The sequence below is a fragment of the Eschrichtius robustus genome, chromosome 2, assembly GCF_028021215.1.
Source record: "Eschrichtius robustus isolate mEscRob2 chromosome 2, mEscRob2.pri, whole genome shotgun sequence".
In the NCBI taxonomy this organism is placed as follows: Eukaryota; Metazoa; Chordata; class Mammalia; order Artiodactyla; family Eschrichtiidae; genus Eschrichtius; species Eschrichtius robustus.
In genome coordinates, this window is record NC_090825.1 from 178,557,679 (window position 1) to 178,691,473 (window position 133,795).

Here is a 133,795-nt window from a genome sequence, read left to right on the forward strand (position 1 = left end):
GGACGCGATCTGGGCGTCGGTGGGGAGAGGGCAGCGCCCTCCTGGAGCCTCAACAGGGCGACCTCGGTTCGCTCACATTCCCGGGCCCTGAGCGCGGCGCCCGGAATAGCAGCCCCGAGGTGGGGGTAAGGGCGGTCAGTCCCCGCGCGGCTCCCCCGCCCTGGGCTTCCTAAGGTCACCGGCACGCGGACGGTCGGACACCAGGCCGCAGTTCTGGGGGGCCGCGGCGCGTGCGGAGCAGTCCCCTGCCGCAGATCGGCGCCCAGGCGCGCAACGGCCGCACGGGGGCGCACGGCGCCGCCGCCCCTCTGGACCCCGGCCGGGGCGCGCCCTGGGAGGCCGGGTGGGAGGGGCCGCCCCGGGCTCCCCCCGCCCCTCCTCGCGGGCCCCGCCGCTTCCGCTCGCCCACGGGCCGCCCGGGGAGCCTGGACGCGCCGCCTGGGCTCTACGTAGCCGGTAAGTCCCTCTTCCTATCCCCCCACTAACCCGGGCGGAGTCTTCTCTCCCTCCCTAAGCTGTGGGGTGGCGAGGCAGCAATCCCCAGGGTGGGAGAAAGCTCATCCCCACTTCCTTCTGGGGAAACTGAGGTCCAGAGGCGTGGCTTGCCCTGAGATCACACCGACGGTCAGGACTGCAGCCTAAACGGGGGGTGTGTCCTGCTCCTCGGGCAGGGGGCTCTGGAGAGTGGGAATGGTGATCCCTCAAGCCCCTCATTTTGCATCACCTAGACCCCCACCCCGTAAGCCAGTGCTAAGAGGGGAGCGGGTGTCCGAGGGTCAAGCCCCCTCCCCCTACCTCTGCTCTCCAACCCGGACTTCTTCCTGCTTCCTGGGCCAGCCAGGGCTGAGGTTCAGAGATGCAGCCAGCCTCACAGCTCTGGTCAGAGGGGGGGACCCACCGGGGGGGGACCCACGGGGGAACCCACCCCGTGGTCCCCCATGTTCTCAGCATCTGGAGCCACCTTGGCCCCAGACCCTTGGTGCCCCAGGTTTGAATGTCAGAGTCAGGAGAGCCTGATAACCAGGGACACTGCTGCTCAAGAACATCCAGTGGGGCCCTGCCTTCCCCCATCCGCTGCCCGAGACCTCCAGGACTGGAGCCCTCCAGCATGGCCTGCGTGTCCTTTGGGCACTGCTGACCGCTGGGCTCCCTGGCCCTAGTCCGCCACTTTCTCCACCAATGCCATGATCATGGGGAGGGTGGGGATGGCAAGTGACTTCATTCTTCCCCTGACAGATGGGGAAACTGAGGCCCAGGGAGACAAAGCCTCCCAGCCACCCTCTCCCCCACCCCCACGCAGCCGCCTCCCTCTTCCCTGCGTCATCCTCATTGGCGGCCCCTTTCCCTCTGCAGGCGGCTCTGGGACTCCATCCCACACCCTCTTCACATGAGGCCATGAGGCACCCACTGGACCAGGGCCAGGTCACCCTGCCCCCTCCCGCCCCCCATCCAGGAGCTCCTGGCTGCTGCAGGTCTGGGAGCTGAGGGGGCCCTGGAGGCTGGGGCCCGCCCGGGGGTGGGGTGGGGGGAGCTCTGCCAGGCACCAGACCCAGCCACCACCAGCCACACCCTCTGCAAGGTCCCATAGAATCCTGGACTGTGCCCAGCTGGTCCCCACTGCACAGATGGGGAAACTAAGGCAGAGGGAAGAGGAGCGCCTGGCCCCTGGCCACACCGGAAGGTAGGAGCAAAGTTGGTGGGGAGAGTGGGGAGGGCCCTAGGACCCTGGAGACACCTGTGCACGCTCCTGGAATGATTCCTTCCATCATCAGACGCTGAATAAGCACCTACTACGTGCATCATAGACAGTAAACAACCAATAATAATTATTTGAGTTTTCTCTCTCCAGACCGGGCTCTGTGCCCCCCGTTTTCCTCACCTAATCTGACGAACCCCTCAAAACTCTCCTATTAGGTGGGCTCTATTATGACTTCATTTTTCAGAGATGAGAAGGGAGGCTCAGAGAGGTTGAGTTACTGTCCAAAATCACACAGCCAGTCAGGGAAGAGCTGGGGTGCAACCCCTGGCCTGCTGGCCCCCCCACTGCTGCGCCGCCTCCTCTCCCCCAGACCCCGCCCCCTCCGGAACCTCCTGCTCCTGCTGTGGACCCTCCTGAACTGTGGTTTGGGGGTCAACGCTCAGGTAAAGGGGGACATGAGCCCAGGGGGCAGCGGGTATGGGAACCCGGCTGGCAGTGTGGGGGTCACCAGCCTCCCTTCCAGGCTGACTCTGCCTCTGTCTCCCCAAGTAGGGTCCGGGTGAGTGGACTCCATGGGGTTCCTGGAGCCGCTGTTCTAGCTCTTGCGGGCGAGGGCTCTCCGTGCGCAGGCGGCAATGCGTCCGGTGAGGAGGCTCCTGGGACTCGGCTGGGTGGGATGGGAGAGGGTCCCTGCCCCTCCTCTCCTGTCAGGCTGGCCCAGCCCCTGGCCGCACCCTCGGCCTGCCCACACATGCTGTGACTTTTAATCCCGCTAATCCAGCTGGAATGTGGGTGGGGTTAGCGGGGGTGGATGGGTGGGCAGGCTGGCTCTGGGGAAGGGTTTCCGGAGGTGCTGACCGCAGTCTGGCCACCCTGCTCCTCGAAGGTTTCCCAGGGAAGAGCTGTGCTGGGGGGACACCCACGAGTACCGCCTCTGCCAGCTGCCCGTAAGTTCTATCCACCCACCCCCCCCCCAGACTGAGTTCTCCCTGAAGCCCTCCTGCTTCCCCACTCATGCCCCCAGATATGCTTGCCACCATGCCAGATTCTCTGGGCATCCCCGGGGCTGTCCCAGCCTCTGCTCCACCAATCTCTGTCCCCAGGAGTGTCCCCCAGGGGCCGTGCCCTTCCGAGACCTCCAATGCGCCCTCTACAATGGCCACCCTGTCCTGGGCACCCAGAAGACCTACCAATGGGTGCCCTTCTATGGTGGTGAGTAGCCTATGCTCCTGTTAGTCCAGCTCTCTCAGAGCTGGCAGAGAAAAGTGGCTGCTAAGAAGAAAGGGGGACTTGGAGGGGTGCAAGAAGGGGGCATTGGCACTGGGGCTTTGAGGGATATGTAGGAGTTGGTGAAGTGAAGGGTGGAAAGCAAGTGTGAGTTGTGAAGAGGGGCAGAAGGAGGCAGGGTCTATTCTGCACAGGGTCGAACACCAAGCTGAGGATTTACTGGGAGCTGTATCCAGAGGCCAACATTTCTCAAACTTACACCAGTAGCAGGAAATATTGCTGCACTGAGCTGAAAATAGCGAGTTATATAACTGTGTGCCTGGGGCAGTGTGCCTCCAGATTTAAGGGAAACAGGCAGCTTCAGACGCCACGGTGGGGGTAGACACAGATAAGAAAATCCTAGAACGGAGAAAGTTCCAACCGTCAACCTCACAGATTTTTTTTTTCCTTCACCCTAAGAATTGGCGGAAACTTGCCATGATTTCACCCCCGCAGAGGCCCGCCAGGGCCAGCTCAGGCTCTATTCCAGGCTGGGTCTGCCAGCCAGCCTCAGGGAGTCGGGAGCCAGAGTGAGCCTGAGCGGGGGGAGCAGGGATCAGGTCTGTGGGCCTGGGGTGTGGTCAGACTGTCCATTATGCCCCACTGCCAGGCAGAGGGGAAAACTGAGTCCCGGGAAGGGCCAGCAACATACCCAGGCTATGCAGGACTCAGTGAGAACTGGACAAACACTTTTTGGGGGGCACCTGCTGGGTGCAGAGCCCAAGTGCCAAGTGAATTCTGCCCACCTCTGTACCCCAGAACCTAGAACATTGTCTGGAAAATAGTAGGTGCTCTATGAGTGTCTGTGGAATGAACGTGTGGAAGAGTGAGTGAAGAATGGGTGATGATGTTAATAGTGGGCCCCTAATATTAGGACTTAACATGAATGAATGAACGAATGAGTGCAGGCCCAGGATACTTGCCTGGGACAGTCCCAGCGAACGGGAAGCAGAATGCCTAAGTTCCAGACCTGGCTCTGCCTCAGCCTCCATGTGTGGCTTTGGCTGAGTCTCTGGGCCTCATCTGCCCAAGAGGATGGCTGCCTGAAGGGAGACTGGCAGGAAGGGGGCTGGAACTCAGATATGTCCCCCACTCCCACCGACTCCTCCCATCCCCAGCACCCAACCAGTGCGACCTCAACTGCCTGGCGGAGGGACACGACTTCTATCACAGCTTCGGCCGCGTGCTGGACGGTACCCCCTGCAGGCCGGGCACCCAGGGACTCTGCGTGGCTGGCCGCTGCCTCGTAAGAACTCCAGGCCCCGCCCCCATCCCCGCCCCTTCTAGGTTCCACCCGGCCTCTTCCCTCCAGGCCCCGCCCCCAGACCCCATTCACTAAGTTCCTGGTCCCGCCCTCTTCCCTAGGCCCCGCCCCCTTACCGAGTCTCCGACCTCCCCTGCCCCACCTATCACTAGGCCTCATCCCCAGCCTCCTCCCACTAGGGCCCGCCCCCCAGGTTCCATCCTTTTAGTTCTTGGTCCTGCCTTCTTCCATGGGCCCCGCCCCCTCGACGGCAGGGGCCGTCTGACGGCGCGCGTGCCCTCTCCACCCCTTTAGAGCGCCGGCTGTGACGGTTTGCTGGGCTCGGATGCCCGCGAAGACCGCTGCGGCCGCTGCGGCGGCGCCAACGACTCGTGCCTCTTCGTGCAGCGCGTGTTCCGGGATGCCGGTGACCGCCCTCCCCGTCCTCGTGCTCTCCCAGAGCGGGCCCTTTAAGACGTCCCGCGCTGATTGGGCAGTCTGCGGCCCAGCACCCATCGCTCATCATTCTGATTGGTCATTGCCAGATTGTCCCGCCCTTCCCAGAATAGACGGGGTTTAACTCTTTTGCTGCCGCACTTAGGTGATAATCATCGTAACTCCAATCCTTTAGGAAGCGTTTTCGGAGTACCAGGGCCTTGGATAACCTTCTTACCGCAGTATCCCACTTAATCCTCAAATCATCCTTCAAATACACCCCACCTGCTCCCCAACGCCCTCCTTCCCTCCCGCCCAGGTGCCTTCGCTGGGTACTGGAACGTGACCCTGATCCCCGAGGGCGCCAGGCACATCCGCGCCGCCCACCGGAGCCGGAACCACCTGGGTATCGCAGGGTCCGAGGGAGGAGGCGCCCTGCTGGCCTCCCGAATCCAGCGGGGAGGGGGGCGACAGGGTCGGGAGCCGGGCGGGGCCGCTTCCGGGGAACCCGGGCTGACCCTTCCCTTGCAGCGCTGATGGGGGGCGACGGGCACTACGTGTTCAATGGGAACTGGGCGGTCAGCCCTCCCGGGACCTACGAGGCAGCGGGCACCCGCGTGGTCTACACCCGCGTCACAGGGTCAGAGGAGACGCTGCGCGCCGCCGGGCCCACCTCCGAAGACCTGCTCCTGCAGGTGGGGGCGGGCCTCTGAGAGGGCGTCTGGGCGTGTGGGGTTAAAGAATCCGTTGGGAAGCAGGTGTCGGGGCCGGGGGGGGGGGTTGGGGGGGGCTGGGCAGAGTGTGTGTTGGGGGACGCTGGGCCATCAGGTCCGAGGGCAGCTCCCTAGTATGTGACACACCCCCAACCCCGCCGCCCAGGTCCTCCTGCAGGAGCCCAACCCCGGCGTTGAGTTCGAGTTCTGGCTCCCCCGGGAGCGCTATGGCCCCTTCCAGGCGGAGGCTCAGGGCCAGGGTTGGTCCCTGCGGCAGCCGCAGCCTCAGGAGGTAGATCCTCAGTCCCCTGAGTCTCCCGCTGCCCCAACTGTTATCCCCCCACGGACCCTAGGCCCCACCCCAGGTGAGCTGGGGACAGCCTGGGCGGGGGCGAGCAGGGAGGCAAGGCCTGTGCCCCTGACTGCACTGCCCCCGCAGACCCCTGCCCACCCTGCCCTGACACCCGCGGTCGTGCCCACCGGCTGCTCCACTATTGCGGCAGCGACTTTGGTGAGAGGCCCTTGACCCCATCCCTCACCTGGCCCCTAATTGACCTGAACTTGACCCCTAACCAGCTGACCTCTGACCCTGGTCTGACTTTGCCTTTCACTCCTTGACCTGACTCCAGCTTGACCCCTCCTGACCCTCATTTGACTCCCTGATCTGATCCTTTGCCCTAATCTGACTCCTAACTCCTCACTGATCCCTGAGCTGACCCCTACCCCCGGCCTCAGCTGACCACAGTCCCCAAGGGCCCCCAATGCCCCACCTGACTCCCAGTTCCCTCGTCTGGCAAGGGGTGTGTGGATGGGCCCCGGGGCGGAGTGTCCAGCCAGGCTCAGCACCACCCTGCCCGCAGTGTTCCGGGCCCGCGTGCTGGGCCGCGTCCGGCAGGCCCAGGAGACCCGATATGAGGTGCGCGTGCAGCTCATCTACAAGAACCGCTCGCCACTGCGGGCCCTCGAGTATGTGTGGGCGCCGAGCCGCTGCCCCTGCCCACCGCTGGCCCTTCATCGGGACTACCTGCTGGCAGCCCGGCGCCTCATCAGCCCCGATGGCACTCAGGACTGGCTGCTGCTCCCCCATGCTGGCTACGCCCGGCCCTGGAGCCCCGCCGAGGACAGCCGCGTGCGCCTGGCCGCCAGACACTGCCCCCTCTGAGCCCCTGGACCAGACCTCGGCCACACACGGCTGACCAGGCTCAAAGTCAGCATATTTCCCCTCTTGCCATAGCTTCCAGGGAGCTCAGAACTATCTCCCACCTGCAGCTCAGTGACTCCCCACCACACACACTCAGACACCCCTGCACTCAGTCAGATCCACTGTTGGAAGCAGGCACGCACTGGTGAGGATACACTAAATGGACTCTTTAGCTCTGATTTCCTCTCTCACCCTGGCTGCCAGGAAACTCATAGCTATTTTACTCTCAGAGACTCTGTGTCTGCTTTTATTCCCCTTGTCTCACACTCATTTGCTGGAACACACTGTCACACACAAGCATGACCCCAACAAAGACATGCCTAAGGAGACCTTGTAATGTATCCATTTCCCCTCTTGCCCTGGCTACCAGGAAGCTCACCACTGTTTAACCCCCTGACACTCTGTCTCTCCCTTCTCATTGCCACTTAACACATGCACACTCACGTATGCAGAGACACTGTTACAAACAGGCATGACCCCCTAGAAAACATGCCTACCCAGGCACTGTAATGTACCAATTTCCCCTTTTGCCCTGGCTACCAGGAAGTTCAGAGATAATCTTGACAGCTTCCGCAATTCGGGGGGAGGTGGGAGGGTTCCCTCCAGGCAACACTGCTGTTCACCCCTTTTTTATTCCTATTTAATTTTTACAAGCACTTTTTTTTTTAACAAGGGCACCCCAGTTTCACATACTTGGGCGCAGACACTTCAGGATGCCCTGTTAGTCAGATCCACAGCCACGTTGTCACCACCTGAACACACGTGATCACGTGCACCTCCCTCCTCCTCCTGGTCCAGCCCCCACCTCCCCCCAGCGTGTCTGACCCTGGGGCGACCGTGAGGACGGGGAATATAAGAGGATGGGGGAAGGCGGGACTTTCTGAGGTTCCAAGCCCCCTCCCGATGCCCCTTGGGGCCACATATTCCTCTCAGGCCGTTCAGGGGGCCCCCTCCCCACCCCCGAGCAGAGCAGGCAGGTCAGAGCCCCCATCCTCAGCGTGTGCCCTGTCCTCATGTGTCCTGGATGTAGTCTCCTCATAGATTCTAGAGCCAGGAGGGCAGGCCTAGATCATGTGTGGATTGGAAGTGTCAGTGGGGTGTCACATAGTCACGCAGAAAACCTCCCCTTCTGCCTCCCCATCCTGAGTGGGGTGACTCACGCCGTCATCTGGGACAACCTGCTCGTCTGTACCATCTGTGGTTGTGTCTTCTTCTGGGGCGCGGGATGGTGGGAGTGTGCAACGGGTACTGGACATGTGGGTCTCAATGGACTCGGCCCCTGACCTTGGGGGTGACCTCAGGCCAAGTCCTGCCCCTCTCTGGGCCTCAGTTTCCCCATCTGTGTATACCCTTTCAGCCCCTCCCGGCCCTGACCTTGGGAACCTCACTCTTCCAGATTCCTTCCCTAGCCCTCCTGTTCATTCGTGCATTCCTCCAAAGAGTATTTATTGAGCACCTACTGTATGCCTGGGACCCAGCAGCGCCTGGGGCGGCCCCGGCCTAGCCCTGTCTTCTGTAACAAGTGCTGAAGCCGGAGGATCTCCCGAACGCCCCCCCCGCCCCCCCCCGGCGGGGCAGAGTGGGGCGCAGTTCTGGAGGGAGGCGTGGGGTCTGGGCGCCCCCTGGTGGCAGGACGGGGGGAGAAGGAATTCAGCGTTTCGGGTGTTACCTGCAGCCCCCAAGGGCTTCAGGTCCCCAATGGCCCCAGATGGTCCCCTCTGCCTCACTGCACTGTGGGAGTGTGTTCAGTGTCTGGAAATGGGAGCCTCCGGCCTCTTCCTCCCCGGAGCTCTGTGGGGCAACCCTGCCATCTACTCCCCAACCAGCGGGACCGGTTTGCAAGGGTGAGGTTCCTGCCGGGGCAGAGGCCAATGCAGGGCCCACTCTAGCAGACAGGATGGCCTGTGGCCACAGGAGCCACGATTTCCCGCATGCCTTCCTCCTAGCGGCAACATTGTTTCCGGTAATGGTCACGTAACAAACAATCAATGGAACCATTTAAAGAGAGAAGTTTTAAAGATACTCAAAATCAGCAACCCAGTTGAAGGTGGAACTAGCATTTGCACTTACTCGCCCAGCAAAAATTCCACGCTGCTTTGATGCTTTACTTTTAAACACGAGTAAAAACTCCAGGTGCAACAACGGAACATGCAACAACGGAACATGCAACAACGGAAACGGAGAGACTCAAGATCTGTATCTTTGTGTCTTTACAATCCCTGGCTCTCGGGTTTTAGTATTTACTGTGTCCCTGTAGGAACACGCAGGGCCCATTTGGTTTAGAGACTGGATCGCTGCCCGAAGAGACCGCCGGTGATTACAGACGGAACTGCCTCTCGAGGGAAGCACTCACAGCTGAGTCCTCAAGGGTCCAGAACTGGGAATTCTCCAAATGGACTTCCCGCAGGAGGCGATGTTTATTAAAGGATAAAGAATGAAAACGGGCAAGCTTGAAACTTGTGTCTATGTTAATAAAACAATAGTAATCACGACAGTTCTTTCATCAACCCCACAAAATATTGTATTCAACAACCTTGCGGAGTACCAGCTCTGGGGGGTGCGATGCTTTTCTTACCGTTTTGAATTCTCTGCAGACAGCACCCCTCTGTTGTCTGCACCTCTCTCTCACCGACCCTGTACCAGCTGGCTCACCCACAGGAGGACGAGTCCGGTTGAAGGGCTGCTGAAAACCCCTGGACTGTCTCACACCCTGAGGGTTAGTTGAGGGTTACAATGGCTTGACCACCTGGGAAAACAGTTTGGCTGTTTCTGCTACAGCTGAACACACACTCGTGTACAAGGTTGAATAATAACGTCCACGCCCTAACCCCTGGAACCTGTGAACAGAACTTTATTTGGAAAACGGATTTTTGAGGATGTAGTTAAGAGTCTCAAGAAGATCATTCTGGAGTATCCAGATGGACGCTAAATCCGGTGGCAAGTGCCTTGTAAGAGACACACAGAGGAGAGACAGAGAGAAGACACCCGTGTGAAGACAGAGGCAGAGATCGGAGGGATGTGGCCACAAGCCCAGGGATGCCTGGGGCTCCCAGAAGCTGGAAGAGGCAGGAAGGACCCTCTCCTGGACCCTCCAGAGGGACCACAGCCCTGGGACACCTTGATCTTGAACTTCCGGCCTCCGGATGGTGAAAGGAAAAATTCCTGTTGTCCCAAGCTACCCAGTTGGTGATGACTGGTTACAGCAGCCCCAGGAGACTCAGAGGCTCACCCTACACCCTGCCGTCTCTGGCAGGTATACGCCCAAGGCAAATGAGAGCTCCGCTCACCAAAGGCTGCTTCCAGAATGTTCCTAGCAGCTTTAGTCACAATAGCCCCCCACTGGAAACAACTCTAACACCCATCAGCAGTGGACTGAATCATTCTCTGGCCCTCACAGAATACGCGCTCTGCCAACGAAAAAGAATGATGCACCAATCATTCCCGCAGCAGCGTGGTGAGTCTGAGTCAGACAGGAGGGGACAGAAGACACCGTGGACACGACACAAGTGACCTTCAAGGCCAGAGGCAATGAAGGCAGGATGGGGGTTACCTTGGGGCGGAAGTGACTGGGAGGGGCCGGCCCTGTTGAGATACTTGCCCCCGAGTCGCGGGTTATACTTTTCTGCACATTTAAATTAAAACCAAAACAAATCTGAGGGGCTAAGTAAACGTCACTGCTTCCACCTGGGGAGACAGGTGTGTGTCCGCTCACCTGTGCTCCCAGGTGACCTGACCCGGGGGGGCAGGGCCCAAGGACAATCTTCAAGGGGCACAGGGGGTGGGGCAAGGCCCCGTCTCCTGCCCTGGACCCAGGCCACACCACCTACTTCAAACACCTGGGCCGGCGATAAGCAGATTAAGGGATCACTGTCCCCAGAGCCCAAGTGGACTCCTCAGCAGGGTGGGGGCTCATTAATAATTACCCTCGATCCCTTCCTCCCAACAAATCCAACATCCTCAAGTAAAAGCCAAAGTCCTCACCACACCTTCCAGGCAGGCACCTGCGTGGTCCACCCCCCAGACCCAGCTCCTCTCTTGCTCTGGCTCATGTGGCTCCGGCCACACCGGCCTGCCTGCTCTTCTCCTAACCCACCAGGTACGGTCCTGCCTTAGGGCCTTTGCACGTCCTCCTGCCTGGACCACTCCTGCCCCCGTATTCACAGACTTGAGCCCTCGCCTCCTTCATGTCTCTACTCAGGGGTCACTTCCAGGGACTTCCCTGGTGGCGCAGTGGTTACGAATCTGCCTGCCAATGCAGGGGACGCAGGTTCGATCCCTTGTCCGGGAAGATCCCACATTCCACAGAGCAGCTAAGCCCACAGGCTCTGGAGCCCGGGCGCCGCAACCAAGACCCCGCGAGCCGCAACCAAGACCCGACGCAGCCAAATAGAGAAATAAGTCACTTCCATAGAGAGGCCTTTCTCTGACCCTCCAACCCTTGCCCCTCCCCCCAACTCCTAGTCACATATGCCCCCATATTCTCTTCCTTCTGACCTGTTACCCCCCATTTATCCTGTTGATTGTCACCTCCCCAAATCCTCAGGAACGGGGATTTTTGTCTCTCTGGGTCATGACTCTACCCTTGGAGCAAGGCCTGGAATACAGTAGGTGCTCAATATTTGTTGAGTGACTGATTGAATGAACTGGACCCACTGCTCACCAGTAGCACTCGCTCCGTACTTCTTCCTCCCTCGCTGGAGTTCTCAAGGATGAGGACACAGGGCTGCAAGGTTGGCAGCTGCACAGAGCTGCCTCCTTTTCAGGAAAACTGTGATGGATGGGATCACCACCAGCTGGGGACAAGCTGGGGCGCTCAGTGGGGAGAGGGATGGCATGTCAAACGATTGCAGTACTTGGCTGATGTGTTCGGGCAGGAAACAAAGGTGTCTCCAGATATGGCCCAATGGCCCTGGGACAGAATCACCCCCGGTTGAGAACCACTGACTTATGGCCTTGAGAGCCACTGCCCTGTCGGGGTTCGTGGTTTCTCATCCTAACCCTCCCCTTGTGTTGGCACCAGAAGTTGTGACCAACCAGAATGTGGGAGAAGCAGAGCTCGGGTGGGCGGGCAGACTGTGATGGGCGCTGCAGGGTCCTTCCAGCTGTGGCTGCAGATGCCTCGCGGGAGACTTGTCTCTGGGCGACAGTAGCTGCCACTCGGAGATGCCCGTGGGGTCAAGGCCCCCTCCCCGGGGGTGGGCTGAAACCAGTGACTGACAGATGTGGAGGCACAAAACACGGGCCCCTGGGCTCCAGGGGGGCCGATTTCAGGTGCAGTACCAGCTCCAGACCCCCCCCACCACCACCACCACCACTGCTTCACTCAGCTCCCCCCACCCTCCGGCTTCCAACTCAGGCTGTGCTTCCAGGGACGTGAAGTTGAACGGGGCAGTGAGGGGAGAGTGTTCTGGTTTTTCATATCCTGTTGGGTTGGATTTGCTATCTTTTGCTTAGATGTTTTTGCGTCTATATCCACATGACAGGTGCATCACGTTCCTTACTTGTTCTGGCTCTGCCTGTTTTTACAATCAGGGTTGTGCTGGCCTCACAAAGGAAAGCAACGGCGGGACCTAGGAGGTCCTGTCCATGCCCACCCAGCTCCCGCCTCCCAGTTTCCATGAAGGCCAGGCTGACGTCCACGGCCAGCCTCCCGGGGCCTCTTTGCTGAAGGCTGCCTGGCCCTGGACCCTGCGCTGCCTGCGGGGGCGCTGGCTGGAGTGAATGGCCACCGCTCCCCCCAGTGACCGGCAGGGTGGTGGATCCAGCCCCTCAGCACCTGGACAGGATAAGTCTCAGGTGTGCATTCAACATGGGAGGGAGAGCCACGTGCTGGCAGGTGTGCTGGGTTTAGCCACGCTTGCTTTATTGGCTTCTTTCCCCTCCCACCTCAATCTTCTCCCTCTTGGCTCTTCCTGGGATCCCTCCCACGTAAAGGACTTGTACTCAAATTCTTGCCCCGCCATCTGCTTCTAGAGGGAACGCAAGTGAGGTGGGGCTACTGCCTCTAGCTTGCTTGTCTGGAAGAGTTTTCAAAACAAGGGGATTCTGGGGACTTCCCTGGCCGTCCAGTGGTTAAGGCTCCGTGCTTCCACTGCAGGGGGCATGGGTTCGATCCCTGGGCAGGGAACTAAGATCCCGCATGCCGCATTGCACGGCCAAAAAAAAGAGAAGGGGATTGTGGTGAGTGGGCCTGAGAGCTACCCCAGGAGGGGAGAGAGAAAGCGTGAGGACAAGGATTGCCGAGGCTCGTGTCCTTCTCAGCCACTTGGTGACACCTCCATTCTGAGCCTCGGTTTTCTCATCTGTAAAGTGGGGCTGCCCAGCACCTGCCCCGGTTGGAGGAGACCCTGTGCCCATGAAGCCCCACCCCCTGGAGCCCGGCGGACAGACGGTGAGATAAGGCTGGTCCAGATGAGCTTTACTGAGCCCTCCCTAGCAGGCCGGGTGCTTCAGCCGCCAGCAGTGCTGCAGGTAGCGGAACCCGTGTCTGTGGTGGGGCCAGCTGCAGGTGGCCTCAGTGGTGGACTCTGAGGAGTACTCCAGGGAGGACTCAGATTGGCAGGAGGCGGGCAGCTTGGGCACCGCGGTGCTGCTGGTGGCTTTTGTTGTGGGCCGTTTCTGATGCCGTCTGCTGGACTTGGGGGCTGAGGCCCCTGGTCCATCGGGGGTCTTGTTGGGGGGCTGAGGGGGGATGGTGGTGCCACTGGGAGACTGCACAAGGGGGGGTCCCTGGCTGGAGGAGGTGCTGGGACGCTGCGCGGAGCCTGAGGACTGGTGGGCCGTCTGGGAAGGGCCTGAGGCAGTGATGGAGGGCCGGGCGTGCTGCCGACCGTGGACCTGGGGCTGTCGGGGTGGCTGGGACTGCCCGCGAGCCTGGGGCTGCCCTGGGGCCTGGGGCTGGCTGGAGGAGTTGGCTTGAGACCGAAGCCCACCCCGGAGCTTGCCAGGCAGCTGGGTGCCATTGGCAGAGCCAGTGGCGGGGGATTGAGGCTGGGAGTGGCCCAAGTTGGTGGAGCTCCTGAGGGCTGGCTTGCCTGGGGACGCGGGGCTGGCGGTGGACTCCACTGGGGAGTCGGCTGGGGGATCCGCGGAGGCCTTGGAGTGTAACTGGCCGGCCGGCTTTTCTGCACAGGGGCTGGGCAGGCACTTCACCTGTCCTTCCAGAGCTGAGTCACGCTTGCTTTGGCTGTGGAGAGAGCGCCCTGGGGGTGAGTGAGGTGGGTCTGGCTGTGTCCAGGGGCCCAAGGGCTGCGCTAAGCCGGTGGAGACTGGGACAGAGGCTGCCGGGGACTGCCAGGGGCCAGCTTCACTTGAGCGGCCAGCAGCCGGCCTTGGCAGGGAGAGAGGCAGGTGCAGGCACTCACACACACGCACGTGCGCACACACGTGTGGGCCCTCCCTACCTCCCAGGGGCGGGCATTACGTACAGTCGGCTCCGAGGGCAGTGAGGGGCCCACTGCCGCAGCCGCCGGGGTGATGAGAGCCCGGCTGCGGGCCAGGGCCTGCAGGACTGGTTCCGGAGAGCGTAGGAGAGAGAGGCGGACAGTGAGAGGGGAAGATTTAGCGAGCACCCAGCGGAGGCGGTCCAGACGCCAGACAGAGGCCGGTCAGAGTCAGGAGGACAGCAGGCAGGAATGAAGGTGAGTGGGGCAGGGGGAGCCGGGAGACAGACAGACAGACAGAGACCGGAGAGACAGACACCCCTCGCCCTGCGAGCACGCACTGTCCCTCGTTATTCCGGCTGCCACGTCCAGGGTCCGCCCGCTGAGGTCGCTCATGATGCTGTCCACGGCCTCGTGATGCTTTAGAAACAGTGGACGTATGACGCGATGATACAGCATGTGAGCCCCGTTCCAGGGGCCGGGAACCATGCAGAACAACAGGAAGGCGCACTGCGGACACAGGGCAGGAGTTACACTCGGCCCCCACTCTGTGCCTCGGGTTGGGGGGGTCTCCTCCATCAGACGCTGGGCTGGGGTGGACCTGGCCACACTCATCAGACACCCCTGGGGATGGGCCTGGCCTCCCCCGTCAGACACCCCTGGGGATGGGGCTGGCCTCCCCCGTCAGACACCCCTGGGGATGGGGCTGGCCTCCCCCGTCAGACACCCCTGGGGATGGGCCTGGCCTCCCCCGTCAGACACCCCTGGGGATGGGGCTGGCCTCCCCCGTCAGACACCCCTGGGGATGGGCCTGGCCTCCCCCGTCAGACACCCCTGGGGATGGGCCTGGCCTCCCCCGTCAGACACCCCTGGGGATGGGCCTGGCCTCCCCCGTCAGACACCCCTGGGTACCCGCTCCTGGGAACCCCAGCCGCCACGGTGTGTCCCGGGTGGTGCCCACCTTGCCCGCGTAGTAGAAAGGGAACCAGGACAGGAGTAGATCGCTGAAGAACTCGGCCAGCCCAAACAGGCCGTATACCACCCAGTAGGTGAGCCACACAGTGTCGTCCTCTTTGCTTGGGCTCTCGATAGCTTTGATCCTGGGGGAGGTGAGGCAGGGTCAGGGGCTGCTCGGAGCCCCAGACGCCCCCCCCCGCACCCCCAAACCAGCGGGCACTCACGAAGCATATGCGGGGTATGCAAAGCCGATGAGATTGCACAGCAGAGACGCCCCGTACCCGAACAGAAGACACAGGCTTAGCAGAGTGGCGGCTCCTGCGGAGAGAGGGGGCTGGGTGTGGGCTGCACGTGCTGAGCCCAGTCTCCAGAGCCCCCTTGGCCTGGCCCATGCAGCCTGCATCCATCACTCCTCCCAGAAGCCTCGGCGGCCCCTCTAGGAGGGGTTATTGCCCCACAGCACCTGGGCAACCCTCATCGTGGCCCTGAACCCCACGAACATGTCAGTCTCCGCCGCGGGACTGTGAACACTCCAAGGGCAGGCCGGCACCTCGGGACTGGTCTGTACCGAGTGGCTGCCCCGTGTTTGTTGAATGAATATGTGATCTCTGCAATTATAACCGCCTCACTCTGGGTCCTATAGGAGGGGCTGAGCACAAGAGGCTAGAGTTTGAATATAAGTAAATGGGAGAAAAACCAAGACGTGATTCCTGGAGAGTGGAGAAAGGCAACAATTTCTAACTTTCTTCTTAGTCCAGGGTCTCTTACCCTCACCAGTGCTGACTCTGGGGCGGGGGGAACCACCCTGGGCACTGCATCTGGGGTGTGGAGACAGCATCCCTGGTCCCCACCCACTTGATGCCAGGAGGCCCCCACAGTCGTGACCATCTGATGTCCCCAGACATCGCCCGGTGTCTCCTGGGGGCTGCACGGCCCCCTCTGAGAGTCCTTGTCTTAGTGGGAGGACGCAAAGCGCCGTATTGAGTGTACCCCTGGCTGAGGGGAGCTCTCACCCACTACGAGACACCTAGCAAGTGTCTCTCTGCTTGCAGCCTCAGTTTCCCCAACTGTCAGTGGGGCGGGTAGTGGCCCTGTCTCCTAGGGCTGCTGTGGGGTTAGCTAAACAAGACTCAGTAGAAGGGACCCCGCCCTACACGTCTAGGGAACCCCTTCCGGCGGGCCAAGCACACTCCCAGCAATGAGGGCTCAGAGGAGAACGGTGTGGGGGATGGGGGCCAGGAGCGTTAGCCACTCTGAAATCATAATGGTCGCTGCTGCATTTATGAAGCACTTCTTGTGTGCAGGGCTCTGTCCCTCCCTGCTCTGTCTCATTCAACAGCCAGGACGAAACGGAAGCTGGGGATAGGGGTGGCGGAAGAGGCTCATGCTCGGTCACTGGGGGAGCCTCTGGCTCCTGGGAGCATTTACAGCCTCTTCCCCCACCTCCAGGCTGTTATCTGCAGAGAGAGACAGAGGCCACTAGTGGACCAAAGGGCAGAGTCCCCTCCACCCTCCCCTCCACCTGCATTAGCCTTTATCCTGGGGATCTGGGGTCAGGAGAGGGAGGGGAATCCCCAGCTGGCCCTAGGAGGCCTGGTCACTGCCTCTTCTGGGTTTCCTCCTCGGTTACCTGGGAGGGGGTATTTTGGCCATCTCAGGCCGGTGGGGCCCGAGGGTTCCGACATCTGGGAGAGGGGGTGGCGGAAATGGCACCCCTTCCCTGGCGATTGCTGCTAGTTGGGGAGAAGCAGCTCTCCCAGGGCCCCTCTCCCCTCAATCCCTATTCCTGCAGCCTCAGCAAAGGGAGGATGACCTTGGACATGGGCGAGGACAGTCCAATCAGCAGCAGATGGGGCGGGGGTGGGGTGGGGGTGGATGCTCCAGACAGGGCAGGCAGCAGGGGCAGCCTTCCACTCCAGGCCTCAGTTTCCTCCCTGTGACCCCCCCAGCCTACCCAGCAGGCCCCTCCCAACGGGCCCCTCCCCTGTGTTCTATGACCTAAATTCCCCACCCACTGGTATCAGGGATGTTGAAAACCAGGCAGGAGGTCAAGGGCTTGCTCCCAGGGGCAGGTCCCTGGCTGACCCGACACAGATTGGGCACCAGGAACCTGGGGGGACAGGTTTTGGACCTTCCTTGGGCTGTCTGGCATGGGAATCCCCCAGCTGGCAGGGAAATGGGAGGAAAGTGGACTCCAAGGATCTGTACACAGGTGCTCAAAACACGTGGCATGTCCTCAGCCAGAGTTGCCCCCCAGCGTCCGAACCAAGTGTCCCGTGATTCATTCCAGGGGGGCTTCCTGGAAGAGGTGGCAGAGGGCAGTCGGGTCTGAAGCACCAAAAAAGAGGGGAGGCACTTAAGGGACACTTACTGGACAGTTTCAGAGGGTGGCAGGGGCCACCCAAGGTCACTGAGGAAGAAAGGCAGAGGAGGGACTGGAATGGAAGTGACAGTCGGGGTGGCTGGACCTCCCTCTCCGTGGGCCCCATCCAACCTTTCTGCAACCCCACCACAGCAGTCAAACAACCCAACTCCGGACGGGGGAGGGGAGAGGGCAGGCCAAGGGCGGGGGGTGGGAGGTGATATTAGCAGGAAAACAACCTGAGGAGAGGTGGGAGTGACCCTTCCCCTCCAGGTCTGGAGCATCCCCTGGGAAAACGGGAAGATCTCTACACTTGCTTCCATGCTGGAGCCCATCTGGGAAGAGGGTGGCAAGACTGGCAGGGCACTGGCTGCCTACCTGCCCCGTCCTCCCCCGGGGCCAGCAGGACAACTGGAAGAACAGGACTTCTGCCTGGCGGGCACCCAGGGCCCGGAGGGAGGGGGCAGAGGACGGCTGTGGGGCCGAAGGAGGGGGTGGTCCTCGACCGAGGTCGCACAGCGGGGGCGGGGAGGGGCTGCGGGTAGACCTGAGGTCCCGGTCCACGACCTCTCCCCAGGATCTCAGTCTCCTCCCTGAACTGTGGGCGCGCCCCGCCGCCTGAGCTGGACCCCGCAGCCGGAGCTGGCCGGAGGGTGCAGGTCCGAGGTCCCGGTGGCCCAGGGCCTCAGTGTGCCCGTCGGCGAAATGGAGAGGCGGTCCCGAGAGCCCCCCCGACGGCTCACCCGCGGCCAAGTACCGCTTGTCGACACCGGTCTTGGCTTCGAGCGCCCCTAGCGCTTCGGTGGCCAAATTCCTCTGTTCCAGAAAGCGCTCGAAGCGCTGGCGCAGGCCATCCATGGCACCGGCGGGCCCGGGGCTGGCAGGTTGAACTTGACCGCCACCCCGCGCACCTGCCGTAGAGCGTGCGCGCCGCCTTCCCTCCACGCGAGCCGCACCGCCGAACCCTGGGGCCACTCTCCACCCCCGGGCTGGTCTCCGCCCCCGGGCTGGTCTCCGCCTCCTGCCCTCCGCTCTGGCCAGTGGGAGGGCAGGGCGGACAAAGGAGGTGGGGCCTGCCCCTTCTCCTTCGCCGCATTGCCCCAGGGCCGGCCGCGGCTGCCGCAGCCGCGACTTTGGAGGAAGGGGCGGGGCGCGGGGGCTGAGGGCTCCGATTGGCCCAGCGGGAGCGGGACGTAGCTGATTGGAGGGGCGGGGTCATGTCCTGGGATTATTGGCTGAGCCGTTGTGGGTGGAGCTGGGTGAGGAGAGAAGAGTGCTGGGGAGGCGGAGCTGGTGGGAGGGGCTGGAGAAAGGCCAGAGCTGATTGGAGAAATGAGAAGAGATTCATTAGCCAAAACAGAGGGGGCGGGGCTGAACGTAAAGGAGGAGGGACGGAATCTGAAAGGCAGGGATGGGGCGGAGCTAAACTGAGGAGGTGGGACTTATTCGAAAGGACAATTCTGGTTGGACCGAGGAGGAGGCAAGGCTTATTCTAGGGGGAGGGGGTGTATAGGAAAGTGGGCGGGGCAAAATAAGGGGCGGGGTCAATTATAGCAACAGTGAACCCGTACCTCTGGGTCAGAAGAATTGGGGAATCATTGTACAAATGGGGAGACTGAGGCTCCAGAGGGTTTGAGTCTGCGGAAGAACAGGGTGGGCATGTCTCTCCCCCACCCTGCTGTGAGATCTTCGCGCCCATCAAGTTGGGGAGCCGCAAGGCCCCCTGGGAGTTGAAGGCTTTCAGGGGTTGCTATGGCGCCGGGGGCGGGGCGGGCACTTGGGCCATCTCGGCGGTTTGGCCAGGAGGAGGGGCTTTCTGAGGCCCCGCCCCCAGGGCCGCCCCCGCCGGCATGCGGCCCGCCCGGAGTGCGCTCTGGCTGCGCCTGACCTTGGCCTTGGGCCTGGCACTCGTTGGCCCCATGGCTGTGGGTTGGGCCTCACCCCGGGCTCCCATCTATGTCAGCAGCTGGGCCGTGCGGGTGTCCCAGGGTTACCAGGAAATCGAGCGCCTGGCGCGCAAATTCGGCTTCGTCAACCTGGGGCCGGTGGGTGGGACCCGGACTGACGGGAGGGGGCGGTGGCTGGACGACCCCAGACCCCGGCAGATGAGAGGGTCCCTCGCTAGGTCCCCCAGATATCCAGGACCCCCCAGCTCACTACTGCCTAGACCATCTCCAGATCCTGGGACCCTCAGAGGGCATCTGAAGCTCCCACCTGGGCACCTGGTTGGGGGAAACGTAAGGAAGGGGGGCTGGCCCCTGTCCTGGGAGGGGCTCCATCAGGGGAACCAGGTCCCAGCCATGCAGTTGCTCCCCTTTATTCCCAGATCTTCCCTGACGGGCAGTATTTCCATCTGCGGCACCGGGGCGTGGTCCAGCAGTCCCTGACCCCACACTGGGGCCACCGCCTGCGCCTGAAGAAAGACCCCAAGGTGAGCCTGGCCTTGAGGCTGCGCCCTGAGGGGTGTCAGCACCTCTCGTTATTCTTGTAATTGTAATAAATGTCTGTGTGACCTTCGGCAAGTCACCAGCTCTCTCTGAGTCTTGGTGTCCATTTGGCCCCCTAGTCTATACAGTGGGGAGCCAAATGGGGAAGATCTGTGCAGAGCACTCACCCCAGGGCAGGTGCACTGTCAGCAATTTCTTGTCACCTCCCCTTCCCTCCTCTATCTCACCCTGAAAGATCAAAGTTCCCAGGTACCCCATAAAGAGGCTGGGCTGGGGGAGGTGGGGGGGCTGATTGGCAAGGAGGCAAGAAGCATGACAGCTGGAAACCCCACCAGGAGCACTGAGACAGAGAGAAGTGGTTGGTTCGAGACGTGGTTTGCAGGACAGAGGCCAGGGCTTGCTGATGGATTGGGTGTGTGGGACAGAGAGAAATCAGGATCTGGAGCTGAGCAAATGGAGAGAAGATGGCCCTGATTGCTGAGATGGGGACGGGGGAACATGAACCAGGTTGGGGGGGGGGTATTGGGAGCAGAACAAGGAAAAGGGGGAAAGGGCAAAGGTCTGAGAAAGGGCGGCCTGGGGCAGGCAGAAGGGCATGTGCAAAGGCCCTGGGGTGAGGCAGCCACTGTGGCTGCAGCAGAGGAAGGCTGCTGGGGGCCAGACAGGCAGGGGGCCTTGTGGGCTTTGGAGAGGTGGTGGACAGGCACGGGTTTCACAGAGAGGGTTCCACAGAGAGTAATGCTGCAGTGTGCCAAGAATGGGTTGTAGAGAGGCAGCAGGGCAGGGCTGCTGGAGGACCAGGGAGGAGGTGGGTGTGGCCATACAGGGGTGTCCTGCACCGGGGAGGGTGCGGTCGAGAGAAGTGAACACTGCAAGGGGATATGGGCATGTCTTGGGGAGAGGGATTCTAGAACAGGGATGGGGACAGGGGCAGGGTTGGGACCCCAGGAGCTGCAGCCACCCTGAAGAGCAGCCACCACATGTCTGTGGGCCACAGGGGATGGGTGCTCTGAGGCCCTCAGTCCCCTCCGGAGGCAGAGCCTCAGGCACACGGGGACCCCCAAGAGCAGCCCCAGCAAACACGGGGTCCCTGGCCCCATCGCACACAACGTGGGCCCTAGGACAAGTAGGTGACAGCCCAGACCCACTAAGCCTCAGCCCCACACCGCTGCCCCTTGGCAGATCCAGGGAAGAGGCCGACGCCAGACCCTGGAAGAAGATTTGGGCCCTTTGACCAGGAATTGGCGGAAGGGCTGAGGGGCAGGGCCCTCTAAAGCAGCCTGGTGTGAGGGCAGAAAACTGGGAGGAGGGTGGGCTGCTCGTGGGTCCAGCCCCTCCCATGGTGTGGTCTCCCCGCCCCCAGGTGCAGTGGTTCCAGCAGCAGACGGTGCAGCGGCGGGTGAAACGCTCCTTGGTGGTGCCCACGGACCCCTGGTTCTCCAAACAGTGGTACATGGTGAGCTGGCAGGGCTGGGCGGCGGGGCCAGGCCAGGCCAGAGCCCCACTGACCCCGACCCCACCTTGCACAGAACAAGGAGGTGCAGCCGGACCTGAACATCCTGCAGGTCTGGAGCCAGGGGCTGTCTGGCCAGGGCATCGTGGTCTCTGTCCTGGACGACGGCATCGAGAAGGACCACCCAGACCTCTGGGCCAACTATGTGAGCCTGTGGGGCTGGGGTGGGGGCTGCCCCAGGTCCCACGGCTGGTCGCAGCCCCTCATGTCTCCACCCCCCAGGACCCCCTAGCCAGCTATGACTTCAATGACTATGACCCGGACCCCCAGCCACGATACACACCCAGCGATGAGAACCGGTGAGCCCGGCATCCCACAGGGCATGGGGGCAGCCCCCGCTACCCTACAAGGGGCCAAGGGGCTGTGACGGGCACCTGTCTCTGCCCTGGCACCAGGCATGGGACCCGCTGTGCCGGGGAAGTGGCAGCGATGGCAAACAACAGGTTCTGTGGTGCTGGCGTCGCCTACAATGCCCGAATCGGAGGTACTCAGGCCAGGAGGGTGGCGGGGCGCCTCTCGGCCCCACACTAGCCACTGGGCCGTGTCAGGGCCCCAGGCTCAGGGTCGGGGAGAGCTGAGCCCCCCACAGACACCTCCACCCCCAGGGCGGGGAGAGTGCAGGGCGCAGGCAGGGTGTTCACCGAGGCCGCCTGTGCAGGGGTGCGTATGCTGGACGGCACCATCACTGACGTGATCGAGGCCCAGTCGCTGAGCCTGCAGCCGCAGCACATTCACATCTACAGCGCCAGCTGGGGCCCCGAGGACGACGGCCGCACAGTGGACGGCCCGGGCATCCTCACCCGAGAGGCCTTCAGGCGCGGCGTGACCCAGGTGAGCTGGTATGCGGCATGGAGGGCCTGGGCCAGCATGCGAGGCCCACACCCCGTCCCCGTCTCTGGCCTGGTTCTCCATCTGCAGGGCCGAGGCGGGCTGGGCACCCTCTTCATCTGGGCGTCGGGCAACGGCGGCCTGCACTATGACAACTGCAACTGTGACGGCTACACCAACAGCATCCACACGCTCTCGGTGGGCAGCACCACCCAGCAGGGCCGCGTGCCCTGGTACAGCGAGGCCTGCGCCTCCACGCTCACCACTACCTACAGCAGCGGCGTTGCTGCCGACCCCCAAATCGTGAGCGCCCGCCCCGCCCGGTGCCCTGCCTTCCCTCCTGTCCCCCACCTTGCCTCCTCCCAGGGCTGCCCGGTTGGCGTCTGACACACAGACTGGGGTCCGGGGACCAGGCCCCACGGTTGGCGCCCCTTCACACGCCCTCGTGTCTCCCAGGCGGGGCTGGCAGCTGGGCGGCTGTGTTCAGGGCCCCAGACCTGCTGTCGTGCTCTAAGGTGCCTCTTTCTTGGAGCGCTTGGGACGTTTTGAACAAGGGCCGGGTTTTCCTGTGCACCAGGCGCCTGAGTCCCTCTCTGTGCCCCCAGGTCACCACAGACCTGCACCACCGGTGCACGGACAAGCACACGGGCACCTCGGCCTCCGCCCCGCTGGCTGCGGGCATGATCGCCCTGGCTCTGGAGGCCAAGTAGGTGACGGAGGGGTCCCGCCTACTGCCGGAGCTGCCCAGCGTGGCCCCGGCTCACCCTCCCTCACCCACCCCCAGCCCGTTCTTGACGTGGAGGGACATGCAGCATCTGGTGGTCCGGGCATCCAGGCCAGCGCAGCTCCAGGCCGAGGACTGGAGGACCAACGGTGTGGGGCGCCAAGGTGCGGCAGGACCGGGCGGGGTTGGGGACGCCACGCCCACAGGGCGATGACCACCGCCCCTCCACGCAGTGAGCCACCACTATGGCTACGGGCTGCTGGACGCCGGGCTGCTGGTGGACTTGGCTCGCTCGTGGCTGCCCACACAACCCCAGAAGAAATGCGTTATCCGCATCGTGCACACCCCCGCGTGAGCGCCCTCCTCTGCCCACCTGCACGCCCACGTCTAACCCCAGCCACGTCCCCACTGCCACGTCCCCAGACCTCTCCCCCCACACCTGTCATTACCACCCTGGGGGGTGGACATGTGGAGGCAGGCCCCGAGGTCTCAGTTCAGCCATCTGTACAAGGAGACGGCAGGATCTGAGCCCAGACCCTGCCTGCTGGCCACCCATCCCCCAGCAGGCCAGCAGGAGGGGCCCTCGCCTCGCGTGCCGCAGCCCCCAGCCCCATCCTGCGGGTGATGCACGTGAGGAAGAACGTGTCAGCCTGCATCGGCCACGCCAACTGCATCCGCTCGCTGGAGCACGTGCAGGTGCAGCTGTCCCTGTCCTACAGCCGCCGTGGGGACTTGGAGATCTCGCTCACCAGCCCCATGGGCACCCGCTCCACGCTTGTGGCCATCAGGTACGGGGGCAGGGGACCGGCCGGGCCACAAACTCTCTTTCCTGAGCGACCCCACGAGGAGGAGCCAAGTGCCCCGTGGGGTCAGGCGGGCTGGACCCCACCCCTTGGCATCACAGACACTTACTGTGCTCGCAGCCAGTCAGGACTGTGGTTGTGAAGCCCCCCTCCTCCCCCCGCCTGCCTGTCTGTCCCAGACCCTTTGACGTCAGTGGCCAAGGCTACAACAACTGGATCTTCATGTCCACCCACTTCTGGGACGAGGACCCGCGCGGCTTGTGGACCCTGGTCCTGGAGAATAAGGGCTACTATTTCAACACAGGTGAGAGCCAGGCACAGGCTGGGGCTCGAGCCCCACCCGCCCCATGCTCTGGAGCTGGCGGCCTCCTTACTGCCCCCAAGCCCAAGGCACGGGGCTCCCGCTGGTCTCCTCTGAGAGACTGAGCACACAGGGCTGGCATGTAGTAGGTGTCTGGTTACCAGTGCACAGTAGGGGTTCAGGTATTAGGGAGCAGGAGGTGTCCAGTTACCAGCACGCAGCTGGTACTGGGCAACCCTGGGCACCGTCTGAGTCTGGGGATCTGGGGAGGGTGGGGGCCCAGAATGGCAGGACGAGGCTGCCGACAGCCTTTCCCTCTTCTCCCTGTGCCCACCACGACCCCTGCCCAGGAATGCTGTACCGCTACACGCTGCTGCTCTATGGGACAGCCGAGGACATGACAGCGCGGCCCTCGGGCCCCCAGGTGACCAGCAGCGCGTGTGTGCAGCGGGACACAGAGGGGCCGTGCCAGGGTGAGTGCCCGGCGCCGCATGGCCCACCTGCTGGGAGGCGGCAGGCGGGCAGCGTGCGTGTGCGGCCTGGGGCAGGGGGCGAGCGGGCCGGGGCAGCAGGTCACGGCCTCACAGCCCCGTGGACATGTCCCGCCCTCGTGCAGAATGCCAGAGCCCCGCCTATATCCTGGGCCACCTCTGCCTCGCCTACTGCCCACCGAGGTACTTCAACCACACCCAGCAGGCGGTGACGGCTGAGCCTGGGCGCCCAGCCGCACCTGCCCTGCGGGTCTGCTCCAGCTGCCACTCGTCCTGTTACACCTGCCGCGGCAGCTCCCCGCTGGACTGTACCGCTTGCCCCCCGCCGTCCACGCTGGACACGCAGCGGGGCTCCTGTTCGGGACCCGACCCCCCTGAGGGCCCCCCCCAGCCCACCGCGACCGCCTGCCCCTGCCGCCGCCGCGGCCCGGCCCAGGCCGTGGTGCTGGCCCTGCTGGCCGTGGCCTTCGGGAGCCCCCTCCTCTGCCGCGTCCTCCTCGTGGGCTGCCCGTCACCATGGGTGGGACCCCCCGGCGCGGGGAACCACTCCCGTCACCACTCCAGACCCCGCTGCAAGCTGGAACCCGGAGCTAGTTGACAAGGACAGCCAGCGTGCGCCTCCACCCAGGTCCCTGGTGGGCACTGCTGCCCTGCTGTCCAGACGGGCGCCCCGTGGGAACCTGCCCCGGGAAGGCCCTGGCTGCCACCGGGGCCGCGGGCCAGGGGCGGCCGCGTGGGATCCTGCACCCCGGACTTGGCAGGTCCAGGTGAAAGAGGGGGAGAGAGAGAGAGAAGTCTCGTTGCACAGTTTGGGTCGGGAGAGGGTAGGATGGGGCAGAGCCCGGCAGTGACCACCATCCCTTCCCTTCCCGGAATGGGGGAAGCGGGAAGGAGAGCAGATGACACTGTCCAGAGTCTCGGGTACCACGTGCGACCTCAGAGTTTGCAAATAAAGGTTGAATAGGAGGTGCAAGTCTTTGGGCTCCTTTGGGGCACCGGCCCCTTCTCCATGGCATGATTGCAGGAGCCCCCTGCGTATCATGTGGAATCTGCCTTCCCCTGAGCGTCTGTCCCTGGAGAAGGGGTCAGCTGGGGTTCTGGGGGTGGGGGTGGGGTGGAGTAGGGTCCCAAGTGATGCCCGCCCATGTGCTGCAAATCCTCTGAGGCCCCACGACGCGGCCTGGCCCCCTGTGGCTCTGGTTCCTCTTCCATCTTTTTTTTTTTTTTTAGTTTATTTTTGGCTGTGTTGGGTCTTCGTTGCTGCGTGTGGGTTTTCTCTAGTTGCGGCAAGTGGGAGCTGCTCTTTGTTGCGGCACGCGGGCTTCAGTAGTTGTGGCTCGCGGGCTCTAGAGCGCAGGCTCAGTAGTTGTGGCGCACGGGCTTTGTTTCTCCGCGGCATGTGGGATCTTCCCGGACCAGGGCTCGAACCCATGTACCCTGCATTGGCAGGCGGGTTCTTAACCACTGCACCACCAGGGAAGCCCTCCTCTTCCATCTTTATGCGGGAGTTTCTCTTTAACACCGAGAACTAACAGAAGTGCAATTTGCAAATGACAATTCACACAGCGTTCCATCCACTCAGCCTGTCTACCAGCTTCCAGTAATTACACCTTTGTCTATTTTCTGAGGTCGTCGGGAGGCTGAGGGAATTATAAGCTGGAGGTACATTGATCTCACTCCTTCAGGCCTCGACCTCCTCATCTGGAAAATGGGTTCTCCACCTCTCTGGAACAGAAGGAGGATCCTGAGGTGCAGGGGAGTGGGGATGGGGGTGGGGTAGGGCATGGATGGAGTTAGTAAGAGTCCCTCCTCTGTCCTCACACACACCGGTGGGGTGGGGACATGTTCCTCCTGATTTTCAGGGCGGGGAGGCGATTTCCACAAGGAAGTGGAAGCTGGTTGTGCCTTGACCATGGGCTTCACTTGAACTCCAAGGGGTGGTCCTGGTTTGTTTCAGAGCCCCAGAGACAGCCCCAGTGTCCAGTGGCCCTGGGCCCCTGAGTATCTGCTTGGCCACCAGTTTCAGGTTGGCCAGCCTCAAGCCGTGAAGGGAATGAGTCTCTGTCTAGGGCTGCAGCTGGACCCAATGGAAGCAGGTGGCTAGTGAGGGAGGGGAGACAGCCAGCTGCTCTCCGAGTCCTGCCCACGCCCCCCAGAGTCCCAGCCAGCTCAGCCCCTAGTTCTGAAGTTAGGTCCAGTCTGTGTGTCCAGAGGCACCTGGCCTCCCTCTCAGAGCCTCGGTGGCTGCACCCGTGCAACAGCATTAAGCCTGGCACCTGCCTCACCAAATACTCTCAAGGATCCAAAGAGGTAGTTTTCCCGCCTGGCACATAGTAAGTGCCCAAAACATGCCATCTTGGGGCAGCCACTTTGGGAAATAGTTCCACAGACAATTAAACATAGAGTTACTGTAGGACTCAGCAATTCTGCTGCCAGGTACGTGCCCAAGAAAACTAAAGACACATTCACACAAAAACCCGTGCAAGGATGTTCACAGCAGCATGATTCACAGCGGCCAAAACGTGGAAACAGCCTAAATGTCCATTAACAGGTGAATGAATAGATGGAGTGTGGTCCATCCACACATGGGAACATCACTCAGCCATGAAAAGGAGTGAAGCACTGACACTCCTTACGACATGGATGGACCTGGAGAACACGATGCTCAGTGAGAGAAGCCAGGCAAAAAAGGACACACGGTGTGTGATTCCACTGATGTGAAACGTTCAGAACAGGTCTCTCTATATATTCCCAAACCATTGACTTGTACACTTTAAACAGGTGGACTTTATGGCATGTAAATTGCTTTTTTTTTTTTTTTTTGGCCGCGCCTTGCGGCTTCTGGATTGTGGGAGTTTAGTTCCCCCGTCAGGGATTGAACCCAAGCCCTCGGCAGTGAGAGCGCGGAGTCCTAACCACTGGACCGCCAGGGAATTCCCTGTAAATTACTTTTAATAGAGTTGTTTAGAAACGCAAAAACCTCCCTGGGCTCTGAGCCTGTCTTCCCATGCTACCCAAGAGGGGAGGGGCCAAGATCACCGTCCAGCGCTACGCCCCCGCCCCGGTGGGGAGGGGGTTTTAGAGACAGGAGAGGCGACCCTGACGGGGATCTGCGAGGCCGGACCAGACGCGCGTGCTACGCCCCTGGCCACCTCGCTGGGGCTGGCGCAGCTGGCATTCACGGAGCGCTCGCTGTCCGCCCGCCACCTGGCGTGGGCTGCACAGTAACTTTGTTCCCACGACAGCCACGTGGGTTGGGGGCCGTGTCCCCCTTTTGCAGAAAACCGGGCTTCGGATGCCTTGTTAGGCAGCGAAAAGAGCCGGGATTGGACCCTACGCCCACCCCTTGGGCTTCCAGGCCTGGCGCGGGGAGGATGATGTCTCGTCCTTCCTAGTTCTGGTCCAGTCAACTTAGCTGCTCGGATGGTACCCGGACCCTCGCCGGCCCGGCCCCTTTAAGAGGGGCGTGGCTTCGCGGCCGGCGGGAGCCGGAGGAGGCCGGAAGTGCGCGTCACGGGCCTGTGGGGCGGGTCCGCGTGCCAACCGGAAGCGGAAGTGGCCGCTGGGCCGCGGTGGCGGGTGAAGCCTTTCCCCCAGGTGAGGCGGCGGTCGCCCTGGGAGCTTCAGCGGGAAGCTGGGGCATGGGTGGAGACGGAGGCTGAACCCCCTGGCCCTGTGCTGTTCGGCCCTGGGAGGAGCGGGGCAGGGCGCGTTTCGCCGGGAGCGGGGTTCCGGAGCGCGTGTAGGTGTTCGCTGGGCGGCAGGAACGACCCGGTCCACGCTCCCTTCTCCCACCTGCAGGGATGGGCTCCAAGGCCAAGAAGCGCGTGGTGCTGCCCACCCGCCCGGCGCCCCCCACGGTGGAGCAGATCCTGGAGGACGTGCGGGGGGCGCCCGCCGAGGACCTAGTCTTCACCGCCCTGGCCCGGGAAGGTAGGGGGAGCCCAGGTCGGGCAGGGGAGAGGCTGCCCAGAGACCCCAGCAGGAAGGGGCGGGGGAAGCGCCTGGCTGCCTTTAAGACATACTGGCAGAGTTAAGTAGTCAGGACGGAGACTGTCTGGCCCTGCAGTGCCAAAAATACGTAGGTCTGGCCTTTTGCAGAAAACGTGTGTCCACCCCTTGTTCAGAAGGTGGAAGCAGATGAGTGGCATACAGTTGTAGGGTGAATTTTGTGTTCCACTCTGTGAGGTTTGTTTATTCATTCAACAAACCTTCATTGAGAACCTGTTGTGGGCCAGGGTCTAGTCTAAGCACTGAGGTGGATAGGTGATCAAAAAAGATGGAAATGCCTGGGACTTCCCTGGCGGTCGAGTGGTGAAGACTCGGCGCTTCCACTGCAGGCGCCACGGGTTCGCTCCCGGATCGGGGAACTCAGATCCCTCCTGCTGCGCGGCGCGGCCAAGGGCAAAAAAAAAAAAAAAGGTGCCTGCCCTCGGGCCATTCTAGTGGGTAGAGACATTCAATATGTAAGACTTGTGGGACGATAGAAAGTGAGAAACGCTTTGGGGCTTTGTTTTTTGTTGTTGTTTGTTTGTTTTTGGTTTGTCTTTGTGTCTTTTTTTAAAGTTGAAGTATAGTTGATTCACAGTGTTCTGTTAACTCCTGATGTACAGCAAAGTGACTCAGTTATACATACATATACATTCTTCTTCATATTCTTTCCCATTATGGTTTATCACAGGATATTGAATATGGTTCCCTGTGCTCTAGAGTAGGACCTTGTTGTTTATACATTTTGTGTATAATAGTTTACATCTGCTAATCCCAAGCTCCCAATTCGTCCCTTCCTCGCCCCCCCTCCCCTTTGGCAAGCACAGTTCTGCTCTCTATGTCTGTGAGTCTGTTTCTGTTTCGTAGATAAGTTCACTTGGGTTGTTTTTTTTCTTTTCTTTTTTTTTTTTTGGCCATGCTGTTCGGCATGTGGGATCTTAGTTCCCCGACCAGGGATCGAACCCACGCCCTCTGCAGTGAAAGTGTGGAGTCTTAACCACGGGGCCACCAGGGAAGTCCAATTTGGGTCATATTTTTTTATTTTTTAAATTTTTAAAATATTTATTGATTAATAAATATTTATTGAGGATATATGGTGTACTGCTATAACGTGAATGGTATTTTGTGGTTTTTTTTAAAATTTATTTATTTTATTTTTGGCTGCACTGCGTCTCCGTTGCTACATGCGGGCCTCTCTCTAGTTGCAGCAAGTGGGGGCTACTCCTCGCTGTGGTGCGCGGGCTTCTCACTGAGGTGGCTTCTCTTGTTGCAGAACATGGGCTGTAGACGCGCGGGCTCAGTAGTTGTGGTGCACGGGCCCAGCCGCTCCATGGCGTGTGGGATCTTCCTGGACCAGGGCCCAAACCCGTGTGCCCTGCATTGGCAGGCGGATTCTTCACCACTGCGCCACCAGGGAAGCCCTGGGTCATATTTTAGATTCCACATATAAGTGATATATAGTTTCTGTCTTTCTTTTTCTGATTTATTTCACTTAGTATGATCATCTCTAGGTCCATCCATGTTGCTGCAAATGGCATTATTTCATCCTTTTTATGGCTGAGTAGTATTCCAGTGTGTGTGTGTGTGTGTGTGTGTGTGTGTGTGTGTACACACACACACACCATATCTTCTTTATCCATTCATCTGTTGATGGACATTCAGGTTGTTTCCATGTCTTGGCTATTGTAAATAGTGCTGCTGTGAACACTGGGGTGCGTGTGTCTTTTTGAATTAGAGGTTTTTCTGGCTATATGCCCGGGAATGGGATTGCTGGTTCATAGGGTAGCTCTATTTTTAGTTTTTTGAGGGGCCTCCATAGTGTTTTCCACAGTGGCTACACCAACTTACATTCCCACCAACAGTGTAGGAGGATTCCCTCTTCTCCACACCCTCTCCAGCATTTATTGTTTGTAGGCTTTTTTTTTTTGGCTGCGTTGGGTCTTCATTGCTCTGCGCGGGCTTTCTCTAGTTGTGGCGAGCGGGGGCTGCTCTTCGTTGCAGTGCATGGGCTTCTCATTGCGGTGGCACGGGCTCTAGGCACGCGGGCTTCAGTAGTTGTGCCTTGCAGGCTCAGCAGTTGTGGCGCACGGGCTTAGTTGCTCCGTGGCATGTGGGATCTTCCCGGACCAGGGCTCAAACCCGTGTCCCCTGCATTGGCAGGCGGGTTCTTAACGACTGCGCCACCAGCGAAGCCCCGTTTGTAGACTTTTTAATGATGGCCATTCTGACTGGTGTGAATTGATACCTCATTGCGGTTTTGATTTGCAGTTTTCTAATAATTAGCGATGTTGAGCATCTTTTAATGTGCCTGTTGGCCATCTGTATGTCTTCTTTGAAGACATGTCTGTTTAGGTCTTCTGCTCATTTTTCGATTGGGCTGTTTTGTTTTTTTGATTGAGTTGTATGAGCTGTTTGTATATTTTGGAGATTAAGCCCTTGTCAGTCGCATCATTTGCAAATATTTTCTCCCATTCCATAGGTTGACTTTTCGCTTTGATGGTTTCATTTGCTGTACAAAAGCTTGTGAGTTTGATGAGGTCCCATCTGTTTATTTTTGCTTTTATTTCTATTATTCATTTATTTATATATTTTTGGCTGCGTTCGGTCTTTGTTGTGCCACATGGGATCTTCGCTGAGGCACGCAGGCTTCTCTCTAGTTGTGGCGCATGGGTTCCAGGGTGCATGGGCTCTGTAGTTTGCAGCACATGGGCTCTAGTTGAGGCGCACGAGCTCAGTAGTTAGCGGCATGTGGGATCTTAGTTCCCCCACCAGGGATCAAACCCTCATTCCCTGCATTGGAAGGCGGATTCTTTACCACTGGACCACCAGGGAAGTCCCAGTTTTGCTTTTATTTCTGTTGCCTTGGGAAACTGACCTAAGGAAATATTGGTACCATTTATGTCAGAGAATGTTTTTGCCTGTGCTGTCTTCTTGAAGTTGTATGGTGTCATATCTTACATTTAAGTCTTTGAGCCATGTTGAGTTTATTTTTGTGTATGGTGTGAGGGAGTGTTCTAACTTCACTGATTTACACACGGCTGTGGGACAACTATTATTTTTCTTAATAGTAAAAGAAAAAAAATTCTGATCTTTGTTCCATGTGGCCACATTTCAAGGGCTCAGGAGTCCCTGGTGGCTCAGCTGTAGGGCGTTTCCATCACTTGGAACGTCGTGTTGGACGGGGCAGCCCCAGGAACAGGAGCTGTATTTATCCCTGGCCCGCGGCTGGGTCTTCAGAGGCCATTTGAGCCCCAACTTAAGGATCCTGGGCCCAGTTACCCCATGAGCAGTGCCGGGGCCACTTGAGGGCGAGGGGCTTCCCCTGTCGGCCTGTGTTCACGTCTAGGGCCATACCTGGCCTCCGTGTGCACTGTCTGGCCTTTCCCACCTTGTTACTAAAGCAGATAAAGTGATTTTTAATTAAATGCCAGTGTTTCTGGGCCTGTTTGTAGACAAGGGGACCAGGCAGAGCGGAGAGGACCTTGACGTGTCTCCAGGTGGCCCTGAAACCTGTGCTTTTCCTGCCCTGGTCCCCCCCCCCCCCCCGCCCCCCGCCACGCCCTTTAGGAAGCGTGGTCATTGGGAAATGTGCGTCCACGCCCTCCGGGCCTCCTCCCACCTCCCTGATTGCTGAGAGCACAGGTGAGGCCGGCCGGCTCATGGTCAGGGTCAAGGCCCTTTCCAGGAGCTGGAGCCCACCCCCAGGCGGGACGGAGGGACGGTGGAGTCCGGCCTTTTCTGTGACCTGTCCCCTTCGGTCCACTGCTTTCTTTGGGGGGTAAACTGAGTCCCCTGTGTGGCCAGCGGGCAGTGATGCTGCCGTGTCCTGTCCCCAGACCCCCCAGCCCCCTCTGGGAGGGCCGAGGACACTGAGGCCCAGCGGGAGCAGCTCTACCAGCAGAGCCGGGTCTACGTGGCCACGAACCAGCGGCTGTGGCATGCGGGCGCCCAGCTGAAGCAGCAGCGCGAGGAGCTGCGGCGGGCACGCGAGGAGCTGGAGCAGGAGGTCAGCCACATGGGCCAGGTGGCTCTGCCGGGCGCCGCGGCCGCCACCTCCTTGGGCTGACCCGGCTCCCCGGGGCCTCGGGGGCTCCACTCGACACCTGGCCCGGCGCACCTCACCTGACACCTGGCCCCTGGTCCCGGAACCAGGGTCCAGGCTCTCTGTTCCGCGGCCTAGGCATGCCTGGCACCCAGAGACCCTGGGGGACACAGCCTGCCCAGGGGGTAGGGCTGCCTCAGCCAGGCACAGGCCCCTCCCCGAGGGTGGGGTCGGGGTTGTGCGCATGCCCCTCGCCCTGAGGAGCCCCGACTGGACTTCCTGCGGGGCCCAGCCCCCGAGGGCCCTCCGTCCATCCTCCCTTCCTTCCTCTGGCGACCCTGCTTCACTGCCCCCCCCCATCAGGCTGAGCTGGTGCCGTCTCCGTGTGAACTGGGGGTCCCAGGGGTCCCAGAAGAGGGTGAGGAGTTCAGTGTCCTCCCTGACGCGTGGTGGCTGAGGTTATGTGAGGAGCTGTGGCCCCCCCAGGGCCCTCGCGGTGGGTGCCACCCCTCAGGGCCCCCGGCACTCCGACCCAGGGCCTGGGCGCTCCCCCAGGGCACCTGTCTGTCCATCAGCTGTGGGGTTCTGTCACACGGGGGCGCCATGAGAGGACGTGGTGGTCAGTCCACTGCCTCGGGCCATCACCCAGCTGCCCTCCTGTCCGTGCACCTTGGTCTGCGGACAGGTGGGTGGTGGGGCAGGAGAGGATCTTGAAAAGGGCATCACCCTAAAAAACCATCCCATGAAGACCAGAGAAGCAGTAGGCCGGCGGGAGGTGGCCCCGGGGCCAGGACCGTCGTGGATGAGCCCGAGTCCCTCCGATGAAATCCCCGTGTGTAGCTGTCTGAACAGTGCCCCGATGGACCACTCCTTTGCAGGGTCCCCGGAAGCTCGGGGCAGTGCTGGGACCCAGCACGCAGGGCCCTGACAAGGGAGACCCTGCGCATCCCAGGAAGAAAGAGTGTCTGCTTCACCCTGAGAGACCCCAAAACTGGAGACTTGACCTTGGAGGCCCAGGTGTCAAGAACGTGCGGGCTTGCCTCTAGTGGCAGCAGTGGACGCCAGGCTGCCTCCTCCAGGGCGCGCTGGCTAACAGCGGGCCCTTGGGGTGAGCTGCTTCCCCTCTCCCTGCCCTGCCTGGCCTCCGAGTGGGGCCACCTGTCTTTGGGGCACTGTCCACCCTCCGGATCCCCCTGGCATCAGGCAGAGACACTCCACTGACTCCTGCCGGGTTCCTCCCCCCTGCGCCTGTCCTGAGCGCTCTCCCTGCACCCCCGGGTCACGCTGGGGCTCAGCCCTCGGGCGTCCCCTCGCGTCCTCGCGGTTGTGGGGAGCGAGGCTCTGCAGGCGGCACGTGGACCCCCACCCCGGCTTGTCCCCTCTGGAGACGGGCGCAGGCAGTGTGGAGCGCAACTCAACAGCTGTTTATTAAAGGTGCATGTGAGACGCCTGGTTCCGTGGCCTCCTTCCGCCAGATGATGGCTTTACGGTTGGGGGGACGGGATGGGACGGGGCTGTACATATTTACATGTGTCCGGTGGCACTGCAGACCCAGGAGGGAGACGCAGGGTGGAGGGGGAGCCTAGACCGCTGGGCTCGGGCTGCAGCCGGCAGGGTGGCCAGGGGTCAGGTGATGCACCGAATCCAGAACCCAGCTCGTGGGGTCCGTCTGCCCCTGGGCCAAGGTCCGGGAGTGGGTGCCCCGTGTCCCCTCAGCGGGTGGCCGGGCGGCGTCCTGAGGGCTTCAGACTGTGGTCCTCCAGCTCCTGCCTCAGACGACTGTCCAGCAACCGCCACTGCCTTCCTCCAGGAAGCCCATCTTCTCAGGGCCCTGGGCCCCCACTGGCCTCATGGGCTGGGTGATGAGGTGTGGCTGGCCCCGCTGCAGGGGTTGGACAAGGCAGAGGTGGCTCTGACAGGATGGCCCCGGCCTGGGGAGAGAACGCCTGGGCCAGACAGAGGGCAGCGGGGGCGGCCGGGGAGGGTCCTCTGCCCCCAGTCACGGTGGCCGCGCTGCTCGCCGAGAGGTAGCTCTGGGAGTTCGCCCCACGGCCCACGTGGGGAGACAGGCACACAGCGGCCAGAGCGCCACCTGGGTCTCCCAGTGCGGGGGGCTCCCACCCCACCCCTCACGGCGGGGCGAGCTGGGGTGGGGCTCCCTTTTCCAGGGGAGGCTGGCCCGTGGTGGTGGGGGGCAGCATCCTTCAGCCCCCATATCTGAGAAGGCGCTCGGAAGACCCCCCCAGCCCCGCCCTTCTGGCTACTGAAGGGGACTGGGGGCCGGGGGCGGCCGGTTTCTGAGACGCGTCTGATCCTGATCCGCCAGGGGGCCGGGTTCCTGGCACCCTGCTCAGCCCCCGGCCTCCTCCACTGCTGCCGCCGGCTGGCCCTCCACAGGAGGGGCACGTGATGCAGCCCTTCCCTCGTGCTGCGTCCAGGCCCTCAGGCAGAGTCCTGGCGCCTGTCCTGCAGGACGGGTGTTGGGTGTGAGGGAGAGGTTGCAGCGAGTCTGTGTGTCTCAGCGGCGGAACGGTGTCCGAGGGAGAGGAGGGGCAGTCGGTGGCGCCCGGGGTGGAGATGGGGCCCCTCCAGCACCTCCTCTTGACTCAGCCTTGCTCCCCCTCCTCCCAGAGAAAGGACGGACGCCGGCACAGGGTTCCCCGGCCCCAGGAGCAGCTCTGCGGGGCGACTGTGACTGCATATCCGCGGGGCGGCCGAGAGCAGCCCCGCCCAGAGCCGGGTTCTGCAGGGAGGCGGTGGGTGGCTCTTCCTGCCAGGTGTGCCGGGGCTCCCCCTCCGCCTCCTCTGGGACCAGCTCCCTGCAGCACCTGTGGGCTCCAGGGCCTCCCACTCCGAGTCCCACAGCTGTGCTGGACCTCAGGGAGGAGGCCGTGCCCGCACGGAGCCCACAGATCCAGGGCTTCCCGCGTCGCAAAGGAGATTGAGATCGAAAAGGGAAAGGCCGGGGGCCGGGCGGGCGCCTGCCGGGACGTCCTCCCTTAGAGTGCAGTCCAGGCCCGGCGGCGGGGCGGTTAGCCGGGCCCCGGCCTCCCCTCGGTGCCCCGCCCGCCTCGGCCAGAGCCCTCGCGGCACGCCTGCCTCTCCGTGTTCCTTACGAGGGTTGCGGGGGTGCTGTGTCCAGACCACCCCCGGCCAGTCCCGGGGTGCTCCAGGCTCCCTACACTCGCAGTCTCCGGTGGGGCCCCCTTTCTGTGGGGCTCAGCCACGCCCCTCCCCCGTGCCCCACGCTGAGGCTGAACAGGCCGACGAGCCGGCTAAGCCCTCGTAAACAAGTTACTCAGCCTTGCCCGTAATTACAGGCTTCCTGCTGCGCCTGCTCTGCCACGGTTGCCTGCCGCTGCCCCCAGCTGGCAGGCTCCCGTCCCCCACGTCGGCGGGCGGGCACTGTCACCTCCCTGCGGCTCCCCGGAGGGTAGGGGAGGGGGTGTGGTGCTGATGCTGGGCCCGGTGGGGCCAGGAGCCCAGGAGGGCACTGCCGAGGACAGCCCCAGCCAGGAGCGCGGTCTCCGCGTGGGGGCCTGGCTGGGACGGCGCCCCCGTGGGCGCCCCCTGGCGGGGACGTAAGGTCCACCCTGCAGCTCACTTTCCTTGCGGAGCCCCCTGGGCACGGAAGCAAGCGTCTACGCAGTGAGTGTGGGGCCCGTACGGGCAGGGCAGAGGCTCAGAGGGCGGGGGCCCGGGTGGGCAGGCGGGTGCTGGGACCACCCTCGGGGCAGCCAGACGGCCCTGGGCCGGGAGAGGACGTTCTGGAAGGCCAGCCCCGGCCACTATCCCAGGAGGCCGGTAGGGACGGGGGCGGGGGCTTTCTCCACGGCAGAGTCAGTGGCGGCTGCCACCATGGGGCTGGGCACGTAGTTGAAGGGGGGGACGCGGGCGGAGCGGCTGGGGGAGCCGTGTCGGCTGGCGGGGACGAAGGGGCCGGGGGCGGGCGCCTTGGCGGGGCCCGGCCCGTCCACGTCGCTGCCGAGGAGGAGGGAGGGGGGGCCGCCGGTCGTGGCCTGTGGGGTCGCCCAGCTCTCCAGGCTCGGGGACGTGCTCGAGTTGGTCTTGGCAGTCGCGAAGTCCTCGGTCTGGACCACGGCGTCGCTGGTCTTGCGCTGCGGAGGGCCTGTGGGGCCGTCCTCGGGTGAGGAGCCCAGCAGGGGCAGGGCGCGGGGGGGCAGCGTGCTCCGCAGGATGTGCGGGACGTCCTCGTCCCGGATGCGACGCCACGTGGTGCCCGGCGCGGCCTCCCCAGTGCTGCTGCAGGGCGCGTTGTCCGCCACAGGCCCAGGGGCGGGGGCGTCGGGCCCGCGGGCCACACTGATGTGAGGCAGGGAGGCGTAGCGCTTGACCGTCTCGGGCCGCGCGGCCGGCGTGCGGACCGGCAGGCGAGACGGGCTCTCAGAGCTGGTGCGCCGGGGCAGCCGCTCGCCCGGGCCGGGCCGGGCCATGGGGAGCCGCTGGGGGGCCGGAGCCTGCCGGGGGGCCCCCCGCAGCTCATCACAGCGCGAGGAGCATAGGAAGACGGCGGGTAGCGCGGGCCGGCCACGGCGGGGCAGGCTGGCCTGGGCAGCCGGGGTGGCGGCCTGGGCGGCGGACAGTTCGGAGCGTCGGCGGCGCAGCAGGCCGGGCGACTCCTTGATGAAGGTCAGCTGCCGCCGGAAACCGGAGCGGTCGGAGGCCTCGCTGCCGCTGGAGCGGGCGGAGGCCACACGAGCCAGCCCCGGGCGGCCCCCTCGGGCCCTTGGACCTGGCTCCGGGGCTGCCCTGGCCAGGGGTGGCGGCCCCCGCCTGGCGGGCCTCTGCATGAAGGGGATCCGCACGGGCGACTTCTGTGTCTTGTGCTGCTTGGCCAGCAGGGCCCGGGCGGGAGTCTTGGTTGCGGGGGAGGCCCCGGGGCCAGGCAGGGGTCCTGCAGCCTGGACGGCGGGGGGTGACCTCCTCGTCAGAGGCTGGGAGGCCGGGGAGGTCTGGGAGGAGCTCGACGAGGGGGTCTTGGCGAGGCGGGCGGGTGGCGTGGCGCTCCTCTGAGGGGGGCTCAGCGCCGCCAGCTCTGAGATCTTGCCAGGTCGGTGCAGGCTTCGAGACCGCTGCTGCCCGGGGCCTGGGGTTTTGGCGGGGGCTGCTGGCTGCACTGGGCTTGGGGCTCCCGTCTTTCTCGGCACATTGCGGGGCCCAGGGGCACCTTTGGGCTGGGCCCGGGTGGCTGGGCTGGGCATGTAGATCACCGTCCGTCCCCGGAGCACGGCTGGCACCCCAGACGTGGCCTTCTGAGTGCCACGTGGCTTCTCCAGGTCGCCGCTGCGCTGGGCCAGAGCCCTGTCCCGTTTCTCTGGCCGCATGGCACTGCCCGCCTGGCCCTCTGCCCTTGGCCGTCGCCCCTTCCTGTGCAGGGGAGGCTGCAGGGTGGAGCCCACCGACTGCCCTGAGGCAAAGGACAGAACGGAGTCGGACTCAGAGGAGGCCTCGCGGGTGGCCGCCGCCGCTGCCTGGTGTAGCCACGTGACGATGGAGTTGGCCCCCTCCTGGATGGCACGCCACTCGACGCTGTCCAGGTCTGAGGCGTGGTCCGAGCCCGCCGCCTCCTCACTGTGCTCCCGGGGCCCCTCTGCTGGCCTCTTCTCCTGCTGCGCCGCTCGGGACTGGCGGCACCCTGGGCCAGACACCTGGGGCCGGCGTCTGGGCATGGCTGAGCCAGTGCAGCGCCGGAGCAGCTCTGCCTCGGCCCGCGGGCGGGGGGCGCCGTCCCGCCTGCCCCCGCGGCCTGGGTCCTTGGTGACCCCTGGCTCGCGGGCTCGGGGCCGGCTGGCCGTGCGGTCAAAGGGTTCAGGCTCGCTCAGGGAGCTGGCGGAGGAGCTCAGGGAGTAGCATGGTGGCGTCTCATCGGCAATGAGGCTGGGCTGGCCCCTGGCGGGTGGCGCGACCTTGGGCGCAGCAACCTTGGGCGGCGCGACCTTGGGCGCAGCAACCTTGGGCGGCGCGACCTTGGGCGCGGCCTGCACCTCCTTCCTGCCACCAGCCAGGGACTCCCTCTTCACCGCGCGGGGGATCGCAGATGCCCGCCGCGGGGGTGCCACTGCCGCTGCCGCGGACGGCTCCTCGTCTGAGTCGTTGCCGTAGAAGCAGTACACAGCCTCCTCGGTGGGCGTCGTGAGGCACAGAGATTGCAGGGCCCCGTCCCCACGCGCCCGGCCCGGGCGGGAGCTGTCCCTGTCCCTGCAGGCGCTCGGGGGCCTGCAGAGGGGCAGCTCGAGCCCTGCGCGGCTCCTGCCAGCCCCCCGGGGCTGCTCTGTGCTCCGGCCCGTGCCCCCCGCCCTGTGCCGGTGCCCGGCGGGCTGCCTGGTGGGGGCGGCACGGCCTGCAGCCTTCTGCCCCTGCGCAGGCCCGCCGTCCCCGGGGGGTCCCTGCAGTGTTTCCTCGCTGAGGGAGGTGGCGCTGGAGAAGGTGACTGGCGTGCCCTCGGCCGAGTCGGTGCAGGATTCATCCTCCCGGGCTGGGGCGGGCACCAGCATGTAGACGGGCACAGGCAGGGTGCGGCGGCCAGGCACCAGTGCCGAGGCCACCTTGCGGAGCCGGGCGGGCACGGCCCCACCCAGGCACTCGCGCAGCAGCTCCAGGTCCCGGTCGGTGGATGTTGGCCCTTCGAGGCGGCCGCCGGCCTCGTCCCGCCGGCGGTGCCCGGGGCCCACGCCTCCCCCACTGCTGCGCTCGGGGCAGGCCGGGGGCAGCAGCCGCAGCTCCACGTCCTTCTGCACGTAGAGCTCGTGCAGAGCCAGCGCACTCAGGCTGGAAGCACATGAGAAGTTCTCGTCGGGCTTCTCCACAGTGAAGCGCACGCTGCCCGCGTCCAGCTCGGACGGCAGCCGGCAGCGCTCCCGGCAGTCGGCGATGTCCAGGAAGCGCTTCACGTAGCTCTCCCACTGCAGGCTGAACTGGGTGGCCTCACGCTCGCCCGGCGGCGCGGGGGCCGGCGGGGGCGTCTTGCTGCGGCTCGGTGGCATAGTCTGCCCGGGGCTGTCAGGAAGCTCGCTGGGGCTGACTGTGCCGCTGCCCAGCCCGCTGCACGGGTCGCTGGCGACGGAGCTGGCGATGGATGGGCTCTCGAAGCTGCCCAGCGAGCTGACCGAGCTGCAGCGGCTCAGCACCAGTGGCGTCTCCTGCACGCAGTTCTCGGACGAGCTGGACGGCGTGGCGTCCTCCACCCCCAGGCCCCGGCCCCGCTGAGGCACCGGGATGGCCATGGGCAGGGAGGCGGCCCCCGGCCCCTGCCAGGCCCCGTCCAGCCCGGCCTCACTAGGGCCGGCCTCCTCCAGCCCCTCCAGGGACGAGTCGCTGTCGTCCAGGTCCCCGGCCTCACTGGGCCCTGGGCGGCCGGCCGAGGACAGTGAGGACAGGGAGCTGCAGCGCGACAGGCAGAGGGGTGCCTTCTCCGCCGCCAGCTTCTCGGGCACCTTGTTCAGGTCCTCTGCGGGCAGCCAGGCCTGTTTCCGGGCCCTGGGGGCCAGGGACCCTGCGCCCGCCCTGGCGGTGCCCTCAAGCAGCGGCACGTGCTGGTAGGTGGGCGACAGCTTGATGGTGCACACGCGGGCATCTGTGGCCGCGGCGTCCCGGGCCTTGGGCTCAACCTGGCCGCTGGGCAGGTTGAGGTCAAGCCGGCTGGGCCGCGCCTGGCCGCACAGGGGTCCCTCGCAATGCTCGGCCAGCGCGGCCAGCGGGTAGGGCCGCGAGTGCTCGCGGGGACAGTGCCCGTCGCTGGTGCTGCCGCTGTTAAGACTGTCGTTGGAGAGGCTGGCGTGGGCCGCCTTGAGCCGCGGCAGTGGGTGAGCCCGGCCGCCGGCCTCTCGCCGCCCCGCCTCGGGCCCCCGGCAAGGGGAGCAGGAGTGCGCGCGGCCCTCCCGCGGGGCCTCCTGCCCGGGATCCCCAGAGCTGAGGCTGAAGCTGTCGTCGGACGAGGTGTGCAGGGCCGAGATGTCCTCCACCAGCCGGTCGATGCGCGCCACTGCCAGTGCCAGCTTGGCCTTGGCCCTGGCTGCCACGGCTGCCTCCCCGCCGGCCTCCTTCTCGGACTCCAGGCCGCCCCGGCGGGCGGGCGGGGCGCGGGCCAGCGCCTGGCCCTGCAGGAAGGGGCTGCCCAGGAAGAGGGGCAGCACGGCGGGGCTGGCAGGCTCGGCGGTGGCGGCGGCAGCGGTGGCCAGGGAGGGTGCGTCGTCATCATCGAAGCAGCCCGAGTCAGAAGCGTAGTCCTGGGCCAGGCCGTCCAGGTGGCGCAGGGGCGGCAACGGCTTCTTGGAGGCGGCCTCGGCCTCGGGCAGGCCCTGCTTCTCCAGGTGGTCGAGCGCCTGCGCCAGGTGCCGCGCGTCCAGCGCAGCCTCCAGCGCCCGCTGCTTGCGCACGTACAGGCTGGGCGCACAGGCGCCGGGGGAGACGGCGGTGGCCGCCGCCTGGTACTTGGCGGGCCGGTGGGCCAGCAGGTTGCGCAGGGCGGCGGCGCTGCCCATGGCGATCATCTTGTGCTTGGAGTGCACCAGGTTGCGCAGCATGCCCACGGCGCCCAGGTCCCACAGCAGCTCCTGGTCGCCGGCGCTGCGGGCCGACAGGTTCCAGAGTGTGCCGCATGCGTTGCTCACAATGGTCAGGCTGTGCGACGTCAGGTGCTGCAGCAGCGTCTGCAGGCAGTTGTGGTCCCGCAGCACCTGCCTACGGGGGCCCGAGGGGCGAGGAGGGGCGGGAGGGGCGCGTCAGGCCCCCCGCCCAGCTCGGACCCCAGCCCGCCGGCCGCCCGCCCGCCGGCAGTACTGTGGCCACGTGGGGCAAGTCAGAACAGAAGGTGCCCAGGTAACTTTGAATTTCAAAGGAAGGGATACATTTTTAGTAAAAGCATATCCCAAATATTGAAGGCGCTGTACTTGTGTGAAAGCTTTCATTCATTGATGTCAACGAACTATTTATGAAACAATACTAATGTATTAATATTACTTATTTAAAATGAAATTTCATTAAAACCATCTCATTTTATTTCTTTAATTTTTATTTTACATTGGAGTACAGCTGATTTACAGTGTTGTGTTACTTTCAGGTGTACAGCTAAGTGATTCAGTTATACATATACACGTATCCGTTCTTTTTCAGATTCTTTCCCCATTTAGGTTATTACAGACTATTGATTGGAGTTCCCTGTGCTACACAGTAGGTCCTGTTGATTACCTATTTTATGTATAGTACTGTAGAGTATAACTCATTTTAGGGCACCTAAATCTTGTGATATTTGGGACATACTGAAGATATATTTCTGTTTGCTTTTAAAAATACTAAGTATTGTTTCTTAATTATTGGCCTTACTAGTAAATAAATGTTTTATTTTACATGGTAAGATCTTTGGCACAAGTATCCTCCCATGCAACATTCAGGAATATACTAAAGATAGTATTTTTAAAAGAAGACAAAAATCTAAGTATTGTTTGTTAAATTATTAGCATTATTAGTAAATTGATGTTTTATTTTAATTGATAAAGTCTTTAGCACAAGCATATCCCATGCAGTATTTAGGATATGCTTTTTAAAAGTTATGTGTTTTCATACATCTGAAGCATTATTTATTAGTAGTATTAACAAATAATTTTATTTATTTTAATAAAGAACACATTTTTACTATTATTTAGAAAATAATGCATTTTTATTTTAATAATTTAAAATTCAGTATATCCCACGCAATATTTGGGATATACTTATACTTTTTAATAGCTATGTATTTTCATACCTTAGAAGTATTACTTATTATTAATGTTACCTAGTAGGTAATAAATATTTATGCTAATGAAGAATAAGCATTTATTTATTAATATTGCTTAGTGAATAATATTTTAATAAAGAACAAGTATTTATTATTAGTATTATTTAGAAAATTATGTATATTTTTACTAAGTTAATTTAAAATTTAGTACAAGTATATCCCGTGCAGTGTTTGGGATGTATTTATACTAAAGTAAACAGAAATCTCAATATTGTTTGTTATTAGCATTATTAATAAATTAATGTTTTATTTTAATTGGTAAAATCTTTAGCGCAAGTATATCCCATGCATTATTTGGGATATACTTATACTTTTTAACGGTTACGTATTTTCATACGTTAGAAGCATTACTTACTGTTAACGTTACCTAGTAAGAAGTAAATATGTTAATGAAGAATAAGCATTGTTTACTACTTAGTGCATAATAGTTTGAAAAAGAACAAGCATTATTAATATGACTTAGAATGCTACGTATATTTTTACTAAGTTAATTTAAAATGTGGTACGAGTATATCCCAGGCAGTATTTGGGATGTATTTATACTGAGAACAGTCAGCGACCGGGGATGCATCGGGCCGACCCATTCGCAGGAGGACGAGGCTCGGCTCCCCGTGGTTCACCGCAGAGGGGGAGCCGCCTCCGCCACCCCAGCTGCTCCCGGGCTCCACCTGCCCAGCGCCCTCCCCCGCGCCCCCGGCTGACCTGTAGTCCTCGCGGGTGGCGATGAGGCTGGACACGTTGCGCAGGATGCCGCCTCCGCTCTCGATGATGGCCAGCGAGTTGCTCTGGCACTTGTAGGTCAGTGTGCTGACCAGGAAGCCCAGGGCGCCGTCCACCTGGCAGATGGCGGCCTTGTTCTCCGTGCTGTGCGCCGAGAGGTTCCACAGGGCGCTCAGCACGCTCTTCAGGGTGGACTCCTGGGCGCGGGGCAGGAGCAGGAGGGGGTCAGTGGTGGGGGCCCCAGCCCCGCCCCACCCACGGGCCCTCTCCCTCGAGGTGCCAACACAAGGCACCCCAATGCCTTTTCGAGTAGAAGTCAAAAGTAACACAGCCGGCCACGGCAAGATCTTTTGAGTTGCCGGGTTGGAAGCCCCTAGCCTGGACCCGCTGCCAGGTGGCGGGTTGTCCGTCTGGCTTGACTTCCCCCCAAGGTGGCGAGCTCGCCACCTGCTGCCAGTGCCTCCCGGCCACGTGGAGCCGTGGCCCCCGCCACCCCGCCCGGTGCCCACCTTGGAGGCTCGCAGGACGCACTGCATCAGGGCCGTCATGCTGCCCACCTCCCTCAGCACCTTCTTGCTGCTGATGTCCGCCCTCCAGGACAGGTTGCGCAGGATGCTGGACACCACCTGGGCGAGTGCAGGGCAGGCCGTGTGGGCCCGGGCCCGGCTGCCAGGGTGCCTCGCAGGGCCCACGCGCAAGCCCCACGGCGGCAGGTGGCAGAGCCCAGGGGACGCCCCCCACCACCCGGCAGCACCGCAGCCTCCCGGGTACCTGGTGCAGCTCCTCACTCTCGGACGCCAGCTGGGCCACGATGGCCTCCATGCAGCCCCGGCGGGCGCACAGTGCGGCCTGTGGGGCGACACGGGAGTCACGCCATGGCGGGGGCACCTCCCGCGTTGACTGAGCACCTACTATGTGCTAGAGCTCGAACCCCACCCCCCATCTTCACCACCACAGGGGAGGAAGAGCACTCGCCCTGTTGCTCTGATGAGGAGACTGAGGCTCAGGCAGGCGCAGACACCCCGCCCAGGCCCAGAGGCCCCCGCTCCACAGGGGCAGCAGCAGAGGGGCCAAGAGGATGGCGGCCCGGACCCCGGGCCTCAGTCTCCCCGCCTGTCCCCGCCTCTCAGTGCTGCTTCGAGGCGGGGAGGAGGCCAGCGGGGCTTAGCCTGGGCGATGCTGGCCCGCCCGCCGGCCCACCCAGCCACCTTGTTGGCGACGTCCCCGAAGGTTAGGTTGGTGAGGGTCATGCCGGCGTATCGGCGCAGGGCCAGGTTGAGGGGGTCCCGGGTCATCTTGTGCATCTCATAGTCGACCTGCAGTAACTCCGCCACAGCCTGCAGCCCACCTGTGGGGACACGGCAGGGCTGGGGGCAGGTGGGCACCCCCCACCACCCCGCCTGCCCACCTCCCAGCCTCTGCCCGCGCAGCTCACTCTACCTATACGCCCTCCCCTCCCTCCAATCTGCTCTCCTTAAGCCCACCTTTGAAGCCCAACTCTGAGGACACCTCCTCCAGGCAGCCTGCTGCCTGGCTGGCCCAGCCCCCTGGGTGCCCTGCACCCTCACGCCCGCCTCTTTTCTGCCCTCAGCCCCCAGTCACACTTCGTCCGGCTGCCGGGCCTTTGCACATGCTGTTCCCTCTGCCCGGGATGCTCTTCCCCACTGTTTGCCCAGTTTCCTGGGTCCCCTTCTGCTCAAGAGTGACTTCCTCAGGGAAGCCCCCAACTCCCCAGATGAGAAGCTCCCAAACCATTAGCCAGCAAGCCACTGAGGGCAGGGCTGGCGGCTGTCCCGCTGCGTCCCCGGGACGGACCGGACGGCGTGTGCTCAGGAGCCACTGCTGATGGCCCACACACACGATTTTTCTTTTCCTTTTTTTCCTTTTTTAATTTTTTGGCCATGCCACGCAGCATGTGGGATCTTAGTTCCCCGACCAGGGATCAAACCCGTGGCCCCTGCAGTGGAAGCACGGAGTCTTAACCACTGGACCGCCAGGGAGGTTCCTGCACACACAGTTCTTTACTCACTAGGACAACTGGGTTCTCACTTTACAAAGAGTAAATGGTCGGGACTTCCCTGGTGGTCCAGCAGTTAAGACTCCGTGCTTCCAAAGCAAGGGGCGCCCGGGGTTCGATTCCTGGTCAGGGAACTAGATCCCACATGCTGCAACTAAAAGCCTGCATGCCCCAACTAAAAGATTCTGCATGGGGACTTAACCTGGTGGCGCAGTGGTTACGAATCCACCTGCCAATGCAGGGGACACAGGTTCGAGCCCTGGTCCGGGGAGATCCCACATGCTGCGGAGCAACTAAGCCCGTGCGCCACAACTACTGAAGCCCGCACGCCTAGAGCCCGTGCTCCGCAACAAGAGAAGCCACCGCAACGAGAAGCCAGTGCACCACGACGAAGAGCAGCCCCTGCTTGCCGCACTAGAGAAAGCCCGCATGCAGCAACGAAGACCCCAACACAGCCAAAAAAAATATTTTTAGTTAAAAAAAAAAAAAGATTCTGGGGCTTCCCTGGTGGCGCAGTGGTTAAGAATCTGCCTGCCAATGCAGGGGACACGGGTTCGAGCCCTGGTCTGGGAAGATCCCACATGCTGCGGAGCATCTAAGCCCGTGAGCCACAACTACTGAGCCTGCGCGTCTGGAGCCTGTGCTCCGCAACAAGAGAGGCCCGCGCACCGCGATGAAGAGTGGCCCTCGCACAGAAACGAAGACCCGACACAGCCAAAAATAAATAAATAAAAAAAAAAAAAAAAAAAAAGATTCTGCATGCTGCAACTAAGACCTGGTGCAGCCAAATAAATAATTTTTTTTTTTTAAAGAGTAAATGGTCAGCGGGAGTAGAAGGGAAAGAACCTGCAGGAACCCAAACACACGCAGCCCTTCCCCCTCGTTCAGCAACAGGATCGTCCTCGGGACCCGGGACCGATGAGGCAGTTTTGCTGAAGAGCACACCAGTGGGGACCACCCTGGGGAAGGGGCTTAGCAACACAAACCTACAAACTTCCAAAGCGAACCTGTACGTGTGTGTGCACAGCAGCACAAGTCACAACAGCCAGAAGGTGGAAACAGCCTGAGTGTCCATCACCAGATGATGGAGAAACACACCGTGTCCCTCCACACACGGGGACGTCCCTCAGCCACGAAAAGGGGTGAAGCCCTGACCCTCGCTACCACATGGATGGACCCTGAGAACACGATGCTCAGTGAGAGAAGCCAGACACAGAGTGTGTGATTCCATTGATGGGAAACGTCCAGAACAGGCAGATCCACAGACACAGAGCGTGGGTTCGTCGTTGCCAGGGGCTGGGGAGGGGGAGGGGGACTGAGTAGTTAATGGGGACAGAGTTTCAGTTTGGGAAGATAAGATTAAAAATGGTTAAGACAGTAAATTTTATGTTACATATAATCTACCACAATTTAAAAAAATGTTTAGGGAATTCCCTGGCGGTCCAGTAGTTAGGACTCGGTGCTTTCACTGCTGAGGGCCCGGGTTCAATCCCTGGTTGGGGAACTAAGATCCCATAAGCTCTGCAGCGTGGCCAAAAAAAAAACTTAAAATAAAATTTAAAAATGTTTAAATATGTAATTAGAAGTTGGAGTGGGGAGCTTCCAAAGCCTTTTTGCTTCTTAATCTGGAAACTCCACTCCCGGGAACACACACAAAGGAAAAAAATAACAATAGGGGAAAAGAGGTTGAACTGAACTGTGCGTGGGGCACTTTCACTGGAACTAAGGGGCCACTCAGCTCATCGTGCGTCCCTTGCCTGACTGACGGACACCAGTGACATGCCAGCATTTTCATCTCGGGACCCCTGTACATGCTGAACATTTTTTTGAGGACCCCAAAGAGTTCACTTGGGTTACAGCTCAATAGTCATCATACTGCCACCAACAACAAAACAAACATCCCAATCGAAAAATGGGCAGAAGACCGAAATAGACATTTCTCCAAAGAAGACATACAGATGGCCAACAGGCACGTGAAAAGATGCTCGACATCACTAATTATTAGGGAAATGCAAATCAAAACTACAACGAGCTACCACCTCACACCCGTCAGAATGGCCATCGTTAAAACGTCTACAAATAACAAATGCTGGAGAGGGTGTGGAGAAAAGGGAACCCTCCTGCACTGTTGGTTGGGATGTAAGTTGGTGCAGCCATTATGGAGAACAGTATGGAGGATCCTTAAACAACTAAAAATAGAACTACTGTATGATCCAGCAATCCCACTCCTGAGCATATACCCGGACAAAACTATAATTTGAAAAGATACATGCGCCCCTGTGTTCATAGCAGCACCATTTACAATAGCCAAGACATGGAAGCAACCTAAATATCCATTGACAGATGAATGGATAAAGAAAATGTGGTATATATAGATACAATGGAATATTACTCGGCCTTAAAAAAAGAATGAAATAATGCCATTTGCAGCAACATGGATGAACCCAGAGATTATCATACTAAGTAAAGTAAGTCAGACAAAGACAAATACCATATGATATCACTTTTATGTGGCATCTAAAATATGACACAAATGAACTTACCTACAAAACAGAAACAGACTCATGGACACAGAGAACAGACTTATGGTTGCCAAGGGGGAGGGGGTTAGGGGGGAGGGATGGAGTCGGAGGCTGGGATTAGCAGATGTAAGCTATTATAGACAGGACGGATAAACAACAAGGTCCTACTGTAGAGCACAAGGAACCATATTCAATATCCTGTGATAAACCATAATGGGAAAGAATATAAAAAAAAAATGTATATATAACTGCATCCCTTTACACCTGAAACTAACACAATATTGTAAATCAACTATACTTCAATAAACAAAAAATATTTACCACACTAGAAATGAAAACGGAGAAATCTTTTAACCCCAGAACGCACAGCCCAGCGGTCCTCAGAGTAGGAGTGCCTGGAAAACCCCTCTGAACACACATGCACACGAGAGTGAAAAAGGCAGATCGCATCTTCGTGGAATTATCAACATAGCAGTGAGTGTGCAAGCCTCTTGGAAGGAGCTTGGTAACCTCCAGGGGTCCCTGGACCGGCTGGCAGAGGAAGAACTGCAGACCTGTGCCCTCTTGTAAAATGTCTGCCACTCCAGATGCCCCCCGCCCCAGAAAGGCTGCGCCTGGGCGCTCCCCCCACCCCCACCCCCATTGGGTTTTGAGCGCCCGAGTCTATGTGGCCAGACCACGTGGGACCTTACAGAAGAACCTTTGAGTGCTTTGACCATCTGCCGGGTGAGAAGTAGTGCCTCGTTTGGCCCTTGATATTTCCTTTCCCCATGTTTTGATTACTTTTACGCGGAAAAGATGCTGTAGTACTCCCAAACCTAAAACTTCACAGGGTCGCTCCGCCTCGACCACCCAGTAGCTTCGATTCACCTTTTCTCCTGGCTTCCCGGCCTCTCCCCTGTTCTCTGAGCCCCAGGACCACTAGTGCCGAGAACCTGCCCTGCGCTGAGTGAGGCCCAGAGGCCGTCCAGATCGGGGGTAGCTCCAGCTCGTGGGGGCGGCGAGGGGCACTCACCCAGCTCGTTCATGGCGCGGCGGTATTCCTCGTCGAAGGACAGCTTCATCACGGCGCAGGTGGCCTGGCAGATCTGTGGCTCGATGGGGACCGGGGCTGTGGGCAAGGGGACCGGGTCAGAGCCCTTCCACTGCAGGAAATGTCGCCTGGTGGGTCCCCGCCCCTCCCTGCAGTCTCCACCCTGCAGACCTGCCAAGACCTGGAGCTTTACAAAGTGCTGCCCGCCGGGCGTGCGGGGTTACCCCCAGAGCATCGGCCCCTCTGAAGTGAACAAGGAGGGGCCTGCCTCACCCAGCCTGGTGCTTAGCATCTGATACTAACTTTGTGGGCGGCCCCAACAGCTAGGAATCTCAAACTCTGCCCCCGCCTTTTGAGGGTTAACTACGATCGATCCTTTCAATCAACGACCGTTTCTTGAGCATCTACCTTGTGGCTATCCCTTTGCCAGTCTGTCTTCACAGGTTCCCAGGAGGCCTCAGCCGGCGCGTGGCACAGAGCAGGTGCCCGGCAAAAGCCAGAGGCCGCTGTTACTGCCAGCGGTGCTGCCCTGGCACCCGGGGAGCCCAGGCTGCCGCCCAGCGCCCAGAAGCTGCTCACTCACTCACCGCCGCCAGCGCCGCCGCCCTCGGGCCCGCTGTCCCGGGCCTGCAGCCAGTCCCAGCAGGTCTCACAGTAGGCACGGATCTGCTCGAGCACGTGCAGGACGCGCATTTCCTTGCGCGCCAGACCCTGGTCCGGCTGGGAGAAGACGATGTTGTGCAGCGCTGCGTTGGCGCGCATGCGCGCATCCTTGGCTCCCGGCGCCCCTGGGGTCCCGTTGCGACCCCCAGGCCCGGCCTCGGTGCCGTGCAGGATCTGCAGCAGCAGCGGCAGGCAGCCCGAGCGGCGCATGGCCACGCAGCTCTCAGGTGAGCTGGACATGGCGAGCAGCGTCCGTGCCGTGTCCTCTTGGTCACGCGTCGCCAGCATGGACAGCAGCCAGAAGACCACCTCCACCTGCGAGGGGCAGGAGATGTCAGGGTGGGGAGCCCCGCCTGGCTCACCTGGCCCACCTGCACTCCCCCTGAACGGATGGGAGTCCTATGACCTCAGCCCAGGAGAATCTCTTGCTCACCCCACTACCCTCACCCTGCATCCTCCCGGGGAGCAACACACACACACACACACACACACACACACCCCACTGCAGAGATGCCCCCAGCCCATAAGAGCCAAATGTCCACCCCATCAGCCTCACCAGTACTCCTAGGGGTGGTCCCCTACATCTAAGCCCAGAGTGCCCCCCAAATATACAGAACAGGTATCCACACCCACGCCAGGCTCCGCACCACAACCCAACCTCCCGACTCACTCCAACTCAGGGTGACCCTCCCACACCTGGGGATGCTTTATGGCGGCCTGGAGAGGGAGGGGCCTTCAAATGCAGCAGGGATGCAGGACCCACTTCACTGTGTATCCCAACCCAGCCGGCCGCCACTGTCCCCACCCCGCTCTCAGCATCCCCCCCCCCGGACTCCCCTCACCTTGCTGTTGCCCGGCTGAGGGGCACCATCCTCAGGGTGCGTGGGGACCTCAGCCTCGGGGTCCTCATCCATCGGCATCGACTTCACTGCCAGCAAGGCCTGTGGGGAGAACGCCAGGCCTGCGGGTTCCGCCCAGGGGCACCCCACAAAGCGCCCGCCCCGGCTGCTGATGCCTGCCCTACCCCCATGACGATGTGGCGGGGGCCGCAGACGGATTCCTGAACCCTGGGCAGGGCCCGGGGGTCTCCCTGCTGCCTGGGGCTGTCACCACCCACTAGGGCCCTGACTCCGCCCCTCCTGGTACCTGGGGCTCGGTCTGTTGCACCCGGTCCTGCGCCGACAGCAACTCCTTGTCGATCTGCTCCAGGCGGGAAGCACGGATCTGCGTGGGAGAAAGGGTACACTGAGGAAATCCCACCCCCACCCCCACCCCGGCTCCGACTCCGCCCACACTCCCAATACGGCCCCGTCCCCAGTCCAAATCCTGCCCCATGCTGACTCCGCCCAGTCCCTGGTTTGGCCCCATCCATTGCCCAAACCCCACCCTGGGCTCTGACCCCGCCTCCTCCTTGATATGGCCCACCCATTCTCAACCCTCCCCCCCCCCCCCCCCCCGGTTATCTGACTCCATTCACTTCCTGGCCCCACCCAAGGTCCAACCCTCAAGCCCAGGCTCTGGCCCCGCCCACAGCTTAATCCCCAGGCCATCCCTCCGGACCCACCTATTTTCTGACTTGGTCCCGCCATTTGACTGTCAACGCCCAAGTCTTGTTCGGACTCGGTTCCTCGCACTGGTCGCCCCGTCCCTATCGTTCTGGGACTCTGTCCTCTGAGCCGGGCTCTGTGCTAAGCCGCCTCTGGCTCCGCTCACACCCAGCTCTAACTATGGCTCCGCTTCCTGCGTCAGGCCCCACCCGCAGGAGTCTCTGTCCTCTGATTCGCCCGCAGACATGTAACCCCGCCCATTAACAATATCTGCGCTCCTCCCACAACAATATCTGCGCTCTGATCCGCCCGCTGGTGCATGGCTCCGCCCCAGCCGCACCTGCGCCCGCTGCACCATCTCGTCCGAGGTGCCAAAGCGCTCCTCCATCAGCGAGCGGATGTGCTGGGCTTCGAACTCCAGCTGCTGCCGGATCAGATCCATCTGCATCGAGAACTGCTGGGAGGGGCGGGCGGGCCTCGGTGAGTTGGGGGTGGGGGGCGATACCCGGGCGAGGGCTGGGCCTCCGCTCCGCCCCCCGCCATGGGCGGGTTGGGGCGGGGCACTGCAAAACCCCGGGCAGCTCCGCGCGCTCACCGTCTCCACGTGAGGGAGTTCGTCCAGGCGCTTGGATAGGCCCTGCAGCTGCGAGTAATACCAGAGCTTCTCCTTCTCCTCCTTCTCAATCTCATTCAACAGGAAACACCTGGCGGAGGGCCGGTCGGTGGACGCGGGCTCACAGAGCGGGAGCCGTTGCCATAATGTGTTTGTTTACTCTGATTTTTGTAATCACTTGTGGGGTGCTTACTGGGCGCCAAGTTTAATAGGTAGTGTGGCAAAGTCTCGCCCGTGGTGCCCCCGGCACTGGGGTGGGGATGGAGTGCAGAAATTATTTGAAAGTAAAAAAGGTAACTCCTTTGTAAATCTTGGTCCTCGGAGAAAGGCTCTGAGGAGGCTGTTCTAACACCTCTCGAACACCGGCTAATCTCCCTCTAGCCTACACAGGGCAAACGTCAGGCTCGGATTGCTCCAGGTGCAGTAGAGTCTCCCTTTTCACACCCTGTGAGGAGACACTGCTATTCCCATTTTACAGAGCAGAAGTCTGAGGCTGGTAGGGGCTAGGGTTCTTGCTTGAGGTCAGACAGCAAAGCATGGACTTAACTCCAGGCTGCTCCAGAACTTCCCTGTCTGACCCCACACAACGCAGCCGAGCTGAGCTAGGCACCCAGACCCTGCCTCCTTCTTCTGGCCTCAGGCCCAGGTTTCTTGGGCCGCAGCCCTTTCTCCACAAAGGCCGCCTTGAGTCTCTCTGGCTCCAGGCCTGACTCTGAGCCCTGGCACTGGACACAGCCCTGTTCCTGGTGACGCCTGTGTGTCCAGGACCCCGGGGGACGTCTCCCAGGAGCCTTCCCCTCTGCCAGGAACGCCACCACCACCCCCGCCCTTGTCCTCCAGCTGAGGTCAGTTGGGCCAGGAAAGGGGGCTGAGGCGCCACATGGGGATGGGGCAGGGAGCGGGCAGGGGGGCTCATGAGGTGGGTGGAGCCTTGTGACCACTGCCTGTGGCAAGGTTCCCCACCATCTCACCGTTCCCGGTCCAGTTCCTCCAACAGCTGGATGGTGGCCCGGCTCAGCTCCCCAAAGCTGTCCTTGGAGGGCCCGGAGCTGTGCACCGGACTTCCCTCGGGGGTCCGGGCAGTGGGCTCGGGGGCCAGAGCCGGGGGTTGGAACTTGAGGTTGTACAGGCTGGTGATGTCCATCTGCAGGGCTGGGTGGGCGCAGAGAGAGAGGCTGAGGTCAGCACGCCCCCTGTCCCCCTCCTCCCAGCTCCCTCAGGAAGCGGACCAGGGTTGGCCCCAACGTGCAGGTGGGGGTGGTCCCCAGGCCAGCCCCTCACCTTTCAGCTGCTCCAGCACCTCGGTCTGCCCTGAGGACACCAGCACGCGGGCCTCCTGCTCCAGCTTGCCCTGCAAGTGCTTCAGGACCTCCTGAACATGGAGGCCGGAAAGAGAGCGGTCGGTGGTCCAGCCCCCTGTGAGATGTCCCTGTCCTGCCTGCCCATCCCTGGGCCCAGCGCCCTGGTGTTTGTCCCCGTGACCCGGGTCCACGTCCTCCGCCCAGCCTCCCCTCGCACCTTCATGCCCGACGTTTCTGTCTCCAGCTTGGACAAGTGGCTTGAGTTATCCCGAAGCTCCTGCCTCAGGTGACTGTTCTCGGCCTTCAAGGCCTCCACCTGCCGCACCAGCTGTTCGTAGGGCGCCACGGAGCTCGTCATCTTCAGCTCCTGCAGCGCCTGGGCCCACGGGAGAGAGGGATCATCCGAGGGTCTGGGTAGGGGGCGGCCCTCGACCTAAGTTCCAGCCCTGGGTTGGGTCTCAGGCAGGGGTGGCTGGCGTGGACTGCTGCAGGCGGGATGGTGCTGGCCCAGGGAATCCGGGGGACAGACGGCCTGGCAGGTGGAGTGACAGACATAGGCAGGGACAACGGGAGACAGAGGGACAGAACTGTCGGAGAGGTGGTCAGACAGACAGCTGAACTGACCAACAGACAAGACACAGACAGACACTGGCCCTCACTGTGAAGCTTTTAGACACACAGACGGACAGCTGGCTAGACAGACGGACAGCCAGACAGTTGAAACTGGCAGGGGGACTCGCCAGCCCAATGCCACCAGGCTCAGAGACACACAGCCAGAGAGAGAGAGAGGGACAAACAGACAGATGGACGGACAGCCAAGACCCTCTCCTGAATGAGCACAGCCGCCCAGAGGCTGGGTGGACAGACTGCCAGCTGGCCCAGATGCTGGACAATAAGACTGCCGTGAAGGTTCTAAGAAAGCGATGGATGGGCTGATGGTGGCCCCAGCAGCTGGACAGCTAGCCAGCCAGACCCAAACCCACCGCGATCATCCTGGGGGTCTGCAGCCCGGACACCCCCTCCAGCAGCGGTTGGATCCGGAGTAGCTACCTGCTCGGCCCTGGTGCCCCTCCAGTCAGCCCTCTGTCTGTCCCTAGAGCCCCCGGGGGCCCCTGCCCCATCCCCTGGAACCGCCGCTGCCGCTTGCTCTTTGTGTGTCTGGGTGCCCTTCTTGCTCCAGCCCAGCCTCCTCCCTCTGTCCAGCTAGCCGGTGTCTCCTCCCTGGCTTGGCCCTCTTGACCGAGCCGCCCCACCACCGGCCCCCCTTTCCTCTTTGTTCCCTTCCCATCAGCCCTCACCCCCTCCCTCTGCCTTTGTCTGAGATGCACCAATGGCAGCCCATCCCCTCCGCCACCTCCTCCCTGGGAGCCCCCTCCCCCTGCCCGCCTGAGCCCCCTCCCCAAATCAGTCAGCTGCCCCTGCCCGCAGGGGGGCACCTGCCCCTTCCCTCTCCCTCCACCACCGGGGCGCACCCATTCCTTCACTCGCTCACTCATTCTCTCTCTCCTCCCCCCAGGAGCCCCCCACCCACTGTGGGCACAGCTGGGCCTGGAGTAGGGGTGGGGGGGCTCGGCCCCAAGGAGGAGTCAGTCCATTCTAACCACTCAGAGGACCTACTGCGTGCCTGGCCTTGTCATCTGACGCCTTGTCACAGTCCTGAGCCTTGAGCCTCAGGGATCACCATTCGACTGTTCCCAGAAAGAGAAACTGAGCCTGGGGGGACACACCAGGCATGACTGGAACCCAGACACTGCCCTGGAAGTGCTCACAAGTCCAGGCAGTGCTGGAAGCACACAAGCCCCGCCCCTGCTGCAGGCCTCGGTTTGCACATCTGAGAAATGGGGAGAACTCGGTCTACCAGGCTTGTCTTATGGGCCAACTAGAGGGCCAGGTGGGATGGTGGTCATGGAGCAGACAGGACAGTCCCATGGGTGACAGCGTGTCAGGTGGGGGAGGCTGGCGCCTGAGGACCACAGTCCCCCCTCTCACCCTGATACTGATCCCGCCCGAGGCTCAGTCGGGGATCCCAGCTGGGGATCAGGACCCACTGGCGCTGCGGCAAGATCCCTGGGGTCCGGCTGGGGCCCTGTGTCCTGGCTGAGGCCACCGTGCCATGCCCAGCCAGGGGGAAGCACTAGTCCCGTGCATGCCCCTCCCACTCGGGAAACCCAGACCCCTCCTGGGGCCCTCTCCCCAGGCTGCCCCCAAGGGGCTCTTCTGGAATGGACCAGACCGAGCCTCAGACCTTTCACTCCCCCCACACCCAGTGGTCACTCCTGCGTCCCCATCAGACTGAACTTGGTAGCAGGGCCAAACATCAGGCTCCCTCCCATTCCAAACTGGGTCCCCAATGCCACACTCCCACCAGCCCCTCAAGCTCTACCCAGCTGGCCCCTCCCAGGGCAGCCTCGACAGCCTCTTCCCGGCCTCCCACGATCCCCTTTTCATGCACAGACAGAGGGAAAGTTGCAAGTTGGATTCCATTTCTCCCCTGCGCCAATGCCTCCACGGCTCCCCAGTGCCCTCAGCATAAGCTGTGAGCCCTCTGCATACAGCCCGCGTCACTGCCACCTGCAGCTCTCTTTCCCCCAGGCCATTCCACATGCACACCTCTCCTAACTCCTGCCATCGTCACAAGGCCACCTCCTCCCTCCTGCCTGCCCCTCACCCCCAGGCTGCCTCGGGGGACCGCATCCGAGATGTGCGCACCGATAGGAAAGCACCAATAGCTAGGGGTTTGTCTGAATGACAGTGAGGGGCCGCACGTCCTCTAGTTAAGCTGCCACCCAGAGAGGTGCAGCACCATTCCCCAAGGCACACAGTGGCTTGTCCGAAGACTCTGGGAGGTCTGGGTACTGAAACCTGTGAGTGGGTGTTTGCATGGGATCAACTGCAGCGACGCAGACGCCCACCTCCCTGGGACACAGGTTCTCCTCTGGCTCCGCTCTGAAGAAACGGAGGCTCCAGCCTGTGTGCTTACAGGCGCGGGAGAGAGAAAAGGACGGAGGCTCCGGCAAGGCGGAGGCCGCACCCGCGCTGCCCTCCACCCAGGGAAGGCGCCCGCTTACTTTATCTCACTGGGGTTGGGCCGGCTGCGGTGCCGAGGGCCTGGGGGTTCCTCCCTCCGCGCAGCTACGCCGGCCCCGCCCAAGTTCCCAGTCCTCCGGGGCTGGGGCGGCCGCGGGGCGCGGGCTCCAGGGCTCCGGGGTTTCGGCGGGGCGGACGAGGGCTCCGCGTTAGACAAAGCCCAGTCCGGGCCTCGCCAGGCGGTGCCGCCGCTCCGGGCGCTGGGCGAGACCACCGCGAGCGGGGGAGGATGCGGGATGCAGGCGCGGCGGCCAATGGCGGCACGGGAAGATGGGCTGGTGCCATGGCGACAGCCAATGGCGGGCCGGGGCGGGGACCGCCGGCGGCTGCGGGGCTTCGGGCCTCCGAGCGGGTTCGGCGGGTGTGTGTGTGTGTGTGTGTGTGTGTGTGTGTGTGTGTGTGTGTGTGTGTGTGTGTGTGTGTGTGTGTGTGTGTGTGTGTGTGTGTGTGTGTGTGTGTGTGTGTGTGTGTGTGTGTGTGTGCGCGCGTGTGTGTGCGTGTGTGTATGGGTGAATCCCCCTTAGGGAAGGGAGCGTGTGTGTGTGTGTGCGCGCGCGTGTGTGTGCGTGTGTGTATGGGTGAATCCCCCTTAGGGAAGGGAGCGTCCCAATGACCATGACCTTGTGTCCTCCACTCCATTCCGGGGTGAAATGGCCTTTCAGAACCTGCAATGGTTGGATCTGCAGAATTTGAGTGTAAGCCATCCAGTCTTGGGTGTTACATCAGAACCTTAGGGTGGAGGGAGGGAAGCTCCAGGGGCGGGGCAGGAAGCCCCTCCCCACGGATCCGGCCTGGCCTGGATCCGATGGGTCAGGGCAGGCCAGGGTTGGGGATCCAGCTGGACCACCCCGTCGAGCGTCCTGGCTGGCATGGGGGGGTGAGCGTGGGGGATGGGCAGGCACGCTGGGGAGCACCTGGGACCCTACATCTCTCCCTGTCACCCTGCCCTGCAGAGTGTCAGCGCCTCCGTGACACCATGGCCCTTCCTACATTCTCTGAATCTCTGACCCTCTGTGTCTCTGCCCCATGTGGGACCCATAATTCACCCTCGCACAAGGGAAGCCAGAGGAGGGAGGGGGCTGGGCTCCCAGGAGTACCTGTCCCCAGCTGTCTCAGATCGTCAATGGGTCCCTGGAGGCCACTTGAGGGTTTAACACCCAGAGGCCAAATCTGCAGCTGCAGCTCAGGCCGCCTGCTGCCCAAAGGACGAAGGAGACATGGGTTTGGGGCCTGCCTCTGTCTTCTCTTGGCTGGGGGGCCAGGGCAAGTCGTTCACCTGGAGACCCTCAGTTTCTCCCTCTGTAAAACGGGGAGGTGGCTGCAGCCTTTGTAAGGGCTGGTGCAGGGAAGGACAGGACAGGAGGGGCAGCCAAGGACACAAGGACCAAGGCCACCATGGTGTCTCCTGTTGGGCCCGCTGCAGGAGGCCCCTTGCGTCCCACCCTGGGACAACAACGCTGGGGGCGCCGAAAGAACTTGGACCTTCCGTGTTCCAGAGCCTCCGGAGCCAAACACAGCCGCCCCCAGCCTGTGGGACCCAGGAGGGAGTGCAATGGGCAGAAGGGCTCTTTCCAGAGGCTGGGAAGGCTGCACTGAGAAGGGGACACCGGTGCTGGGCCTCTTCAGCATGAATCAGAGTTGGGCATGGGATCAAGGAGGGGAAAAGCATTCCAGGCTGAGGGAACAGCACATACAATGCCTGGAGCCAGGAGAGATCAGAGCCCACTCAAGGCATATGGACTTCGGTGGTGGGGCTGGACCAGGGAACTGATGAGGCGTTTAGAGCAGGAGGAGTCCTGGGGCTGAGCTGACCACGGGAAAGCAGGGCAGACTGGGCAAAGCTGGAATGGGGGCAGGTAGAGGACAGAGCCCAGGGCCGACTTCAGCTCCGCCTTGACTCCCCTGCATGACCTGGGGCATGGCCTCAGTTTCCCATTTTGTTCACTGGGAGGTGGTTAGAGAATCCCTGCCCCAACCCCCATGGGATGAAGTCTCAGCTCCCCCATCCAGTCTTAGATGCCACTGTTCTCCAGACCCCTCTCAGCCAGAACGTTAGAGCTGGCAGGGGGCTTGGAGGGTCCAATGGCCAGTCTTGTCCTCATACACAGAGGGAAACTGAGGCTCAGGGCAGGGAGCACGTTGCTTGAGTTCATGCGCAAGCCCCACCAGGCCCTCCCTGGGCGTTCCTCACCACTCTGGGTGGGGCTGGGGCCTGGAAGGTTGAGGGCACATGAGGGCTGAGACCCCAAGGCAAAATGCCCTTGTCCCCAAGCCTCTGGAACATCACGTCCCTGACACCACCCCACATCCTTGACCCTGTAAATCTTTGAGCCACAGCCAGAATCGGGCATCACTGTAAATTCTAGAAAGACAAGAGCCTTCGGAACCCTCAGAGCCTCCCAGGACCCCAGGCCCAATCTCGGGTTGCCCAGGCCTAGTGGGGGGCCTCTTCCCAGTCTCCCTCCCTGGTATCGTCTGCTCCCTCTACCGCACAGGGCTCGATTCTCCCCATCCCCACCATAAAACAACGCCCCCCCGAGCCTGGCACACAGCCAGGTTCACTCTTGGGCCTTCTGAGCCTGATCCCAGGCATCTCTGCCCCCTTGATTACACTCCCCCCCTTCCCCACTGAGCCTCCGCCGTGTCAGGGGCTGGGGGCGGAACCAGGAGCGTCCCCCGACTCGGAGCTGGATCGGGGTGGGGGACAGGGAAGCAGGAAGGCAGCAGGTGGTCATGAGATCACAGAGACGGGCTCAGGCTGGGTGACTGCGCAGGGCCCTGACAGGTGAGGAGAGAATGCCACTGGAGGTGAGGGGGGGGGGGGGCCGGCTGGTCCAGGCCGTGTCCCCGAATCCCGACCCGGGATGGGTCGCCGGACCACGGTTCTGGGCCTCAGTTTCCCGGGCGTGGAGCGGGCGGGCTCGCGGCCCCTTCAGCACCGCGGACAGCTCCCGCCGGCCTCTGGGCTGTGTCCTCTGCGGGCACCTCCGCCCCGCGCTCAGGCTCCAGCCCAGCTCGAGGGGTGACCTTGGGCTTCCCGCTGCACCCTCCCAGCCTCAGTTTCTCTTAAAGAGGGGATGTTATAGCCCCAGAATTCAGATTGCGGAGGCCAGCAAAGCGCTCGGGCCCGGTGGGATGGATATTACTATGAACATCCGCTTGGGCGAACATCTAAGTCAGCCCTACGCTCTGCGGCCAGAAGGGGAAACTGAGGCCTGGAGAGGTGTAGGGCGTGGCACGGTCCCCCACCCGCCTGCGCACGGCGGAGCCTCGGCAGAGCGAGTCCCCGCCGCAGCCCCCCCGCCGCCGCAGCCCTCCCGCCGCAGCCAGTCTTCTGGTCTGCGCAATGAGGAGGGGTCCGGGGGTCTGTCTCGGAGGCAGAAGGCTGGGCCCGGCGTGGCCGCGCCTGCGCAAACCCGGAGGGGGGGGGGGGGCGGTTGTGGCTGCGGCGCGGGGGAGGGGCTGCCAGCCCTGCGAACAACCTGAGGCGGTTTCCCTGGCAACGGTCTCCACAGCGACTGCGCGAGACCCCAGACCCTTGGCGATTCCCTGCGCGTGCCCTTGCGCCTCCCGCTGCCGCGACCACCGTTACCGCGGTCCTCACCCCATTCCGGGCTGCGGCTCTCCCGCCCCAGCCGCGCCCACGGCCAGACCCCACCCCCCGCGGCCGGGACCCCCGCGCCCTACCTGGTCCCCGAAGAAGGCCGAGTGCAGCAGGCTCAGCAGCCCCAGGAGCCCCATGGAGCCGCGGCCGCCTCAATCAGTCTGCGCCCCGCCCCTCGGCCGCCGGGGGTGGGGGTGGGAGGGACGGGCCGGGAAGCGTGCGCCTGCGCGGAGCAAGGGACGGAGGGGGGGGGTCACAAGGCGGGGCAGGCGGGGACTCTAACGCGAAGGGGGCGAAAGAGGGGGGGGACTGGGGGGCCCGCCCGGGCGGGGGAAGGGAGTCTCGAGGGACTGAGGACTTGGGAGGGGCGGCGTGAGGAGATCCCGAGTGAGGGAGATGGGGGCGGGGACCAGCGTGAGCGGAGAAGGCGGGGGGAGGGGCGGGGGTCCAACGGGGTTGGGGAGCCCTAGAGAGGTGCGGGAGGGGTCCCTGGGGACGGGGGAAGAGCAGGGAGAGGCTCTCACGGGAGCTGGAGAGGCGGTCCGGTGTTGGGAAGTGGGCCCGGGGTATGAGGGGTCCCCTAGAGGACGGAGATCTCGAAGGGACGGAGGGGGGCGCCGCCCTTCGGCCTCAGTCGGCTGCCTGCTTGGACAGTGTCCCCGCAGTGGCCGGGGCCGCGCGTTCCGTTCATTAGTCATTCAGCAAACGTTGGCTGCGCGCCTGCTGTTTGCCGGGCTCTGAACTGGGCGCTGGGCACGCGGGGGCCTGGTGGGCGACACCACACGTAAACCAATTTTCAGTCATTTACCAAACACTTATTAAACACCTACTGCGTGCTGGGCCCTATGCAGTGAACAAAATAGCCAAAACCCCTGCCCGTGGGAAGCTGACAATGGGGGGAAGAGGGACCGATAGTCAACAGGGGAACACGTTGGCTAGAAGTGGGCGCTGAGGAGGAAACAGCAGGGGAGGTGGGGGGCGTGGGGGGCTACTGGGAAGGGCACTTGAGTGGAGACCTGAGGGGTGACCCAAGAGAGAAGAGCATCCCGGCAGAATCAACCGCTAGCGCAAAGGGAGGGGGCAGGAGGTGAGGGCGAGGAGGGGACTGGGCGGGTCAGGCCGTGCAGCGCCAGGGTGGGAGGACGAGGGGGCCAACCCCCAGGGCGGCGGGCAGAGCAGGGACGCGCCCCGCTCGCTGCTCACACGCGCCCTCTGGCGGCTTCGGGGAGAACAGGCCGTGGGAGGTGCCGGGAGACGAGGCGGGGTCCCGGGCGACTGAGGGCGGGGTGGGGTGGGGGAGATGGGGAGGATGGTGTGGGGTGGGGAGGGATGGGGGAGGGGGGATGGAAAGGGACGGTGGGGGTGGCGGAGGAGGCGTTATCACGAGCTCTGCTAAGTCCTGGGGAGTATAGAACAGCGGCGAGAGGAGAAAGGGGCGCTACTGTGGCCCGGATGGTGAGAGCCGGCCTCCGCAAGCAGGTGCCGGGAATCAGCGTGAAGGGCGTCCGGGTGAGAGCGGAGCCCGTGGGAAGGCTGGGAGGTGGGAACTGGTTTGGAGAGGCCGAGGCACAGCGGGGGGGGCGGGGCTTCCTGGGCCACGGCGGACCCTGGGCGTTCTTCTGGAGCCTGGGGAGGTCCCAGGAGGATGACACGCATTAAATTGACGTCCAGGTGGGAGATGGTGGAGGGCTGGCCAAGGTGGTAGCAGTGGGGCGGTGGGAAGCGGCAGATCCAACTTAGGTTCTGAAGCTAGCTGACCGACGGGGGTGGGGGAGTGGTGTAGAGCCCCGAGTCCCAGAGAAGCAGTTGCCTCTGAGATGGTGGAGATGGCGCGCAGGCTTGGGGAGCCCAGGACAGATTCAGGAGGGACGGGACAAAGAAGCAGGAACGTAGCGCGGCCTGAAGGCGGAGCCCGGGCCGCCACCAGACAGAAGGGCTGGGCGGGGACGTCCGGGTCTACAAGGACTCCTGCCTCGCCCCCTGGACCGCCCCGACAGTGCTCCAAGATTCGGACGCCACCTGGCGGCCACAGTGTGCGCCGCAGTCTGGATAAGACAGGGTGTTTCGCATACAATACTAATATGCAGTCTCCTAATCGTACGTAATTATACAAACTGCAGAAAATTTAAGTGATGATCATTGCCACTCCTGCCCTAAGCCCACGAGGTGACCTGTGGTGGCCAGGCTGGAAGCTTCCTGTGAAGGCTCAAAAGGTGACCCTGGTTACCGGGGGCCTGATGAGGGGTTACACCAATGCTGCTGTACTAGGGAGGGTCCTGCTCATTTTTACAAAACAAGAAACTGTGCTAAAGGTTCAGTCAATAATTTTGACTCCGCAGGCCAGGAAAGCACCGGAACGAATATGAATGCGCATGTCTGTGTGCCAATAACACTTTATTTACAAAACAGATGGCAATGTTTGCACACCCTGGCCAGCACCCATCCCCACTTCCACCAGCACCGCTCCACTCCGCAAGATGGAGGGGCTCACACCCCTGGCACGTGCATTTTTGCTCCTGCAGGAGGGCCTAGCAGCTCCAAAGTTACTCACGTTTGTACAGCTTTTCATGTTCAGGGTCAAAAACCACCTCCCTGCAAAGGGTCGGATTTGCCCAGGGCATTCCTCCCTACTCTTCCAATCCAATGTAAAAAACACGTTTACTTCAGCAATTGCTTTATCTTTCCAATCCAATGTAAAAAACACGTTTACTTCAGAAATTGCTTTATCTTTCCTTGTTTTTAAAATACATTTATTGATTTATTTACTTATGGCTGTGTTGGTCTTTGTTGCTGCACGCGGGCTTTCTCTAGTTGCGGCACATGGGCTTCTTGTTGCGGTGGCTCCTCTTGTTGCAGAGCACAGGCTCTAGGACTCCCGGGCTTCAGTAGTCGTGGCACGCAGGCTCCAGTAGTTGTGGCTCACGGGCTCTAGAGCGCAGGCTCAGTAGTTGTGGCACATGGGCTTAGTTGCTCCACAGCACGTGGGATCTTCTTGGACCAGGGCTCGAACCCGTGTCCCCTGCATTGGCAGGCGGGTTCTTAAACACTGCACCAGCAGGGAAGTCCTTTTTCTTTTAAACCTTGTTATTTTGGCTGCGTTGGGTCTTTGTTACTGCGCAGGCTTTCTCCAGTTGTGGCGAGCAGGGGCTACTCTTCGTTGCGGTGCGCGGGCTTCTCATTGTGGTGGCTTCCCTCGTTGTGGAGCACGGGCTCAGTAGTTGTGGCGCGGCGCTTAGTTGCTCCGCGGTATGTGGGATCTTTCCCCACCAGGGCTGTAACCGGTGTCCCCTGCGTTGGCAGGCGGATTCTTAACCACTGTGCCACCAAGGAAGCCCAACTGCTCTTTTCAATTATGGAATTTCCAAAAAGACAACTGAGGCTACAGTGGAGGGAGGCTACCTACTTCCTTTCTAGTTGTAGGGCCGGGCAGGCAGGTCCTGTTCTGATTGAAGTGAATCTGGTCCATGTTGCCCAGAGACTTTCCATGGCAGCCCTCACAAAGGCCTTTAAACTCACTGCGAGGCACACAGCTAATCTCACCTGACACCCAAGCCTCACATGATGGATTCAAGTTTCTAGCTTGTTCTTCTGAAGCCCGATCAGGTTCAGGGGGCCATCCACAAGTGTGTCAGTGTTCTATCCACTGAATGGGCTGCCAGCCCCTCACTTCTCACCTTTGCCATCACCCAGGTGTCCTATCTAGTGCGCTGGACCCACAGGCTGCCTTCCCCACTCATCCTTCCCTCCTGCCAGGTGTAGGTCAGGCCCACCTGTCCTTTCTCGGCCCATGGAAGCTCACGGTTTCTGCAGGGCTCTGGCTCCTGGCATGTGCGCGTTGTGTTAGGAACTAGAGGTCCAGCAGCATTTTGACGTCTGTCTGTTTATACATCAGCCCTGTTCCCAACGGGTTGCTCTCTTCTCCTTAAGGGTTTACAGGAGCCCTCCATGAATCAGGGACACGAGACAGACTGCAGAGAATCTAGTCTCAGCACTTGGGTCCTTCTGCCAAACTGGGCCAAACTGGGCCAACCCGAGTCCTCAATCCTGTCACACAATCTGTCTCCTGCCTTCTCCACTCGAGGTTACACACGATGAGCTGTGCTTTCTGTTCAATTTAACTCCAGATCAAGATATAACAGTACGAGCAAATTATGTTAAAACTGAAATTCTGGAAAAGGAGCCCAGAGCAGCAGTCACAGAAGCAGCAGCTCCTTTCAGCCATCTCCTCCCCGCCTCCATGGCTGGACTGTGGCCGCCCCTCACATTCTAAACTGAGGTGCAGACTTGGGTGCCTAAAGACCACCTGCAGGACACCCCCCTGCTCCCCACCTTGGCTGATGGCAACTCCAGCCTTCCAGTAGCTCAGCCCAGAACCTGGGAGTCCCATCCACTTTCTTCCACATCCCACCAGCAAGTCGCAGGGACCCCTTAGGGCCTCACTGCTGCTTGGACAGTCACCGTGCCTGTCCATCCACTGGGGCATCTGCCATCCTTCCCATCGTGAAGGAAACAAGATCTGACCAGGAAGACTTTAGGGAACACGGTGGAGACCCCACCCACAGGACACCCCAGGAAGGGCTCAATCCAAGGCGCGGGGCCCCGGGGTTACCGTGGAAGGTTTTTGGAAGCTGATCAGGAGCACAGGGAGAGCCAAGAAGAGGCACCGATGCAGGCAGCACAGGCCCCTGGACATCCCAGGACTTATCACAGAGCCCAACCCACCCGTTCCCTAGCCTCAGCCTACCCGAGAGGGGCTGTGTCTACAGCAGGAAACCCAGGGCCACACGCTGTCCAACAATGGCCCATGACCCACCTGAGCCTCCAGGTTTTGTGACCAGGCCCAGCCCCCCTCCCGGGGGGTGGGCCGGAAGCACCACACGTGTGGGAAGGACCGGTCGCACTCGGGACTACACAAGTCTCTACCTTTATTGGCCAGCAGGCTACTTGAGGGGGATGAAGCGGGAGGAGTGGGTGGCCCCAATACCGGGCCGGCCGTGCTTCACAGGCTTGTAGGTGATGGAGAACTCGCCTAGGTAGTGGCCGATCATCTCAGGCTGAGGAGGAAGGGAGCAGGGTGGTCAGGCGGGCGTGGTTGGCCAGGCCCTGGCCCCCACCCCGGGCCAGCACAGCCCACACGCACCTTGATTTCCACCTGATTGAAAGTCTTGCCGTTGTAGACGCCCACCATGCTGCCCACCATCTCGGGCAGGATGATCATGTCGCGCAGGTGCGTCTTCACCACCTCGGGCTTCTCCATGGGCGGCGCCTCCTTCTTGGCCTTGCGCAGCCGCTTCAGCAGCGAGTGCTGCTTCCTCCGAAGGCCGCGGTTCAGCCGCCGCCGCTGCCGCGCGCTATACAGCTGCATCAGCTGCTCACTGCAGGCAAAGCGCACAGAGCGGGTGGCCTGAACCCCGGCTCACCCCCCACCGCCCGCCCACTGACATTCCCGCTTCCCGTAGAGCCCCCAAAGCAACACCCGCAGCCCGGCCAGGGCCCACGGCACCCGCGCCGAATTGTTCAGGATAAAACCCTCCGGTTCAAGAGCCGCCCCCCCCCCCCGCCCCCGCTATCTACAAACGAGGAAGCCGAGCCAGGAAAAGAGGTAGCTCAGGTAAGAAGGCGGAGCAGCCGAACTTCGCGGGCAAACTGCTCTATCCCGAAGGCCTCAAGAACCCAGGAGCGGGGCCACCCGGAGAAACCCACAGCCAACGAAGACCCTGTGCTGTGCCCCCAGGAAGCCGGCCCCTCCGAGCCAGACCCGCGCACACCTCCAGGAAAAAAGGCGTCCCTGGCTGTCCGCAAGCCTCCCTCCCCATCTGGGGGCCAGGGCGTCGCACCCACCCTGCCTAAAAGCTTCCAGCTCCTACAGCCAAACCTTAGACCAGGGATCGGCAAACTCCCGCCCACGTAGCAAATCCCAGCCTGCAGATGCCCGAGCTCAAGAGGCTCACGAGCTAGGACAGCGTTTACATTTCCGAGTGGACGAAAACACGTCCAAAGGAGACACGTAGAAATCCTCTTAAATTCGATCCTCAACGTCTCCACGTGGAGTTTTATCCGCACGCAGCCCCGCCCTCTCCTTTACACACGGTCTCCGGCCGCGGCCGCAGGTCAGGCTGCAGCCCCCAGCCCTCGGGCCCACCCCACCCCCCCCCCCGCCGCCATCCCCCCCTGCCCGGCCGCCACTTACTAGGACATGTCCAGCAGCTGATCGAGGTCCACGCCGCGGTAGGTGAACTTGCGAAAGGTCCGCTTCTTCTTCTGCTCCACTTCCGCCTGCGCGGGCCGGGATGCGGGTGAGCCGAACCCCGAGACCCACCTCCCAGCCTGCGGCGGCATCACCGGGCCCGCGGCTCCCGCCGAAAAGCGTGCGGCCCTCCCGGGTACGGAAGCCCACGGGGACGCACCACCTCGGGCCCGTCCCGGGGCGGCCCGAGCGGCCCGTGGCTACGGGGACTCGGCTGGGACAAGCGGGCCGACACAGGCCTTCCCTGCCCCGGGTCGTCCCGACACCCAGCAGGCCCGCCCCGCGCCCCCATGTCCGGCGGCGGTTCCGGAGGCCTGCAGGAGGCTACCGCGGCCGCGCGGCCTGACCCCGGCCTCCACTGCGCGGCCAGAGCTCGGATGGCGCCAGATGGGCCCGGAACAGACACGGTAACCGTGACACTCACCATCTTGTCGGCTCTTCGGAAAGGAGCGTCCTTTCTGCGCCTGCGCAGTTATCGCGAGGCCGCTCGCGTGCCCCGCCCCAGGGCTGCGCGCGCGCGCGCTTCCGCTTTCCCAGCGGAGGACGCGCGCCCTCTGCTGTCCGGAGGCCAGAGCGCTGGCTGCGAGGAATAAAGGAGCCTCTGCCAACCTCGTGTGCTCGGACACCCCAGGCTGGGGCCGGCCGCCTAGTATTTTGGAGCCCCTTCCTCAACTGGGGGACGTGGGACGCGTCGCCGCCCGCTTTGGAAACTCATATTCGTGCTCCGTAATCTCCATAATGAAATCCACGTAAAAAAGTGTTCATGGAGTGCCTGTTTGCAGTAAGCGCGCTGTCTGGGTTCGGGACTGGCCCTCCCCTAGGGAGCTCGCATCCCAGTGGGCGAGACAGACCCGTAAGAAACAAGGTCATACAGATATCTGAGCCAAAAGGAAACTCGGGGGGTTGGGACACTGGCTTTGCACAGATGCTCAGAAAAGGCTTCCCTGATAGGGACCAGCCAGCCTTTAACAGACGAACTTATATCGATATAAAGTAACAACTGCAACATTGCAGTGCTAGGTTTGCAACACATAAGCATGTAATATGTCTAACAAGAAGAGCAAGGACGGGCCGAGGGATGAGAGCTATATAGGAGTACGCTTTCAATAGTCACTGGAACAAGGTGTCCATCTGAAGGCGATTCTCGTACGTTAAGATGTATGTGGTCCCATGGGGCCCAGCAATCCCACTCCTGCGTGCATACCCCAAAGAACTGAAAGCAGGGACTCCAACAGATTTTCACACCCATGTTCACAGCAGCATGATTCACAGTAGCCAAAAGATGGAAACAACCTAAGTGTCCATCCGTGAATGAGGGGTAAACACAATGAGGTCCACCCACACAGTGAAATATAATTGAGCCTTAAAAAGGAAGGAAATTTTGACACATGCTACAATGTGGACGGACCTTGAGGACATCAGTGAGAGAATCCAGACATAGAAGGACAGAATACTGCATAATCCCACCCATGTGAGGTCCCCAGAGGACCCAAATCCATAGAGGCAGGAAGTAGATGGTGGGGTTCAGGGGCTAGGGGAGGAGGATGGGGAGTTAAGAGTTTCAGTTTGGGAAGAGAAAGTTCTGGAGACGGATGGGGGGAGATGGTTGCACAACAATGTGCATGTGCTTAATGCCACTGAGCTGTGCACTTTAAAAATGGTTAAAAATGGCCAATCTTGTATTTTTTTAATTTTTTTTTTTTTGGCTGCGTGGCATGTGGATCTTAGCTCCCTGACCAGGGGTCAAACCTGTGCCCCCTGCAGTCAAAGTGTGGAGTCTTAGCCACTGGACCACCAGGAAAGTCCCCTACTAATCTTATATTTTGTCACAGTAAAAAGCAACCCAACAGATGTGTGTGGTAAACTATAGAACCCCTAGAAAACTCAAAACGCACAATGAAAAAAATTAAAAGAATTAATTTTCTAGGTACACTAGAAAATAGTCACTGAATGCAAAAGAAAGGCGTAACAGAGGCATACCAGAACAAAAAGACATGATACATAGAAAACAGTTAAACGTTTGGCAGGGGTAAGCCCCATGAATGGATCGAGGATGCAACCAGCCCTGCAGGTGCCCTCCCCTCCCCCCGCCACATGATTCCACCGCACCTCACTCAGTTTGCGTGTGGGGCACGAGGTGACCGTCTCCAGCCCCCTACCGACTAGGCTTGGCCGAGTGGCTTTGTGGGGAGCTGGGGCTGGCCTGGAGGGGACGGGGAAGTCTGAGCCCTCCTCAGGAATTTCCACAACGGGGCGGGGTGTGGGGGGAGGGAGCCAATTAGGCTTCACGCGAAGGAGGGGACGTCCCTCCGTGCCCCAGTGGGGTACAAGCACTGTGTTTGGGACTGCAGGAAGTGTCTATCAGGGTGTGAAGGTGCGAAGCGGGCTTGCCCAAGTTTATGGAGGCAAACGCGGTCCTGGGAGCTCCTGGCTGGCTGGAAGGCCCTTCAATGATTGCACGGCACCCTTTGGCCAAGAGACTAATTTTGCAGAGAATTCATCTTGCTGATGTAAGGAGCTGACTTTTAACAATGCAGTGACACGTGGTGGGGACTGCAGGGTGCGGGCACGAGGTCCCCCGCTCTGCCTGATCCTGCTGCTTCTGTGAACCGGAGGGACGGGAGGAGGAGGGGTGCAGTCTTGGAGGGTCATCTTGGGTCTGGGGGAGAAGATGCCCGTTTCACTGGCTTTCTGGGCTGAGCCAAGCTTCCCTTCCCCTGCAAAGTGTGCTGGGCTGGGGCTCTCCGGCTGTCTAGTTCACCGCATTCTCAAGCCTGGCACACTGGAGCCATCCAGGATTTATGTTCTGAAATCTCGATTGTCGTTTTTACGACGACCGAACGGCCCCGTCACTTCATGTGGCAGAGGGCACTCTGCAGGTGGGAACTCGTCCCACCCCGCCTCCCCGGCCCCCAGGTTCCCTCTGCATCTCTGGGATCCCCCTTTGCTGGGACTCGAGCTGCTCCACTGCCCAGGCCTGGCCCTGCCTCTCGGGCCCTGTGAACAGCAGCTGTGCCCCACCAAGTGCCCACCATGACGACCTTCAGCTCCCTGAGCTGCACCCCACCGGCCCTGAACTGGGGGTGCCAACAGCCCCCCCACCCATGTCCACGGCCCACTTTGTGGAAAGATGAGCGGCCTGCCCGAGGCCACAGTCCAGGTGTCACTCCCGCAGGGGCGGGGGAGGCCTGGCCAGCCCCACCCACGTGTGTGCAGACGTCTCTTCCTCGGAGCCCGGCAAGTGGCCTCTGAACCCTGGGACCCAGGGTCCCTCACAGTGGGTCTGCAGCTCTGACCAGGCCCGCCCCCCAGACCAGATCCCCCAAAGCCCCGGACCTGCCGAGGAGGGCCCGGGCTCCCCGCACGGAAAGGGGCTCCTCCCAGCAGAGGGAATAACGGACACAGCGTGGGTTTCTAATCCAAACGCACTTTCTTTATTCAAACCGGTCAGCGGGGATGCCCTGAAGCCCCAAGCGCGGGAGATGGGCTGGCCCGGCCTCCTGGTCCTTGACGCCAGGGCGGACGCAGGCGAGCACGGCCCCACGGCGCACCTGCAGACGTGGCCAGGCACGCCAGTCGACAAAAGCAAAGAATAAACAAAAAACAAAACACACTCAGTAGATTTCTTCTTTAAGCTCCCAGAGTTTCTGGACCAACGAGTCCCAACCCTCAAAGCCAGGAGTGAGGGACTAAAAACGCCCCTCACCTCCACCAGTGCCGACAGAAACCCTGTTTTAAATTAAAAAATAAGCGAGTATACATTGTAGAAAATTTCTCTTAAAAATCTCACAATTTGTAAATGTATATTTTTTTCTTTAACATAAAAGTTTACAATATACGGTAAAATAAAGGCTCAGGAAAATAATTTCAAAAAAAAGGAAGAAAAAGAAACCTGAAGTTTTGAATTAAAGCTGAAGAATTTTTTTTAACCCTGTTGTTGAACCAGTGACTTTTTTATTGAGCTGATGGGTTAGAGAAAGAATACGTTTAAAAACTTCGGTCCAGATGCCCACAGCCACCGCCAGAAGCCCCCCACACTCCAGTTGGTATTTTCCCCAAGTTTGTGATTGTCACGAGTTCACAAGTTTGAATCCTGGCCTCAGCCGTCTGACATCCTCTAGGTGCTGCGGCTAGCGGCTAGCGTCGGTAGGGGTGGAATCCTTGTACGTTGTGGTTCTGACCGCGTCCAAAGCCACTTCCGCCGGCGGGGGGACCCCCCGAGCCGGGCACCGAGGGGCCCCCGTAGGAGGGGGGCTGCTGGCTGGGGTCTGAGAAGCCCTGTCCGAAGCCCGCCAAGTCCTGTCCGTAACCTGCGGGGAAGAGCCCAGTGAGCTGGGACCGCTTCCGCTCCCACTGGCACCCGCGGCCAGGGCCCTGTGTGGGGCAGGGTGTGGACCCGGAGGGTGGAGGGCCCACCTGGGAGCCTCGGCAGGACCCTGGGCAGCTGTCTTGCACAGAAAGAAAAGCAGCTCCGAGACCCCTCGGACCCCTCGTCTGTCCCATCTGTTCTCAGCCCCTTTCCCCAATCACTGCCCTGCCCTCACGGCCGGAGAGGCCCTTGAGCCTGGAGACACAGATTATCTGGCCTGCCTTGGTGGACCACAGGCTTCTAGAAAGTTTGTCCTCGGGCGGAACACAGGGTGGACTCAGCACAGATTTCAGGACGGGAGGAAATGTGACAGGCCAGCCTGAGGTAGGTACAGGTACAGAGCTTGGCCCTGACGGTGCTGCCTGCACAGCCCGTCCAGGTCGGGCAGCCCCTCCTCCAAGCAGGAGCAGACCCGCACCATGCGCGGCAGAGGGGGCCGTCCGGGGGGCCCAGACGCCCACCGTGCTGCCCCATGGAAGGAGAGCTCGGGGTCAGCAGGGCGGTGGCCGGCCGAGATCCTTGCCCCGGCAAGGGCCCGTCCCCGAGGGCACCGCCGAGTCCACCCCCGCCCAGGATGGCAGAGGAGGCGACATCGTGGCCCGGGCGCAGGCAGTGGGGACCGTGGAGGAGGAGGCGCCACCTACCTAGGCCACATCACTGCTCAGCCTGACCATAAGAGTGTAAACAAAGTGAGGGCCGAAGCCTGGCGGCTCTGGAGAAGAGGTACCCAGGCCTGGCAAGAGACGAGACCAGGCTGACTGCCCCAGGCGGCCTCGGCAGAGGAGCGGGGGCGGGGAGGGGCACACGCGCTGTCGCTCGCACACCCCCACCGGGGGCCGGCGACCCCACACCCGCCACCGCCGCTGCGTCCTGCTCCGGGTGAGGCGAGAACCCACATGCTCAGGGACCGCGGCCGGGCAAGGCCCCCAGGGGAACAAGAGTGTGCGATGTAGGGGTGCTGGGGGCGTCTGTTCAGCGCCAGCAGAGCCCCAGGCCCACCCTGTCCCCACAGGAGCTCCTCTGATGGGTGCGGACCCCGGGCTCCAGCATCTACCTGGCGAGCACCCTTGGGGACGCACAATGCTGACGTCGCACGGCCCTCATACCCGCCTTGCGCCCTACAAACCCAGACACCCAAGGCGGCAGGGCCCGTCGGGGCGCCCCCAGGCACAGGCCCCAGACGTCTGCCAGCCGCGGGTGCTCCTCCGCGCCAGCGCCCTGGCCGAGACCCCAGAAACCAAGCGCCTGCTTCAGACCCGCTCGAGCCTGGGTCTCTCGAGCTCTCCCCGCGGCGCGTGGATGCAGAGAGCGAGGCACTCACCGTACTGGCTGTACGGGAAGTCGGGCTGCGCCGACGGCGGTTTGCTCATGTCCGGGGCGGCCTGAGACGGAGGTGGCGGGAAGGCCAGAGGCGCAGCCCCCGGAGTGGCCGGTGGCGGGGGGACCCCCGGGGGGGCGAACTGATCCGGTGGGGGAGGTGGAGGACCGTAACCAAAACCTGCAGACAGACAGTAAAGACAGACACAGACGCGGTGCTTGCCCTCGGGGAGCCGCCCGGACCACCTCCACCCCAGCAGCCAGGCCTCGAGGACACCCACAGGCCGGGCCCATAGCCGAGGAAACGACCCCCGCCGGGCAGAGCCCGACCAGCCGCCAGCCTGGCAGCGCATGCCTAGCGGGGCGGGGCCGCAGCCCGGATGGCCTTGGGAAAGCGGGAAGTTGTGAGCCGTCCATGAAGGGTGCCCCGCTCTTTCTCATCAGAAATGAAACTGGCCGGGGGCTGGGCAGGGAGCAGGCGCCCCTCCTGTAAGGGCACACGGTCATCAGGCGGCCCGCAGGCCCTGGTCCGGGCTACAGGGCTGCACTGCCCGGTCCCGGCTCACTGGCCACAGGGGGCCGCTGAGCACGCCGCCCCAAGGACCACGAGGGAAGGAAGGCGGAAGACAGTTCCCACCGGCCGAACGACACACTCAAGTGGCTGGCTGTCGGCCCTACAAGATCAGGTGAGGCACTTCTCTTTCCCGATGGACACACGGTCACCAGGTGTGGCCACACCCTCTACCCACGGTGCTGGGGGACAGAAGGCCCGCCCCAGCCCTCCAGGGGCGCTGACCATCTGATGCCTCTTCAATTACAGCTGGGCAGAGCAAGTGAATCAAGCCCCCTCAAGTGAAGCACGGAGAGCAGGTCCCGAGGGGTTGAGGTGAGCAAGAGCCGGGGGGGGGGGGGGTCCTCTGTACCCGACAACTCCCAGCCACCCCCACCCCCCCCCCCACCGGGGCCCGCGGCCACTTACTGAACTGCGGGGGCGCGCCGTAGCCCTGGGGGAAGCCCTGGGGAGGGGGGAACCCTCCGGGAGGGGTGGACACGATGTAAGAAGTGAAGGGCGGGGGCGGCGGCGGGGCTCCTCTTCCCGCGGGGGGCGGTCCGTAGCCACCTGGAACACAGCAAGCAGGCTGAGGGCGGGCAGAAGCCCCCAGCCCCACCCGCCAGCTTCACACCCTGTTCTCTCCATCTCCTCCCAACAGGGACTCACCGATTGCCTGTCCTGCTGGCACCCACATCCCTGCGGGGAAAACAGAGAGGAGTGGGTGCCGCGTCAGCGCCATGGCGTGGACTGGGGACCCCCGCCCCCCGCGGGACCTGGCGTCCTGACGCATCACGGGTGCAGGGGAGGCGTCAGAGGGGAGCCTTCCTTGGGTCACATGGACCCAGCTCTTCCAAGCAGCCCCTCAGACGGGAGGGCGGGGACGCCCACAGAGCAGGGACTCAGTCGCACGTCTGGGACTCACGCTGGGAGGCAGGAAGCCAGGGCGGCCTCCGGCCAAGCGCTGGTTCTTCCCCTGCTTGTGGGTGTGAGGGCATCTGGTCTCACTAGATGGTCCCCTACAGCCGTGGCTTGTTTTGCAATAAAAAACATTCTAAAAGCCAGCCCTGGAGAGACCAGGAATGAAGCCTGGAGCCATGCAGAAACGGGTCTATGAGCTTGGGGGCGCCTGGTGCCCTTCCCTGGACAGTGTCCCTTCTCTGGGTTTCTAAAGGGAACGGAGGCTCCTGGATCCTGGCTCGGGGCCCCTGGCCACCCCAATCCTCCCCCAAGCTGTCCGTAAAAGTTCTGCCAGCCCCACATGGAGGGCCCGCAGCCCGGGGAGCTGGAATAGACCCAAAGGGCCCAAGAGGCAGGACTCCATGCTTCCTCCCCACTGGGTGGAAACCCCGCTCTCCCCAAAGCCTCCGACCAGAGCCTGCGCGACAGTCAGGCCACGTCCATCTCCCACTCCGGCCTCGTGGCACCTGCCCTTGGGGACACACCTCCGACCTCCACCAGAGGCACCAGCCCAGCACTCCCAGCGCCCGCAGGCGGCAGAGGGGACAGACCCACCCAGCCCTGGACAGGGAGGGGCCCTGGCGCGGGTTCCAGCCCCCACGGCCCACACGCGTGCCAGTGGGCGCGTCCCAGCTGTGGATGGGCCCGTCGGGAGGGGCGCCAGCCTTACCTTGTGGGCCGTACCCCTGCTGCCACGTGGGTGGGGGCTGACCTGCCCAGCCGTTGGCGGCACTGGGCACGACCCGGCTGCCCCACTGGCTGGCCCCCGGCTGGCCCGGCGCTTGGCTTTTGCTGTCCCGTGGCTCGGCCCGTTTAACTTCCACCTAGACAAATCGAGCTCTGGTTTAGGGAGACGCCGAGGGTCTCAGACCCCCTTCCCTTCAGACACACCCTCAGATAACTTACAACTACACTTAGCATCTTATGACTTAAAACTAAATACTTAACTATAAACCTTATTTAGGCCAGTAACTTTTTTTCTTAAAAAAGTTTTTAAATTCTTTTGTCTAAAAAATGTTTCTCAGGTACAACGGATCCAACTGTAAGACACATGAAGCCCCACCCACTGCAGAGCAGGGCTGAGGGCCAAGAGTCCGCAGAGAGTTCTGTGCGTTGACAGGGGGCTTTCAGTCGAGTTAAGGGGCAGTGTCAACCCAGGGTCACGCAGGCCAGGCTTGTGCCAACCATCGCGGCCCTCCTCTTGGCCTCCCCGGCCGTGCAGGCCCTCTCCAAAGCCCCCACCCTGCCTGCGCCCTTCAGCTCATACCTGAGAAACACAGTTGGTTTACTTAGGTTTTTTATTTAAAATGTCTAATGGAAGATAAAGACTTACCTTCCCCAGGCTAACGCTTAAAGAATCTCAATTAACTCAAAATAAATGTCAGAGGGAATGGATGTGATAAGAGAATCTTACATTACATCTAACAAAAAAAGTAAACAAACATGCAATAAAATGGACATTTGAATCAGTAAGCAATCTTCATACTGTGTTAGGTCAGCAGCCCAGGACCCTTCCGCTTTTGGACGTGCCAGGAGCCACAGCATGTGGAGGGCGGGACAAGGGGACCGAGGTACCCATCCCACCAGGCCTAGCCCCGCCTACACAGCCTTTCCAATGCGGGCCAACTGACAGCCAAGACCCCCGATTCCAGGGCTGCGTTAGCACTCTAGAATCCCCAGTTATTCTCGTTTGTAGGATAAATTTTAGTGAGGAGAAAGAGACAATGAATCCACTTGGAGTCGTCCTTGGGGTCTCACAGCCTGGTGCGCCAAGCATCGTGTATTCAGAGTCCCATCAGTTCTGCCTAAAGGCGTTCCTGGGAGAGAACAGACAGGCGGGGGACAGAGGCACAAAGACCCCACCTTCCGACGCCCCGAGGATGCTCCAGGGACAGGAACAAAATCCCCAGTAGCTCAGGGCAGCGTGAGAGCAGGACCAGAGGACGCATTTCAAAGAACTCAAGTTAACGAGTCTGCACACTTTCCTTAAGGGAACTTGGTTCCTGCTTACAAAGCAAAGCAGCCCTGTGATTTCAAAAGTGTACATATTCCTTTAGTCTCCCTATTCTGCCCTTAGCTTTTAATTACAAGTGGGCCCCAGCCCTTCGAGATGGGGCTGGAGCTGGACTCTGCCCCGGGATCAGATCCGTGCACTGAGCGGGCCTCTCTGTCCCTGAAGGAGGACCTCGCTTCTCCCCAGTTGTAAATGCCACAGGACCTTAAAACACGGGACACGGGGCTCCTCTGAACGTGTGTTCCTAACAGCGCACACCCTCGGAATCTGCACGCTAACCTTAAACTAGGAGCATCGATGAACGTCTCAAACTGAGAGCGTGACTGTGTCTCCTGCACAGTCAGGTTCGGGTGGAGCTGAGTCAGCCGCCCATCTGTAAAGTGAGGGGGCGGGGGGGTACCCACGGGGCCAGAGTCCCTCCACGTCTCAGCCGACGAGTTGGCCAGGGCTCCGGCAGAAGGGCTGGGCTTGCCGAGGGGACGAGGACAAGCCGAGGGCCTGGGAGGGACGGCAGCCTGGCCGACTGCACAGCCCCCCACCAGCTACTCAGGTGAGAGCTGAGTTCTCAGCAAGCTCAGGGCCGGAAAATGAGGGGTCGGGCCACCTCCCGAGAGGTTCCCTCCGTGGCAGCAACACAGTATGAAGATGAAACAACCAGAGGTCACTTGACTGCATGGAGTTAAGAACTATCAGGAGCATGTGGTCGGTACCGAGTTCACAGTAAGTGACCCAATTTGAAAACCAATCCTTCAGGATGTTTACGTTGCCTTCAGTTTTACACGGAACCTGTTCTCAAAGGTTCACGGCCCGGCACTTTACAGGCCGGCGTGGGACGGGAGGGGAGGGGACACACATCTGAAGGAGTGGTCACTGAAACCAAGCCTGAGGCAACCCGTGACTTCACTGGACGCCAGCCTGCCCGCCCCGCCGGCTGCCCCCCAGGGGCTCTAGAGCCAGGGGCTCCCAGAACCGGGTCCGACCCCCAGCACGGGGTCCCAGGATGACTAGCCCGGCCCTCCTCCTGTCAAGGGATTTCCTCTCCAGTGAAATCCCTAGGTTGCCTAAGACTTAGTTTGGTCTTAAGGTAAAATAAAACTACAACTACACACTTTTTTGCCCATGATGTCGTGAAAATGCATGTTGACAGCCTGGTCCACTGATTGTTCGTCCTCGAAAGTAATAAATCCAAAACCTAGCCAACGACGAAGAGTGAATCAAGGTAGCAGGGTGTTGTGACACAAAACAGGATGATGAACAGTATTAGGGACGGGCCGAGGGATCGACCAAGGGTTTCAGCGAAGCAAGTGTGCAAGGCTGTGGGGCATGAGCACGCCTCAGCCCAGACGCCGCTTCCTCCACAGAGATGACCTTGGAACCACCGGGGTGCATCTTAGCAGCAGCCCGGACAGCAGGGCGGTGAGGGCCCGGCTGGCGGGCAGCCCCGAGTGTGTCATGGGTGTGCTTCTGCTTTTCTGAAACCCAGGGTCCTCCCCCTCGGCTGGCAGTCGCTTTGCAGCTAGTGCTGACAGCAGCCGTACATTGTTCTAGCGCCTTAACAGAGGTACGTCTCTACCAGTTAGAGCCTCGCCAAGCTTGCCCAACGCTGTTGGGTAAGCCCGAGGAGTCCTGCCAAGGTAACGTACGTATGTATACAGGTGTCTATCTACACGTAGCTACATAAATAAATACACAGAGATACAGGCCACAGTGGGTTCCAGCAGGTCAAACACTGCTGTCGGCAGCAAGAGCAAGAGGCACCATGTCATCAAAAGGACAATCTCAAAGGGAAAAACAATTTAGCGTTTCCCAAACACAAGAGAGTGCAGTATAAACGAAGTTTGCTGGTCTGGTGAGCGCGGCCGCCTGGCTAGCGTGGAGTATCCAGCCCTCAGGCTGCTGCTCTGCCTCCCCAGGGCCCATCTGCGCTGAGCACTACAGGCCCCCCCAGGGCAGCCAGCTGCCGGAAGACCCTGAACAACAAAGGACAGGCCAGGGGAAGGGGCGGAAGATGGGTGTGGGGGGAGGGGCACGGAGCACCGCGGGAGGTGGATGCATGGGACGGGGTGGCGGGGGTGGGGTGGGGGTGGGGGGGCAGCCCTGGGCAGCAGGGGAGGGAGCGCCCAGGAAAGAGCAGCTGCCTCCAGGCCTCTCAAGCTGAGCAAAGAAGGACGCGGGAGCACAGTCGTACAGACCGCATGGAAAGACTCCTGGCAAAACTGTGGTGGGAGAAGTATGGAGGAAGGAAGGCAGCTCAGAACGGTGGGCGGCAGTCTCGCAGGGAGGCCTGTTCTCTCCGCACACGCGCGTGCCTGAACGTGACACACACGCACACAGAACCTGCACACGGCGTGGGGAGGAACCATGAACATACTGGAGGAGACGGGCCGCAGTGGCGGGCGCGGGCACGCAGGAGGGCGTGAGGGAGCAAAGGCAGCGGCCGGGATGTGTGGGGACTGAGCAGCGGGGACGGGGAAGCTCAGATGGACCGAGGGACAGGGAGGGAGGGAGGGAGGCTTCGGAGAAAGCTCAGGAAGGAGAGAAAGTAGGGACGAGCTCTCCGGGCGCCTGCTGACCCAACTGCTGGCTCTGGCGCAGCTCCCGCCCTCCACCCGCCTAGCACTGGGGGCCGCGCGGGGACTCGCCAAGCCCCACGGCGGAGGAGGATGTCAGGAGCCACATGGGAACGGGGCCGAGGGGCGAGCCCCGAGCGCTCTCCCGCAGCCCCTCCTGCCCAGACCCCGCCCCAGGCCGCCTGGCGCCCCCGGGGGCCCGGGCTGAGGACCACAGGTGGCCCACAGGTTGTCTAAGAGCAGCCTCGGGACCCCCGCGTCCCGAGGCGTCCCAAGATCGGAGGCAAATGGTGTAACACAACATGGGTGATGAACAGCATGTGAAAAAGTGAACGTTTTCTCCAAGTGCAGGAGTGTCTGAAGCCACAGGGCTCGCGGTCCTTAGAGTGCAAGAGGCGGTGAGTCGTGGGGAAGGAGCCCCGGGGCGGGGCTTCTAGGGACGCGTCTGTCTGTCAAGAGGCGACATCACCGCTGAGGAAGCGGAACAGAAACACACTGAAACTTCGTTTACACCCCACTGGAGCAAAGCCCGCTCCCTCCTCTGACTGCGGGACTGGCCTGTACCTGTGTGATATAATTTAGCACCTGGAGAAGAGAAATCTAAAAAGATATCGTTAATCACAAACAATTCACAGAGAGAAAAGGAAAAACAACTTACTTAACATTACTGTACTTTACTATGAAACACTTAAGTATGTCACTAAGCATGTACGTCTACATTAAAATTAAGACTAAGACTTAACAGCTTAATCGACATGAAGTGAGGATACGTTACTTAATCATGGAGGAAGAGGAGGATGAGGTTCAAATGGCAAACTATTCTCCAGCATGGCGGGCGCATGCTGCGGGCGGCGCCGGCCACGCTTGGATGCCTCGAGGGGCTGGGCAGGGGCCATAGGGCCTGGCGCACCTAGCTCACAAGGCCAGTCCAAAAGCGGTTCAGGAACCAAAACACAAGAGGCAGGGACAAATAGCAGCAGCCAGGGGGAAAAAAAAAAAAAAAAAAAAAAGGAAAGAAAGAAAAACAAAGGGCACGGAAATTGGGCGCCCAGCGTCCCAGCCCCGCAAACCAAAGTGGACGTGCAGGTGGGCGGCTGGGGGAGCCTGGTGGGGACACGCTGGGGCGGCTCCTTGCCCTCCTCCCACCTGCCCCGCCGACTTAGGGGAAAAAGAATAAGAAAAGAAGAAAAAAGCATGGGATGGATCAAGGGAACTCCACGTTCAAGCCGAGCTGGGGCAGACCTAGCCTGACGACATGAAATGAGACTCCTGACTTCGCTGGAGTGAACTTAAAACAGGAGACGGTCGTAATTGAGGAAGTTCACAATTTAAAAGATTGACTAATCTTTCAGGACACCCTTAAAAACAGAAACCATGTTGAAATTCATTCCAAGTTGTAAAAACTTCAAAAGAACGAGCTAAAAAAAAAAAAAAAAAAGGTTGTACCGCCTGCCCTTGGGAAGCAGACAGGCTGGGGCTGCGTGGGAAGGGACTTCAGTCTCCAAACCACCCTCTCCTGAGGCAAGGCTCGCTACAACCACCACCTAATTGTGAGATAGTTTGCCATCTGAGGGGAAGGCCAGGGACAAACTCCATCTCTTTTACCTCGAGGCCTCTGCTTTTCCGCGTCGTAGATCATGACCACTTCCGTGACCTGGAAGGGAGATGGGCGTCTGAGGGCCCAGGTCTGCAGGTGGCATGGGCACATCTGCCTACAACACTCCCGGCCCCCACTGCCTGGGACTGGCTGCCGAGTGCAGGAAGTCCCGAGGCAAAAGGCCAGCTTCCTGGGCTCTGAGACCCACGGGGCCGAGAGCAGGCCGAGGGGTGCTCACGGGGCAGGGTGGGCGGCGGATCACCAGGGGCCCAGGCGCCACGCTCCAGTGGGGAGACGAGAGCCAGGACCTCCCACCCGGGATCAGAGTCCCCGGCCTGGCTGGGCCACCACACTCCCCTCCTCGTCCGCTCCGCGCAAGTTCCTGCCAGGCCCTGGGCACACACAGGCACCACCAGGCAAGCACGCTGCAGCCGGGGCATGCGTGGCCGGTGGAAGCCTGGGGGGACTTCGTGTCTCTGCTTCGGATGAGGGGACAGCCTCCCCGCCCACTGGCCCCCTAAGCCCTGCCTGTGTCCTGTCTGCCCTGCTAGAACTCAGCTCCCCATAGGAGCCCCCGTAAGATTCTGACGTTTTTTAGCCTCTTCCAGAAAACAAACCCACCCGCCCCCCATCCTATGGGAGGGGGCGGAAGCCTCACCCAAGCCCAACCCCTTCTCCCTGACACCATCTAGCGCTTTCCACTGCGGTGGCTACAACCGACCCGAGGGCCTTCCAGGAGGTCAGTCTGTCCCATTTACAGTTAAGTCCTCTCCTGGGATGGTAACTGGCCACACAGGGAACGGATGGGGCTTTGGCCTGCTTTGTGCCAGGCTCAGCCTCCCCAGGACACAGGGCTCCGCCACTCCCGCCCTGACCGACCTGCTGCTGGCGCGGGGAGAACTCACCACTCCGAATTTCTTGAAGTATTCCCTGAGCTCTGTCTCACCACAATTGTGAGGAATTCCACCGACAAATATCTTATTTGATTTACTGTTATCACTCCTGGGTCCTTTCTGCTGTTTCACGGAAGAGAAGAACGTTAGTTCACGTGGGGAAACTTCCTAACACTCCCCGCTGTTGTGCACGGCGTGGCCTCTGAAGGTCAGACCAGACACCCCAGGAGCCCAGTGAGTCCAGAAAACCGCAACGGCCGCTGTACGAACAAACGCGTCCACCCGCCGACAGAGGCCGGGGCGCCCCAAGTGCGCCCACCCACGGCGCCTGCCAGCTCTGCGGTGTGGAACCCAGGGCTTTAGGGGAGGAGAACGAGTACCAGGGTGGCCTGCACAAACCAAACTGGCAGACCAGCCTCGCTTCCAGGGGCAGTGTGTAAGCTGGTGATGCAAGGACGGTGGAAAGTTCTGGTAACTGAGGCTCAGTTGCCACCTCTTCCGCCTTCTGGCCCGGACCCCGCTCTCTGTGGACACCCCGCGCTGCCACCTCCTCCCACCCCCCCCCCCCAGACACCAGCAGCTGGGGACGCAAAGGCTGCACTTTTGGGCGTGGGGGCAGGGTGCCAGCGGCAGGGGCAGGCGCGGAGGTGGGTACACACACGGCCGGCCTCCGCAGCCACAGGTTCCGCGTCCTTCGATTCGACCAACCATGGATCAAAAATATTCGGAAAAAAAAATTCCACAAAGTTCCACAAAGCAAAACTTGAATTTGCCGCACGCCAGCCAACTATTTACACTGTATCAGGTATCATGAGTCATCCAGAGATGGTTTAAAGTGCACAGGAGGACGTGGGTAGGTTACAGGCCATTTTACGTAAGGGACTTGAGCGTCTGTGGATTCTGGTCACCTCGGGGGTCCTGGAAGCAGTCCCCGCAGATCCCACCGAGGGACGGCTGTGTAGATCACTGATGCTGACCACTGATGAATCTGGGCAGTGTTTTATTTAGGTGTTCACTGTACCACTCTTTTTCTGTATTTGATATTTCCTAACAGAAAGCGGGAAAAATATGCCCTTGGTCTGAGGCCCCTGATGGAAATGCAGGTGCCCGGGCCCTAGCCCCGCACAGCCCCCAGGCCAGCCCGTCCAGCAGGGCTTTCCTCGAGGACAGGGCACTCTGGGTGACAGCTGGCCTGGCGCCGGGGGCCACACGCGGCTCACGAGAGTCCCAAGGTGGGTTCTGAACTCAGCAGGCCTCCTCCCTGGAGGGGAGCAGTCAGCGGAGCGCTGAGCGGGGGGCGGGGGGTGGCCGGGAGCAGTCGGCGCGGATACAACGGAAGGTTCCTAACGACAGATGGCTGTGAGCCGTCGTTTGCAAGGTAGACTAATAAGAAACTTCTCAGCTACAAGATAAAAAACTTCCAACACTGAATCGACCCGAGCAGTTCTCAGCTGCTCAACCTCATGCCGGAAGCCCTCCTGTTGCTCAGTCGGAGTGAGCAAGGACCCAGGTCAGAGACACGGCTCCCCTCGCATCAGCGGCTGCGGGACACCCAGGAGGAGCCCCCAGCCCCTTACCCAGCCTTCCTTCGGCCGCGTCCTCTCCGGCTGCATCCCCCGAGGCGTACATGGCTTTGGGTCGATCTGTTGGAAGTTTCAAAGGAGCAGTGGTGAACAGGAGGCTTGTTTCCCCCAGAAGAGAAGGTGTGAGCAGCAGGGCCAGGGGCACAGGGCCCATCAGGTGGCCCGGGCCGCATCCTGGCCCAGCGCCCGGTCTGAGCTCGGAGCCTTAACCCCTTCAAACCAATCCCACGGGAAAGCGGTCCTCGACACACACACACACCACAGCTTGGGCACAGAGGCACGCCAAGGAGCCACACACTACAAGACGGAGAGCTTTCTTCGGGGACCGGCACTCACGTTTCGGCCATCGAGGGTGTGCGGTCTGCTGGCCAGGACTGTGCCCACGCAGTTTGGGTCTTTGAATTTGACGAACCCAAACCCTCGAGACTGGTTGGTTGTCTTGTCTTTCATGATCACGCAGTCCACAACCTCTCCATACTGGGAAAAGTAGCTGCGCAGCGTCTCTGCTCAGAGATCGGGACACACGTACATGCACAGCAGGGCGTTAGGCAGGTCACACGCTCCCAGCCCGTCAGCCTGACCTGGAAAGTGTGCAACTAGGAACCTTTCAACTGGCTGATCCACTGACGTGGGGGCAGCGGAGAGGCTGAAGGACGGGGCGCCAGGGAAGGGAAGGTGCACCCCATCTCCGCGGGAAGGAGAAAGGCCACAGCTGAGTAGGCAGAGCCAGTGGATCCCTAGCCCTCCTGGCTCCACCTCCACACGCCAACAGCCTCTGCCTTCAGAGCCGGCCACCCTCCCCGACCGTGACCGTGACCGTGACCGTGACCGTGACCATGACCATGAAGCATCAGGACGAGATCAAGTTCCAAAGCCCACGATCATTCATCTCTGCCCCCATCAACTCCTGATCAAGTGCCCCCTTCCCAGAAGCCAAGACAATAAATAAGTCAGGAATTAAAGACAAGTCACACGATCCAAAGACCGAGGTCCACTCGCACCTACCTTGGGTGGTGCTCCAGTCAAGACCGCCCACAAAGAGCTTCCTGCAATGCAACGAGAGAACATTCAGGGTCAAGAGGGTTCTGCCCTGGGAACTCCCTAGTGATCCAGCGGTTAGGACTCGGTGCTCACTGCCGTGGCCTGGGTTCAAGCCCTGGTCGGGGAACTAAGATCCCGCAGGCTGCATGGCACAGCGCCCCCCGCAAAACAAGAGGGTTCTGCCCAAAGTGCCGACCATCTGGCCTACCCTAAGGTGGTAACCCGGGGCACGGCCATGGCCCAGCCTCCTCAGTCAAAGGCATGAAAGAGGCCTCCAAGATCTGCCCACAGGGCGGGCGTGAGAGTTAGAACATCCCAAGTCGCGTGTACACGCTAACCTCAACCACAGTAAGGAAAGAGAGACCGACGGCACCCCCTACCGTGCCGGTTTGGGAGCAGGATCACGGGGCAGCTTCCCAACTGCTCAGCAAACACCAAAGGTTTCCAAGTCCAGAGCTGAGATCCCACGCAACAAACTCGGACGACAGCGGGGGTGAGGGCTTTAGCACAAAGCTGGGCTATGCAGCACGTGGTCACAAGTAAGGACCCACAAATCACTGGGGAGGTCCCTGGAGCTCAGACGTGGCAGGGTGGCCCGGGCTGTCCTTTGCGGACAGGTGCCCTAGAATGTTTGAGAGGAAAACTTCCGGTGGCCTCCCTGCCTAGTGTCCACGTGGTCCCGGGGCGGGTCCAGAACCCAGGAGCCTTCCACTGCCCACCACGCTCAGGCTGGCTGGGCCTAAGTGAACGGAGAGGTGCCCTGTGCTGCGGGCTCCCAACCCGATCCTGGGCAGGTCTGATAGGGCAGGCAGGGGACGGGGCTCTCCATCCCGCCTGCTGCCCCGGGGAAAGGACTGACACCGGCACCCTCGGAACGGCACCCAGGCACTGTCCCCGTCCACAGCCAACCCCACCTTGCTTGGCTTGAAGACAAAACGGCCCCCTGGGGCGGAGCGCACTGAGTCCCCGAGCGCCCAAGAACCGGCAGCCGGGATGGAAGGACAGACCCTTGCAGGGCAGTGGCCCTAGCCGCACTCAGGGGTCCCTCCCACTGCGGTTTTCTGCCTGGGGGAGAGAAACTCAGTGTGGAAGAAACAATTTCCCCGCCCCAGACAGGTGGCCCCTGCCATCCTCAACACGTCCCCGTCCCCCCACACAGAGCGCGTTCCTGGATGGGGAGGCCAGGAGCTCTCACCCGGGCCTCATGACCTTCCTGTCCTGTCCCCTACGCACCCCTGCGAGGTCAGGCCAGGCTCCTCCTGCCTCCCAGAGACCCTGGGGAGTACAGCCCACAGCTGTGCCCCACTGCCCCAGGGCCTGACACCCAGGCGGGCGATGACCGAAGGGCCCTGAGGCCGGCACGGACCGCCTCTGTGCCCAGGCCTTGGGCACAAGCACAAATGGGTTTGCTGTGGAAAAGCAGCTTGAAGAAACAAAGGACCTGGAGCAGTCTCAAAAAACCTGAGACAAACGCCAACTCACTGAGAGGAATACCCACCCCTGTTCAGCCTGCACGTGGCCAGGACAGGAAGGTTGTCAGCCAGCCCCTCCAAGCAACCCAACCCCCATGCGCTGAGGAGGAAGGAACTGGTCTGACCAGCCCAGGTTCCAGCCCTCATTTAAATTTCAAAATCAGACCTTAAGGGAAAAAGAGAGAGAAAGGCCATCACCTGTGCAAATTGACAAAACCGGAATCTGCCCCGTGGATTAGACGACGATATGGTGTTGATATGTGCTTCCTGATTTTATCACTGTGCTGTATTTAGAAAATGTTTCTGTTCTTGGAAAACAGGACACACAGGAGCGTCCAGAGGCGCACAGGGCTGGAACGCGGCACGGAAAGCACGCAGCGGGGCCGGCGTGAGGAGGTCGTGGCGACTGTGCCCCTGTTCCTGTCACTGCTCTGCGAGTCCCAAGTTATATAAACTAGGAGGCGAAAGCTGCTCACCCCTGAGAAGGTGTCAGGAGCACAGCTGGCACAGGAGAGAGCTCTACGTGACCGGAGACCCCATGCCAGCGCTGTGCTGGGTGCTTTATATGTTTCCTTTCCTCCTGCTCCCTGTCTGCAGATAGAAGGTTCCGGAAGGCCCAGGGAGACCTCACTGACCCGCGGTGGCAGGGACTCGGGGGCTCTAGGCAGACTTGGCGCCATCGCCGGTATCGCAGCCAACACACCTGCACAGGGCGCCGGGCTCTGCCCACCCTGCCGCCGTCGGGGGGTGGCCCAGACAGACTTGCTGGCACCAGATGACCTCAGGCCTTTCTGGGCGCTTACACACGACTCAGCAGATGAAGGATCAGCTGACCCCGCGTGGCAGCCTCTCTCCAGCCTTTCCCTGCCCTGAAGGGTGCCAGAGTCATCACTCAGCTGAAGATGGAAACTGGGGGGCCCTCCCACAGACCCCGCCCCGCCCCCAGGGGACCTCCTGGCTCTGTCACACCCCTCCATCCCTGGAGACCCGAGAGGAGGTCTGCAGTCAGCGTTGGCTCCCGGGGTCTGCACCCTGACTGCCGGGGTGCGGTCGCTGCCTTCCTCCAGGAAGGGGTTCGGCACAAGTGACCGGGTGCTGGGATCCGGGAAACACTCACCCTCTTCCGGCTGCTGAACGGAAAACTGCTCTGGATGACTCCCCTGCTCTGGATGACTCCCCTGTTCTTGCTCTGGGTACTTTAGGGCAACTGTGTGGTACGTACGCCAGAAAGTCAGGCTCCGGTGGCTTCCCCGGCCCAGGCTGCCCACGGCAGGCACCACAGGCCGCGCCCAGGAGGGCAGGGGGCCGAGGCCAGGACCCCTCACACCGTCCGACAGGCGGCCCTCTCCTCGACAGCCTGTGTTCACGCCTTTCTGCAGCCAAGGAGCCACCCCACTTTCAGCCCTTCTGCTGCGACAGACTGGACACCCCAAAGACAGTGGTCGGGGCAGGGGTCTCACCCCGCAGACCGGGCTTCCCTCCGCTGGCCGGTGAGATCACCTCTCACAAACCATGGGGCTGCACAACACATGGAAAGCCTGGGCCGACCTTCGCTGAGCACGTGGGAGGCGCGCCAGCTCCCGACAGACACCACACCACAGCCCACCGACCCCCGCCGGCCGGAGCCCCCCAGACAACGACCTCCGCTGAAACACAGCCCCGCTCGCCTGCAGGGGTGCCCCCAATTCTAGCCTGGCCACCCTGGGAGTGACCTTGGCCGAGTCCCCTGACCCTTCTAAGCCTCGGTGCGCCCCGCCGAGGAAGGGGTCAGAGCTGAAGCTACAGAGGTCCAGCGCAGCCCAGGGCAGGGGCTCTGAGGAGGGGCCCCGCACAGAGGGCAGCACGCCACCAGGTCCAGGTGCTGGGGCCCACTGCAACAGCCGGAACCAGAAGTGAGTCAAGCGGAGCAGCCCCCAGCATCACAGCCCACTGTACAGGCGTCCAACCAGCCCTGGGACACACGTCCCAACCCACGGGAGCGAGCGGCATGGACACACTGGGAAGCAGGCCTCAAAGAGCAAATGCTCCCAAACAGGGGTCTCACCTGGACAATCCTGCCCCCAGGGGACGCTGAACCACGTCTGGGGACATCTGTGGTTTCTGGCATCGAGGGGGTGGGGGCCAGGGGTGCTGTTCCACACCCTGCAGAGCCCAAGACAGCTCCAAAATGCAAAAGAGAAGCCCCAGAGAAAAGGCCCTCCACCCCCACCCCTACAGGGCAGGAAACACCTCTTCCCCCACCACACAGCGGACCCCCCGTAGGGCGCTCACGCCCACAGGCCTCAGGAAGCTCGCTCGGCCCTGCGTGCTCCCGGTCTACACCCACGGGGCCAGCCAGAGCTCAACGAGCTCAACGGAAGGCTCTCTGCGTCCAAAGCCTCCACAAGTAACCATTCCAGAAAGAGCCGCGCCCATGAGGGACCCACAGGCTCCGCCCCAGGACCCCTCCGGTGCTAAGTCACCTGAGCCCTCATGTGCCCCCCCATCACCCACCTCCCGCGTTTCCGCCGTGAGCAGCCGCGTGCCCACGCTCTCTCCAGAGACCCAGTGCCGCTTTCCCTCCCCTCCCCCAGGTCCCTCCTCGCCCTGGGACCCTCCCCTCCCCTCAGTCACATCCAAGGGTCCCTGTCTCACCAGCCCCGGGGAACGCCAGCAGAACCACATCTGCCAGATAAAACCCCCCTCAAACTCCTCTCCGGCTCCATGACACGTCAGTCCCCAGAACCTCAGTCCGGGGACCCCTCTTTAAGCTGACTCTCCAAGACCATGGAGGAGACCGGGACACAACCCTGACCGCTCCCCGGCCCTCAGCAAGGTGAGCGCCTGTCCCGCCGGGCGGCCCAGGAGGGAGGACATCCGCCCCTGGCACCCGGGCTCCACGAGGCCACACGTGACACCTGCTGCTCCTATTGGGCCTCTGCCCTCGAGACCCGCCCCGGCTCTGCTCGGGCCACTGTGACAACCAAGATGACGAAAACATGAACTAAAAGCAGTAGCCTCACCAGCCCCTGTACAGTCCAGACACGGGGAAGCTTCAGCTTCAAAGGCTCAAACTCAAAAGTGCAGATCCCCGATGGGGCGGCACCCCAGGCATCCACCCACTTCCTGAGGACGCAGGTACCGTCCCGACAGTGGAGCCGCCCCTCTGGCCTGGGAGCTGCTCGGGAGGGGCTGACCAGACACCAAAGCGAAGGAGGTCTGAGGGGAGGGTGGGTGTCGTCAGCGATCAGTGAGACGGTCACATCCCCATAACATGGCTACCACTTCGTCTGAGCATGATGCGCGTTCCCACACAGTGACCACCCAAAGTGGGCAACGGTGGTCCCCCCACGGGAAACTCCAAGAGGGCCCATCACCAGGGAGCCGGATGGGGTCACGAGCACTGAACTAGAACAGCCACACAGAGCAAGGAAGTCAAGGTGGACCCAGACTTCCCACAGCAAACGGAAACAAGGCTCCCACATAAAACAGAAACTGACCAATGTTTTGGGGCAAAGCAATAAAGTTTCGGGGACACCTGACATCTACGACTTTAGAACTCAGGTAACCCGGGAGCATTCAGCAGGGTGGCGAGGGGAGCGCGGCGAGGCAGGTCCCTCATCCCGATCCTGGTTCTGCTACTTGCTCTGCGGCCTCCCCAAGCTGCCTATGGGTCTGGGGTGGGTCTGCGGTGCTGAGGGTGGGACCCTCCAGACCCAGCCTTGGATCCTGGCTCCACCCTCTCCCAGGGGTTGGTACAAGCTGTCGGGGTGAACTGCCAGGGACCCCTGTCTGGCCGTCTCTTCGAGGGCACACCGAGGGGCAGGCCTCCTGGATCTGGCGGCTCCCCGCCTTCCCAGGCGAGAGGAAAGGCAGCTCAGGCCTAAAGAAGTCAGCCTCTTGGCCGCAGAAGGCTTGGCTGTCAGGAAAAGAGGCCCATGTGGCTGTGGAAGACCTGCTGCCGCTCCCTCAGGTCCTGCCCCTTTCGGCAGCAACTTTCTTTCTGCCCACATCCTAGTTTCCCAGCGGAAGCGCTTCAACTTTTCACTTACCCGACACACAGCTCAGACTTCCAGTGCCTGTACGTCTTTCCTAAACAAAGCAGGCTAGGAGCTACACGCCTTCTTTCTGGTCCTCTAAACGCTGTGGGGTTCTGGAGGGGGGAGCCCACAAAACACACTTTATGTCCTATGGTGTAACGTGCTGCTGGAACCTGGCGGAGGCTCAGTGAGGCCAGCCACCCACCAGCCAACAATGACTTACTCACCAAATCAAGCGTTTTGTAAACACCACATCTGTTCAAAGCTAAGTGCACGGAGAAATGTACACAAGGCCACGGAAACCCAGCCCAGGCTGTTCTGCCATCTCCGCAAAAAGAATTTAACTGTAAAATTACGCTGATGCTGTAGAAACCAGTCTCTGCAAAGAAAACTAGACCAAACCCCTAGACTAGGGCAGAATGGGATTTCCTAGCTCCTCTGGGATCACTCTCCTCTCCAGCTCGTTTAACATTAGGCAAGGATATAATTAAAAGGGAAACTTAGCTATAACAAACCTTTTCTCACTAATAGTTACTCCAAGGAGAAAGACCTCAGGAGCACGCCTGTCTGTCCACCGCCCAAGTTTCTCTTTCTCTTTATCTTAAACCCGCCCATGGGGGTTAGGTGGGGGCTGAGCAGGAAGGGGCTCCAGCAACATAAAAACAACAGTTGCAGACACCCCATCAGGTGGCGCGGAGGCGCTGAGATGGTGGACACTGCGGGGTGCACTGCTTGCAGACCGACGACGGCCCCCCATGACCTTGGCCCTCGGGCCTTCGGTTTGCGAAACTACACTTGGGAGGAGAGTAGATGGTGGAGTGGGCACTCGCTGAGCCCCGGGTGGGAGAAGCTGGGCGGTGGCAGAACTGGAACCACCCCCCCCCCGCCCCGACCGGGCCGCCACGTGCGCTGACCCGCCAAGTTCGTGCACGGGCTAAGGGCTCCCTGGACCCCACAGGTTCCTGTTCGAGGTCCCCGAGGAAAAGCACGAGCACGGGGACGGTTCCGCCCCCCCCCCCCCCCGGCCAGCGAGAAATCCAGGCGCGGGGGCAGACAGGGTGCCCCGAACCCACCCCCCACCCCGGGTTCCCGATCGAGGGTCTCCCTGCGGTAAACTCCGGCTCGGCGGCGGGGTCTCCCCCCGGCAGGAAACAGCAGGGACCCCCAGGAACCCCCAAGACTCCCCAGATCCCCCGGTGGAGGTTCGGGGTCGCCGACCACGAGGCGGCGGGACACCCGGACCCCCAGGACTCCCCGGATCCCCCGGTTGAGGCTCGGGGTCCCCGGCCACGAGGCGGCGGGGCGCCCGGACCCACAGAACTCCCCGGACCCCCGGTTCCCGCTCGGGGTCCCCGGCCACGAGGCGGCGGGGCGTCCGGACCCCCAGGTCCCGCCATGGGCCCCCGGCCCGTCGCGCCCCCGGGTTCCCGGCCGCCGGCTCGGCACGGCCCCGCGGCGTGACCTTGACGGGCCGGGCGGGTCTGGGCGGGGGCCGGCCGAGGCGGCGGCGCGGGCCGGCGCGTCCTCACCCGATCTCGTCGGCGCCCGAGTTGTTCATGGCGGCGGCGGCGGCGAAGGCAAGGCGCTCGACGTCCGGGCCCCCTGGCTCGCTCCCGCCTCCGGAAGGTCACTGGCCCCGGCACCCTCCCCACAGTCGCGGCCCGGATCTGCGCAACGGCGGCTGCCGCGCTGCCTCCTCCCCTCAGCGCCAACGGTCACCGCGCGCCCTCGCGCCCGCGCCGCCGCCCTGCGCACGCCCGGGCGCGCTCCCGCACGGGGCCTCCGGGGGCGGAGCCAGGGGTGCGCCCGTGTGCGTGCGTGCGTGCGTGCGGCGGGCCCGCGCCGCCGCCACTTGGCCGCTGCGCGTCGGCCTTCCTCCTCGGCGACTGCAAGCGTCGCCGCGGGGCACGTTGGGAAGTGGAGTCCCGCGCGCCGGCGCCGGCCCCGCCCTGAGGAGGGGAGCGCGCGGATCGAGCCGCGTGCGTGCGCGTGCGCGTGCTGAGAGCGTACGTGCGTGCGCGGCGGCGCGGGGCGCGTGCGCGGCCGGGCGCTCGGGGCTAGGCACCGCGGGGCGCAGGCGCGGCTGTGGCTTCCTTGTTCGGTCTTGAGTGCGGGGCGGGGGCGCGAGTGGGGTCTGCAGTGGGAGGAGGCCACGCCCGCACCCCGCCAGGCCGCGGGAGGCTTCGGCGCCACGTTCCGCTCCTGCGCGTCGAGTGCTCCCGCTGCCCCCAGAAGACGATACCGACGGTCAGAGAGGCTCATTCACCTGCCCAAGGTCACTTACTCAGGGAAAGAACTGGAATCAAATCCAACAGTTGGCTGTAGATCCAATGATTATGAAAACACATTGAGTCCCTGCCATGTGCCAAGGATTGTCCTGTCCTCATTTGTCCACACCGGTGGTTTTCACCCAGGGTGATTCAGCCTCCTTCTCCCCCCGGGGGACAATGAGCCATGTGTGGAGATACGGTTTTGGTTGTCACCACTGGAGGTGGGTGCTACTGGCATCTAGTGGGTGGAGGCTGGGGATGCTGCTAAATATCCTGCAATGGGCAGGACAGTCCCTCCAGCAAAGAATAATCTGCCCAACACGTCAACACGGAAGGTGGAGAAACCCAGGTCTACACGGACCATAGTAAAAGCTGACCTGAATGGTGTTGTTAGATGGCGGTTTGTGCTGCGTGGTGACTTTCCACTCACTTTCTCAGCCTCTTGGTAGCCTGACAATATAACTGATTCACCATAAAATGAAACAAATGTGAGGAATCAAGGAACCAGGTCACAGGCAAACAGTACAACATAAAACATTTAAAATACACCTCACTTTGGCCACTTTACAGTTTGCAAAGCACATTGGCATCATCAGTTCCACCAGAGGAGAACAACTCATTAGTCCCCCTTCGCAGGTGAGAAGCAGAGGCTCAGCAGAGGGGAAAGGAGTGGCCTCAGGTGGCATTGGGCAGGTGTTCTGTCTTCGCCCTGGGGGCTCTGTGAAGTTTTTCTGGTCAGAAGAAACCAGTAACACTTGTGGGGGGGGTGGGGGGCGGGCTCCCCCCTGGGAGGGGTGTGGGGGGAGCACGACCCAAGTGCCCAGTCAAACAGACACGCTCTGGGTTACTCACAGTGCACTATTAGAAGAGCAGAAAATTGGAAGCAACCCCCATGTCCATCCATTGGTGACAGGATAAATAAACCACGAAGGGCGTGAATGACATGCACAGGATGTGGTCAAATGAAGGAAGGCAGACACAAACTGTTAAAAAGAAAATACTGTTAAAAATACAGACACCTACCAGGGATAAAACAACAAGCAGCTATGTACCTGCCACTGAAACGAACACGTTAGCGTTTTTGTCACGTTTGCTTCAGATCTTTTTAAAAAAATGAACTTGACGGTTTGCTTTTCCCTCCTCCCCGTTCACTTCCTTCCTCCCACCCCAGGGCAAACGGTGGGACAAAAACGGGTATGTGCACACTTTCCTGAATTTACTCCTAACGTGGGTTCAGGCGTACCCAATACACAGAATATAGTTTTGGTTCTTTTTTTCATTGTGGTAAAATACATGTAACATACAAGTTATCGTTGTAACCCTTTTTAAATGCACAGCTTGGTGGCATTAAGCACATTCACATTGCTGTGCAACCATCCCCACCATCATCTCCAGATCTTTCTCATCTTCCCAAACTGAAACTTGGGAAGTTTGACTCCCCAGCCCCTCCCCCAGCCCCTGGCCCCCACCATCTACTTCCTGTCTCTGTGGATGTGACTCCTCCAGGGACCCCCTGTGAGCGGAATCAGACAGTATTTGTCCTTTTTCATCTAGCTTATTTCACTGAGCATCGTGTTCTCAAGGTCCATTCACGTTGTAGCAAGTGTCAGTGCTTCACCCCTTTTCATGGCTGAGTGATGGTCCTGTGCGTGGAGGGACCACATAGCGTTTATTCATCATCCGTTGATGGACACTTTGGTTGTTTCTACCCTTTGGCTATTGTGCATAATACTGCTAAGAACGTGGATGTACAAATAAATGCCCATTTGGTCCCTTTTACTTTAAAACATAACTACATGTAACACTGTATACACAGAAAACATACAGCTACGTGGACATTGCCTGGTAGAGGAGAGACCTGGGCAGAGGGTAGGGGTCATGGGGACCTTGTTCTGTCATAGCTGCCATGTGACTTGTAATTATGTGATGTACTTATTACTTATTTTTGTCCATCCCCCCAGTAGGCTATGAGCTCCAGAGGAGTCAGGGCTGGGCCCCCTAGGGTGAGGAATTCAGTATGTGCTGAATAAATGGGTGACTTTCACTTCCCAGGAAAGAGCTGTGGGCTGCTCTGTAAGGGGGGCTGGCAAGCTTTCTGCTCAGGGCCACACAGTAAATATGTTTGGCTTTGCCAGCCGTCGGGTCTCCGTGGCAATGACTCTGTGCTGTTGTAATTGGAAAGTGCCAGAGTCCATACGTAAACAAGTGTCCTGACTATTTACAGACATGCCAGTGTGACTGTTGTATAATTTTCACGTGTCTCGAAATAGTCTTTTGATTTTTTCAACCATTTAAAAATGTAAAAAGCAGGACTTCCTTGGTGGCCCAGTGGTTAAGACTTCCTGCTTCCCCTGCAGGGGACATGGGTTCAAACCCCGGTCAGGGAACTAAGATCCCGCAAGCCTCGCAGCATGGCCAAAAAATAAATAAATAAATAAAAATGTAAAAAACATTCTTAGCTCACAGGCTGTATCAAAACCACAGAAGGGGGATGTGACCTGCAGGCCGGAGTTTGCCAACTCTATAATGTTAGAATGTTTTGATCAACTGTGTCCCTTTTCTAATCAGAAAATAAATATTTTCCTTCTTTTAAAACATCTTTTAAGACTGTGGTCTGGAGTCAGGCACACCCCTGTTCCCATCCCCTCTGCCACTGATTTGCTGTGTGTCCTTGAGAAAGCCACCTTCCCTCTCTGAGTCCGGGTCTGCAAACTGCAGATAACTGCAGCACACGCACACTAGACTCTCTTGAGGAAAGTGGACACAATGAATGACCACGTGTCAGTAATTCATTTGAGGACATCAGCTGGGCAAGAGTGGTCACTCCATTGAGAGAAGAGGACCCCAGCCAAGGCTGGAACAGAGACCCCTTGGCTGAGTCGCCAGCCAGATTGCGCCATGCCCTCAGCCACTCTTGGGGATAGAGTCCAGGCTGCATGTAAGCGACCACTGGGAGGTGGCAGCTTGGCCAGACACAGGCGGTTCCTTATCTCCTGGGCACCAAAGCTGCAGGAAAGGCTCCCAGTTGACCACTGCCTCGGCTTCCTCTTAGTGTCTGTGTGGGCAGTAGCCTCTGAGACTGACACCTACTTCTTGATATTCATAGCCTCCTGGGATTCCCTACCCTTGTGTACCTGGCTTCTAACCTGTAGGATACGGCCAGGGTGAGGGGATGTCCTTCTGTGATCAGATGGCAAACGGTTCTGACTTCCGTCTTGCTAGAAGCAAGTTGTCACTTCAGGGAGGCCCACATGGCCAGGGATTGAGTGGAATCAACAGCCAGTGAACAAGCCTGGAAGCGGACGCCTTCCCCAGCTCTGTGCGACACCTTGACTGCAGCCTTGCCAGAGGTTGTGAAACACAGGACCCGGCTAGGCTAAGCTGCACCTGGATTCCTGACCCACCGAAAAATGATAAACATGTGTTGCTTTAAGTGGCTACATTTGGGGCAATTTGTTACATAGCAGTAGCTAATGAATACAGCCTGCCTTCTGTCTCAGGCTGGGCATTCCAGGGCATTGCTTGAGTTGGGTGACAGTAGTGAGTGCCACCTGTTTACGTGGGTGGCCCAAGGATGCTGGCATAAGGATGCCCGCAAAGCCCCTGCCACAGTAACCAGGACAGCTGTAAGGAAACTAGACAACACGAAATCACATGGGTTCACGAATTCAGCGTGAGCCCAGCCCTGGTGCCTGGTGACATCTACTCATCCTGCTTCCACCTGAGGGTCTCGTGGAATCCGTGCTGTCCCATCCAGACCACATTAGACCCAATGTGCCCTGGAGTCATCAAGCATTTTCTGTGTGCCAGGCGGGTCGGACAGACAATGTAACCATGAAGAAATACCTTCGGTGACTGAAATACCAAAGAGAGGTACTGAGAGATGAAACAGCTTCAAATGGGCCATACCCAGCCTGGGGGGACCCGGGGGGCCTCCCAGAGGAGGTGTGGGCTCGGGCATGAAGCAGAAAGAGAAGGAGACCAGGCCAGGAGAGAGGAGAAGCTGTCCAGGCAGAGGGGAGAGCATATGCAAAGGCCCAGGGGCAGGAGGGACACAGGAGCTCTGCAGGGGGTGGGAAGGGCCACGGGGAGGACTCTGGAGCCACGTTAAGGCTGTGAGCAGCCATCCAGAGGTGGACACAGAAGAGCAGGGCTGCCTGGGTTCAAACTCTGTGACCTCAGCCTCTCGGGGCCTCAGTTTCCCCACGTGTTCACTGGGATGTGTTCACTTGGCCCAGATGGGGTGTTCCAGGCTCACAGCCGGTGGCCCCCTGTGTGCAGATAGATGGGAAGGGGAAGTCATGTTTCAGAACCCGGAGGAAACCCCAGCTCGCCTTGGGGGCCGGTCTCAGTGTGGCCAGCAGAGGACACAGCTGAACCCCAGGGCTGCCCTGGGGCAAGGCTTTAGGGGTGGGCGCTGCAGGGCTGCCCTGCCTGCCGTCCTGGGCTGGAGGGCCCGGGGACCGCTGGGGTGGGCATTTCAGTCCCAGCACTGGAGGCCCCTGTGCGCTGAGCCCCTCATCAGGCCCCTGGGGTCTGAGGTGAGCCCAGGAAAGGGGAGAGGCAGCCCCGCACAGGGGTCAGAGTGGGGTTCATCAGGGGTTCCCACACCCCGCCCTCCCGGCCATGAGATTTCCCGCTTTGTCTCTGGAGCCTCAGTTTCCCCACCTGTAAAATGAGGACGATAGAAGAAACCACTGCAGCGCTTCTGACGATTAAGTGATTGCATTTATTCATTCTATTTATTTTGGCCGCGCCATGCAGCTTGTGGCATCTTAGTTGCCGGACCCGCGCCCTGGGCGGTGAAAGCGCAGCGTCCTAACCACTGGACCACTAGGGAATTCCCTAAGTGATTTTATATACTTAAGGCACTTCCAACCGTGTCGGGAAAATCCTTAGACCCTCACACCCCGGCAAGGAGGGGGCTATTGACGCGGTGGTGACAGACGAGGAAACCGAAGCAGGAAAGCGACTGGGTGAGGACTCCGAGGGCTCGCTGCGCTGGTGCCGAGTCCGCCCGCCAGGCGCTGGCGGCCCGGGAGGCGGGGGCGTCGCGGGGGTCCGGGAGTCAGTGGGGGCCGCCTTCCCCGCCGCGGCCGCTAGGGGCCGCGCGGGCCGCCGGGCAGTGCGCTCGTGCCCCGCCCCCGCCCCGCCTCCCGTCCGCCCCCTGCCCAGAAGGCCCTGCAGGGACGCGGGCGTTCCTCTCCCCAGCTCCCGGGGCGCGCTGTCCAGCTTGCAGCATGAGCGCCCCCGCCGCGACCCCTATCTTCGCACCCGGCGAGAACTGCAGCCCCGCGTGGCGGGCGGCGCCCGCGGCTTACGACGCGTCGGACTCGCACCTGCAGATCCTGGGCAAGCCGGTGATGGAGCGCTGGGAGACCCCCTACATGCACGCGCTGGCGGCCGCCGCCGCCTCCAGAGGTAGCCCCCGACGGGCGCGCGGGGTCGACCGAGGCCGGGGCCGGTGGGACCCGGCGCCCGCCCGCTCTCCAGCGACGTGGCGGAACCTCTGCGCTCCTCTCCTCGCCTGGAAAACGGGGCCGCTCGCGAGGGCAGCGGGGTAGTCCTGGGGCGCTGCGGGCGCCCTGAGTACCGGGAACCCCCTCTCCGGGGGGCACCGAGGCCCCGACCCCGGGAAGGGGTCGGGCTGGGTCGGGGGATGGGTTCTCAGACGCGGAACTCAGCCGCCGGCCCCCCGCCAGATGTCGAGGACAGGGGAGTGGCGGCCTGGCAAGGTGCTGCCCAGGCCCACGTGGGTAATGTTCCTGCCCAGGAGTCGCGGGAGGCCCTGCCCTGGCTAAGAATAGCTCTGGTAAAGCTGAGGCCTGGAGACAGCTGTCGGGGGTGGCCCTGCACCTGGTGTCAGAGCCCGCGGGGTGCCGAGGGCTCCCCACGACCCCCAGAGGCCGGGCGCACCACCTCTGGGCCTCTGTGTTCCCATCTGGCAAATGGGCACAGCCAGTGTCCCTGCATGGTTAGGGCGTTTCTCCCCTCCTCTTTGACCCAAAGGGGCTCGACCCCCGCCCCTCACTGTTCCAGGCCTGGGCCTTGAATCCTGGTCCTCCCTTGCTCTTACTTTGTAGACTTCATTGTTTGTTGGGGGGGGGGCAGGGGACGCTGCCCAAATCAGGAGATAAGCGCCCTCAGTGCAAACAGCATGGGCCAGGGCTCAAAGTCCAGGGTCTGCCCTGCCCCGTGGGCCAGCCCAGAAGCCGCTGTCCGTGGCCTCCCCGGCAGGCCACCCTCTCTGGCTGCTGGCCCCGGGCCCACGCTGTTCCCTCTCAGGGCTGCTGTGTTCTGTCCCACCCCCCACCTTTGCTCTGCCAACCGGTCGCTCCTAGTGGCAGTCGTTTCTCTCTGCCAAGGCCCTGCCCCCGCGCCCCCTCCTCCAGGCAGCCTCCCCAGCCCCACCCAGTGTGTAAGGCGTGGGCTGTCTGTCTGCCCAGGGGGCCGGGTGTTGGAGGTGGGCTTTGGCATGGCCATCGCAGCTACGAAGGTGCAGGAGGCCCCCATCGACGAGCACTGGATCATCGAGTGCAATGAGGGCGTCTTCCAGCGGCTCCAGGACTGGGCCCCACGGCAGCCGCACAAGGTGCCCGCCTCTGCCCGAGGTCCCGCTCCTCAGGGGAAAGGCCCTGCCCTCGGAGTGGGTTGGGGACCTGGGGTGGCCACAGACATGGGGGAGGTGGTCTTCTCTCTTGGCAGTTCCTCTGCCCCCTCCCCTGCAACAGGTGGAGAAGTCCTGGGCCCCCTCTGACCCTCAGCCTTCTCTTTCTTTCTCCCCTGCGCCAAGGTGGTTCCCTTGAAAGGCCTGTGGGAGGAGGTGGCGCCCACCCTGCCAGGCAGTCACTTCGATGGTGAGGGGCTCTGGGCACTGGGCGGGGGGCCTCTGCCTGGATTGCCAGCCCCTCCTTTGCCTGCTTCTGAAGCACACATGCCTTGATGTGTCACTGGGGTGGCAGAGCCCGGGGGACAGGCACGGACACACATACAGGAGCCTAGCACTCAGGTGCGTGGACACCTCAAGAACGACCAGATGGGACACAATTCGTAGGGCCGGCTGCAGCATAGCAAACTCTGGGTTCCCGGCCGCCTCAACTTGCAGCCAGCGTCCTGACCACGTGGCTTCTGTCTTCCCGAGCAGGGATCCTGTACGACACGTACCCGCTGTCTGAGGAGACCTGGCACACGCACCAGTTCAACTTCATTCGGGTAGGATCGCTTGCGGTGGGACGGGGTCTGCCAGCCCTAAGGTGGGGGTCAGCCCAGTGGGCGCGCCTGCCGTCCACACAGGAGGCACCTCTCCTTCCGCCGTTCCCCTGACCTGGCGGGAGGCCCGCTGGGAACGCCTCTGCCCACCCCCACCCCCTCCTGACCACTGTCCCCCCCCACCCCCGGCCAGGACCATGCCTTCCGCCTGCTGAAGCCGGGGGGCGTCCTTACCTACTGCAACCTCACCTCCTGGGGGGAGCTGATGAAGTCCAAGTACTCGGACATCACCACCATGTTCGAGGTGCCGCAGCCTGGGCGCTCCCTGCCCCGCCCCCCCTACGCCCCCGGCAGCGACTTTGGGTGGGGAGGCAGCTGGGGTCACCTGTGACCTGGGGAGGGTCCCTTGCCGCTGGCCCTGGGGGCTCATCTCTTGGGTGGACTCTGCGCCTCCACTTGTAAATCAGGAGAGGTTTCTCCCTAGCTCAAGGACCTTAGATGGCTCCCCAGTGCCCTCGGGATACAAGGATTCAGCCCAAGGTCCCCAGCGGCATCCCCTCACTCTGCCCTCCTCCACCCGGGGTGCATCTTTATGGGTCTAGCCACCCCTTGTCTTGGGCCTTTGCCCACTCGGTTCCCTCTGCCTGCGAGGACGTGTGGGTGAGCAGCCTGGTGATACCCCATGACAGCCAGGAAGCTGTGTGTGGACACCTGGAGATTCCCACCCAGACCTGGGCTTCAGCATTTTCTTAGCAGCCCCGCCCAGCCCCCAAGGGCCTTGGCACTTGTAGGGGTGGCTGGCAGGGTGTCTCCTGAGGCCCCAGGGCCCTGGAGGTGACTCGGCACCTCCCTCTGGCCAGGAGACACAGGTGCCAGCCCTGCTGGAAGCGGGCTTCCGGCCGGAGAACATCCACACGCAGGTCATGGAGCTGGTCCCACCGGCCGACTGCCGCTATTACGCCTTCCCGCAGATGATCACGCCCCTGGTCACCAAGCACTGAGCCCACTGGGCCCACCGGCTCAGCTGCCCACGCCACCCTGGGGGCTCTGGGCTTCAGGAACCCCTAACCCCCAGACCCCTACTGAGCGCCTTCGTGGCCGGGAGTGCAGGCTCTGGCCCCTCGGCCCTGGTCCAGACCCACACCAGCCGCATGACCAGCAAGCTTCCCTAACCTTCTCTGCAAGGGGACGACCACTACCTTCCTACCATGGTCCTGAGAATGAAATAAACGCTAACACTGGGTTTAGCCAATCAGCACGAAGACACAAACGTGTGCTTGCTTTACTCTTCCTGCCCCTCCAAAAAAAAGTGAAAGGAAAGAAACCTGTTAAATTGACCACCACCGAGACAGTGGCTATACCACTCCAAAGTGTCTGATCCTGCCTCTGATCCCCCCGCCGTGCCCACTGCAGACATTGCCAATTAGTCACCCACGGCCCCTCCCGCCCTCCCTCTGGTGGGCAGCTGGGGTCCCCAGAGGAGGTGGAACTAGGTCAGGACCTCATAGCGGGTGGCAGCCCCAAGGCCCAGACCCTCTGGTCCCACCCAGTCAGGCTGCACCACCATGCCTCGCTCTGAGTCGACGCCCCTCCAGCCCCAGCGCAGGGACACCCTGGCTCCGTCTGCCCTGGGCCCTGGTGCCCGGCTGGTCGCCGCGGTGCCATCTGCTTCACCCCAACCCGCTCTTGGACGCGTCCACTCCCCTCCTTCATGGGTGGGGCCTCCCACTGGGCCACGCTGGGCCCGGCTGTCCACTCCAGGGGCCTCCGCATCTCCATGCACAAGAGAGACAGGCCTGACCCCGCCAAGCAGCACTCGCCCCGCCCACCTCCCAGGCCCCCAGCCCCGGCCCACACCCCACGTGGAGCAGGGGCAGCCAGGCGGGTTTATCGGGTTTATTGACCGCCTCTGGAGTAACAGCGCAGACGCCGCAGGGCGGCCAGGCGGCTGGCACTACCTGCGGTACCAGATCTGGAGCCTCTTCTCGCGCTTGATCTTCTTCTGCAGCTGCAGGATGCCATAGAGCAGGGCCTCGGCCGTGGGCGGGCAGCCTGGGGGCGGGTGACACCTCAGTCTCCCTGCCCTTCCCCCTCCCCTCCGCTCTGCTCCAGGTGGGGGCAACCAGGCCACTTCCCAGGGTGGGGAGGGGCAAGACGGGGCTCTGCCCCAGCAGCCTGTTAGGTCTGCACCAAGCGAGCTGGGGGGCTTGGCCCATCACGGGAAAGGAGCCAGAGGGGGGCAGGGTGGGCAGATGCTGACCCCAGGGCCAACCTCCCAGCCAGGATGAGGGAGGCCTGGGCTACCCCTCCCAGGCCAAGCTGCCCTGGCCCTGGCCCTCCCGCCACGTGACCCGGCTCGGGACCCGGGAGGACAATGTGGGCTGCCTGCCAACCCCCAGGCCACGCCGGCGTCCGGTGAGGACCATTGGAAAGGAATGGGGCAGACTTCAGGCTGGGAAACCCTCCAGGGACAGCAGGGGGAAAGGCTGCAGTGTCACTCTTTACTCTTGTACCCAAATCTGCTTATTCTTAAAAGGGGGCGAGCTGTCTCAGTGGGGCTGTGGGGATTCTGTGAGTTGGGTGAGGGCCGCGTGGGCACCACCTGGGGGCTCACCTGGGACGTAGATGTCCACGGGCACGATACGGTCACAGCCCCGCACCACAGAGTAGGAGTAGTGGTAGTAGCCGCCTCCGTTGGCGCAGCTGGTGGGGAGGGGAGCGCCGGCCGTGAGAGCCTCTCCAGCGACCCCGGCCTCCGTCCCTCCTCGCAGCCCCCAACCCGCACCCCCTTCCAACCTCAAGCAGGTGCCAGGCGGTCAGGAAAGGGCAAGACTGGGACACAAGTCACAGGAAAGACAGTGGCCACCTGAGACCTTCTGTGGGACCGGGTAGGACAGAAACAAACGGTGGGGCTGTGAACAGATGACGCTCAGTGAGAGAAGCCAGACGTGAAAGGACACAGCGTGTGACTCCATTGATAGGAAACGTCCAGGACAGGCCAGTCCACAGACACAGAGTGCGTTCCTGGTTGTCAGGGGCTGGGGGAGGGGGTGGGGAGTGACTGGTGATGGGGACGGGGCTTCTACTGGGGTGATGGAATGCTCTGGAATTAGACAGAGATGATGATTACACAACACTAAGAATGCATTAAAATCCACAAAACTGTACGTTTTGAAAAGGTGAACTTTGTAGTATGTGAATTCTACCTCAACCAAAAAAGTCAGGTGACTAAATGTCTCTTAATGATATGGAGAAATGAGGTGCTGGCTAGATGGTGAGGAGGCTGCAACGCCCCCCCCCCCCCCAGCAGAACGTCCTTCCTGTGGTCATAACACAGAAACAACGAAAATGGACAGGCTGTTGGGGTGGGGGAGCGACTGTAACAGGACAGAAGGGGACGTTCTGGACGACACCGATCAGAAAGCAGCACAGAAACGAGACTGGAAGAGACAAGCCAGCATGTCACCGGCGTGTCTGTTGCTGGAGCCCCCGCCCCGCCGGGCACTCACCTCCCCATAGACACGACGTAGCGAGGCTCTGGCATCTGGTCGTAGACCTGGAAGAGACGGGGGTCTGCGTGCAGCTCGAGCCTGGGGGGGGGGGGGGGGGGAGGGGTTTGGGGGAGGGGGAGGGGAAGGGGGTGGGGGGTGGAGGGTGGAGGGTGGGGTTGACGGTGGGGCCCACCTTGCGGAGCGCGGGGGCCATCTTGTTGGTGAGCGTCCCAGCCACGATCATCACGTCGGACTGGCGGGGGCTGGCGCGGAAGACCACGCCAAAGCGGTCCATGTCGTAGCGGGGCGCTGCCATGTGCATCATCTCCACGGCGCAGCAGGCCAGGCCAAAGGTCATGGGCCACAGGGAGCTCTGCAGGGCGGGGCAGTTGGCCCGTGAGTGGACGAGTGGCCCACGGTGTTTAAAGAAATTGGACGATTTCACATAGAAAAATCTGTTTCTAGCCTTTTCTGGGCCCTGCCCACAGCAACCATGTGACCTCCAGACTCCGAAGGCTGCCCTGGACACTGGTCATCGGCCTGAGCCTGATGCCCCAGCCCAGGACTGTGTGACAGGAGGGCCAAATGAGTTAGGCCCTTGGGTCTACACTTCCCAGCAGCCACATTACCAAAAAGAAAAACAGACAAAAATAAAACCAAGTGCAACTAGCTTTAATAATATAGTCCACATAACCCAGCATATCCTAAATCCCAGCCTCCAACATGGGCACTTGCTGCTCTGAGTGCCCAGTGGCCACCCACGGCACAGATCTAGACCCTGGGGCTCAGCACCCTGGAGGGTCTTGTTCCCAACACCGCCTGGACTCAAAGTGCCAATTCCTCCAGGAAGCCCTCCTGGATGCCCTCTGACTTCCCTCCATCCTTTGGTGCCCGATATCGCCCTGGCCCCCACCCACAAGCTGTTCTCCACCAGAGCTTTCTCTGCTTGTCTGTGTCCAGTCTGGGATCTGGCCAAGGTCCCTGCTGCCCTGTGGATGTCCCAATTCAGGTGACAGGGCTCGGGTCACACAGCGGGCAAGGGCTGCCCAACACGGCAGGGCCATGACTCCACAGCGCACGGCCACAGCGACCATCACCGCCCTGGAGCTGTGGGCCTGGAGGGACACTCGCTGTGGACTCGCTGGTCACACACAGACACCAGGACAGCACCAGCCCGCCCGTCAATGGGGGATTGTTACCCAGCCGGCCGCCCCGAGAGCACTGAAAGGAACCACTGTCCTGGGACAGAGGACACATGTCCAGGGGGAGACACGGACACACACGTGAGCACGCAGACTGTCCCACGGCCAGTGTGGGGGTGGGGTGGGGGATTAGGATATTTGCTGGGAAGGAGCTACTGTTTCCATCGTGTATTTCCAGTTAAAAACATGGGTTTTACGTTAAGAGAGAAAAGAGAGGAATGAACAGAAGATGAAAGGAGAAGAACAGGAGGGAGGTGGCTCATCTTCTCTGGGGGCCGATGCGGGGGGCAGGGAGCACCGAGGGAAGTCAGGCCAGGAACTGCTGGGGGCAGGGCGGGGGTCCTGAGACAGAATCAAAGCCACAGGTCCCCACACGGAGGGGCCCTGGGGGAGTCCGGCCCACTCCGTAGCCACGGGAGCGTGGCTGAGCAGCCAGAGGGGGCTCCACGGACGCAGACGGGGAGGGGCTCACCCGGCGGGCCCAGTTGATGAGGTCGTCCAGCTTGGCCACCACATAGTCGCCCCGGCTGCTGGGAAGGGCGGCGGGTTTGGGGACCACGGCTCCGGCCTGGGACACGGCGGGGTGGGTGCTGGGCACGGGACACACAGCAAGGGGAGGCGTCAGCCAGGCAGGTATCCCCGGCCAGGCCCAGCCCAGAGCAGCCTCTCAGAGGGCAGGACAAGGCCGTGGTCACGGTGGGTCCCCAGAGCAGCACTGGGAGTAGCCGTGAGGCCAGGTCTGCAGCATCCCTGCGCCCCGGCCTGGGGCAGGACACGCCTGCTCAACACCGGAGTGAAAGATGGTGTGGACAGGCCTCTACCGCCTCACTGAGGCCCAGCACGACCCTGTCCTCTCGGGGACTGTTTCCCCGTCTGGAAAACAGGCTCGGCTGACATACTCTTTAGCGAGGGCCCTCCTGGTCTGGAGTTGTGCAGCCACTGGCCTGGGCGCACAGGAGCGGGCTGGGCAGGACTCTGAGGGCAGGGACCCCCTCACATACCCTGCTGGGTGGTGGGAGTGCCCCGGAGTTGCCACAGGCTGCTGCTGTGCTGGGGTGGGGGGATGGGGGACTTCAGGGTGTGTGGGCTCCCAGGAAGGCTGGCCTCACCTGCTCGGGCTGTCAGCGGCCGAGCTCGGATGGACCCCGCGCACCTGCAGAGCCGCGCCCACGCCGGAGCTGCGGGGAGACAGACCGCCCATGACTAGGAGCCCGGGGCGCCCCAACACACTGTGACAGGGTTACCCCGGGGCCAGGATGGGGAAACTGACCAGGGGGTCAAACCCAACCCACCGCCGGTTTTCGTAAATAAAGTTGTTTTTTTTTTTTAATTTATTTATTTTATTTTTGGCTGTGTTGGGTCTTCGTTGCTGCGAGCGAGCTATAAATAAAGTTTTATTGACACATAACCACACCCATTCACTTCCTTGGTGTCTGGGACCGTTTTTACAGAGGCAGAGCCAAAAACGTTTACCGTTTGGCCCTTTACGGAAAAAAAAAATCTGCTGATCCCTGGTCTAGAGAGTGCCTGGTTTTCATTTGATACTTCCCTCATTTTCCCCGTCTTCCCTTTGCTTTGCAGTGAGTGTGTATTTTATTCGTAGGAAAAAGGCCTTATCAAAAGAAACAGCCCAAATCCGAGGGCCTGGCAGCCACCTGCCTTACTGTCCCAAGGAGGCCTGCACGGGGCTGCCATCAGAGCAAACGTGCTGAATGCCTTTCGTGCGCCAGGTAGCGACTGGGCTCTGAGGGTACTAGGGCAGGGAGACGTGGGGCTGGATGCCAGGCGGCCCCTGGCCTGGTGCTGATGGAGGGCCCGCCCGGATCTGAGGCCCCCTGACAGCCCCCTCTGAGCCCCTCCCTGCCAGGGCCTCACTGCGGGGTGTTAGGATCAGAGATGCAGACATGCAGGCAGGAAGGCAGGCAGGCAGGCAGGCAGGCAGGCACTCACCGAAGAGCAAGGATCCCGCGGAGCAGGCCGGGAGCTGCAGAAAGAACCACAGGGTGGGGGCAGTGAGTTGTGGCAGCACCAGAGGCCACAAACGGCCCAGAGGGTCCAGCCTCCAGGTGTTTGCCCTTCAGGCCCCCCACGTTGTACACCCGCCCTCTCACCCTCAGGCTATCTACATTCCATTTAACAAACAATTGATAAAGAGCAATCTTTCAGGGGAATTCCCTGGTGGTCCAGTGGTTAGGACTCCACGCTTCCACTGCAGGGGGCCTGGCTTCGATCCCTGGTGGCTTCGATCCCTGGTCGGGGAGCTAAGATCCCGCAAACCGCAAGGTGTAGCCAAAAAAAAAAAAAAAGTGATCTTTAAGAATGTGAACCAGACAGTGTCATTGCCCTGCTTCCAACTGCACACTCCACATCAGAGCCACCTTCCCTTTCCTCAGGCATGTCAGTGTCCCTCCTGTCTCAGAGCCTTTGCACTTGCTGTCCCCTCTGCCTGGAGCACCCCTTTCATGGGGCAGCTTTCAGCTCAAATGCCTGGGTCTACACTAGCTCCCCAGGCCCTCTCGATCCTGTCACCCTGTTCTATTTCTATCCACATGTCCTCCTGTGGCGCCTGCCTCCCCCCGATGCTAGGGCCTCCCTGGGTTCCCCAGTGTCTGTCTCGGCCTGGGCTCAGCCTGACAGGCAAGTGTCAAGTCAACAAACCCATAGACATCAGCGAGGCTCCAAGCCCTGGGCTGGGAGTTCCGGGGTTTCAGAGGCTGGGCAAGGAGTCCAGGCTAACAGCCCAGACCCGGACTCTGGAGCAAGCTGCCCCTCTCTGAGCCTCAGCTCCCCCACCTGAAAATGTAGGGCTTTGGGTAATCTCACAGCACAGTAAATGCCCTTCACCTCCAAGGTGAGGGGATTCCAGCCTCTGGACCAGACATTCTTAGCAAGGGGCCGCTGGTGAGGATTCAGCAGACCGGTGAGCTTGCACGGGAAAGAAAAATATCCTCTTTATTGTCACCAACGTCTTGCTGAAAATTGGCCTTTCCTTAAAATCTGAGTGTAGCGAAAACTACAGCAGTATTAGCGAGACTGAGGCTTTTCACCAACAGAAATGACAGTGATTTCCTAACACCGATATAGAGGCTGCAGCCAACTCTGTGTAAAGGAACGTGTCCACTTCTCACTCCTTCAAAGTCACAGCAGTAGGCAGATCCGCCACCTCGGCTTTCCAGGCATGAATAATGAAGCACCCGGACTGCGAACTGACCCCCGGTTCCCAGACAGTATCCTGGCAACAGTCAGTATAACCGCTTTCCTTTGCAACCCTGTGAATCCATCCTATGCGTTTAATCGCTAATCGGAAAAAAGGTCCCCGGAGCAGCCCGGGTTTGGACGCCTTCTCTGCGGGTGACCGTCCCCTTCCCGGGGTGGCAGGGTGCCCCGGGGTCGCGTCCCTGCCCGGCCAGGCCGCGTGACCTCCAGCGGTTCCAGCCGCTCTCTGGACCTCAGTTTCCTCGGATGTCGGGGCTGCTGCCCCCTCGCCGCCTCCTCCCGGAAACTTCAAGGGCACCATCCCGGGCCGAGCCTGGGTTCCTCCGGCTCCGGCCCCGGCCCCCTCCCGAGGCTGGGAGCCTGCGTCGCCCTCGACCTCCGCTTCCCCAGGCGGCCGGGCGGAAAGGCGCCCGGAGCGACCCAAGCCCCGACCCCGCCGCCCCGACCAGCTCACCCGCCAGCGCCGCCATCTCGGCCTCGGCCTTCAGACAACCTCTATGGTCCGTCCTCTTCAGAGCTCCGGGTCCCCAGGGCCGTCGCCCAAAGTGCCTCGGCTCGTGCTCGGAAACCGGAACTCGGGCGGGGACGTTCCGCCTCTGTGGAATCCCCCCCCCCCCGCCGCGCGCCGCCGTACGCCCCACGCAGGATAGAAGGATACGGAAGTGCATGGGGAGGGTCGTGGCAAAAGAAGGCGAGCGGAGCCGTCCCCTCTTTTGTTACCCGGGGAAGGAAAAGCGCAAGCCCGTCCCTGGGTGGGCTCGAACCACCAACCTTTCGGTTAACAGCCGAACGCGCTAACCGATTGCGCCACAGAGACGGCGCTGCGGCCTGTTTCCAGGCGCGACCCTACGAGGCATGCGCGGCCCGCAAGGGCTGCCCGAGCTGCGCCTGCACGCAAGCGGCTCAGCGTGGGGCGGAGTCGGGGGCGGGAGCAACCCCCTACTGCGCAGCCGAAATAGCTCAGTTGGGAGAGCGTTAGACTGAAGATCTAAAGGTCCCTGGTTCGATCCCGGGTTTCGGCAGACGTTTTGGCGCCCCCAGCGAACAGCGTTCTTTTTTGCTCCAAGCTGATCCAGCTTCTCCCAGCACTTTTACCCAGAATGTGTCGATTTTGACCTTTCCTCCCCAGAATACTCTCCATTCTTCAGATGAGGAGCTCGGCTGCTGGCTCATGCCAAGGCGGGAGGGCTTAGAACAAGGCCTCATCCCCACCCACCCCAGTCCACCCCCAAAACTATGATCCCAGCCCAAATGACCCCCTTCCCCACTCCCATTTACAATATTTTTTAAGTGGCAGGATTAGAACGAATGTAATTGTCAAAAGGAACACTACTGAATACCAAAAGCGCCAAAAGGGAGTTTGCCGAGACACCTTCTGCTCGGATGTCATTTAACTGTGACAGTCCTGCTGGGTACCTATTCTGCCCACTTTACAATACATATGGGGAAACTGAGGTTCCCCCGTTCCCAACAGGGGAATGCAGGTGAGGAGCAGGGCTGGCTCCTGGCGAGGGAGGACCACGCCAGGTGTGTCCTGGAGCCGGACTGCGCGGTCCCGGGAAGGGGAGGCGGGGCGCCGGTTGGTGTCACCATCCCGGTGGTGACATACAGGAGAAAAGAGCGGGGCTGGGCCGAGGGCCGGGTCTGTTGGGAATCCTACGCCTCCTTGCCCTCCGTTCCCACAACTGGCCAGGTTGTGGAGCTGGAATTTTTTAATTAAAATAAACCTTGTACTTCCAAATAGTTTGATTCAGAGAAAAGTCACAAACCTAGTACAGAGTTCGCTGTACTCATCACCCAGTCTCTCTTACTGCTAACATTTTCCACTGACGTTAACAATTCATGACCCAATGTGTTACATCGCCAACTCATGTCCAGGCATTATTCAGGCTCCTGTTTTCTCCTAACGTTCCTTGTCCCGTGAGCCAGGCACCTGGGAGCCGAGCCCCCAGCCTCATTCGAGCCTTCAGACATCTGACTGCGACCTCCTGAGACCACAGGACAGCCCAGTCAAGAGAGAATGTTGCTTCCAGCCGCCAGGGGCCGGTTCACTGCTAAGGCAGGGATGGATAACTAATACAGGAGGGGCAATCAGCTGTCAGCAATCAGCTGTGATGGATTGGATGGGGAGGGGAGGTGGATAGGGGAGGTAAGAGCCTGCATCAGGAAACTGGGGGGGTCAAGGGAGAGCCCTGAAACGGAGAAGCAGGTCTGATAGGGCAGGGAGTTAACAGAGGGTTCACCATAATTCCAGGAACAGTGAGGGTCAGTGAGGGGGTGAGGGGCAGATGGGTAGGTGGGGAGGAGGTGGGGGGGAGAGGAGGGGGAGCCAGGGCTGGAGGAGGTGGGGAGCAGGACCTGGAAGGGGTGGAGCACGGGCAGCAGGATGGGGGGAGCAGGGGCTGCGAGGGTAGCCGGGACAGGAAAGCCTGGCCGTAGAAGCCATGCATTGGGGGGAGGGGCACTGACCACACTGCACAGACGTGCCTGTCTGATTTGAGATTCTGTGTGTGTGTGCATCCCTCGTCTTAATCAATTTCCTAGATAAATGATAGACTTAAAAGAGGTGCTGGGGTGGGATAGGGAGGGTGGGAGGGAGGGAGATGCAAGAGGGAAGAGGTATGGGAACATATGTATATGTATAACTGATTCACTTTGTTATAAAGCAGAAACTAACACACCATTGTAAAGCAATTATACTCCAAGATGTTTAAAAAAAAAAAAAAAAAAAAGAGGTGCTGAAGTGAACACAGGAAAACTCCCCCTTCCAGGAAGCGGTTTTGTTGATGCACTGCTCCTTGCACTGGGGGGTCTGATCGTCCCCTCATGCCATCTGGGCTGGAGCGAGAAAGGTACAGAGACTGTAGGACAAGCATCACGGGGTCTTGGGTCAGGGGTGTGGCTGAAAGAGGTTCAGGAAGGGTGGCTGTGAGTGGTGGGAGGTGACCGGGGCAGGGGTGGACGCCCGGGGAGGGGATGGGACACAGGGGGGGAGCAGGGTGGCCATGCAGAGGTGCGGGCTGCTGAGACGCCAGCTGGACGGAGCCCAGACAGCTGAGGGGGGACGCCGGGTGAGGGTGGGTGCAGGGAAGCTGGGGCTGTGGTGGACGGGGGTGCAGGAGGCCACGGGCCGGCCGGTGGGGGCCCCGGCTGCACCCCGCGTTGTGCTGGGTCTCTCTTCTTGATGCAGAAGCAGCCCAGTGCGCCGGCTTCCTGGGGGCCAGGGCCACCTCACAGCCCCTCCTGGAACATTCCTCACTTGGTCAGCTGGCTCTGCCTTCGTAACCACTACCCAGCACCAATTTGGGGCATCAACAGACGCCCACCCAGCACTGCCTGCCCCAGTGGCCCTGGGACAAAGTTTCAAGACGAACAAAAACATAATACAGTGGGAGTCAGGAGCTGAACACACCTGCTGGGGCGCAGGACTGGGATGGGGCTGGGTGCCGAGAGGCAGAAGCCTCCAGCACTTCTGGTCAGCACCCGGCACACCTGACAGACACCGGCTCTGCTCGGCTGATGTGGAAACCGCCTCCCCAGCCAAGCTGGGGAAGGAGCCTCCAGAAGCAGCCGTCGGGGACAGCGTGGCCGGCCCGAGCGCCCAAGGTGGGCTGCGCGTGGGGCCCAGGAAAGAACAGGCAGGGCTGCAAAACGGCATTTAATTCCAGTCTGAATAGTTCAATTCCACAACCAGAGCTCAGAACACAGATATATAAAAATACTTCACAATAACGGAATATTCCACGTGGATGCCTCACCCACAAGAGCACCCTGTTCTCCATCCTGACCCACTTCAAGGAGGCTTGCTGTCTAGACCTTTCTAGAAGGGAGCGAGGCCGCGGTGGAGATGCTGGCGGGGCCGTCCTCCCAAGCCTGGCCCACACGGGATGCCCCTCCGACCGCCCTGGGGGGCAGCTCAGCGGGACCTCCAGGGCCGTGTCTGCACCTCTGCTTAGGTTTCAGCAAAACCAGCAGAGACACCACACACAGGTCCCCGCAGTGATCTCTGCACCTCCCTCCCGCGGGGACCCAGCCTCCCGTCAGGATCAGGGCCCATGTCCCCGGCGCCCGCGAGAACCTCTCCCCAGCTGTCCTCTGCAGGGGCCGCTCGCTGGCCGGTGCCGGCTTCGGGGAGGACTGGCCGTGCTCAGACGCCGCGGCCCAGCCATCACGGTGGGGACTTGGCTGTTTCCTTCCACAGGCAGCCTCGCGTCAGCTTAGAATAAATGATCCACCGTGTGTGGCTTTAAACCAGAACAGAATTTCTGTGACCACATCAAGGACCGGGCCTTCACACAACTCTCTCCAAAGGTGGTGTGGGAGGGTCCTGAGCCTGGGACCCTCAGGCATCGGGGGACCCATCTGTGCTTCGGGCTTCCAGACAAAGGACTGGTTTCCACGGGCGCCGGGCTGCAACCCCACGGCCCAGGCCCAGGCTGTGCACACAATGACCTTGGCCGGGCCGGGCGGGCGCAGCAGCCCGGTGGGATCGTCACAGCTATCTGGGCAGCTGGCTGCGCGGTGACAAGGCCGGGCGGGGAAACCCACATGGGGGCCGTGCGGAAAGAGGCTGGAAAGACTGCCGGTCCGTCTGCTCTCCTGCATGAGTCCCAGAAGATGCTAGAGCACGGGAAAGCAGCGGGTCTCGGGTCCTGCCTCTTACAAACACGGGTTTGCCTCAAAAACACGTAACAGAGGCACAGCAAACTCAGGAGCCGTCGTAAGAGGAGCCACACACAGGAGGGAAACAAACGGAAAAATACATTGATCTTGCGGGAGCCATACGTTCATATCAGAGTCTTTAAAGCTCCTGTTTAACGTTGGGTACGGTGCTTTTCAACATAAAACACAAACGTGCACCTTCTGTGAACCTACACGGTACAGTCACAGGTAATGACGTAAAGTTAAAAAAAAAAAAAAAAAAAGTCTCTGTCCTTTCAAACCCTTTCAGGAGCTGTACCTTCCACAAGAGCCAGGAAAACAGAGGCGGCAGCCGTCAGGGAGGCCGACGGCCCGCCTGTGCTCCAGAGTGCAGGGCCTTGCCTCCACCGGCCTCAGCTTCGCCGGCTCCTTTCTTCCAGGAGCTGCGTATCAAATATTTCTTTTTCCCTGCAAAACCAAAAGGAGATCACTTCGTTTTAGTCAGCAATTCTGTTTTAATAAACATAAACCCTCTCCCAAGGCAAGAGAAATCAAAGAAAAATAAACAAATGGGATCCTAACCAAACTTATAAGCTCTTGCACAGCAAAGGAAACCATCAACCTATGGACTGGGAGAAAATATTTACAAATGATATAACTGAAGAGGGCTTGATTTCCAAAATATACAAACAGCTCATACAACTCAATAACAAAAAAACAAACAACCCAATCGAAAAACGGGAAGAAGACCTAAATCCAAATTTCTCCAAAGACATACAGATGGCCAACAGGCACACGAAAAGATGCTCAACATCACTAATTATTAGAGAAATGCAAACCAAAACTACAATGAGGTATCACCTCACACTGGTCGGAATGGCCACCGTTATAAAGTCTACAAGTAACGGGACTTCCCTGGTAGCACAGTGGTTAAGATTCCGTGCTCCCAGTGCAGGGGGTATCACCTGATCCCTGGTCAGGGAACTAGATCCCACATGCATACCACAACTAAGAGTTCACATGCCACAACTAAGACCCGGTGCAACCAAATCAATAAATATTAAAAAAAAAAAAGTCTACAAATAACAAATGCTGGAGAGGATGTGGAGAAGAGGGAACCCTCCTCCTACACTGTTGGCGGGAATGTTAAGTTGGTGCATCCAGTATGGAAAACAGTACGGAGATGCCTCAAAAAAGTAAAAACAGAATTACCATATGATCCAGCAATCCCACTCCTGGAATATACCCAGACAAAACTCTAATTCGAAAAGATAGGGACTTCCCTGGCGGTCCAGTGGTTAGGACTTCACCTTCCAATGCAGGGGGTGTGGGTTCCGTCCCTGGTCAGGGAGCTAAAATCCCACATGCGTCATGGCCAAAAAACCAAAACACAAAACAGAAGCAATATTGTAACAAATTTAATGAAGACTTTAAAAATGGTCCACATCAAAAAAATCTTGAAAAAAAAAATCTTAAAAAAAAAAAAAACAGATACATGCACCCCAACGTGCATTGCAGCACTCTTCACAACAGCCAAGACATGGAAACAACCGAAATGTCCATCGATGAATCGATAAAGAAGATGTGGTACACATATACAATAGAATATTATTCAGCCATAAAAAAGAACTAAATAATGCCATTTGCATCAACACAGATGGACCTAGAGATTATCATACTAAGTGAATTATTTGTAGTTTTTTTTGGCCATGCCACACGGCTTGCAGGATCTTAGTTCCCCAACCAGGGATGGAACCTGGCTGCGGCAGTGAGAGCACCAACTCCTAACCACTGGACCGCCAGGGAAATCCCCATACTAAGTGAAGTAAATCAGGCAGAAAAAGACAAATACCATACAATGTCACTTATATGTGGAATCTAAAGTATGACACAAATGAACTTATTTACAAAACTGACACAGACTCACAGACATAAACAAACTTACGGTTGCCAAAGGGGAAGGGTGGGAAGGGATAAAGTGGGAGTTTGAGATTAATAGATGCACACTGGTATATATAAAATAGATGAACATCAAGGATTTACTATATAGCACAGGGAACTATACTCCGTATCTTGTAACAAACTGTAGTGAAAAAAATCTAAAAGAAAGAACACAGACACACACACGTGTACATATAACTGAGTCACTTTGCTGTACACCTGAAAGTAACATAATATTGTAAATCAATTATACTTCAATTAAAAACAAACAAACAAAAAAAACCCCCATAAACAAAGAAGTGAGTGTTTCATGGGGACCGAGTTTCAGTTTGGGAAGATGAGAAAGTTCTGGAGATGATGGTAGGGGTGGTTGCCTGACAGTGTGAATGTGCTCAATGCCACTGAGCTGTGTGCTTAAAATGGTTAAGATGGTGAATTTTACGTTATGGGTATTTCACCACAATGAAGAAAAATAAACTACAAAGAAAAAATGATGAAATATCAAATTGTCCTTTAAATGCCTAATCTGTTAACAAAAAATTACATGATCAGTTAGTTGACTGGCTGCCCCTCTCAGGATCAACAAGGAATATGATCCTGAGGGGGACGACCCAAAGGTAAACGCAACACAGCAGCCTAAGAACCCCACGAGGAGACCCAAACCCTGTCGTGGTGCCGAGGCTCGATGGTTTGTGCACAAGAACCTAAACGCAACTACGGTGTGAAAAGAATCGGGAGGTGGACGCACCGGGACAGACCCACTGCCCGATTGACACCCGGCCCAAGGGACCGGGCTCAGCGCTCAGCGCTCAGACCGCGTCCCTGAGGCGGCAGGGCGCGGCCGGGGCACAGCCCACGGCCCTCCACAGGCATCCGGGGTGCCTGCAGCCGGCTGAGGCCGCGGGAAACTCAGGACGCCCTCCGACCGGCAGCCCGAGCAGGAGGGTGGTGCCGGCTGGAGATGGGCCGCTCGGACCTCACTCTCCCGGGAGCACCGTCTCTTTACCGGGTGTGCAGGGCAGCCGCTGAGGCTGGGGAGGGTCTGTACCATGAGGCCCTAGTTGATTCTTCAGCCTGTCACCGCCACGCGGCCCCGCCTGCTCCCAGCAAGGCCTGGCAGCCCGCCCAGAGATGGGATTAGGGGCTCCAGACCGCCAGTCCAGGGCGCTAACCACACCAGCGTGAGAGGAACATCTTGATCACCGCATTCTTCCCGCCAGCCAGGGACGTCCGGGCAGCGGCTGCTGCTTAATCTCGCTGTTTCCTCAAATAGCCGTGGCATCGAGGCAACGGGGGAGAACGTCGGGGAGGCAAACATCAGCCCCATGAAGGACGTAGGGCACGGTGGGCCCAGCTCTGCCAGCTCGGACCAGGGCCCCTCAGCCCAGCCACCACAGCCGCCGGCGCGTGGAGACGAAGCCCTTCAGGACGCAGCGCGGCCTGCCTACCGGTAGCTGAGTGAAGGTCCTCGTATGTACTTCTCCTCGGCCGTCTTGTAGTCCACAGCGTCCACCGCGGAAATCGCGCAGATGATGGCCTGCAAGAGGGCAGCGCACGTCAGGCTCAGGCCGGGCCTGGCGGCTCGCACCGAGCTCGGAGGCGGCCGCGTGGGCGGGCGGTCCAGCCACGCCCCGGCCGCCAGAGCCCTCCCAGCTCACACTCGTACAGTCTACGAAATCTCTGCTCCTGATGTTTCCAAATTAAATCTACAACGTTCTCTTTTGGATGAGATGAGAGTTCATGTCACCAAAAGCAGAGAAAGGCAGAACCTGGGGACTTCCCTAGCCGTCCAGTGGTTAGGACTCCATGCTTTCACTGCCAGGCCTGGGTTCAATCCCTGGTTGGGGAACTAATAAGATCCCACAAGCCGTGTGACGTGGCCATAAAAAAAGAAAAAAAGAGGAAAAAAACAAGACAGCACAAAGCAGTAATCTGAATACACAATAGATGCCTGATATCAAAAGATCACTGTTACTTTTCTGGAGTGAAATCATAGTATCGTAGCTATTTATTTTTAAAGAGTTCTTCTGGTTCAGAGCAGGGTCTCTCTCCCCTCGGCTCGGCCGACACCGGGGCCGTCCTGGACCGCGGGGTGTGGAGTGGCGTCCCGGTCCCCACCCACAGGACGGCAGGAGCCCCCCACTCGTGACGACCACAGACAACCCCAGACGTCCCCCAGTGTCCCCAGGGGGCAGGATCACCCTTTTTAGAGACACACATGAAAGTACGCACGGGTAAAAAACAATCCAGAAGGAGGGGCTGGAAGTGCAAGTGGAGCAAGGCCGCGCTATTCCAGCGGGTGACGGACACGTGAGGGCTCACGGCGCTACTTAATTTTTCTTAGCAGATTTGAAATTTCCACAACGATAAAGCTCAACACTTTAGAGCCTGGTGACATTTTCCCACACGCTCCATTCACAGCCAGCAGTGTCCTCCCTGAACTGAAGAAGGGCCGAGGGGCCGTGCACCAGCTCCTCGACCGCCCGCGCTCCAGCTGAAGCGCGTTCCCAAAGCTGAAGCTCCCCTTCCCCTGGGCCAGGGACCACCCGAGGGGCCCAGGCCGCAGCGCCCAGCCCACAGCGCCTCGGGGAGACTCAGGCCCGCAGGCCCCAGGCCCTGCCCGTGGACGGCTCAGGCGGCACCGCCCCGGGAAGGCTGCTGGAGAACGACGCCCAGGCCCCAACACCCCGGCGTGCTGCGGGGCCCGCCGGCGCTCACCTCGGGCAGAAGCACATCCAGGACGAAGCGGATCCCGTCCCCGTGCCCGCGTGCCAGCAGCCTGCTGCCCGCCTCTTGGTACACCCCCTGCAGGTACTTCACCACCAGGTCCAGCTGCTCCTCGTCCTCCAGGTACGTCTCCACACAGGTCACGTACTGACCCGAGCTCAGGAACGTCTTCAACCACCTGGACGGCTTCCTGTTCTTCAGGATGGCCCGCAGGTGGCTCTCGGCGCCCCGGGCCTTCACGATGTACTCCACCAGCTTCTGGTTGGCCCGGTCCCGGGCGGCCCGCGAGCGGTCAGGGAGGACCTTCCTGCAGGCCGGCCTCCTGCCCCGCGGGCTCCCTGCCGAGGCCTCCTCGGGGCCCACCCCGCTCAGCGGGGGGAACCTGGTCCCCTGGACGTCCCGCTGGATGGACTTGCGGACGGGGGAGCCTGCGGAGGAAGCGCACCCCCGTGACTGGGCGCCGTCGGCGACCACGTGGGCTGCGCCGGGACGGTCCCCGAGGGCTCTCCCGCCGACAGGACCCCCGCCCCTCGCCCCAGCTCTGCCCTCCACCCTGCTTCAGCGGCACCCTGCAGACGCCAGCGACAGGAGGGCAGGGAGAGGGCCACGCAGATGCCCCGGCCCCAGGCAGGTGACCTGGGCACTGGCGGCAGGTGTGGGTGTGCAGCCGCCCTCCCGGCCCCACAGCAGAGGGAAGCGAGGGGACCCCGTGGACCCAGGCACGGCTGGACCGTAGGCCTCAGGCTTGGGGCGCGCTGCCCGCCGCACACACCCCTCCAGAGCTCAAAGAAGACTGCCACTCCTAACGGGCAAAAGAGCGGGTCCCACCTTAAAGGAGCTGCGGGCGGACTTACTTATATCAGCCGCGTAGTATTCCAGGAAAGAGCCGGCGAAGGAACCACAACCTGCACAGGGGCGGAAGGGAAGTCAGGCCACACACAGGACTGGACTCTGCCGGGTCGTCCAGCTGGTGTGCGCCCTGACCTCAAGCCCGAGGACCCCCCACGGCCGGACCTGGGACGGATGGAAACCAGCCCGGATTCAAAGGAAACCGTTCTGTTCAGACCCAGGATGAGCCTCCACCAGGCGCCTGCCTGTCCGCTGGGATGGGGAGAAGCCTGCTCGGGGCTGGGCCAGACAGCTATGGGGACCGGGCCACCCTCCACCCTCGGGGGCCCTCAGGGAAGGCCCCGCACTGCTGCCCCCCGTCACTTCGTGCAGGGGCGCCGGAGCCCCACGTACCAAGCCGGACCCTGTAGTCGGTGATGAGGGAGACGCACCAGCCGATGGCCTGGTCGAAGTCCTCCTTGGCCTCGTCCTGCAACAAGACCCAGAAGGCGGGCGTCAGCCGGGAGCACCTCCGAGGCCCCGCGTCCTCAGTCCCCTCGTCCAGGAAGGGGCCTGCAGACGCCCCCGCACAGGGCTCCCTGCGAGGCACGTCTGGGGCCGGGGCTGCTCAGAAGACGGTCCCCTGTGAGCCGAGCCCTCGGGGGCCGAGAGAGACACCACACACCCTGAGAGCAGGAAGGCGAAAACCCACCGCAGGGCAGCTGACGGGCCATCAGAGGGACAAGACGTGAGGCTGCAGGAGATGAACCCCGTGGGAGACACCTCTGGGCCCGTGGCCCTCAACTGTACACGGTCAGTGGGAAGAAGTGCTGCCCCGGGGGAGGGACCCCTGGCGTGTGATCCTCACAGCAACCCAAGGCCGTCACCCCCAGGGAGAACCCCTGAGCTGGGATGACCAGCGAGACCAGCCTGAGACCCACAGGTGTGTGATGGGAGGGGCGGGCAGCTCCAGAGGCGGAGGGCGCTTGGGCCGCGGCCAGGCTCACTGACCAGCACCTGGGACAGCAGGGTGTCGCCGGCACATGCCCGAGCTCCCACGGCCCGTTTCCAGGGGACATGCCCGGGCATCCGGGTCTCGCGAAGCCTACACGCCATCTTCTTGAACCCAGGCATCCTTGCGATAAAACCCATTCCTCAGGTATTTGAGGCACACGAATCTCAAACTCGATTCCCCCCTCCCCTCCGCCCCCGCCCTCCGGTCCCAAGAGCCCAAGGCTGGGTCCAGCGTGGGTGCCGACCTTCCAAGCAGCACCCGCACTTGAGGCCCGTGGCCTGCTGCCCTCAGAGAACAGCTGGTCGGCAGGAGATGCCCTGACAGCCCCACCGCATCCCACTCACCCGGGGAACCAGCTCAGACGCTGCTTCCCACACGGGAAGGCGTCACCCCACGCAGAGCCCAGAACCCGCTGACCGGGGGCCAAGCAGACACCCGCGTCGGAGCGGGGCTCACGGGCCCCACTGCCCGACCCAGTCGCAGTCTGTGTTTTTGAAAGTTGGGACAACGAAGTGGTGGGTGTTTCAGAATTAACAGACAGCACCCTGTGTGGACCAGCTCCTGGGGGCTCATGGGCTGGGCCGGTCACAGGGCCACGGCGATGGTGCTCTCTGACGTACGTGGTGCTCAGGCTCACGGCCTCGGGGTCTACGGTGCTCTTCCCGGCGGCGGCTCAGGTGCAACCGCAAGTTGTGGGCCTTGGCCCTGGGCTCTCCCACCTCCCCTCTGTGCAGGGCGCCCTGTCCTCCACGCCAAACCTGCTCAGTGGGGAACGGCCAGCAGCCGCCCCAGGGGCAGCGACCCCCAGCGGAGCAGCCGGGGCCAGGCGTCACTCCCACAACTACCGCTGTCTGAAGGGCCTTGTGGTGGAGGACACCGTTACCAGCCACCAAGCCAGCCCTTCAAAGCAGCGCAAACAACCATCCACGTACCAGAAGCGCCTGCTTTTCTTTACAATCAAAGTGCTTCAGTCGCCGGAGAGACACCGTGATGCTGGAAGCAGAGAGAGCAGAGGTTCACGGGAGCCAGCCCCATCTCGCGACCTAAAAGCGCCCTTCCTCTGGGAAAGCGTGGGGCCTCTGCCAGCGCAGGCTCGTGGGTGGAGGAGGGAGCCCCTCGGAGCTGGGCCCAGGTGTGCCCATGCTTCCAGGCCGGCTCCGGGAAGACGGTGCTTCCGCCCCCAGTCGAGGACTGGGCGGAGGGGGGTGACTGGGCAGGGGGTTGCTCACAGCCCCTGCAGGGAGCCAACTCCGCTGCAGTTTGTGGGAAATGGGGGCCCAAGGAGTGTCCGGCGGGGCTGACTCTGGAAGCCGGCAAGCAGTCTGGAAAACCCAACCATCTGGCCGCATCCCTGAACACAGCCGTTGCGGGGACCCTCATCCGGGGCTCTGGACCCCACCCCGGCCCCGTTCGCCAGCCTCCACCCAGAAGCACTCAGCAAGAGCAGAGAACAGTGGGTTTACCCTCTGCCTTTGGGGTTCATGTTTCCTTCAATGAAAAGCACACTCGCTTTCTTATCTCTTCGCCTGACACTTTTGACCTGTTGGCAGATCCAAGAAAACCAGGTGTCAAGGACCCAGAAGGTCGTGGGTTTTCGACACTTTCCTGATGTCACCTCGTCAAGCACGTGACAAGGAACGCAGCCGGCTCGGGCTGACAGCCGACACCGGGCAACGCTCAGAAAGCGCCGCGTGGCCCTCAGTGCTGTTCCGACCGAGCAGAGCCAGGGCTCTACAACAAGAGGAATCATGGCTGCTGCCTTCAGCACTTCCGCCCGGCTCAGGGCGCGATCCTCCTCATTCTGGGGGACAGGCAAAGCGAGCTCGGGGAGGCCCGGCCGGGCCCAGCAGATGTTAGGCGGGAGGCGGCAGGCTGTGGACCCCAGAGGGGCCCCTCTCGGCGCCACCAGCGCCGTGGGTGAGGATGGAGCCCGCAAGCCACGGGTATCTGCGCCGCTGGCACCCATGAACCAGCAGGGCCCCCGGGAACTGGGGAAAGCGGAGAGGCGGGGAGAAGGCTGCCAACCGCAGGAGGACACGGGAACCTCGGGAAGTGAGGGTCCCCGATAATTAGCCCCTCAAATCCTGCCACGGAGCTGCACGGCAACCCCGGTTCATCTGCATGTCTGCGCTCTATCTACAGGTGCCGCACAGATTTCATTCTGTCCTTCCTGGGACGGTCAGTCACGTGCCAGGAGGCCGTGCTGACCTGGATGAGCTCAGACTCATCGTGACAACAAAAGCCGCTCCACGGTGGCAGCTATCTTTAGGATTTACACACCACTGCCTCTTCCTAAAAGTTAAAGAACTACAGCTAGAACCATCAGAACACTGCCCCTGCCAGAAGAGGACAAAGGGGGGGAAATTAAGGTGGAAATGGCAGGGGCGAGGGCAACCGGGTGGTGCCCCTGCCTCACAAATTCTCCCACTGACCATGGGCACCGTCCAAGCAGGCGGAGGAGGCACAGCCAGGACGTCAGCCACACTTAAGGGCGTCCGCTGCACTGGGGGCGCGGCCAGGACCTCAAACACCTGCTGTGCAACGAATGCCCACCCTAATCTGCACACTAAAAAGCTGAAATGTAGAATATTTTAAATGAGCAAACCATGGGCGTTTTTTGGAGGCGGGCTTTCTAAGCCTGCTTGATAAAAACCTGACCTATAAGCCTCACAATCCTTTGTGCCAGAAGGCTGAGACCCCCTTTCCTTAGGTAAACGCGTCCACGTCGATGCTCACGGACCCAGAGTTTCCCCAGTAACACCGGAACAGTGGACCACCTGCCCGGGTCCCGGCGTCAAGAATGGAGGACGCTGGACCTCAGGCTCGGGGGACCAACTGAGCGAGCAGGGGGTGGAGGAGAATTCTTACCACTGCGGGCCAGAAGGGGTATTTTTGGTATTTAAGCCAGACTAGCATTCCTACTTCAAACGAACGTGGTTCTAGAATTGAAAGAAAGAAAGGAAAACAAAAAGAGACAAGTTAGATCATAACAGGCACCAAAAGCAGCTGTTGGAGAACACGCAACCACGGAGACATTGTTTAAGCCCAGTGTTGACATAGTTCCCCTAACAGACCCGAGAGTCTGAGGGGCAGGTTTGTAAGTCCTGCCCCTGGAACCCAAATGCCGACCACAAGCGCGGCCAGGGTGACAGCTGGTTTCCTAGCAGTGACCGTGCGCCGTGCTCGTGGGGACGGGGGCAGGCGGGGGCTCGGTGCCACCTCTGCAACTGCTCTGTAAGCCTCAGGTTACTCCAGAATAGAGCACTTTTTAAAGAGCATGGCACATAAACAGAAAGGAGACCACAGCACACAATGAAGACCCCATACGGGGACTGAATTTCTGAGAAGCTCATCTGTCTGGGAAACTGGGGGCTTTAAAGTGTTAAAAAAAAGAGAACTATTCAAACAATCGTAAGATAACTGCAAGTAACTTCTCAACAAAATTTAACTGCATCCTCAACCAAAAAAGTTCCAGAATGTGTAAATAACTCAAACATTCAAAAACCGGCCACACTGCGGTGCCTGACAGGAGGAAGGGCTGTGAGAGAAAGGGGACCTGGGGGACAGGGAGCCGCCTGGGGCACACGCGGAGCGCTGGTCACCCGCGAGAGGAGCGTCGTGGCCCCCAGGACGACGGGTCACGGGTGCAGACAGCCAACCCGGGCCGGCCGGCCAAAACACCAGCAAACCAAAACCAAATGGAAGACAAAACCGGGAGAAAAGAGCCAACACCCGGGTTTCTGGGGCTGTAACTGACCCCTGTGTGGCGACAGGGACGGAAACGCCCTCTGCAAGAAGGCACGGCGGCCCCCCTGCGCCCAGCGAGGCCGCGGGGAGCTGACCCCAGTGACTCCCCAGGAGCCCAGGCACTGCAGCCCAGGCGGAAGCATCCAGACACCATAGTAACCAGCCGCCACCAGGAACAATCGGCAGAGCCCGCGGGAAACGCCCGAGACTCGCTTACACAGAAAGGGCAGGGAGCCTGCTGCGTGGGGACGACGGGGGACGGGGCGGGGGGCTCCAGGCCAGCCCCCCGGCCGTGCAGGAGAAGCCCCCAGGCCTCCCGTGCTGCTCGCGCTGCAGCCTGTGAACGCGTAAATGTTTCACAATAAAAAGGTCCAAAACCCAAACCAAAACCACCCCCAGACCACGTTAAGACTAACGGTTAACGGCCGAGTCTAATACTGAAACCGGTCCGCGATTATTCAGTTGAAAGCAAACTAGCTTTCCGTTCCTGGCCGGTTCTGACCTTTGGGCCTGTGTCTGACCCCCTTCCGGGGAGGACAGGGGCAGCTGACCTGTGCCCGGGGGCGGGGTCACTGTGCACACATGGGGGCGCCGAGCCCCTGCTTCTCGGGATGCCATCCGGGAAGGCTGCGAGGCAGCGCCAGGCCGCACCCAAGCGGTGGCGACAGAGCCCATCTATTCACTTGGCTGCCCTCCTCCGTCCCCTCTGAGGGGACAGCAGGGAGGCTGGGCTGTCGCGCCCCAGGGAGCCCCCCCTCACGTGGTTGTCCTGGACAGCAGACCCCAGACTCCCTCTCCGTAAGCCCTCGGCTCAGGACGAAACCCAGGCAGCGCAGCGAGAGACCTTCCCCGGACGTCGGGCGCCGCAGGCCTCCCCCTAGGAAGGCGCCACTTGCTTACCGTGGTACAGGAGGATTCTCGGGGGCTCCTCGTCCTCCTCCTCCTCGTCTTCTGCCAGGAGAGCGTTCACGGCGTTCAACTCCACTGACTCTTCAGAAGGTGGACGGGCTGCCAACAAGGGTAGATCAGACTTCCCCCGTCACGGTCCTAGGGACTCACCCCAGGAACATCTCCTGATACGTGGGCATCGGCGCAGAGAGCAAAGCTGCCGCGACGCAGACTTCCCCGCGGCCTCGCTCAGGCAGGGCACGTCGGTTAAAGCACGTTCAACAGAATAAGAGAGAAAGGAGGGCAGGAGAGACCGCGAGCACAAGCAGGGAAGGTGGAGGAACTGGGCAAGGGGGTCCTCGCGTGCGGCTTGTCCCTTCACGCAGGCGCCCTCGGACACGCGGGGGAGGGGGCGGCCCTGGGGCCAGGCCCCTTGGGAAACCATCCCCGCGCCTCCGGCGCCAGGGAGAGGGCCCCTTTCAGGGGCCGAAGAAAGGCAGAAACCCAGGAGTGACTGAGGGGCAGGCAGAGCGCAAGGTACCAGCCGTGCAGAAATGGATTTCCAAATTAGCATTTCAAAACTAAGTGGGATGCTACAACGTCCAAACGGACAGAATCATAGCGCCTGGCTGCAGCCACACAGAAATACATGACACGGGAATCCTTAAAAAGTCAGCAGCCTTTTAAGTGAGTTAATCACTTCTGAGACTCCTGCCAATTTAACGGGAGTGCATCATGGCTTCTGCGACGGGAAGAAGAAAGGAATTAATCCTCGGGGAGCAGATGCAGCGTTATCACAGCCACATGTTTCCGCCCCGCGCCCCTCCACTCCCTCCCTCCGCTTCAAAACAAAAATAAAAACACACAAGTATTTGGGAGCAGTTGAGGTAATTATAGCCCAGTGGGAGAGACAGACGAAAAGGACTTAGGACATCTCTGCTCGGGATCTATCTTGGTAACAATCTCATTCAGAATCTAGTTAAAAATACACGGGTGCCTGGCTCCGGATGGGCCACGGGAGAAGCAGACGCCGCCCCCTCCCCGGCACACGACTCGTCCTCTCCGGGGCTTTTACCTCCCTCCAGGAGCCGGGCGTCTCTGGTCTCCTCTGCGGGGCCGAGCTGAGTGGGGCTGCGCGGAGCCATGCGGGGCCCCGGCCTCTGGCCGCCGTCCGGGCACAGGTGCTGGGCAGAGTGGCCACGGGCACTGGGGCCGCCCGGAGGACCTTCGGCCCCGCCTCCGGGAGGCGAGCGCAGGGCTGCCGGGCTGGCCCCCGTCTCACTCTCTTCCTCCCCGGCTCCCTCTGAGGACGGAGGCGCTTCCTGACCCCACCTGGGCCCCCGTGCCAGGTTCCTCTCCTGTTTACTCAGGGTCGTTGTCCGGTTCACCATCCGGTTTGCCCGGTGTTTTCTGGATCCCCGTCCGTCCTGAGCACCACTGCCGGCCAAGGAGACGGCTGGGGCACGCAGGCCTCCGCTTCTCCCGAGCCCCTTCTTGTGGTCCACTCTGCACCCGGGGTCCTCCTCGCGAGCGGGCGGGCCGGACAGCCTCTGGGGCGCACGTTCCCTCCTCGTGTGCCCAGGACTGCCCAACGCGTCTTCGTGGAGCAAAGGCGAAGGGCTGGGGTCGCAGAGCGAGGAGGCCGGTTCCGTGGGCTTCGCTCTCAGAGACCGAGTGGTCCTCTCTTCCCCGGAAGAGCTTTCTTGACACGGACGGGTTCTCTCATTCAAAACATCCAGAGCCACGCGGAGCGACCGCCTGTAGGCCAGCTCCTCCAGGGGCGCGGCAGCAACCTCGTTCTGCAAGGCTGAAGGACAGAAAAGGAACAAAGCCTGGTGATGGGCAGACAGCCGGCACCGGCACCCGAGCAGTGCTCCACCGGCTGGGGCGTCTCACTGGGACCGCTGGTCTCGGCACCTGAAGGGAGGCTGACGCTTCTCACCTACATCTTCCCAAAGGAGGGACCCGGACGACAAAAAAACAGTTCAGGGCTGCAAGGCTTCCCTTTCCCAAAAGCAAACTGACTGACCCTCCCCTGATTGGGTTACAAAGATACATTCCTCCAGGTTACAAAACAATGCCGCCCGGCAAAACGTATTCAGATGTTTCTCCAATCCTCTCTCAGCCTCACAGTTTCAAATTCAATCAGGGTCAGCAGAAACCCACACCAACTAAATAAAGAACTCTGCGGGCAGTGTACTCTGGGGTGGGGGTGACAAACAGACGACTAAGAGGCTCCTCGTGGGCCGGTAAATCGCCCACACTTCTCTGCAAGGGCATTTCCAAGCCAGCAAGTGGCACCAGGGGCCTGGAAACTTCAGCCTGACCTCCCCGCTGCAACAGCTTTCCTCGTTCACTCCGACGCGCAGGTGCCGTGCTCTTATCTGAACGAGGGGACGGAGGCGACGCCACAGCTCAGCAGGCATAAATGATGCCTCCATCAACACAGTGTTTACCCGTCTAACGGTAAAGGCGCCCACAAGCAAGCGGCCCCCCAACACGGGCTGCACGAACAGTCACGGCGTCCGAGAGGTGCTGGTCGCCGCCGCCCGAGGCGGGCATCGTGCTCTGAACGAGAGTGGTTTCCCCAGAGACGCAGGAAAATGGACCCTACGTCACAGTTACCGCTGGAAGATACCCTGGGCAACCTTTACACAGGACAGAAAGCTCTCTGCACGTGAAGTAAGCACTCCCAGTCTGAGCAGGGAGAACGCTTCCGCATCTGGGCCTGTGGAAGGGCGCGCCTAGGCCGGCGCCCGGTCGGTCTCCTAGGGGGTGTGTGCACCGTGGGCAGAGCTGGGCCGGGCTCAGGCCAAGTCTGTCTGACCTACGACGAGACGCAAGGAGGCCGGAGTCTGGGCTCCACTTCCAGCCCGCCCCGCACCGCCCCCCGCCCCGACAGCCCGCAGACACCGACACCCTGGCAGCAAGGCTGGTGCCGGTCACACCCTTTTTACTCCCCTGGGCTCAGCGATAGAATTTAAATACACATCCAACTGCTTCTCAGACCTTGGGCGGAGGCCAGACCAGCAACAGAACCACCTCAGTCTTGCTACGCGATAAGCAAAACACATAAAAAGAGGAAAAGCCTCTCCCCCTTTCTTCAGGGAGGTGCGCCCCTTCTGCATGGCCTGCAGGGCCACGGATGTGGCCTGTGGACCCTGATGCCACCACTGGCCATCCTAGGAGTCAAGAACAGGACGGGCTCGAGGGGCAAATTCTAGAAAGGGTGAAGAAAGCAGACCCATCTCCTCCAGCTCAGGGAAATCACGTTCCCTTGTATGAAGGGGAAAACCCTGAACAGGGTCGCTTTGCAGACCTGAGTCTCCATCTTCTCCCAAACTGCCTCTTACTTTATTAAAACCTCACAGTTACTCAAAAACATGGTCTTACCTAACGAGGAAGCAATGCCTTCAATGTGAGACTTCTTCAGGATCTGGGCTCCCGTGCTTTTCACCTTAATTCTGCAGGGACAGGAACGGCCATTATACGCCACCAGCCATGCCACCAAGACGTTTCAAACATGTTTTGCTTTAGACGACAAAAGAATTAGATTCATTTTCTTCCTTTGCACCCTTCCACTCAAACCAAAAGTCACGGCCAACTGGGAATTCATGCACCTGAGGTGAGAGGCAGCAAGGACCCTGGTGAATGTTTTTGGTTTTGTTTTTTCCTTTCCCCTTTTAAGACAGAAAAGGTTGGCTGGATTTAAGAGCAAAAATGAATTCAAATTGTGGCTTTTATGTGGCAAATCCCACTTTCAACTGCACAAATCACTCCTTTGTTAGATTTTCAGAGTAGAGGATAATGTCACTAAAAGCTGTTTACGGGCCAGCAGGTGTGTTTTAGTTTAAAAGGATGCGCTTTCCTTTCAAACTCGAGTATTCAATTACCTTCCCAGCCTCGGGGAAAGTGTGAGCTGTGGACTAAGCAGGCTTAGGAGCGGCTCTGAAGAAAGAGGGATGGGGACGCGGGGCCGTGGGGAGGCGGGAGCAGGAGCTGACTTGGTTTCATTCTCTATTTAGAATTGGGAATTCTCCCGTCAGACACACATGACCTGGGCATTTTAATCATTCCCGGTCATCTACGTCCTTCCACCACTGACGGACGATCAAGAACACAACATAACATGCTTCCCCACACCCGTGCGTTTGCCTTCTGAATGCTAAACGACAGTTTATCAGAGGCACAGGCTCAAACATCAAATATCCCAAAACTCAGGGGGCTGTCACACAAGTTTCTGAAAAAAAGACACACAAATACATCTGTGGGAAGGAAACAGCCCTACTTGAACCCCAATGAGCGTTTACCTCACGTTTAATTTAAATTCGTTCCATTTTTGTACTGATCTCTCTGGACATCAGTACCTCGTATACATCTTCAATTTCCAAACTTACGTGAAATAAAATCAGTTGTTTTCCGCTTTGGGTTATTTTGATCCCATTTATAACTAAAAAGATAAGAAGCCCTTAAGAGTGCTCTTCACTTTTTTGGGGAGGGAATGGTAGTATCAGAAATCTCATATGGAAAAAAGATAATATCACAAAAACACAACACTTAACTTTTTGTCTAGGGAAAGTATCTGAACGTCTAGAAAAAATCCCTTTTTTCTCTTATTTTTGGCTGACTTCTCAGTTCTGGCCAAGACCTACATTAGGAAAAAAAAAGAAGAAGAAGGAAAAAAAAACCTTGTTACTTAGACACAACAAACAGCTAACACAATGTTAGAAGCCGTGGCGACCCATAAATACAAATGCAACAGATGATTCTTAAAGGAGCAAAGGACTCCAGAGGCGGGGAAACTGAGGCACAAGGTGCAGCAGCAGGCCCAGACCAGAACCAGGGTTTTATCTGGCCCTCTTCCCACAACGCTGCTGGGAAGTCTCCCCGAGATACTCCCGTTATTTACTATCAGGGCTCCCGGCCAGCTATTTCCTTGAGTTACAGCCTTACATGCCTTTTTATAGCTGACTCTGTTAAATTTTTTTTTTTTTCCCCAGTGTGAGGAAAAAAAAAAGACACTTCCGGAAGCATAACCTTGTAAGCACTCGACCAAAACCCCATTAGACGGGGAAGGAGGGAGAATCGGTGCCAACGGAGAGGAGCGCCAACTGTTCAGACTCAATTATTTCGCTGAAGCAACTCCTAGATATCTCCTGATAAAGATTTTACTCGTCACCCGAAAGTCATTTCAAATTCCTGAAATTACAGAAGAATAGCTGTCACCTTTGCAGGCCATAATCGCCTTTTCCATCTGCAGAGGACATACTTGGCATCCGTCATGATTTAGACTCATGTGGTAAGCAGTAATGATTTGGCACAAACAAAGTACTTGAAGGTCTGACGCGATGTGCCCTGCAACAAAATTTGCACGGTGGTTTATAACATCGTTTGCTTCCCATTTCAACGCAGACACAACCCTCAAGGGCAAAGGTTAGTGGGGCTGATCCTCAAGGAGATGGTTCAATTCCATCATCCTGCACTGAGTTGGCTCAATGCCAAAAAGAAGTGACTGGCCTCAGTGCCTAGGGAGGCGCCTGGATGATTTTCATAAATAAAATACAGCCGAAGTCCCTCCCAAAGGTCCCGTCTAGATTATTTTTAAAAGGCTCCTGAATAAATCAGCCTGCCTCCAACGTCGGCAGGAGAGGCGTTGTAAACATTCAAAGCTTAAAAACAATCAAAGCTTACAACCCTCCCATGTTTGGGGAGTTAACAGTTGACCACAGCGCAAAAAAATAAAATCAGAGGAACACGACTGCTCTTTTGGCTGCCGTGTCCCTGAAAGGACTGGACAGCTGCAGACCGTTGATTACATCAATGGGGAAGGCTGGTCTGGCGGTGACAGTAAAGAAAAAAGGACGTGTGGGGGGGGGGGTTCGTTTGTGCAAAGAGGGGTTCACCCCGGCAGGAGAGGGTGGGTCCAGTTAGCAGAAGATGGGGGCTTCAGGGGGCAGAGGTGGGGCTTCAGGCAGCAGAGATAGGGGTTCAGGCAGCAAACGAGGGGCTTCAGGGAGCAGAGGTAGGGGTTCGGGGAGCAGAGATGGGGGTTCACGATGCAGAAGTGGGGTCCAGGGAGAAAAGGGGTTCAGAGAGCAAAGGGGTTCAATGAACAGAGACGGGGGCTCCCGCGGCAGGGCGGGTTACCGCCCTGGGGAGCCTCTTTCGGGGTTCACCCCTCCCCCAGGCCCGGCCGCGCCGCCTCAGCCCCCGCCCGGCCGACCCGAGGGGCGCAGCCCGCCGGGCTCACCGGGCCCCCCGCCTCCCCAGCACGGCGTCCCCGAGCCCAGCGCGGAGGGCGAGGTGGCCGCGGCGGTCCAACGGCGGTTGCACCCGCGCCGCCCCAGGCGCAGCCGTCCGCGCCCGCGCTCACCACCTCCGCCGCCGCCGCCGCCGCCGCCGCCGCCGCCGCCGCTCCCGCGGGCCGGGGGCGGGGCCAGCCTGGCGGCTGTGCCAAGCCCCGCCCCCGCCTCCGACCAATGGGGAGCCCGCGTTCGCGCCACGGCCCCGCCCCTTCCGCCCGGCTGCTCGCAGAGTGACAGGCGAGCGCGCGCTAGGCTGACTGAAGGGCGAGGGCGGGCGTGCGGGCTCGAGGTGGGCGGCGACGGCGGCGACCTCCATCTTCCGGCCCGGGCGCCCGCCGCCTCCTTACTGCGCCTGTCAGGCCCGCGCGGCCCTCGAGGCCCCTCCCCGCCGAGGCGCTGAGGAAAGCCTCGAGAGCCTTCCAGAACCTTCCACGGCCTGAGGCGCCAGAGGTGAGGCGTCGCGGCGGTTCCGACCCGCGCCCACCAGAGGGGCGGTCGTGCGTTTCGCACATGACCCACTTGTGTGGGCGATGACCCAGGAAGCAGGTACCCTGCCGCCCCCGCGCCGGCCACGTCAGTGCGGTGGTCGCCGTGGGGTCGGTGTGAAGACACAGTGTGGGGTTCAGGTGTGCGAAGTGGCGACCCCACGGACGGCCGCACACGCGAGTGTGTCCCCTCCGGCCCCGGCCGGACTCAGAGTGTCTGTTGGGTCGAAGGCAGAATTCGGGGTTCAACGTGTCGTGGCGCCGCGTTCGGGAGCCGGTGCTGCTCGGCCCGCCTCGTTCGAGGAAGTTTTGTGTCAAACGCGGCGGGTCGCTAGGGGGCCGTGGACACGGGTGCAGCCCACGCAGGGCCAGGTGGCCGCTCGCCCCGGTCACGCGGGGGTCGGAGTCCCTGTTCACAAGATCAGGGTGTTGAGTGGGGTCCCTTCGTGGCCTCCTTAGGGCCCCGAATGCATGGAAACAGGGCGGGGCGTCTCAGTCCACGGGCCATTTGGATGTTCCATTTCCATCGTTTGAGAAAATACAGATTCCGCCCTGGTGCAGGCTGGCTCGCTCCGGGGTGTGTGTGTGTGTGTGTGTGTGTGTGTGTGTGTGTGTGTAAAGACGTCTTCGTCTTTGACGTGGTTCATGGTTCAGTAACAAACATAATACGTTTTCTCTGCCATCATCCAATTAGCAAAGGCGAGAGAAATCCTCAGGCCCGGCCCCAGCGCGGGATGTGAGATGGGCAGCCGTAATTCGGGGCTGCTGAGACGTGTGAATTGGTAGCTTTCTGGAAAACGACTTGACGTTATCTGTCAAATGCCTCGAAAACGTTGCAGACCCTCCAACCCCGCAATTTCCACTTCCAGAGATTTATCGGAAAGATATAATCAGATGTGCACAAAGATGGGTGTGCAATGATGTTTTCTGCAGCGTTACTTATATCGTGGAAAAAATCAGGAGGCCCTGAGATGTCCAACAGTAGAGGTGTGGTTAGCTAAAATATGATGGAAGTTATTTTTTGAAATGTCTTCGGTAACAAGAAATATTTATGATGCATTTCCAGTAGAAGGGGAAAAATTTTTAATGAAAGCCAAACAGACTTCTGAGAAGGGTGGATCTTGTCAAAGGATGTTCCCTCACTGACTCTGCCCGTCATTTGTGCTGCTTCAGAAGTAGACTCTTTGGTGCAACTGTGAGTCTCGATGATTTGGGGTGTGTGCTTATTCTTTAAACGAATGTTTGAGTGACTGCTTGGTGACAGGAACTGGGCATACAGTGGTGAGGAAAATAGCACTCAGGGAACTCAGCCTGACGGAGAAGACATTTAATAAAACCACAACTAAGACTGAAACACTTTATGCCGGCACTACTATAAGCACTTTATAATTATTAATTTTATTTAACACAAGAACCCTAAAACGTTAGTATAATAATCGGCCCCGGGACTCCCCTGGTGATGCAGTGGTTAAGAATCCGCCTGCCAGGCCTCTCTCACCTTCCGAGATGGCCCACATTCTGTCTACGGAGTGTGTTTCTCCCTGAATAAATCATCTTTCATTTAAAAAAAAAAAAAAAAAAAGAATCCGCCTGCCAATGCAGGGGGCACGGGTTCGAGCCCTGGTCCAGGAAGATCCCACATGCCGCGGAGCAGCTAAGCCCATGCGCCACAACTACTGAGCCTGTGCTCTAGAGCCCGCGAGCCACAACTACTGAGCCCACGTGCCTAGAGCCCGTGCTCCACAACAAGAGAAGCCACCGCAATGAGAAGCCCGCGGACCGCAGTGAAGAGTAGCCCCTACTCGCCGCAACTAGAGAAAGCCCGCGTGCATCCACGAAGCCCCAAGGCAGCCAAAAATAAATAAATAAATAAATAAAAAGAATCATACCGTTAGTATCATGCATTTAAAGATAAAAAATAATAATCAGCCCAGTTGTTTTGGTTATTACTGTACAACAAGGGACCACGAAGCCCATTAGCTGAAAGAACCGAGTTGTTTGCTCACAGTTGTGCAGTCTGGCCTGGGTTCAGCTGCGTGGTTCTTCTGGTCTCGCCAGTGGCCACATGGGTGCTTGTGTTCAGCTGGCGAGTCAGCCAGAGCCTGGGCCTGTCAGGTTTGTCTCTCCACGTGCTCTCAGGGCCCGGCCCCTCCACATGCTCGCTTCAGCAGGGAAGCAGACTTGTTGCCTACACGGCTGCTCAAGGTTCCCAAGAGCACAACGGTGGACGCTGCCAGCCCTTCTTAAGGTGTAGGCTTGGAGCTGGCACGACCTCACTTCCACCATGTTCTCTTGGTGAAAGCGACTCACAGGGCCAGTTCAGATACAAGGGGAGAGGATTATACCAGCAGATGTGATTCATTGGGGACTTCAAAGGAAACTGAGATAGAAAGAGGTTAAGTCACCTGTCTAAGGCAGAGCTAAGACTTGAAACAGGAAGTCCCGCTCCAGAGTCCAGAGTGGTAACCACTGTACCAAAAAATAAATAGAAGTTCTGAAGAAGTTAGTACAGGAGAAGCGCAGGGAGCTTTGAGAATTACAAAGAGACAACCTTGTCTGGAGCAGGGGTGTGGGTGGGGATCAAGGAAATGACGTTTAACCCTGAAACCTGACGTCTGAATGGGTTGGGAGAGAGCTTTCAGAGCTTAGGGAACTGTGCAAAGGCCCTGGGGTGGCAGAAGGCCCAACTCGTCAGAGGAACTAAGTGAAGCCTAGTGAGGCCAGGACCAAGGTGAAGGTGGAGTGACACAGAGGAGTCCCTCGGGGCTTAGATGTGCCCTAGGAAGATTTTTTTTCTATCTTATTATTTTTTAAATAATTATAGATTCATAGAAATTTGCAAAAGTAGTACAGAGAGGTCCCTTGTACCTGTCACCCAGTTTCCTCCAAAGGTTATCTTATGTAACTATAATATAGTATCAAAACCAGGACAGTGACATGGGGACAGTGCGTGTAGACTTCTGAGTCATTGTATCTCTTGTGTAGATTCGTGTAACCACCAGTCAAGATACAGGGCATTTCTCTCCCCACAGAGAGCTCCCTCCAGCTACCCTGGGTAGACCCCCACCTCGCCACCACACCTCACCCCTGGGCACCAGGACTCTTCTCCATCTTCGTCATCCTGAGAATGTTCTACAGAAGCGACAGTGCAGCACAGAACCTTTGGAGCTGCGTCTCTCTTAGCACAACACCCGGGAGGTGCCTCCAAGCCCTCGAGTGTATCAGGACTGCCTTCCTTTTTGTTACCGAATAGTATTTCATGCTGTGTGTGTGCCGGATAATCTCCCTCTCTTAAGGTCCCTAACCTCAATCCCACCCGCAGAGTCCCCTTTGCCATCTCACATGATATATACAGAGTTTCCAGAGATGAGGGTGTGGACATCTTTGGGGCCCATCTGCCCACTGCAGGGATCGAGGGTCAGTGGGGGGCCTGAGTCACCTAGGCCTTGGATGTACCATGTCTGCCCCACGTCCCACGGGTCCAAACATACCCACCCAGCTATGCCTAGGTGCAGGCCGGCTGGGAGAGTTGCCCTTATTCTGGGGGCCACATGCCTAATCAAGAATGGGGTTCTTCTATTTGAGGGAGAAGGGATATTGGAGGGCAGCTGACAAACTGTCACAGCAGAAGCCTTCCACACCTCACCCCTATGTAACTCAGAGCAGCATTTTTGTTACTTGGGACCCTTACCCATAGCATGTAAAATAGAGGGGAGGCTGGTGCTGTGACTCTGGGGGGCCGAGAACAAACCCCAATGAGAAAGGCACCTGCATGTCCTGAATCACTCCTGCCGAGACCCCAGGTGCCAACGGCCACACCTCAAGCTGTTGTGCCAGCGGCCTCCTGTTGGCCGTTCTCCACCCAGTCTCCCCCCTGCTGTCAGTGTCTTTAACTGGGTGGCAGGCAGAATACTAAGCTGGTCCCCAGTGGCTCACGCCCTTGAGCGTGGGTAGAACCTGCGATGTGATGAGCGTCACATCCTGATCATATGATACTCTGGCAAAGGCAAAGGGATTTTCCTGATGGAATGAAGGTCCCTAATCAGCTGACCTGTAGTTAATTAAAAGGGAGATTATCCTGGCTGGGCCGGGCCAGATCGAAGGAGCCATTTAGAAGAGAAGACTGGGCTCCCCCGGAGGCTGCAGAGGCTCTCCTGTGGTCCATGGGGAAGGAAGATGCCGTGCGTCATGCAGCTGCCAGGAAAGGAACTCAGCCAACAACCTGTGAACTTGGAAGAGGCCCCAGCCTCGGATGCAACACAGCCCCAGCTGACACCTGGATCACCACCAGGGGACCCTAGCAGAACACCCAGCCACACGTGCCCGGGCTCCTGACCCACAGAAGCTTTCAGATAGTGTTGTTTTAAGCTGCCATTTTTGGTAACCTGCTGCAGTGCAGGCGTCCCTTGGTCCACTGAGGCAGAGTTCCCAAGTTCCCTCTCCCGCCTTCCTCCGTTTCTGTTCTCTCCAGGGCCACCTCCCCCTCCAGTCCCAGCTCAAGTTTCGTGAAACCCTCCCTGGGAGCCCAGCCCAGGGAGCAGGTTTCCCTCTGAGCCCACGGCCGGTCTGAACCTAAAGCATGGTGGTCACTGGCACTGTTCCTGTCTGTTTGGTTCTCTCTCCTCCATGGGACGCATCCTGCCCACTTGATGCAGACGTGGTCAGGGCACTTGCTTTGGCTGATGAAATGTGAGCAGAGCACCGTGGCCAGCATGCATGTCCCCTCATCCCCTTTCTGTCCACCCTGGGGACCGGCTCTGCCCCTGATGCTGGCTGCCCCGCCAGCCGGGCCCGAGAGTAAGGAGGATGGTGATACACAGATGAGCGCCACCAGCTCTGGTGGACGGCTGGTGGATGAGTTCCCGTGGCTGCAAGCAATGACATCCCTGTCCCCACACTTCCGGAGACATCTGAGATCGAGGTGTGGGCTGCACTGGTTCTTTCTGGGGGCTTGAGGGAGAATCTGCCCCACCCCCCTCTCCCCGCTGCTAGGGGCTCTGGCAATCCTTGACTTGTAGACACATCCCTCCCCTCCCTGCCTCCATCTTCACATGGCTTTTTCTCCCTGCCAGGTGTCCCTGTGTCTCCTCTTATACGGACACCAGTTGTTGGATTTAGGGCCCACCCTAATCCAGTACGGCTTCATCTCAACTGATTACGTCGGCACAGACCCTATTTCCAAATAAGATCACATTCTGAGGTTCTGGGTGGACATGAATTTGGGGGGGATGATGTTCAACCAAGTCCCACTAGTGTCTGTGAGAAATGAACCTTAGTTGCTTATAGATGCTGAGCTGCGGGGTGTTTGTCACTGCAGCACCACCGTGCGAAGCCTCGCTGATTTACGCTGTAGTGTAATTATTTGTCTACGTACTCGTCTACCCGAGACGCTGACCTCCTGCCGGCAAGAGACTGTGTGTCTTTCGTTACTGTATCGTAGAGGATGGTTGGGGAAAAAATTAATTTAACCAGCTGGTATCAGAACTCATTTTAGAGACCAACTGGGCTTGTTTAGGAAAATACCGTAATTAGTACTAGGGGACGGTGAGCGAGGCCCTGAGGACGTGAGAGGAAAGGGCCCACAGGGAGACAGCTAAACTCCTCTGCATGAGAAAATAGCTGCATTCGGGAGGAGAGGGAAAGGAGCCGTGAGAGGTGGGTACCCATGGAGATCAAGAGACAGAGAGACGGCGGGAGATGGCGGAGCAGGTGGGGGTCAGGGACCTCCGACGTCCCATTCGCGGGCCTTGAGCCACGAGGCAGGATTGGCCAGACCCTTGCGGAGCTGGACCAGCTAAGCTAAAGCAGAGAAGTAGCCTGCACGGCCCAGCCCACCAGCCAGCTGAAGCCCAGCAGCCAGGCGCCCCGGCCAGCACTTGGTAGGCGTGCAGCACGACCGCG

At 60.4% G+C, this 133,795-nt stretch overlaps 10 protein-coding genes and 2 non-coding genes across 20 annotated transcripts in view; 5 read left to right on the plus strand and 7 right to left on the minus strand.

Moving 5' to 3' along the window:
• Positions 1-354: 354 nt before the first annotated feature.
• ADAMTSL5 (ADAMTS like 5) lies at positions 355-10,213 on the plus strand. 3 transcript variants are annotated; one of them, XM_068537391.1, is made up of 14 exons: positions 355-456; positions 1,354-1,472; positions 1,580-1,681; positions 1,944-2,142; positions 2,252-2,343; positions 2,586-2,646; positions 2,803-2,911; positions 4,084-4,211; positions 4,524-4,635; positions 4,963-5,049; positions 5,175-5,338; positions 5,523-5,721; positions 5,796-5,867; positions 6,217-10,213. In XM_068537391.1, exons 2-14 carry the CDS (start codon positions 1,396-1,398, stop codon positions 6,516-6,518), a joined length of 1,704 nt encoding a protein of 567 aa, XP_068393492.1. In that variant the 5' UTR covers positions 355-456; positions 1,354-1,395; the 3' UTR covers positions 6,519-10,213. The 3 variants fall into 3 exon arrangements, with proteins under 3 accessions (XP_068393492.1, XP_068393494.1, XP_068393493.1); XM_068537393.1 differs by having other exon boundaries at positions 2,070-2,142; XM_068537392.1 differs by lacking the exon at positions 355-456 and having other exon boundaries at positions 1,380-1,681.
• A 3,293-nt stretch (positions 10,214-13,506) lies between these two features.
• On the minus strand, positions 13,507-18,211 carry REEP6 (receptor accessory protein 6). Its single transcript, XM_068535068.1, has 5 exons — positions 18,002-18,211; positions 15,121-15,214; positions 14,901-15,039; positions 14,281-14,449; positions 13,507-13,743 (listed from the first exon to the last, which is right to left on the minus strand). Exons 1-5 carry the CDS (start codon positions 18,114-18,116, stop codon positions 13,706-13,708), a joined length of 555 nt encoding a protein of 184 aa, XP_068391169.1. The 5' UTR covers positions 18,117-18,211; the 3' UTR covers positions 13,507-13,705.
• Positions 18,212-19,108: 897 nt separating this feature from the next.
• Positions 19,109-25,326, plus strand: PCSK4 (proprotein convertase subtilisin/kexin type 4). 2 transcript variants are annotated; one of them, XM_068535069.1, is made up of 15 exons: positions 19,109-19,303; positions 19,585-19,689; positions 21,069-21,161; positions 21,235-21,363; positions 21,441-21,517; positions 21,614-21,702; positions 21,877-22,049; positions 22,137-22,349; positions 22,652-22,752; positions 22,831-22,934; positions 23,004-23,121; positions 23,379-23,558; positions 23,753-23,877; positions 24,225-24,347; positions 24,491-25,326. In XM_068535069.1, the coding sequence occupies exons 1-15, from the start codon at positions 19,109-19,111 to the stop codon at positions 24,961-24,963; spliced, it is 2,298 nt and encodes a 765-aa protein (XP_068391170.1). In that variant the 3' UTR covers positions 24,964-25,326. The 2 variants fall into 2 exon arrangements, with proteins under 2 accessions (XP_068391170.1, XP_068391171.1); XM_068535070.1 differs by lacking the exons at positions 23,753-23,877; positions 24,491-25,326 and having other exon boundaries at positions 24,225-24,351.
• Positions 25,327-27,898: 2,572 nt separating this feature from the next.
• Positions 27,899-33,843, plus strand: C2H19orf25 (chromosome 2 C19orf25 homolog). Its single transcript, XM_068537403.1, has 3 exons — positions 27,899-27,962; positions 28,167-28,298; positions 32,192-33,843. Exons 2-3 carry the CDS (start codon positions 28,169-28,171, stop codon positions 32,419-32,421), a joined length of 360 nt encoding a protein of 119 aa, XP_068393504.1. The 5' UTR covers positions 27,899-27,962; positions 28,167-28,168; the 3' UTR covers positions 32,422-33,843.
• Positions 33,823-52,964, minus strand: APC2 (APC regulator of WNT signaling pathway 2). The gene is made up of 14 exons (XM_068537404.1): positions 52,824-52,964; positions 52,587-52,677; positions 52,277-52,457; positions 51,288-51,396; positions 51,033-51,149; positions 50,292-50,369; positions 49,988-50,086; positions 49,070-49,460; positions 48,465-48,560; positions 44,119-44,258; positions 43,682-43,759; positions 43,420-43,536; positions 42,893-43,107; positions 33,823-41,097 (listed from the first exon to the last, which is right to left on the minus strand). Exons 1-14 carry the CDS (start codon positions 52,962-52,964, stop codon positions 36,186-36,188), a joined length of 6,765 nt encoding a protein of 2,254 aa, XP_068393505.1. The 3' UTR covers positions 33,823-36,185.
• An 11,228-nt stretch (positions 52,965-64,192) lies between these two features.
• RPS15 (ribosomal protein S15) lies at positions 64,193-66,055 on the minus strand. Its single transcript, XM_068537402.1, has 4 exons — positions 65,969-66,055; positions 65,488-65,573; positions 64,438-64,672; positions 64,193-64,351 (listed from the first exon to the last, which is right to left on the minus strand). Exons 1-4 carry the CDS (start codon positions 65,969-65,971, stop codon positions 64,238-64,240), a joined length of 438 nt encoding a protein of 145 aa, XP_068393503.1. The 5' UTR covers positions 65,972-66,055; the 3' UTR covers positions 64,193-64,237.
• Positions 66,056-68,955: 2,900 nt separating this feature from the next.
• DAZAP1 (DAZ associated protein 1) lies at positions 68,956-89,659 on the minus strand. 5 transcript variants are annotated; one of them, XM_068537396.1, is made up of 13 exons: positions 84,109-84,374; positions 82,819-83,060; positions 82,403-82,443; positions 81,734-81,900; positions 81,392-81,457; positions 79,827-79,937; positions 78,930-78,978; positions 75,864-75,946; positions 73,411-73,564; positions 72,450-72,479; positions 72,210-72,350; positions 71,235-71,411; positions 68,956-69,854 (listed from the first exon to the last, which is right to left on the minus strand). In XM_068537396.1, exons 4-13 carry the CDS (start codon positions 81,845-81,847, stop codon positions 69,682-69,684), a joined length of 1,098 nt encoding a protein of 365 aa, XP_068393497.1. In that variant the 5' UTR covers positions 81,848-81,900; positions 82,403-82,443; positions 82,819-83,060; positions 84,109-84,374; the 3' UTR covers positions 68,956-69,681. The 5 variants fall into 5 exon arrangements, with proteins under 5 accessions (XP_068393497.1, XP_068393496.1, XP_068393495.1 ...); XM_068537395.1 differs by lacking the exons at positions 82,819-83,060; positions 84,109-84,374 and adding an exon at positions 89,459-89,659 and having other exon boundaries at positions 79,827-79,934; XM_068537394.1 differs by lacking the exons at positions 82,819-83,060; positions 84,109-84,374 and adding an exon at positions 89,459-89,659.
• Positions 89,660-95,368: 5,709 nt separating this feature from the next.
• GAMT (guanidinoacetate N-methyltransferase) lies at positions 95,369-98,678 on the plus strand. The gene is made up of 6 exons (XM_068537401.1): positions 95,369-95,620; positions 96,646-96,791; positions 96,993-97,056; positions 97,344-97,411; positions 97,602-97,712; positions 98,269-98,678. Exons 1-6 carry the CDS (start codon positions 95,440-95,442, stop codon positions 98,407-98,409), a joined length of 711 nt encoding a protein of 236 aa, XP_068393502.1. The 5' UTR covers positions 95,369-95,439; the 3' UTR covers positions 98,410-98,678.
• A 611-nt stretch (positions 98,679-99,289) lies between these two features.
• On the minus strand, positions 99,290-105,878 carry NDUFS7 (NADH:ubiquinone oxidoreductase core subunit S7). Its single transcript, XM_068537400.1, has 8 exons — positions 105,772-105,878; positions 104,052-104,085; positions 103,211-103,279; positions 102,574-102,691; positions 101,093-101,272; positions 100,918-100,964; positions 100,023-100,111; positions 99,290-99,460 (listed from the first exon to the last, which is right to left on the minus strand). Exons 1-8 carry the CDS (start codon positions 105,785-105,787, stop codon positions 99,363-99,365), a joined length of 651 nt encoding a protein of 216 aa, XP_068393501.1. The 5' UTR covers positions 105,788-105,878; the 3' UTR covers positions 99,290-99,362.
• Positions 105,879-106,060: 182 nt separating this feature from the next.
• TRNAN-GUU (transfer RNA asparagine (anticodon GUU)) lies at positions 106,061-106,134 on the minus strand. The gene has a single exon. It is a non-coding gene; the product is annotated as a tRNA-Asn (tRNA).
• Positions 106,135-106,266: 132 nt separating this feature from the next.
• On the plus strand, positions 106,267-106,339 carry TRNAF-GAA (transfer RNA phenylalanine (anticodon GAA)). The gene has a single exon. It is a non-coding gene; the product is annotated as a tRNA-Phe (tRNA).
• Positions 106,340-108,962: 2,623 nt separating this feature from the next.
• The window catches only part of PWWP3A (PWWP domain containing 3A, DNA repair factor), a 36,947-nt gene continuing 12,114 nt past the window's right edge, over positions 108,963-133,795 (minus strand). Inside the window, exons 1-14 of one of the 2 annotated variants that reach the window (XM_068537406.1) lie at positions 127,355-127,440; positions 126,331-126,459; positions 125,667-125,752; positions 124,498-124,568; positions 122,180-122,911; positions 121,117-121,224; positions 119,338-119,408; positions 117,933-118,009; positions 117,402-117,462; positions 115,869-115,944; positions 115,481-115,531; positions 114,618-115,054; positions 113,348-113,436; positions 108,963-110,426 (exon numbers count right to left, since the gene is read on the minus strand). In XM_068537406.1, the coding sequence (XP_068393507.1) occupies positions 110,372-110,426; positions 113,348-113,436; positions 114,618-115,054; positions 115,481-115,531; positions 115,869-115,944; positions 117,402-117,462; positions 117,933-118,009; positions 119,338-119,408; positions 121,117-121,224; positions 122,180-122,911; positions 124,498-124,568; positions 125,667-125,752; positions 126,331-126,387 (1,971 nt within the window). In that variant the 5' untranslated portion in view covers positions 126,388-126,459; positions 127,355-127,440 and the 3' untranslated portion in view covers positions 108,963-110,371. Of the gene's footprint in view, positions 110,427-113,347; positions 113,437-114,617; positions 115,055-115,480; positions 115,532-115,868; positions 115,945-117,401; positions 117,463-117,932; positions 118,010-119,337; positions 119,409-121,116; positions 121,225-122,179; positions 122,912-124,497; positions 124,569-125,666; positions 125,753-126,330; positions 126,460-127,354; positions 127,441-133,795 lie in introns of those variants that run through there. The other variant, XM_068537407.1, reaches the window with a different exon arrangement.

What these genes read in the sequence shown, in the direction of transcription:
- ADAMTSL5 (XM_068537391.1), top strand. Translation starts at nt 1,396, where the DNA reads ATGAGGCACCCACTGGACCAGGGCCAGGTCACCCTGCCCCCTCCCGCC. An exon ending in GTTTGGGGGTCAACGCTCAG is followed by an intron (nt 2,143 to 2,251) that starts GTAAAGGGGGAC and finishes CTCCCCAAGTAG; the next exon opens with GGTCCGGGTGAGTGGACTCC. An exon ending in CTATTGCGGCAGCGACTTTG is followed by an intron (nt 5,868 to 6,216) that starts GTGAGAGGCCCT and finishes CCCTGCCCGCAG; the next exon opens with TGTTCCGGGCCCGCGTGCTG.
- REEP6 (XM_068535068.1), bottom strand. Translation starts at nt 18,116, where the DNA reads ATGGATGGCCTGCGCCAGCGCTTCGAGCGCTTTCTGGAACAGAGGAAT. An exon ending in CAAGCGGTACTTGGCCGCGG is followed by an intron (nt 15,215 to 18,001) that starts GTGAGCCGTCGG and finishes CTCTCTCCGCAG; the next exon opens with GAGCCGCCACTCTGCTAAGC. An exon ending in AGCCGGAATAACGAGGGACA is followed by an intron (nt 13,744 to 14,280) that starts GTGCGTGCTCGC and finishes CTCTCTCCACAG; the next exon opens with CCAAAGCAAGCGTGACTCAG.
- PCSK4 (XM_068535069.1), top strand. Translation starts at nt 19,109, where the DNA reads ATGCGGCCCGCCCGGAGTGCGCTCTGGCTGCGCCTGACCTTGGCCTTG. An exon ending in TTGCTGCCGACCCCCAAATC is followed by an intron (nt 22,350 to 22,651) that starts GTGAGCGCCCGC and finishes CTGTGCCCCCAG; the next exon opens with GTCACCACAGACCTGCACCA. An exon ending in TCCACGCTTGTGGCCATCAG is followed by an intron (nt 23,559 to 23,752) that starts GTACGGGGGCAG and finishes TGTCTGTCCCAG; the next exon opens with ACCCTTTGACGTCAGTGGCC.
- C2H19orf25 (XM_068537403.1), top strand. Translation starts at nt 28,169, where the DNA reads ATGGGCTCCAAGGCCAAGAAGCGCGTGGTGCTGCCCACCCGCCCGGCG. An exon ending in CACCGCCCTGGCCCGGGAAG is followed by an intron (nt 28,299 to 32,191) that starts GTAGGGGGAGCC and finishes TCCTGTCCCCAG; the next exon opens with ACCCCCCAGCCCCCTCTGGG.
- APC2 (XM_068537404.1), bottom strand. Translation starts at nt 52,964, where the DNA reads ATGACGAGCTCCGTGGCGCCCTACGAACAGCTGGTGCGGCAGGTGGAG. An exon ending in GGTGCTGGAGCAGCTGAAAG is followed by an intron (nt 52,458 to 52,586) that starts GTGAGGGGCTGG and finishes GCGCCCACCCAG; the next exon opens with CCCTGCAGATGGACATCACC. An exon ending in GCCACCCGCGAGGACTACAG is followed by an intron (nt 41,098 to 42,892) that starts GTCAGCCGGGGG and finishes GGGCCCCCGTAG; the next exon opens with GCAGGTGCTGCGGGACCACA.
- RPS15 (XM_068537402.1), bottom strand. An exon ending in CAGCTGCTGGACATGTCCTA is followed by an intron (nt 64,673 to 65,487) that starts GTAAGTGGCGGC and finishes CTTTGCCTGCAG; the next exon opens with TGAGCAGCTGATGCAGCTGT. An exon ending in TCAATCAGGTGGAAATCAAG is followed by an intron (nt 64,352 to 64,437) that starts GTGCGTGTGGGC and finishes CTTCCTCCTCAG; the next exon opens with CCTGAGATGATCGGCCACTA.
- DAZAP1 (XM_068537394.1), bottom strand. Translation starts at nt 89,487, where the DNA reads ATGAACAACTCGGGCGCCGACGAGATCGG. An exon ending in ACTTCAAGAAATTCGGAGTG is followed by an intron (nt 78,979 to 79,826) that starts GTGAGTTCTCCC and finishes TCTCCCTTCCAG; the next exon opens with GTCACGGAAGTGGTCATGAT. An exon ending in GCAGGGGTACGGCCCACAAG is followed by an intron (nt 72,480 to 73,410) that starts GTAAGGCTGGCG and finishes TTTTCCCCGCAG; the next exon opens with GGATGTGGGTGCCAGCAGGA.
- GAMT (XM_068537401.1), top strand. Translation starts at nt 95,440, where the DNA reads ATGAGCGCCCCCGCCGCGACCCCTATCTTCGCACCCGGCGAGAACTGC. An exon ending in ACCAGTTCAACTTCATTCGG is followed by an intron (nt 97,412 to 97,601) that starts GTAGGATCGCTT and finishes ACCCCCGGCCAG; the next exon opens with GACCATGCCTTCCGCCTGCT. An exon ending in ACATCACCACCATGTTCGAG is followed by an intron (nt 97,713 to 98,268) that starts GTGCCGCAGCCT and finishes CCCTCTGGCCAG; the next exon opens with GAGACACAGGTGCCAGCCCT.
- NDUFS7 (XM_068537400.1), bottom strand. An exon ending in GCCGCTGACAGCCCGAGCAG is followed by an intron (nt 102,692 to 103,210) that starts GTGAGGCCAGCC and finishes TCCCGTGCCCAG; the next exon opens with CACCCACCCCGCCGTGTCCC. An exon ending in TGGCCCCCGCGCTCCGCAAG is followed by an intron (nt 100,965 to 101,092) that starts GTGGGCCCCACC and finishes CGTCTCTTCCAG; the next exon opens with GTCTACGACCAGATGCCAGA.